Raw genomic sequence first — 143,367 nt, forward strand, 5'->3', positions numbered from 1 at the left:
ACTCGTCATATGTATGTTACCATGGATGTGACCTTCTCTGAATCAGAGTATTTTTATGCTCCCGTATCTTCATCTTCAGATAACCAGGGGGAGAGCTCTAGTGATGATCTGAAATGGTTGGACTTGGAAGGAATCCCTGTGGTTGATGCCGTGCATAATGGGGCAGTGATTATACATGCCGAAAATGATAAATCTGCCGAGAGCAGCATGCAGTCAGGACTGGTTCCAGATGAGAGTGATCCCGAGAATGATAAATCTCCAACAGTTGTCGAGAGCAGCCTGCATACTGTTGCCGAGAGCAGCATGCAGTCAGGACAGGTTGTTGACGAGCCTACTAATGTACCCCCCCTCTCTCTCTAGCTCCACAGTGCTGCCCAATGAATCTTCTCTAGATATACCTGAGGTAAGTATTGTGGATGATTATGTAACTAATACGAGTAATTATGTAAATACATATAAGCTGCCACCGAGACAAAATCGGGGTGTGCCACCTAACAGGTTTTCTCCGGAAGGCAAAGTGAAGTATCCAATAGCCAACTATGTCTCATGCAATGGTCTTGCACCAGAGCGCAAGACTTTGGTGGACAATATGGAGGCTACTCGAGTACCAACCCGTGTGGAGGAGGCTCTAAAGGATAAAAAATGGGCAAACGCAATGGATGAAGAAATGTTGGCGCTACAGAAGAATAATACCTGGGAGGTGACGTCTTTACCAGAGGGAAAAAAAACAGTTGGCTGTCGCTGGGTGTTCACTGTCAAATACAAAGCCAATGGATCAATCGACAGGTACAAAGCAAGGTTGGTAGCTAAAGGATACACCCAAACATATGGTGTAGATTATCAAGAAACGTTCTCTCCAGTTGCCAAGATGAATACGGTACGAGTTCTGATATCTTTAGCTGCTAATATGAACTGGCCATTAAAACAGTTTGATGTGAAAAATGCCTTTCTTCATGGGAACTTGGAGGAAGAAGTATATATGGATTTTCCTCCTGGGTACAGTGCTGGTAGAAGTACCGGAGTATGTCGGTTGCGTAAGTCTCTTTATGGGCTTAAGCAATCGCCTCGTGCATGGTTTGATAGGTTTACTCAAGTTATGAAAAAGATTGGGTATTACCAAAGTCATTCTGATCATACATTGTTTGTCAAACGGAGACAGGAAAAAGTGACGGCCTTAATCATCTATGTAGATGACATGATTATTACTGGGGATGATTGTGATGAGATTTCAAGGCTGCAGAGAAATCTTGCGGCTGAGTTTGAAATGAAGAACCTAGGGGATTTGAAGTATTTTCTTGGAGTCGAAGTTGCTCGATCTTCGAAAGGTATTTTCTTATCACAACGTAAGTATGTTTTGGATTTGTTAAAAGAAACTGGTATGCTGGGATGTAAGCCAGTTGATACTCCTATTATTGAAAAACATCATCTATGTTTGGATTCGAATCAGAAATCGGTTGATAAGGGGAGATATCAGAGACTTGTAGGGAGACTAATTTATTTGGCTCATACACGACCAGATATTGCCTATGCAATAAGTGTAGTAAGTCAATTTATGCATTCACCGAGTGAAGATCATATGGCTGCTGTTATGCGTATCTTAGCTTATTTAAAGTCTGCACCTGGAAAAGGAGTTCTCTATCGGAAGCATGGACATTTGAGGATTGAGGGGTTCACGGATGCTGATTGGGCAGGAAGTGTAGGTGACAGACGGTCGACTTCGGGATATTTTACTTTTGTAGGAGGCAATTTAGTCACATGGAGAAGTAAAAAACAGAAGGTAGTGTCAAGATCCTCAGCTGAGGCCGAGTTTCGAGGGATGGCTCACGGCATTTGTGAGCTTCTCTGGCTTCGAAAACTTCTTGAGGGGCTTGGGTTCAAGCCAAAGGAGACCATGAGACTATACTGTGATAATAAGTCAGCGAGAGAGATAGCTGATAATCCGGTACAGCATGATAGAACAAAACATGTGGAAGTTGATCGACATTTTATTAAAGAGAAACTTGAAAGGAAGATTGTATCGATCCCGTTTGTGAGTTCAGATGAGCAACTTGCAGATGTTCTAACTCATGCAGTATGTAGTCGAGAGTTTGATGACTCACTTGTCAAATTGGGCATGTGTGATATCTATGCACCAACTTGAGGGGGAGTGTTGATCATGAGTCAATATTAGGAAAAAAAGGAATGTAAATAATATGAGTCCTTTTTTAAGTAGGTTTGTATTAAAGCTTTTGTTTCCTTGTGGAACTTAGATTGTACATGTATATATTTTCAGAACAAGTAATACAAAAAAACATTCCGTAAAAATTCTATTATTGCAGTAATCACATTGACTTATACTGCAAGAAACGAGTACGGTCGTACAAACAGAAGTATTCAAAATGGTGTCTTTTCTTTGCGGACAAAGTATAGGCCAGTAGGACCACCATTGGGGAGTAGCGCCAACCTGACGATGCTTTCAGCACCTTCATCGATGGTTAAGACACCAAGATTGAAGCTCATATCTGTTTTTACTAACCCAGGGCTCCCACAGTTGATGCAGAAATTCGGATACTTCTTGGCCAGAATCCTAGTGTACGCATTCAAGGCTGCTTTCGAGACTTTGTAGGCTGGAAAGATGTGAGACCAGCCTTTGGTTTCAAGCAAATCATGTTTATAGTCTTCCAGAAACTCACTCAAAACAGCTTCTATTCTCTCTTCTGTAATGCTCTCAGCATCACTAAGTACCTCTTTGGCCCTTCCATTTGGAAAATTCTGAAGCAACACGAAAGACGGGAGAGTTTTAATTTGATTCGAAAAACAGAAAAATTGCATCTTGCCATCTATGTAGAACTAAATACATGGATTGCTCATAATTAAACATTTCATCAACACAGTTCAGAGCCATTTCCGGAAAATTGGTTTACTCTGGCATTCAACTAATGTTCTAATGTAATTCCAGAGCTCCAATATACTTCATTAAGCACGGAAAAGACTTATAAAGTGTGTAATTCTCCGCAGATAAATTGACTAAACCATTTAGTTCAACTTCTAAAACGGTAAAACCACATTAACTACTAGTCGAAACTTGATCTTGTTTGAAATACCAAAAACAAATCACATTTTATTAGTTGTTCATACCGTCAGCTTAGCAAGAAGGGAAGAAACATTAACGATTCTTGGTGAATCCGATAGCTGGAGGAGGGGCAAAAGTGCTTCAGTCACACTTTTGGCACCATAGTAGTTTGTTTTAAGGCATTCTTCTGCTAACTCGTAGTTTGGTATTGTCGATATTTCACTAAAATCGATTTCTTCAGGCTTCTGCATAATTGCATACAGGAAAAGAACGTTAATGAACACTCTCGGGAAGTTTGCATCATTACTTTCCTAAGTTACAAGAGAGAAATTCTTAGAAGGATTCTGTTCCGAAAACCGATTACTCCTATCAATCATATATATGATTGATTTATATATAGAATCTCACCTTACCACTTACAGCTGACCTGAAACTTTCAGGGTCTACTATGCTTCCATTGATTCCTGCATTGTTTACCTATACAGTACAAAAAGTTCCAACATTTCAACTTCAAACTTAAATTAAAACAAGAAGCAGATTGCACTATTATCTCAATATTATCTCTACTGATCTAAGAAAGAAAACCCAACTTAATTTTCAAGATTTACATACCAAGATATCGAGTTTCGCGAATTGGGTTTTGACAAAATCTGCAAGGGAAGCAATGCTAGCAGAATCTGTAACATCAAGCTGATGAAAAACCACAAGCTCAGAGAGCCCAAAATCTTTCAATTTCTCAACAGCTTCAAGACCCCTCTTCTCATCTCTTGCAGTTAACACTACTATGACCCCCTTTGAAGCCAATTGCTTAACAATTCCAAATCCAACCCCTTTGTTTGCCCCTGTCACAACTGCATACCTGACCAAAATATGAAAAACAGATTTCAGATAAATAAGAAAAAATGGGATTTTATTTATGCGGTTAAAGGATGAAGAAAACTAGACACTTACGTTTTACTTGCTTCTGCCATTGTTGATTGTCTTTGAGCTTGTTCCTTCGCTTGGCTCTTTCCTGGTTGTCAAAGTTTCATGCCATCATTTTTTTTAAAGAAAGTTAGGATCAGATGCCATGATTATATTAATATTTTTTGTAGTCTTTAGTAGACTCACTTGTTTAATCTCATATTTTTTTATTTTTTTATTTTTTTTTAAATATTCATATTGTTTATGCAGTGAGGTCATATACTTTAAAGAACATAGTGTATACAATGAGATCATATAAAACTCCAAACTTGTTATCTTCGCCATAAGGTAGTCAAAGATCACATGATCACTTATTTTTGGATTTGATATCAGGAATTAAAGAAATAAACGGATGTGCTTTTAAGATTTTAATCCCAGTGATCATGAGTTCTTAGTCATCATGTGACAAAAAAACGAGACTTTAGAATATAACTTTAACATCTTTTGTTTTTAGTTTTAAAGTATGAAGTTTTGGTGCAATTTGGAATCATTAGTTTGCTAGTCTACGATAGTACACTATAATGTGCTTGTAAATTAGAGTAATTTAGAATCACATTCATCAAAAAACAAAAAAGTTTGAAGTTTTGGTTTAGTTTATAGGCCTTTGGACTTCCTTTTACACCCTAAGAAAAGACAAGTTTTGGGCCTTTGGCTGAGTTGGCTGTATGTATTGCTTCTTTTCCGTCTGTTTGAGCTTTAAGCCCTCGTCCTTACCAAGCTAAAAATCGACCATCTCAATCAAATCTACTAAAGTCGCCAAGCCAATCACCATATCTTCATCTTCTAGCATTTTACATTTTATTTTGACAGAATTGATACCTAGGGCGAAGAGAACGGGAGCAAGAGTGAATGGGTGACTAAGAGAACGACACTCTGTATTACAATAGGCAAGTGAATTTTCACGAACATATAACATAAGCTCATAAACTTCATTTGTTACATTGTAAACACACCAATGATGATCATTATTGATGAAACATAAAAGAACCTTCAAAAAGGTGCCACTTCTTTCCGAGAAAAGTAGAGGCCAGTAGAACTGCCGTTGGGGAGTAACGCCAACCTGACAATGCTTTCAGCACCTTCGTCGATGGTTAAGATGCCAGCATTGAAGCTCATGTCAGTTTTGACAAATCCAGGAGTGCCACAGTTGATGCAGAAATTTGGATACTTTTTGGCCAAAATCCTAGTGTACGCGTTCAAGGCTGCTTTCGAGACACTATAGGGTGGAAAAAAAGGAGGCCAGATTTTGGTGTCTTGCAAACCTTGTTTAGAGTCTTCCAAAAATCCACTCAACACAGAATCTATTCTCTCTTCTGTAAGTGTCTCTGCATCACTCAGTACCTCTTTAGGCCATCCATTTGGAAATTTCTGAAGCGTCGTGCAAGACAACAGAGTTTTAGTTTGATTTTGAAACAGAAAATATGTCATCTATGTATAGAAAGGTTTAGTAAGTTCCAACCAAGCACACTTTAAAATAAAAAACAGATGAAGGACAAAGAGTTCTCCAATATTTTTTGTTAGGCAAATAAATCGGCTGAAAATTTTTGGTTCAATTTCATCAACCATATCAACAACTAAGTGGAACTTGATCCTGTTAGGAGAAAGCCATACCACTAGGTTAGCAGCACCGGTAGAAACATTGACGATTCTGGGGGAATCTGATAGCTGGAGAAGGGGCAAAAGCGCTTCAGTCACTCTTTTTGTACCATAGTAGTTTGTTTTCAGGCATTCTTCTGCTAACTCGTAGTTTGGTATAATCGGTATTTCATTCCAATTTATTTCTTCAGGATTCTACATCCGGGAGAAAAACGTTAATTAACCCCTTGGAAGTTTTCCATCATTACTTTCCCAATTGAAGTTATAAGAGAACGTAATTTGTACAATGATTGTGTCCCAGAAGTATTGAATAATTCCTAACCTCATCTTAAAATACAACTGGAAAGCGAATTTCGCACTCCCTCTTCACCCTTTCACTCCTTTTTTGTTCCCAGCCTTTGGACGAATATATTAAAGAAAAATCAAGGGGAAAAAAAAGGAGAGTGATGCAAAAGGAGAAAACGAGGGTCTGAAAACCGCTACGCACTACACAAGAAAATGCTTTGCGTCTAATAAATATTTTGCCTAGATGTAACTTTTACTGATCCATATAAATAATATATATGTATGTATGTATGTATGTATATATAAAGAACCTCACCTTACCAGTAGCAGCTGATTTAAAAGCTTCAGGGTTTACTATGCTTCCATTAATTGCTGCATTATTTACCTACACAGCACAAAAGTTCCATCTTTGTTATGTTTACTTCAACTTAAAACACAAATTAAAGCAAATATCATCATTCATCAGCAGGTAATCCGAAAATTAATAATAAACTGTATTGCTTAACCTAACCAGTAAAAATCAGCTCAAAGTTTTGAGATTTACATACCAAGATATCGAGTTTTCCGAATTGGGTTTTCACAAAATCCGCCAATACAGCAGCGCTAGCAGAATCTGTTACATCAAGCTGATGAAAAACAACCAGATCAGAAATGCCAAAATCTTTCAGTTTTTCAAGAGCTTCAAGACCCCTCTTCTCATCTCTAGCAGTTAACACAACTACGACTCCTTTTGAAGCCAACTGCTTAACTGTGCCAAATCCAACCCCTTTGTTAGCTCCTGTCACAACTGCATACCTGACAGAAAAATAAAATTAAGAAATTCTGGAAAAAAAAGAAAAGAAAAAGAAAGATAATATGTAAGAAAAAATGGGTGTTATAAATAAAACTACCTCTTTACTGCTTCTGCCATTGTTAAATTGATTTGCTTTCAGCTTTTTTTTTCTTTCTAGTTCTCAGACCAATATTTATGGACATTTGACCGGTTTTTCATACCCACATCTTACAATTCGTCAGTTTTTTTGCAGATGCGTATGCAATGAGGTCATATGTAATATTTGCAGGTTGTGCATGGATTGCGGTCATATGACGTTGGGTATTTTTTTCTTCCTTCCGGGCCTCATTTAAGATCCACAAAAAATAAAATTACGGGCCACGTTAAACGCAATTTTAATCGATTCATTCAGTGATACAAGGCTCGTTTAGTAGCACATGGTTCAACGACATTCTCTATTTTTGTTTTTTTACTCCTTGTAATCAACTTCTACTTCTCTTTTTTCAAGATCTGTTGAAACTTATGGAATATATTTTTCTTGATTAAATTTACGATTTTCGAATAACCATGTTGAAAAATGAATTTTCAGCCAGGCTTCTGAATGAAGGTACCAAAGATATAAGAGATTGAGAACAAAATATTCTCCAACGTCTTATTTAAGGCAAGCAAATTGACTGAAATGTTTTTGTTCAAAAACTTTATCAACCATTTTAACAACTCCTATAAACTTTGATTTGTTATGAGCATGTTGAATAATTGGCCAAGTGGCCAAGTGGACAAATGTCCAAGAAAATTTTCGGTGCATAAAATAAACAAAGAAAAGTTTGGTGGACATCATTATGAGTAGAGACAGAATGATGATGGTTGTAAGAAAAAAGTAAAGGTGGTTGTTTTTATTCCGTTGAATGTGGCTTTTATGATTATGGCAGCAATTATGATGTTGGGGAAGAAAATGTGAGTGGTCTTGTGTTGATTAGTGCGGCCGAAAGAAGGAAGAGTTCTGAGGGCAAGGAAGAGTGGTAGAGAGCAAAGAAGAGTTGAGAGAGCAGAAAACAGAAAGCATTCTCTGATTTGTAGAGAGCAGAGAGCAGCAGAGCAGCAGAGAACAAGGGGTGCCGCATCCCCCATTTGAAAAGAGCTCCTCTCTTTGGTTAGTAATCATCTACCAAAGTAGTTGTTGTTGTAATAGCTTTGAGCTATATGTATAGAGAAGAAATTATTCATTATATTTCTTCCTCTATTTGTTTCTTTGTGTGTGTGAGCTTTTGAGTGTATTGGGTTAATTGGGTTGTGAGATTGCCAACACTTTGTAAACTCCCATTTGGTTGATAGTGGATTATTGGGTGAGCTCCTACTGCTCCGAGGACGTACTCCAGTTACACTGACTGTGGAGGAACCTCGTTAAAATCTTTGTGTCTTTTATATTTTGTTCTTGCATTTTCATTTGATAAATTTCCTGTGGGCTAGCTTGAGTTGGTTCCAAAAGATTTTGGTGTTATCCTAGCACAACAATTGGTATCAGAGCACTGGTTGCTCTTGGGTACTGTCTAATTGCCAAAAATGTCAGACGGGCAAGATGAGAATCCTTTTGGAAGCAGCTCCGGATTTGCAAGAACTACGGTGCAAAATGCAAAGTTCGAAGTTGAAAAGTTTGATGGCACAAACAACTTTGGGATGTGGCAATGTGAGGTCAAAGATGTGTTGGCTCAACAAGATCTACTTGCCGCTTTGGGAGAGAAGCCGGAAGCTATGTCGAAGCCGGAATGGGAGAAATTAAATTTGTGGGCTTGCTCTTCAATTCGGTTGTGCCTTGCAAAAACTCAGAAGTATTTTGTGATGCGGGAGACATTGGCAAATGTGTTGTGGCAAAAATTGGAAGACAAGTATATGACGAAGAGTGCAGAGAACCGGCTACACTTGAAGAAAAAGCTCTACCGCTTCCAATACAAAGAAGGTACAAAAATGATTAGACACCTTGATGCTTTTAATAAGTTGATTGCCGACTTGTTAAATTTAGATGAGGATATTAAGGATGAAGATAAGGCCTTAATATTGTTGAATTCCTTGCCGGACTCTTATGAGCATTTTGTTACCACTATTATGCATGGTAAAGAAACTGTGAAATTTGAAGATGTGTCAAATGCCTTGATGAATTATGAAATGAGGCATAGAGATAAAAATCATGATAGTACCTCGGAAGCTTTATTTGTTAGAGGTAGATCATCGGAGAGAAGATCATTTTCTAGTAGGAAAAAATCACAGTCTCGACCTAGAGGAAACTCTAAAGGTAGAAAACCTTTGGAAAGGGATGAATGTGCCTTTTGTCGTAATAAGGGCCATTGGAAGAAAGATTGTCCTAAATTGAAGACCAAAGGTAAAGAAAGTTCTGAAACTAATGTTGCTGAAGTTGAAACAGTTTTTCTTGATTTTGCTTTAACCACTTCCTCATCATTTGATTGTGCTACTAAGTGGGTGTTGGATACGGGTTGTACTCATCATATGACTCCTCACAAGGATTGGTTTTCAAGCTTGAAAGAGTTTGATGGCGGTGTTGTGTTCATGGGAGATGACAATCCTTGCACAACAAAAGGGATTGGTACAGTTCGTTTAAAGTTGCATGATGGCATGGTTAAAGAGTTGACAGGTGTTCGGTATGTACCGAATTTGAAGAAAAATCTTATTTCTTTGGGAACTTTGGAAGCCAAGGGCTTCAGGTTTCATTCAGATGGGCAGACATTGAAGGTGACTTATGGTGCACTTGTTGTGATGAAAGCTCCTCGATGTGGCCATTTGTATTTATTGCAAGGAAGCACTGTGACAGGTGAAGCATCTGTAGTCTCAGAAAATATGGGCACATCCGATTCTGATACTACTAGATTGTGGCATATGAGATTAGACCATGCCGGTGAGAAAGCTCTACAAGGGCTTGTGAAACAAGGTCTTCTAAAAGGTGCCACTACTTGTAAGCTTGATTTCTATGAGCATTATGTCTTGGGGAAGCAAACTAGAGTGAAGTTTGGTCCTGCTGTACATCAGACGAAGGGCATTCTTGATTATGTGCATTCGGATGTTTGGGGTCCTACAAAGACTCCCTCTTTGAGTGGTAGACATTGGTTCGTGACCTTTGTTGATGATTATTCAAGAAGGTCTTGGGTCTACACTATGAAGCACAAGAGTGAAGTGTTGAGCATTTTCTTGGGTTGGAAGAAAATGGTTGAGAACCAGACTGGGAGAAAGATTAAGATTTTGAGATCGGATAATGGTGGTGAATACACATCCGACCCTTTCTTTAAAGTTTGCAAAGAGGAAGGGATTGTGAGACATTTTAGTGTCCGGGGAACTCCACAACAAAATGGAGTTGCAGAAAGATTGAATCGAACCTTGCTTGAGAAGGTTAGATGCATGTTGTCTCAGTCGGGTTTGAGCAAGTCGTTTTGGGCAGAGGCAGTTACTTATGCATGTCACATCATCAACCGATTACCCTCAGCTGCTGTTCAGGGTAAGACGCCAATGGAGGTATGGACTGGAAAACCTTCTAATGATTATGATTATATTCATATTTTTGGTTCACCTACTTATTTTCATGTAACTGAAAATAAACTTGATCCTAGAGCCAAAAAGGCTATCTTTCTTGGTTTTAGTAGTGGTGTCAAAGGTTACAGGTTATGGTGCCCGGAGATGAAGAAACTTGTAATCAGCAGAGATGTGACATTTGATGAAGAAAATATGTTTAGAGACTCTGAGAAGAATGTGAAAGATGTCCAACAGGTGGAGCTTGAGAAAGTTGCCTCTAGTACTTCAAATCCTATTTCCGCTGATGTCGAAGCCACTACAAGTGAAGAAGTGGAAGACCATGAGGATGTTGAAGAAGTTGAACTTGAAGATTCTATTCAAGTTGAAGAGCAAGTTTCACCTCAAGAGTCTATTGCCAAGAACAGAGGAAAGAGAAATATTACCAAGCCAGCTCGGTATAGTGACTATGTTGCTTTTGCTCTTCCTATTATCACTGATGAGATTCCATCCAATTTTGAGGAAGCCATTGAGAGTGAGGAAAAGGAGAAGTGGTGCAATGCCATGGGTGATGAGATGAATTCTCTCTTGAAAAACAAGACTTGGGAGTTAGCTAAATTGCCTAAGGGTAAGAAAGCTATTGGTTGCAAATGGGTGTATGCCAAGAAGGAAAATGCTGATGAGAAAAGCAATGTGAGATTCAAAGCAAGATTAGTTGCTAAAGGGTATGCACAAAAGGAGGGCATTGACTACAACGAAATATTTTCTCTAGTTGTGAAGCACTCCTCAATTCGTATTATGTTAGCTCTTGTTGCACAATATGATCTTGAGCTTGTGCAACTCGATGTGAAAACGGCTTTCCTACATGGTCATTTGAATGAAGAGATCTATATGTGTCAACCGGATGGGTATATGGTGAAAGGGAAAGAAAATTTGTTTTGCAAATTGAAGAAATCACTTTATGGCTTGAAGCAATCTCCAAGGCAATGGTATTTGAGGTTTGATAAATTTATGAGAGGCCAAAATTATTCTAGAAGTCAATATGATCATTGTGTGTACTTCAAGAAGTTGCAAGATGGGTCTTTCATTTATTTATTGATATATGTTGATGATATGTTGATTGCCTCAAAGAATGTCGAAGAGATTGAGAAATTGAAGAAGCAAATGAAGAATGAGTTCGAGATGAAGGATCTTGGTGAAGCAAAGAAGATCCTTGGCATGGAGATCACTAGAGACAGAGAGAAGGGTTTGGTTCGTTTGAATCAAAGACATTACCTTGAGAAGTTGATTCGGAAGTTTGGAGTTCATGATTCAACTAAACCGGTTAGTACCCCTTTGGCTCCTCATTTTAAATTAAGTTCTCTACAGTGTCCTAAAACTGATAAAGAGAAGCTGCAAATGAAAGATATACCATATGCAAATTTGGTTGGTAGTTTGATGTATGCAATGGTATGCTCTAGACCGAATATTGCTCATGCAGTTGGCATGGTGAGTCGATATATGCATAATCCAGGTAAAGAGCATTGGCAAGCAGCTAAGTGGATATTGAGATATCTCCATGGTACTCGAGACGTTGGTTTATGCTTTGAGAGAGATGACTCTGGTATTGGTCATTTTGCAGTTGGTTATGTTGATTCAGATTATGCAGGTGATCTAGATGGAAGGAAGTCTACTACAGGCTATGTGTTTACTATGGCTAAAGGGCCAGTTTGTTGGAGGTCCATTTTGCAGTCGTCTGTTGCTTTGTCTACTATAGAGGCTGAATATATGGCAGTTGCTGAAGCTATAAAAGAGGCCATTTGGATACATGGGCTGATTAGAGATTTGGGGGTTGATCAGAAGCAGGTGGAGGTGCATTGTGATAGTCAGAGTGCCATTTATTTGGCTAAGTATCAGGTTCATCATGCGAGGACCAAGCACATAGATGTGCGTTATCACTTTGTTCGTGAAGTTGTTGGTGAAGGAGAAATCATTCTCCAGAAGATTCCAACTAAAGACAACCCCGCTGATATGTTGACTAAGGTTGTTGGTGTAGCCAAGTTTGTTCATTGCTTGAACTTGGCTCACATTTTGCCTATATAAAGAAGGCGTTGAGCAGTAGGAGTTATGGAGCATTTGGCTTGGCATGAGTTGTTCTCTTGCTAGTGATTGGGAGTGATGTTGTGTGTTAATTGTGTTGTTTGGCTTATCATGGCGTTTTTCGGAACTTGGCCAAGGTGGAGATTGTTGAATAATTGGCCAAGTGGCCAAGTGGACAAATGTCCAAGAAAACTTTCGGTGCATAAAATAAACAAAGAAAAGTTTGGTGGACATCATTATGAGTAGAGACAGAATGATGATGGTTGTAAGAAAAAAGTAAAGGTGGTTGTTTTTATTCCGTTGAATGTGGCTTTTATGATTATGGCAGCAATTATGATGTTGGGGAAGAAAATGTGAGTGGCCTTGTGTTGATTAGTGCGGCCGAAAGAAGGAAGAGTTCTGAGGGCAAGGAAGAGTGGTAGAGAGCAAAGAAGAGTTGAGAGAGCAGAAAACAGAAAGCATTCTCTGATTTGTAGAGAGCAGCAGAGCAGCAGAGCAGCAGAGAACAAGGGGTGCCGCATCCCCCATTTGAAAAGAGCTCCTCTCTTTGGTTAGTAATCATTTACCAAAGTAGTTGTTGTTGTAATAGCTTTGAGCTATATGTATAGAGAAGAAATTATTCATTATATTTCTTCCTCTATTTGTTTCTTTGTGTGTGTGAGCTTTTGAGTGTATTGGGTTAATTGGGTTGTGAGATTGCCAACACTTTGTAAACTCCCATTTGGTTGATAGTGGATTATTGGGTGAGCTCCTACTGCTCCGAGGACGTACTCCAGTTACACTAACTGTGGAGGAACCTCGTTAAAATCTTTGTGTCTTTTATATTTTGTTCTTGCATTTTCATTTGATAAATTTCATGTGGGCTAGCTTGAGTTGGTTCCAAAAGATTTTGGTGCTATCCTAGCACAACAGAGCATGCCTAGGAAATATATTTTTCAAAGTTGCTCACACCGTTAGCTCAGCAACACCGGAAAAATATTGCCAATTCTTGGTAAATCAGATAGCTGGAAGAGTAACACATTCCTTCTGAAACTCGTAGTTTGTGGCTCGATTTTTCACTCTACTTGACTTCTTCATGTTCTTTTACATCCAGGAGACGATGCATTGACTTACAGGCGGAATAAAACAGTAGAAGGATTGTGCTTACAGAAAACTGCAATAGTGTTCTTTGCCGAATACTCAAATTGCAGCATTGACATTTATTATTATAAATGTCTAAGAAAAATTTCTTTAACAATCATCATAAAAATTTCTAGAGAAAGTGATCACACACACCCCTATTACGAAAGTCCCTAACTTCATCTGTTACATTGTGTAAAAACTATTAGGTACTCAGAACGAAGCGACTTCTTTCTGACCAAAGTAGAGACCAGTAGGGCCACCGTTGGGAAGTAGCGCCAACCTGACGAGGCTTTCAGCACCTTCATCGATGGTTAAGTTGCCAACATTGAAGGATATATCCGTTTTGACAAATCCAGGGCTCACACAAATGATGCAGAAATTCGGATACTTCTTGGCCAGAATCCTAGTGTATGCGTTCAAGGCTGCTTTTGAGACTGTATAGGGTGGAAAAATAGGAGACCAGATTTTGGTGTCTCCTTTTTTGAAGTCTTCCAAAAATCTAATCAACACAGAATCTATCTTCTCTTCTGTAAGTCTCTCGGCATCACTTAGTACCTCTTTAGCCCATCCATTTGGAAAATTCTGAAGCAGCATGAAAGACAGGAGAGTTTTGGTTTGATTTCGAAACACAAAAAATTGCATCTTACGTATAAAAAAACAGAAGGATTCCTTTTTGTAAAACAGATGAAGGATAGAGTTCTCTAATACTTTTAATAAAAGGAAAACAACTTGACTGAAATATTAATTTGGTTCAATTTCATCAACTATTTCAACAACCAAGTGGAAATTTGATCTTGTCAAGGGAATGCCAGAAAAAGAAACATATTTTTATGTTGATCATACCATTAGTTTACCAACACCGGAAGAAACATTAACAATTCTTGGAGAATCAGATAGCTGGAGGAGGGGCAAAAGCGCTTCAGTCACACTTTTGGTACCATAGTAGTTTGTCTTCAGGCATTGTTCCGCTACCTCGTCGTTTGGTATGGTCGGTATTTCACTCCAATTGATTTCTTCAGGCCTCTGCATCCCAGAAAAAAAGTTAACCCTCTTGGAAGTTTTCCATCATCAATTTCCCTAATTAATTTATAAAGTTATACGGGAATGAAATTGTACAAGGATTGTGTTCCCAGAAAATTGTATTGCATAAGGCCCTAACTTCATCTCAAATGCGGAAAGGGAAGCGATTTTCGCACTTACTTTTCTCCCCCGCTACTCATTTCTTTTTTCTTCCTAGCATTTGGATTGAATAAATGTAAGGAGAGTCAAGCAACAAAAACAAGAGAGTAATACAGTAGAAAAAGAGAGCATGAAAATCGCTATGCACAAGGAAATTGTTTTGCATCTGTTAAACTTTTCACCTGGATGTAACTTTTACTGATTCACAAGGTTGCTCTTGTCCATTAATCTTGCTTCCAATTCCAAAAGGCAAAACATCTTACCATTATGATGAAGGTTATGATACGTATATATATCTACACATATATATATACACACACAGAGAACCTCACCTTACCACTTGAAGCTGATTTGAAATCTTCAGGGGTTACCATGCTTCCAACAACTGCTGCATTGTTTACCTACACAGTACAAAATTGCCAAAAATTTCATCCCTGTCATCTCTGCCTTCATCAGTAAGATATTGCTGCATTAATCATCTTTGCTCTATATTGCTCAACTTAAACGGTAAAAATAAGCTCAAAATTTCAATATTTACTTACCAAGATATCGAGTTTTCCGAATTGGGTTTTGACAAAATCCGCCAATCTAGCAGCACTAACAGAATCTGTTACATCAAGCTGATGAAAAACAACGAGATCAGAAATGCCAAAATCTTTCAGTTTTTCAAGAGCTTCAAGACCCCTCTTCTCATCTCTAGCAGTTAACACAACTACGATGCCGTTGGAAGCCAACTGCTTAACTGTGCCAAATCCAATCCCTTTGTTAGCTCCTGTCACAACTGCATACCTGACAGAAATAAACAGAAAACCCCAATGAAAATATATTGAGAAATTCTGGAAGAAGAAAAGAAGATAATTCATAAGATATGGGCTTTTTATTTATACACTTACCTCTTTACTGCTTCTGCCATCGTTAAATTGGTTGGGTTTCAGCTTTTTCTTTCTTTCTAGTTCTCAGACCATATTTATAGATATTTGACTAGTTTTCAGACTCACTTCTTACAATTCCTCAGATTTTTGCATATTGTGCAAGAACCAAGTTATTATTTTGACTTTTTTTTTTTTGCCCCTTTGGGGTTTCAAATTTGAGCCACCACCCCCCTTGGGGTTTCTGGGCTTCATATAAAACCCACAAAAAAAGACGACTTTTTGGGCCATGTCAAAAACAATTCTAGTGGATCCATTAAGCTATTATAGGCCCGCTTGGTATGCAGAGGGGGAAGTAATAGACTTGAAGATCATGTCGTGTTTGTTGTGTTCGTTTCATTTTCATGACATACTCGATATCTTAACGGATCATGTATTGTCAAACCCATTAATCTTAACTGATACTTTAACCCAACCTTTATTTTAACGGGTAATAATTTATTTTACTTCAATAAATTAGCAAATAAAAAAATCATCCTAAATTAGTATCTACATACCACTTTGTCATATAAATATTACTTTAAAACAAAAAAAAATATATTTATCTTTCAGATATTATAAAGCCCAAACTAAGAGCCTAATGAAAAAACATTATACGTTACTACAAAATATCAAAATGTACAAGGACATGCAAATTGCAAAATGAAGGGAGTTCTTTTTCTTTTTTTTTCAACATTGTAGAGCCTTTCTCATAAGTCAGAACCTTGCCAATGAGTTGAATGAGACTCAAAGCATGAACGTTGTTTTTTACAGCAAAATCCTTCAATTTTTATCACACTAAGAGAAATTGTATTGGAACTTTGGCTTCATCTATTGTCTTCAACAGTTAAGTTGACGATGTTTTTCGTAAGACTTTCCACATTAGCACTCTCTTTCACATAAACTAAACATAAAAATTACCAAACTAACATTTTTCTTAACAAGTTGAAAATGGTAACCCGCCTTAGCACTCTCTTCACCATAAAAATGTGTGTCAAATGCGTGTTCAAACCATATATATATATATATATATATATATATATATATATATATATATATCTGCCAAATGAAAGAGAACAAAAGAATCTGGCCAGAAAACTTCAACTTCATTCAGATAATTCAACATAGAGATTACAACTTAAATAGAAAAAGACAATAACCGACTTAGCAAATTAAAAGGCACGACTAAACCATTACTTGGAACACAACACCATCCACTACTTGATAGACTCCACAATATCTGAGATATGCCTAAAGAATAAGTAAATCCACAACCGACCACCTAAACTATAGGAATGCACGTTTATTGAAAAACAAATAACATGAGTATTTTAACAATATATATATATATATATATATATATATATCATCATATATCATCTTCAATCAAAACTCTGCCACCTAATACTGAGAAAAGAAGAAGCCAGAAGGACCATAATTGGTCAGCAACGCTAACTTCACAACCCTTGCAGCACCTTCTTCAACAATCAAGACGCCGGTGGTGTTGGTTAGATCTGTTTTAACTGATGCAGGGCAAAGCCAATTTATGCTAAATTTTGGTACTTCGTGGTTAGAATCCTGTGTTAGTTGAAGGTGCCTTGGCAAAGCTTTGAGTAGGTTCTTTGACTCTTACAAAGTTCATTGTTTTCAGGCGTGCCATTGCTGGCCAAGATCAACAAATTGTTTAATATTTGGATGTTTTTAGGTCATTTGTTTGTACCACAAGTAAACTGAGCCTCTTTATCAAAAGACTGTTCCATGGAGGTGTTAAATCCATATGAGATTCTTTTCTTCGCCTTGAAGACAAGAACTTTATATTTTTCTTATCTTAAATGCCAAGATACAACCACAATCTGATCAGAACTCATCCAAGTCAGTTTGCAATCTTTGTGAAAAGAGTAAAGACAAAAAGTAAAGCCAAACAGAGAGTAAGTAAAAAACTGAATGTAAAGCGTTGGTAAGTATTTGTAAAATGTTAACTAAAATGACAATAAATTTCATTAAAGGATAATAACTTGAAAATCAATGACAAATACAAGTGTTGATCCCTAAAAATTACAAAGCTTACGTGGCGCGCAGGTCGAGTAACTAATAAGCTAACTACGTCATTCGGTTGAATGCGGGGCGTGCCAACTCGTCGGCTTGGCTCGGCCAAGGAGTAAAATTTGTTGATGTTACGTTGAGCGCGTTGCTGACTTCTTTATCTTGCGACTCCGGCCGAGAAAGGAACAAATCTCGGCATTTGGATTCTCGAGCTTGAAGACAAGGCTGCTAGTTCTGCGAAGTTCACAAATCGTCAGCGCCGAATTTGGTCACAGTGATTATATTCATGAGAGTATAAGCACGTCGAATCGACACCAGACTGTATGGACACAAGTATTCAAAGGTAATGTGTGTCTTGATGGTAAATGTGCTTCGGCCCTCAGAATGCCAAACTCTGAAACTCACTTGGTAGTATCCAATCATAAAACTACTTGGCGTTTAATGTGCCGAATGTCGTAACTCGTAACACCTTACTTCGCCAAAAAGGCTAATAAGATGACCTCTGCCAATAAGGATTCAGAAACCCTTCTTGACCGAGACTTGGATAGGTAACCAATCGGCCTTGACGTAGTGCTGTTTATTCAAACTGAAGGTGCTCCTCGGTCGGCTGATTCTACGGTAACAGTGTTGTTTATCCAAACTGAAGATACGCAGGGCAGTTGTGTGTTGAATTGGAGGTCCCTTGAATGGTGTTCGCAGCCTTGTATTTATAGAAGCAGATGTGTGGTGCGGCTTCACTAGTAGAATTTGATTTCAATTTAAACTAGATAAGCAAGAGCCTATCCTTTAGCAAATGACAAAAAGCCATCATCACCTGACTTTGCTTCGGTATTATCACCGTTATTCAAAAAGCCCATGTTTTTCCCTTCTTATCTTTTGGATGCATTCCACGTGGCCATTTCCTTATCTCATGATAGGCCAAAGCCTATCACCACCTATTTGCCCATGTGCAACCATGCATGCCACATGTTTTTCTTCCAACCACACGCACACATGCAAAACACCTTCTCTGAAAAAGCATAGCCGCACGACACTTAAGCCACGTGCACAGAACCAACCCAAAAAACATGCATTAGAATAGAATCCCAATATTGCAAAATAACAGCATGATTTGGGTTTCTTAATGCGATTGAAGAACTTGAAAAACTATCCAGACCAAGTGCACGCAATTTGATATCAAAAACTTATCTTCGATCTTCTAATCTGACAGCATTCAATCTTTTGGACTCCTTAATTATCTCCACATTTTTAGAAATAACTTTCTTAATAATTCCCCAGATAACATCGTGATTATTAAAATCATAATATTATCTAGACAAATTATTAATCAATTATCTCAACCTTCTTCCAATCCAATGGCTCAGAATTTTACTCATTCTATGGTCTCGATTGCTTAGGCCGATAGTGTAAAATCGGGTTCAAACATTGCCCCCCAATTTCCTTGAACTTCAGCTCGTAAGCCGAATGGTTAAGGAAATTAAGTCTATGTGCCCAACAAAATCTCGTGGTATCGCCGAAAAAGACAAAAATTTCTTGGCAAACGAAAAGCACACCATGCTATTAAGAACCCATAGTTGAACTCGTACAAGATGCCAATTTCTCGACCTCGGCCTGATCTCACTTTTTATATTGGCTTGGCATGATAATCAAACTTCGGCTCATAAACCAAATGGTTAAGGAAACTAAGCATTTTGCATTTGAACTTGGCCATCGGCCCACCACTGAGTACTTCCATCGAATCAATAACTAATCATTTTGCCCAATAGAGGAGTAAGTGGTAGGTAAACAAATTATTTAATGCGACCATTCCTGGCAGCTCAACCTGCCACCAATATCGAGAAAAATTGGGTCGAAGTTGATGAGCTGGACGAGATTCCAATTTGCATCTATGATGAAATTGATCCGAGGTCAACGAGTTGGTCGAGACTCCAATGTGATTGCATAAGGCTGGCATGCACATCCTTCTGAGTCAGCCGAATGGGTTAATATCCTTGACCTACATGTCAACAGGATAAATGTGAGGATGCTTTTCTAAGCTACCCGGTGTCTTTCTTTTTTTTTTTTTTTTTTTAATTCCTTCGGCCAAAAGTCGAATGAAATTTTTATACTCCTTCGGCCAAATGCTTCCATTCCTTCGGCCAAAAGTTTCTCCCTTTTTATTTATTTATTTTTATTATATATATATATATATAGTTTTGTAAAGTGGGCCGAGGCTGAGACTGAGAAGAATTGGGTGTAGAGCATATATATATATATTTGTATTGCCGCACTCTTGTTGCCCCCTTTATTTTCTTATGCATTGGCTTGAAAGGCCGAATGGGTAAGAAAATAATTTATTCATTATATATATATTTTAGCAAACGAAAATAAAAGTGGACGAACCATAAAGTGGAGGAGGCCAACGATATTTTATTCCGAGCCGAGATCTTTTTACATCAAAATTCTCAAATTGATTTCGCTCTAGGCCGAGAAAAGATTTTTCTCCAAATATTTTTGACTCGGCGGAATATTTTTCATTTTCGACCGCCGAATGTGTTGGACAATTATTATGCCCCCAGGCATAATAATTTCGCCAATTTCAGCTTTTTACCCAAACAACTGAGCCGAACAGGATTGCTCTATATCGGCTTTATCACCAATAATCATATCGATTGACGTGGTTTGTTCAACTGAAACCATGAATTGGTCTTGTTCGTCATTGAACACTTTTCTGACGAATTATTTTCTGAGTCAATTTTTGGCTTAGAAACTTGAACATTTTCTTCTAGGCCTACCACACTTTTAGCCTCAACAGAAAAAATTTCTTCTTGGCCGACCATATTTTCAATCTCAACCGAAAAAATAGGTGGCCTTTGTTCTTAGGCCAAATTAACAATTTTCTTAGGCCGATGTCTGATTACGGCCGAAGCGGAAAATTGCCCCTTGTCTTTTCAACCAACCATTCCTCAAATGGAATCGATTTGTAGTCGAAAACGTAAGGAAAATATTTTCCATCTAGCTAGGTATTAAATTGAGCCCTGTCTTCATTTACCCATTGCTCTTCCAGGGTAACAGGAGCTTTTATTCTCAACATGTAAGTGAATGACTTTTGCATCTCTGTATGGCCACGAAGAATTTTTTTCCACTTCCAAAGATCTTTTTCGTTCCTCATTGTGTTTTTTCAATTCCTCTAGGAGTTCGTACAATCGGCTACGTGGAGCCGGATTGGAATCTTGATACATCATATGAACTTCGTAGTTTTAGCACTGGGTCCCACTGGGCATGCCAAAATGTTGACCCCTAAAAATTACAAAGCCTACGTGGCGCGCAGGCCGAGTAACTAATAAGCTAACTATGTCCTTTGGTTGAATGCGAGGTGTGCCAACTCGTCGGCCGAGGAGTAAAATTTGTTGATGTTGCGTTGAGCGCGTTGCTGACTTCTTTATCTTGCGACTGCAGTCGAGGAAGGAACAAATCTCGGCCTTTGGATTCTCGAGCCTGAAGACAAAGCTACTAGTTCTGCGAAGTTCACAAATCGTCAGCGTCGGATTCGGTCACAGTGATTATATTCGTGAAAGTATAAGCACGTCGAATCGACACCAAACTGTACGGACACAAGTATTCAAAGGTAATGTATGTCTTGATGGTAAATGTGGTTCGGCCCTCAGAATGCCGAACTCTGAAACTCATTTGGGAGTATCCAATCATAAAACCACTCGGCGTTTAATGCGCCGAATGTCGTAACTCGTAACACCTTAGGTCACCGAAAAGGCTAATAAGATGACTTCTGCCAATAAGGATTCAAAAACCCTTCTCGACCGAGACTTGGATAGGTAACCAGTCGACCTCGACGCAGTGCTGTTTATCCAAACTGAAGGTGTTCCTCGATCCGCTGATTCTACGGAAACAGTGCTGTTTATACAAACTGAAGATGCTCGCTGGTTGCCTTCATAGTGCTGTTTATCCAAACTGAAGATGTGTTGGCAAGAAAAAGAAAATAAAAAATCTCAAGATGTTTGAGAAGTTTTGTGCATGGCAGTTGTGTGTTGAATTAGAGGTCCCTTGAATGGTGTTCGCAACCTTGTATTTATAGAAGGAGATGTGTGGTGCGGCTTCACTAGTAGAATTTGATTTCAATTCAAACTAGATAAGCGAGAGCCTATCCCTTAGCAAATGACAGAAAGCCATCATCACTTGACCTTGCTTTGGTATTGTCACCGTTATTTAAAAAGTCCATGTTTTTTCTCTTCTTATCTTCTGGACGTATTCCACGTGGCCATTTCCTTATCTCACCAAAGCCTATCACCACCTATTTGCCCGTGTGCAACCATGCATGCCACGTGCTTTTCTTCCAACCACACGCACACATGCAAAACACCTTCTCTAAAAATGCATAGCCGCACGACACTTAAGCCACGTGCATAGAACCAACCCAAAAAACATGCATTAGAATAGAATCCCAATATTGCAAAATAACGGCATGATTTGGGTTTCCTAATGTGATTGAAGAACTTGAAAATTTATCGAGACCAAGTGCACACAATTTGATATCAAAAACTTATCTTCGATCTTCTAATCCGATAGCATTCAATCTTTTGGACTCCTTAATTATCTCCACATTTTTAGAAATAGCTTTCTTAATAATTCCCCAGATAACATCGTGATTATTAAAATCATAATATTATCTAAATAAATTATTAATCAATTATCTCAACCTTCTTCCAATCCAATGGCTCAGAATTTTACTCATTCTACGGCCTCGATTGCTCAGGCCGATAGTGTAAAATCGGGTTCAAACAACAAGTAACAGGGCAAAGTTTAAACCTATTCGGGCAAGTTCAGCTACTAGTTGGGCAAGTTCTTGTAAGTACACAACATGTTCTGGGAAGGAAAATTTAACATAAGAAATAGATGTTACAAAGGAAGTAGCAGAGCTATAAATACAAAGTGTTAATTTGAACTACAAAAAGGGATGTCTGAAAGTAAGTTGGAGAACTTTTAAAAGTCTTTTTGCGTGTTGAGTTCAATGTCCTTTTCCTTGAGCCTTTTCACTGCCTTTTAATACAAAAACCAAATTCAGAACAAACTACGAAAATAAGAAACAGAAGCAAAACTGGCGAATTGTTGGGAAAAGAAGTGGCCACCTCTTTGTTGCTTCTGCTATTGACGATGACTTTATAGAGAGTGTAATGTTTCTTTCTGCCATTATATATTTTTTGGTAATACTAGATAAATTTATTAAAAACATCATATGATGATACAAGTGATAGTCAAAGAAAGGCAAAGGCAATCCAAAAACAACTTGAATATCAGAAAAACTTGACACGATGATTTCAGTCAATGACATAAGATTTCAGTCAATGACATTGAATGGCCAAGGCCAGGATCCTAATTTCCACTTGATTGAATTATAGGAATTTTGTTTTATTTTCAAGATTATCACCTTATGGTCTAGAAACTTGATACGATGATTTTCAGTACCTTAGCCTTATTTTCCAACTGGGCGTGCATTGTAATTCATCTAGAACATCAGTTTTTGTAAAAGATCATTAAAGTGTGCAAAATGGGTTTATAAGGCATGACCGCCTTACCCCAGAGCTTTGCGAGCAGTTGCCCCAATTGAAGTGTTGATGGATTCTTACCGAGTTGCATGAAAAGTTGATTGTATGGTCCCACAATCATCACTCCTATTATGACCACCACCGACACCAACACCACGTCTACCACCATCATCATTACCTCGTCACCAGTGCCCCCATCCCTACACCATTACGTCAACAACATCCCGCCACCATAATCACGAAAGGCACTAACTTTTCTACCATCATCTTGCCAACAATCATCGTGTGACACTTTCATCACCGTTGTTGCCACCACCACCTCATAAGACCACTTTGTCATGATCATAATCACCAATTCAAGAATGAAAACTTAAAGTAATTCTTATTAATAAATAGGTCATTAAAAATTTCATGACAAGTCACGTAATTCTATAAAATTCTAGCATTGAAGTCTCTAGAGGTCTACAAAAGTCTATCATTTAACTTCTTTATTTTCCACTAAAGTATATCATCAAAAGTCTATATGCAATTTTAAGGAGTTTATAATAGTCAGTAAAAGTCTACTATATCTACAAAAATCTATCACTTTAAAAAGTCAACAAAAGTCTACTAAATACAAAGGATACGTATTGATTTTCATGTAAGAAAATTAGATTATTAAAACGTAGCAATGGACTGATAGAATATGTGGTACAAAGGACAAAATCCAGACTTTCAATGAAAATTTTAAGCTTCCATCATACTGGAATGTGAGATAGAGCATGTTGTATGACACTGAGTGACTTTTATTGCATGCATTGGCAACATTTGCATGTAATATAAATCATTTTCAATCAAAACCCTGTTACTTCAGACTCAACAAAGAAGAAGCCAGAAGGGCCATCATTGGGAAGAAATGCTAACTTCAGAACCCTTGCAGCACTTTCTTCGACAGGCACGTTACCAGCATTGAAGTTTATATCAGTTTTGACAAATCCGGGGCAGAGACAATTGATGCGAAAATCCGCGTACTTCTTGGCTAGGACACGTGTATGTGCATTCATTGCTGCCTTTGAGAGTATATAGCCAGCCATAACAGAAGGCCAGCCTTTGCTTTCAATTGAACCCTCCTTGACGTCTTTTAGAAACTGAGTCAACACCTCATCTATTCGCTCTTCTGTTCGATTTTCAGCATGACTGAAAACTCCTTTAGCCCAGTCACTAGGTATATTGTTTAACTTGCCCCAGGAAGATGAAACGTTAACTATTCTCGGTGAATCAGATAATTGGAGGAGTGGAATAAGCGCTTCAGTTGTTCGTTTAGCACCATAATAGTTTGTTTGCACGCATTCTTCTGCTAACTCATAATTTTGAGTCATCATTTTCTTCCAATCAGTTCCTTCCTGCATCAGACACCCACCCCAAACAAAAAAAATTGTTAATTACAGGTTCACATGCACACCAGTCATCAAAACTATCACAGTGAAAATATTGTTGGGAACATTACACAGATCATTTTCCTTTAAAAGGCTAGTAAGTTATCCAACTCAATCCAATAGCAGGCACCGAAGGTGGCCTTGTGAAAAAAATTATGTCAAAGACTTACCGGAATACCAGAAGCTGTTGCAGCTTTAAAAGCATCGGTATCTACAATGGCGGCTCCCATAATCCCTGCATTGTTCACCTGTGCAGAGCCCAACTCTTTCAATATTGCTTATTTCAGTCACACGAGCAATTAAAAGGTAAGAAATTATAGAGAGTGCAAATGAAAAGGTTTGATCGATCCTTTGGTGTTCTTGCAACAAAAGCCAATGCCCTTCCAAGCGCCCAAGGGTGTGCAACTTTGTCCAACCCTAAAGTCCAACAACTAATCTTTTTCGGGTATGACGAATATATTCTATTGACTTCCCAGGTATAATGACAGACTGAAAGGCTCGAGTATAGGGAAAATCTTGCAAATTGTACAGAGGATCGTTTCATATATGGGATAGCGTACACAACAGACAATGACAAATTTACAGTCTAATGCAAATTACTTTTATTCAAAAAACTTCATGTATGGTAAGGTCGTGATAGTTATATGAAGATTCTTTTATAAATGAGAGGTTTTAGATTCAATTCTTGATATAGATGAATTTGAACCATATTATTGCTAGCCCATTGTAAAGCTAAGCCCACCCCCTCCTCTTTAATTTAGATAATATCGTTTGTTTAAAAATAAATAAATAAATAAAACAGATTTCTTTTGTATTCATCCATGTTGAAATTGGTTAGTCAAAAAGCAAAATGAAATGGTTCCAACTACTTTAGGTCTTAGATCCGATTCTCACTAAAAATGAATTCGAATCAAATTATTATAGTTAACCCAGTGTAAGGCTTAATCCAATCTCCCACCCCTTAAGTAGAAGAAGAGTATTCTAACTTAGAGGTGCACACAGGGGAGCAGGCAGCGCTAGCCAACTCGGTACGCCCAAGTCTGCAAAGACGTAAACTTTTTAAGAAACCAGTTTTTATCATACCAAGATATCGAGTTTCCCGAACTGGGTTTTGATGTATTCTGCCAAAGGAAGAATGGTAGCGGGGTTAGCCACATCAAGCTGATGAAATACCACTTGACCTGCCAAGCCAGACCGTTTGAGTTTCTCAACAGCTTCAAGACCCTCTTCTCATCTCTGGCAGTTAAGACCACAGTGATTCCATCTGATGCCAACTGCTTGACAATCCCTAATCCTAATCCTTTGCTTGCGCCTGTAACAACTGCATACCTGAAAAATATTCACAGAAACTACAAATCAGAAACAAAATACAAAAGTGAGAAATTGTTATGGAATTAAGTGGCCACCTCTTTGTTGCTTCTGCCATTTGGTGGAAAAATGAATGTGGGATGATGTTGAGAACTGAGATAACAGTTTAAGGATTCATTTATAATGTTTGAGTTTTGACTTGTCTGTTTAGATAAAAATTATAAGAAAATTGTGGATTGTTTTCTTCTAAACTACTTTACGGAGGAAGACTTTTATTTTGGATAAAAATTAGAAAAAAAATTGAGGAGTCTACATTTTCTCTTTGGAATTTTCTTATACATTAGGTGTAAAAAGAACTCGGGGTGACGCAATTGCTAACGTTATCTAAAAAAATTTGTGGTAGCTCAGCTCAATCACAACATAAAATTTGATTAAACAGAATGTAAGTGTTTAATTTATTGCCTAATGCACAATATGTCTCTCGATGTATTCTTTGTTATTTTTCGAAGCTATTATTGATACATCAAACAAATAATTTTGCACTTCAATCTAAAAATATCACAAAAAAATGTATATATATGAAGACTGCATAAAGACATTTTTTGGAGTACCAGACAACAATTTTTCATTATTTGTATAATCCTCTCATACAAGATGCATAGAAGAAATTTTTTATGGACCCGTCATAACCCAATTCTTATTACATATTAGCCTTCATGCATGCGCGTGAAATTCTTATTACATATTAGCCATCATGCACATGCTCACGTGCGTGTAGAATGCATATTTTGAATTACAGCATGCTACACGTGACTTACACGTTTTAAATGTATTTATATGCGTAAATTGACAAAAGAAAAGTCAAATATTTGAAGCAAATAAATAATCTTAGATCCTACTAGAAGAAATTCATCATAAACTAATTAAAGCAGCTGAATCCACATAATAAAATTGGTCTCTATTGAATTTATATTAAGAATAAAGAAAATAATATTTAATAAATAATTGATTGAATCATATTATTACTAGCCCATTATGAGGTACTAATTATTAAAAAAAAAAAAACTTGGACAAAAAAAAAAAATTAATTATTAAAAAAATATTGTTAAAATAACAAAAATAATCCTGTCACATTTTATGCATTATTTTGAGTTGTTTTTGAAGTTTTTTGTTTAAAGAGTATTTTTGTCCAATTATTTTTATGAAGCTTGTGACATCAAAAAACATTATTCATTAGACCCTTGACTTTATATTTAAAGATTTTTTGACGAATGAGTCTAAAATTTCTTGGCACTTAGTCGTAGTCCAACAGGTAATTGTAACTTTGCATAAAGATAAAGTTGCACGTTAGTCGCTTTTGGTGGTGAGTGGAAATTTCAAATGGTTTTGTTTACACCTTGGTCCAAGATTCATCGTTCAAACCTTTCATCTGAACATCCTCCCCGCTGTAGAATGAACCCTAAAGCATTCTATCAACTATACAATTTTTCTTTTATTTGTTGCGTACCACTGAGTGATTCAAAAATTAACAATTAAATCTTACATATAAGGATCTAATAGATCTTTACAACAATAAATCTTGCTTAAAACCTATATGAATGAGTCATACATACCATTGTTGCCTGACCTATTTATTCAAAGGCCAATGAAATTTAAGGATCCAAAATAAAATTTGCAATCAGTTACTATTCTATGACATGAAAGTTGATAATTGGATTATTACTTCAACATTGAAAACGTGCTCATTTCCTATTTGTGACACATCAATTAGTTTGTAAATGTTGTCTATAAATTTAGTCTTCCTAATATTACTCTAAGTTAGACGTACCATGTCGAAAGAAGTTTGGAAACAAAGACACTGCACTAATATTTTTTTTTTATCACATAAATGAATGTGTCGTTCAAACAAATGGCTTTCTAATTTCTACTTTCTTATCAATTTAGTAAAAGGAGGGCCTTAGTTTTGTTCCCTCAATGTCTACTATATCTCCGAGCTTGTAAATTATGAATTTACAAAGACAGACCAAGAATAAGTTGCTTTACTGCAGAACTATTGATGCCTGAGCTGCAAAAAATATAGCATCTGACTGCAACTTATCATGCGTGGTACAGCACCAAAGCCTCATTTTTCATGAACTAGAGGGCTGTAAACCGGGAACCACATACTGCGAGTCGCATACTTTACAGTCTCCTGCGCGGAAAAGATAAACAAATAGATTCACGGGACTTAATTTAGAACTTGAACTCCCAAATCAGCATCGGTACTAACAAAAGCTTGTATGAATATGTACTAGGCATTAAATTTTCCATCTAGATTGCCAGCTCCCGAGTTCTATGATTCCGACAATTCCTTTGATTTCAACAGAGAAATTTTAATTTTTTTAAGGTCGTGAGCAGTGGCTCGACAACGATGGTCCGAATCAAGATATATTGATTGAACGCAATGAGGGTTTGGGACCCTACATGCTAAGGTACTTGGTTATGCTTGTTCTTTTTGGTCGAAAAGCAATGATTTCTTTGAAAGATAGTGGCTCAATACCAATTACAACAGATAAGCCCAATAAAAATGGGGATAGCCAAAGCCCAAACAACACCAAAGTGCATAGCAGTAACAAAAAAAAAAAAAAAAAAAAGTCAATAAATCCTATCCTGCAAGGTGGAAATTCGCTGCTGCCATGAACACAAACACATAGCCAGTGACCACAAGGTTAGCCACCATAAGAAAACCAACTTTGCGTTGAATTTGACAAAGGTATCGCATCGCAAGTTTCCCTTCAACAAAGAAAGACCCTCAACATGCTCTCTGCTCTCAAGATGGCTGGCATGCCTAGCGTCAAGTAGGTCGACCCGAAAGCTCACTGTGAATGGAGAGAATTTATTTCATTAATTTAATTTTGTTCACACAAAAAAAATAGTTCCTTAATTTACTAATATTTAATTAATTTCTCAATCGAGTTGTGCAAGGAAGTAGACTCTACGCCTACCATGTCAACAATTAATAGACAAATTTACGGACAAGGAGATGGAGGTCTGACATTGCAACAAATTCGTAAGTTGATTATGACAGTTAAATGTTCAAAAATGAGGTATGAGTTTGTTATATTATATAACCCAAAGTTGAGGTGGTAAAATATAATGTACCATTTTTTTTAACAACAAAAGTTTTACAATTATTCATGGCCATTATCTATATGGTGTCAAATTCTCCCAATCCTATGACATCTTAATCGAGTGACTCTCATATATGTAGATCAACTATACGTACCAATCATTTGGTACAATATCGGTACATTATGTAATCTTAATTTTGGTACGTATTAGTATTTTGGTACATTATGTAATTCTTGTTTTGGTACGAACCAAGCAACCAGTATGTTGTGTTATCCTAATTTTGATATTGTTTGGGCCTGAAATGACAGTTTGGGCCAAGGAGAGCCGATCCAAGAATCGTGAACCTCGGCCCAGTGGACATGCTTAAGGCCAACTTTAGCCCACAATTAGGGTTGTTGCGATCGAGTCCTTATGAAGAAAAAAGGACTTTTGAAAAGATTAGTTAGAGGGCTCGGTCAAGTCATATACAAGTTAAATTGCCAGGAGATAAAACCTTGAATAAATATGAATTATCCCTAGGATCGGAATGCCTACGTAATTGAATAAAGATGAATGAGTCTCATAATAAGATCAAATTCAGAATCCTTGTCGAAGTAAAAAGGACAAGGTTGGTTGGAAACGAAGTTATAGCCACTAAAGGAGAAAGGGAATATTCAAGGAGATGCAGAGCAGATATAGTCCCATCAAGACTCTGCCTCGGTAGGCTTATTTATCGCAAAGGCTTCATCCGCTCATTCATATATAGAGAAAGTTCTACAATAGATGAAGTCTCATTCAACTTAACAAACAACTCAAACGTTCTATGAAAACCCTTGCTCTACACGAACCCCTTCTCAACCCCTTGTGAAAGCACTATCTTAACCTTCCCATCAACACATCTTTAGTTCGGACAACTGAACAACACCGTGTTGATAACTGACGACTTCTTCAGTTTGGAGTAATAGTACTGGGTCTGTAAAACCAAGCGATTCAATAACACATTCAATTTGGATCAGTGACCGGAACTGCAACTGGTTAGTTGGTTATATGTCCAACTCTGGGTGAACAAAGAATTCTTTATTTTTTTTGTCTTAAGAGGTCATCTTGTCAGCTTCAGCAAAATCAAGTGTTCCTAAGTCACTCTCTATTTGGCACAACAAATGCCAAACCAATTATTGAACTTCATAGTGATCTAGTAACTTTTGTCTTCAGGTTTTAGAACCCAAGGCCAAGACATGTTCCTTCATTGGCCAAACTCATTTCAGTGCAGAAGTCAGCAACATAAGCAACACCACCACCACCATCTTCATTCTACTTACCCGACTGAACTCGGTTGCAAGTTGGCATGCCTGCATTCACAAGGACGTAGTTAGCTCATAGTTACTCGGCCTACGTGTCATGTAGCCTTTGTAATTTTAAGGTCAACATTTTGGTGGGACTTGTGCTAAAATAATACGAAGTTCATGACCATCGAAAGTCACTCTGTCAAAAAGAAAATGGTGATGGGAAAGTCATCTGCAACCTAGACATTTATGAATCACTTGGTTGCGATAATTGGCAAGCGTATCCCTTCAAGCCTCGACTTCTTACCCTTCGCACGTCATTCCTTGACCATGTAAGTCGGGTGTCGAGAACCAGAGTGATAAAGGTACGGCTTCCCTTCCAGTTTAGCCCATAAGAAGATGGTACTCTATGTTTGCCATTTAGCTTTTGTAAACAAGGTATCTAGTGTTCAATATGTGGATAGTGGTTGTAGCAACCACATGACATCACATGAATCCTATCAATGTTGATAAAACTATTACTGCAAAAGAAAGAACGGGTACTAGAGAGTTGGTTAAAGTCACATGAAAGGGTTCACTTGTAGTTGAAACCAAGCAAGGGATGAGATACATAAAGGATGTCATGTTCATACTTGGATTAGATGAAAATTTACTCAGTCTAGGATAGATGATTGAATATGTATTTTTTATTGTTTGGCAATTGCTTTGTGGAGATATTTGATGATCGTAGATTGAGAATTTAGTGGTCAGAGTATTACTGACAGAAAATAGATGTTTTCTTTTATCACTGGACTATGTGAATCCAATTGCAAGAAGGACAACAATGGAAGGAAATGCATGGACATGGTACAAGAGGTTTGGTCCTTTAGATTTCAAGATTTTAAGGCACTATAGCAGCAAGATTTGGTATGTGGACTGCTTGAGACCAAGGAGATACATGAAGCATGTGAAGGTTATGCTATAGGGAAGCAACATAGAGAAGCATTTGATTGAGATATAGTATGGAAAGCATCTACACCATTAGGACTTGATAAGTCGATATTATTCTATATTTACCCTATTCTTAGTATTAATTTGTGAGTTATTATGTGAGAACTTTGATACTTTGGGTTACATTTCTATTGAAGGACATGCGAATCTATATGAGCAAAAAGTGATCAAAAGAACAAATTTTGAAGTAATTTCAATTGAAGCGGGTTCGCGAGTCTTTCAAGTTGTTCATTCAAAGTTCCATATTTTTATGTTGAGCCATTGAATTATGATAAATTAATAAAGGACCAACGTGCAGTGCTCGTAGATTGACGTTTTAGGCTTAGTTATGAGCTTTGGGCATGAAGATGGCGTTTTCTGAAGTTTGGCCCTTCTACAAAGTTGTGGTGGACGACATGATCTCTAAAATAAAATCTTCTAAGCCTGATTTGGAGCTGTTTTGGTCTAGAAACGTGATGAATCTTTGAACGGGCAGATTCACCATAGTTGATTAGGAATGTGTTTCCCAAGTTATGTTAATATGTTAATTTATTTAGTCTTCTAGTTTAAATTAAAGACCTTTTTTTAGGAAGGAGTTTGATTGTAGTATTATAAATAGAGCATACCCGTGCATTAGGATTCTCTACACACTACTTTAGAGAACTCGGCATAACTTTTGGATTTTGTACTTCGATACAAGGTGTTCTCTATCCCTTATTCTAATTATATTTGGCTTTTTAATTATGAATATGCGTATAAACTATCTATATGTCTTGATAATTGGCCACAATTAGGATATCTAGACAAGTAAGTTGATGCAATTTATGTTTGATTGCCACCTTGGAATTGAGTAAAGCTTCTTGTCATTAATAATTGTAATTTCACTTAAGGAGAATGTCACGTCTTAAAGGTTGCATGTTTAGATTTGATTTGAATACAACAGATGGATTGCATGATAGATATATGTTTTATCTTGAATGCCACAAGTAGAATATGCATTAGGAAAACTTAACCTTCAAAGTTGAATGTGTTAACTCATAAATAATTGGTAAAACTACATAGGATGATTAATGATGACAGCTAAACCCTAGTAACTTTTACATTTGATTTTTCTTCCTAAAAATATTTTCTTTTTCTCTTCCTGCATTTCAATTAAAAGTTAATTCTATTTTTTTTCTTTAATTAAATTCACAATTAAATTCTATTTTTTTTTCTTTAATTAAATTCACAATTTCAAATTTTTTCCAAATCTTGTCCTAAATAGTTAGCTAAAAATACAATTTATTCATATCAATCTTTATGGAGAACAACCTTATTTTAGCCATTTATACTACGATTACCTTATTCTCTTGCAAATATTTTAATTTTTTTATCTTTACTTTTGCAGGTGGTAAAAATCCTATCAAAAAATTAGCGTCTCTGCATGGGATCAAACCTAGGCCACCTACGTGACAGGCGGATCACTAGCGTGCTGGTGGTAAAAATTCCATCAGAACTCATGCACTCAGTTGTATGTGATCCGATGCAACTGCAACCATGGGAGAAAATAGGTAGTTTTGACCTTTATAGGTGATTGTACTAAGATATGTTGGGTTTATTTCATAAAGATGACGTCAGAAATATTTGTACTATTCAAAAAGTGTAAAGCCATGGAGGAATTGAAAATTCGAGACATAATTAACAAACTGAGGAAAGTGATGGAAAAGAAGAGTACACATTTTATGAGTTCCTAAATTTCTTTGAGGATCTAGAAAGGCAACTTACAGTGGCCTATTCACATCAATAGAATGGAATTGCTTAAAGGAAATGGCTAAGGCAATGATCCATGAGAAGAAAATGCCTTATTATTTTCAGGGTGAAGCTGTGAATACAACTGTTTACTTGCTAAATTGATGTCCTACCAAAGCAATGGCAAACAAGACCACTTTTGAAGCTCACAGTGGGAGGAAACTAGGTGTGAAACACCTGAGAATATTTGGATCGATTTGTTAATCACATGTTTCACACTCCTCAGACAAAAGCTAGATGAAGTTGCTAACAAATGCATTTTTGTTTTATGGTAGCTGTGAAAAAGACTACAGGGGCCATAACTTGAAAACAAAAGAAATTGTGATTTTAGGGAGTGATCTTTAATGAAAGGTCCATTTGGAACTGGGAAAAATGTAGAAACACAAATCACTGTATAAAATGAGCTTGCTTCAATACAGAGTTGGCCAGCCTCATGTTTGCTACTTGTATCAACTTAGATGAGACGACTTCATTAACTGTCTCATGTTTGCTACTTGAGTATTTTACACACGTAAGGGAAAGTGTTGTAGTAAGAATACTGGCAAGTGTGTGATTGTGTAATCTTATGTAGATTATGATTAGGAATCCTATGAGATATTGTATGCTTTCCTATTGAACTTTGTAGGGTAAATTACACAAAATTATCTTAACTATAGGTCGAATCACAATGTCATACCTCATGTTTTAAAAATTACAATGTCATACCTCATCTTACGAATTGGTTGCAATGTCAGACATCCGTCAGTTTGTCTATTAATTTTTCTATTATATGCTGACATGGCTTGGAGTGGGACTCACTCTCTTGACCAATTCGATAAAAATATTAATTAAATATATATTATTTAAATATTTTTATAAAAAAATGTGGGACCCACTCCTATAATTCTCTCTCTTCTCCCCCTTTTTTCTGATATGTTCCAATGTCCTTGTCCATCTACGCCTCCCTCCTATGGAGTTCCTCCCCCTCCTCCACCTCCTCCACCAAATTCCTACCGCTGAACCCACGCCTTATAAACCCATCACCCTCATCCATCTTCCCCAATCCAAAACCTCAAATCCCTCCTCGCTGGCACCAAGATCCCGACTTTACTCTCTGGACACTCCCTCTCTGTGACCACGCCACCCTCTGGTGTCCCAATTTCGCTCAACAATGGCAAGATAACTTTCGGGTCGCCCCATTTCGGAAGACGACTTCCTCATCATCTTCGGAATTGAGAACAACCTCAATTTTTATCCCCTCATCGTCATTGAGTCGCCCACTTTGACCGCCGCATCTCGGCCTTCTTCCTCCTCTCTTCAAGATCCCCAAATTCAACCTCGTCCCCAGGCCCAATGGAGCCGCTTGCAAAAAAAAAAAATTTTGTCTAGAATTTATTCTTCTTCTTCTTTTTTTTTTTTTTTTTTTTTTTTTTTTTTTTTTTTTTTCTTTTCTGGGGAGAGAGAAGGAGAATGGTGAAATTTGGAGGATGAAGGTGAAATTTTTCTAGAGAAAGAGGAGGAGAGTGGTGAATTATTATTATTTTTTTTCTCTCATCCGATTTAAATTTCTGGGAAAGATGAAATGGATTAGTGAAATTTGGAGGATGAAGGTGAAAGAATGGAGGAAGAAAGAATTTTAGGAAATTGGATGTGAGAGAGATAGAGGAGAGAGAGAATGTGAGAGAAACATATCAGATGTGAAAGAGGGGAAGAGAGAAAGGATGGGTCCCACATGTTTTTACAAAAATATTTCAATAATTTTATCTTTAAATTATTAATATTTAATTAATATTTTTTTTCCACTTTGACGAGGTATAAGATCTCGCCTCAAATCACGTTAGCATTTAACAGAGAAATTGACAAACTGACGGAGGTTTAACATTGCAATAAATTCGTAAGATGAGATATGATATTGTAATTTTTAAAACATGAGGTATAAGATTGTAGTTCGACCTATAGTTGATGTAGTTTTGTGTAATTTATTGTATTATTTGGACAAGTAAAACACGTTATGTTACTATAAATTAATCCACAAGGCATGACAAAAATCATCATAGAAATTCTCAAACCTCTCTCTCTCTCTCTCTCTCTCTCTATGTGCTGCACCTTCTCTTTCTTCCCTCACCAAAATAGGCCGCAACAATTACTATATTATAAGTAAATAGGATTGACAACAATATAAAAGTACCGATAAACCATGTCAAAGAAATCAAATTAAAATACCATAATCGGTTATAAACATACCGGCCAACAAGGTGAAATGCTAACTGGAAAACGTACTAGCATTTTGGTACGTTATAAAGTACTTAGTTACAGAAAGAATGTTCCGAATACATTCAAGCTACTACCCAAATAAAGCACATACATAGGCAACATTTGCATATATAATACAGATCATCTTCAATCAAAAACCTGTTACTTCAGACTCAACAAAGAACAAGCCAGAAGGACCATCATTGGGCAGAAATGCTAACTTTAGAACCTTTGCAGCACCTTCTTCGACAGGCACGTTACCAGCATTGAAGTTCAGATCTGTTTTGATAAATCCAGGGCAGAGACAATTGATGCGGAAATCAGGGTACTTCTTCGCTAGAACCCGCGTATATGCGTTCACTGCTGCCTTTGAGAGTATATAGCCGGGCGTAAAAGCTGGCCAGCCTTTGCTTTCAATTGAGCCCTCCTTGAAGTCTTTTAGAAACTGAGTCAACACCTCGTTTATTCGCTCTTCTGTTAGGTTCTCAGCATGACTAAAAACTCCTTTAGCCCAGTCACTAGGTATATAGTTTAACTTGCCCCAGGAAGATGAAACGTTAACTATTCTCGGTGAATCAGATAATTTGGAGGAGTGGAATAAGCGCTTCAGTTGTTCGTTTAGCACCATAATAGTTTGTGTGCACGCATTCTTCTGCTAACTCATAATTTTGAGTCATAATTTTCTTCCAATCAGTTCCTTCCTGCATCAAACACCCACCCCAAACAAAAAATTTGTTAATTACAGGTTCACGTGCACATCAGTCATGAGTCATCAAACTATCACAGTGAAAATATCGTTCCAAATGACATTACACAGATCATTTTCCTTTAAAAGTCTAGTAAGTTATCCAATTTAATTCAATGGTAGGCACCGAAAGTGGCCTTGTGAGAAAAATTATGTCAAAGACTTACCGGAACAACAGAAGCTGTTGCAGCTTTATAAGCATCGGTGTCTAATATGGTGGCTCCCATAATCCCTGCATTGTTCACCTGTGCAGAGCCCAACTCTTTCAATATTGCTTTTCCAGTCACACAAGCAATTAAAAAGTAAGAAATTATAGAAAATGCAAGTAAAAAGGTAAGTTTGGTAGATCCTTTTGTGTTCTTAAAACTAACCACAAAACCAAATGCCCTTCAAAGCGCCCAAAGGTGTGCTACTTTGTCAAACCCTAAAGTCCAGCCACTTATACCATCTCCAACCCTTGGACTAAAACCTAAAATTTTTACCCCAGAAACATCTTTTTTGCTCTAACCCTTCTTCTGGTCTAAATTTTTTAACCTGAGATTATTAAAAAATAAATTTAGGCTAATTTTTTCTTTTAAAGTAATTTAAAAAAAAAAATTATGTACACTATCATAATTTAATTTTATGAACATTTTAACCTAAAAATATTTAAATGCTGATAAATATTGAAAAATCACTATATTTGGGTGAATTTTGAGTTAAATAAATTTTTTTAATTATTTGAGCCGTTGAATTTAAATTTGGGCCGTTGATTTTTTTTTTTTTTTTACCGTTAGATTTGATTATATTTTATCTTAGTCGTTAGATTCAATAAATCCTAGGAGACATGCCCATGTGTATGGGATCCCACTGGTGGTGCCCACACCATTTTCTAGGGTAAATCCTAGGGTGAATTTGGATTTTATTTGGCTTTTAGCTTTTAACCAACACATTTAGCATGAGTTGGGTTAGGTTTAGGAGGAGAACAAAACCTAAAAAATAGCATTTAGCCCAGGGTGGGGTTTGATTTATCTTTCTCGGGTATGACGAATATATTCTATGAACGAATTCCTAGATAGGTTTGACTTCTTTCGACTTCTCCAGGTATGATTATAGACCAAAAGGCTTGAGTAGACGGAAAATCTTGTAAATTGCACTGAGGATCGTGTCATATATTGTCTATGATAGTTATACGAAGATTCTTAGATCATCTCCAACCGAAGGATCCAGAGGGTCGAAAATAGCCAAAAACTATCTCCAAACGAGGGCTAGGCCAAAGGGCTTGTGGGCCTCATTGGACAAAAAGGGGCCAATCGGCTGGCCCAACTCAGCTAGCCCTGAGTTGGCCAAAATTTTCATTATTCCTGTCAGTTATATCTGATAGCATTGTACTTATTCCTGTCGGCTTTAGCCATCAGGAACGGTAGGCCCTTTTTTTTTTTTTTTTTATAATTCTATTTTTTCCCTATAACTTTCTAAACCATTATACAACATTAAATTAAATTAAGTAACATGAAACAAAATTAAACAATATGAAACAACATTAAATAACATTAAATTTAAATAATAAATTATGTTTGACCTTATAGTCTTTTGGCCCTTGATTGGAGACGGTTTTTTGTGACAGGGCTAAAACGAGTCCTATGGCTCTTAGGCCCTCGGTTGGAAATGGAGACAAATATGACCCTGTATTGTTTATTAAAATATTAATATTTTGGAGGGCCAGAGAGCTAAAATGAGCCATTTGGCCCTTGTTCGATCGGAGATGACCTTATGTTCTAAAAAATAAAATAAAACCTAAGGATTTCTGTCGTCTTCATTTATGTGTGAAACTGGTTAGTCAAAAAGCAAAATGAATCTAGTTTTTAGTCCAAATATCATTCGGGTTTTTATATTTTCACTCTCAAAAGCCATTTTTCTGTGGTTCACAGTTTCTCTCCTCTAACGAAACCAATTTCAATTCAATGATTTACATAAATTTTATTTGAACAATATTCTAACTTAGAGGTGCAGATTGACAAAATATAAAAAATAAAATATATGTGTTGAGAGGGGATCAAACTGCTCTGGCCAACTTCGGTACAAGTCTGCAATGACAAAAACTTTTTAAGCAATGAGGTATGATCATACCAAGATATCGAGTTTCCCAAACTGGGTTTTGATGAACTCCGCCAAAGAGTCAATGTTTGCAGGGTTAGCCACATCAAGTTGATGAAAAACCACTGAACCTGCCAAGCCAGACTGACTGAGTTTGTCAACGGCTTCAAGACCCCTTTTCTCATCTCTGGCAGTTAAGACCACAGTAAATCCATCTGATGCCAACCGCTTGACAACTGCTAATCCTAATCCTTTGTTTGCCCCTGTCACAACTGCATACCTGAAAAAATTCACGGAATCTACAAATTCAGAAACAAATTAAACACCAAAACACAACAGTGAAAAACTGTTGTGGAATCAAGTGGCCACCTTTTTGTTGCTTCTGCCATTTGATGATAAATCGATGAGGGATGATGTCTGTGAGACTGAGGTAACAGTTTGAGGCTTCATTTATAATGTGTGAGTTTAGACTTGTATCTTTAGATAAAATTAGAAGAAAATTGTTGATTGCTTTCTTCTATTCTAACTACTTTTGGAGGAAAAGTTGTTTCTATTTATTTCCAGAAGTAATTGAATAATCCTAAATTCTAATGGTGGGAATTGCACTGAGGTTGAGGAGTCAACTTGTTCTCCTTGGAATTTTCTTAATCTTCTATTGGCATATGGACTTTGTGTGCAAGAAATTTTCTTTATTTTTGTTTTTGAAATAGAAGGAGAGATGAATAGAGTGATAGAGAATGTGAGAGTGAGAAGTTTTTATTTTTATTTTTTATTTTTAAATTAGAGATATGTTAGGAATACATGTATGTGAAGCTTTGAAAAAAAAAAAAAAATTGGTTGTGTGATATTACATTTCTGCCCCATATTTCTTATTCATATTCTGTTTTAATTAGAGGGTTAAATTAGTAATTTTATAGGATTTTGGTTGACAATAAGTGTTTTATTAATTAGTAGAGATATATAAAGCCGAAAGGCTGTTTTGGTGTCACCGGCTTCAACAAAATTAATTGGAACAAACTACCCCTCAACCAAAAAAATTCAAAAGCAGCCCAATACAATGTATCAATAATGCAAGGGTAATTTGGTTATCATAAAATATAATATTATAATATAAATAATAAGTGGGGAGAGAAAAGAATAAAAAAATAGAAAAATAAGTGAAAGTTGATGGTGCCCACATGAAGGGGAAAGAAAAATAAGGAAAATCATAAATGTTGTGTTCAAAACATTTTAAGAGATAGCGCCAATGATAAATTAGTACAGTTATTTTTTTTTTAATTAGTACCTTACGATAGGTTAGTAATAATATGATTCAATTAAATGTTCATTAAATATTATTTTCTCTATTTTTAAATACGTTCAAAACATCTTAAAATGCGTGTAATGCCAGTTATAAAAAATGTATTTTCCCATGTAGATAATAATGTGATTCACTAGTTATAAAAAAGATATTTCCCATGTGGATAATGATGTGCTTAAATTAGTTATCAAATGATTGTTTTTTTTTTTTTAACAAACAATATTTGATCTAAGATTATTCATTTACTTCAAATATTTGGCTTTCATTTTGTCAATTTACGTATATAAATACATTTAACACGTGTAAATCACGCATAACACGCCGTGATTCAAAAAATTCCTTCTGCACATGCTCATGCCCGTGCATAAAGGCTAGTAGAAAGGAAATAATTCGAGGTGATGCAAATACCCACGTTATCTTTATAATTTTGTGGTGGCATAACTCAAGTCAATCTAGAACAGAAAATTTGAATAAAAAGAATTTTTTTTAATATAAAGGTGTTCAATTTAAGGCCTAGGTAGTACATTGTGACAGCTCGTTCCGGATTTTCGAACCGTAGGGGTGAAATGACGATTTTACCCCTAGCATGTTGGTTTTGTTGTGTGGTTGTTTTGGGTTTTGTTTGACTGGTTTTGGACCACACACACCTTCCCACATCCCCTTACCCCTTTCCTTGTCCCTTTCCCTCTCTCTCTCCCATTTCTATCCCCACATGTACGGACACAACCAAAACCATCCAAACCTTCACAGATCGAGGAAACAAATTACATATTCGTGCTCGTGAGGTCTGTAGGAGTTCAACCATACCCATTTTACGTAAGGATACCTTCGTTTTCACGTCGAACTCGGGATACCCCGATTTGGTCACTTTTCATGCACACGTTAATTCTTGTGTTTTTGGGAATTTCAAGCTTGTAGGAAGCTTGGTGAGGTCCTTAGGAGGCTCAGGGTGGTTCGTTTGAAGGTTTTGGACGTCGGGATCGTGAGTTACAAGGTTGGCCGGAGTTGGTTGTGTTTTCCTGGCGAGATTCCGTGTGTTTTAGTGCTTGAAAGTGGCATGGATTTGTTCCTCTTGTTGTAAGCTTCATTTTGGTACCAATTTTGTGAAATTTGGTTGAAAAACGAGTGAGATACAAGGTTTTAAAGTTTTCCCGATTTTCCGGCGCCGGCGACGGCCCTAGAGCTCCGCCGGAGAAGATGACGGAATATTCCGTCAGTTTGGACAGAATATTCCTAACGGCGTTAACGGAATATTCCTGACGGCGTTAACTGACGCCGTCAGTGTGCAAGGCACGTGTCTGCGTGTGGGCGGTGGAAAATTTTTCTAAAAATATGGGGATGTTCCTGAGGTTGAGTAGATCACGTTGGTGTATTCATACACCCTATTTGAACATTGTATGAGAAGTTATTTCGTGATGTTGGTTATGTGTTTTAAAATTAACGTTTTTATAGTTGTTTCGCATATAGATGAGACCTATCCCGAGGACGAGCGCGGTCACTCGAGGCAAGGGGGTTATGACCCTTCTACATACCAGTGAGTGGGCTTTTGGTTTTCCGTATATACCTATATACTTATGCTTTTCCCAAAAAATGAATTGAAACGTTTATACGTTTTTATGCCATGCATTATGTTTGCCGTTTGTTTATGCATTGTTAGTAGCCTATATATATATATATATATATATATATATGTATGTTGGTGCTGCGGGCGCACAGGTAAGTGCCAGGTGAGTATGGTTTATGCTTATATTCAGTAGTGGTTTGAGATGCACAGAGAGCTCATAACCTGCACCCCCAGTGTTAGTGCTCCCGCCCAGAGTTGGGCATAGTCCTTCACGTGATGTTCACCTCCCGCACCACACGCTCATCTTGGATCCAAGTTAGGTGCACAGTCTTGTCGTACATACCACTTTAGGTGGTTCCGACTCGTAGGTGACCCGCGATTAGTCGTCTAGCCTTCACGTGATCGTAACACTTGAGTGTACTATTTATACACCCAGTCCTGTCGTATAGACCACTTTAGGTGGTTCCGACTCATGTGCAGGTACAGTTAGTGAGATGGAGATCTGAGCTCTAAATTCAGCTGTACAGGTTACATTAGGTGACTCCGGCTGATAGATTCATGGCATTGATTTTGACATTTTCCTGAGCGCTTGCATTTATTCGAGGTAATTGGCATGACATATTTCTGAGCATGACTTTTATATATATATATATATATATATATATATATATATATATATATATATATATATATTCTATTTTTCTAGGAAGTATACAGGTTTTACGGCGAGGGGTTAGAACTTGTTTATAAAATGGTTTTTGAAAAACTTTGTTTTTGGCCACTCACACTTTTTGTTTTGTGCCCCTCCAGGTTCTAGTTGGCTATCACTTTTGGTGGCTCCCCAAAGGATTTCCCTGACATATCTAACAGATTATCACCAGTGTAGGACCACCTTTGGGTGTGTTTTTGTAGTGTTATTTCTCCCGGACTGCATTAGGTCTTCGAGCTCTGAACTTTGTTTTTCACACTTACGTTTGCACATGTATGTTCTTACTTTGTGTAAAGCTGGTTTTTATTTATTTGTACTTTTATTATTATTTTATTAGCTTCCACACTGTGCACATGGTTACGTCACTTCCATATAACGACCAGCATGCTCTGATCTCGATCGGGGTGTGTCAACATGGAAAAGGATCCTAGTTGGATTCTTTTCCTAAGGATCCTTGCCGGATTCTTTTCATAAGAATCCTAAGAATTCTGTGATCGTGATTATTCATCGTATATCGTGCGATCACAATGTTACAACAAGGAGTCTCGAGATTGATATGTCTTATAAACAAGACGTGACATAACAAGTACCGAGACCTTCACCAAAACCATCGTGAGACAAAGAGGTTACAAAATCGCAAAAGCGACACAAATCAATTGCCGAAGCAACATGGACAAGTCATAAAAATTTAGACTAACAAGCAAAAGAACGAGGTGACGTGTCCACAATGAAGATGCAGCTGCAAGTTGGCAGTAGGCGTGGGTAGCATAGGCAGAGGCACGTGCAATAATGTCGGGAGGTCTGCAAGGCCAGCTGTAGTCGGCAGACCCTCAAAAAATGGTTAGAATAGAAGAAAGCAATCAACAATTTTCTTCTAATTTTATCTAAAAATACAAGTCAAAACTCACACATTATAAATGAAGCCTCAAACTGTTACCTCAGTCTCAAAGACATCATCCCTCATCGATTTATCATCAAATGGCAGAAGCAACAAAAAGGTGGCCACTTAATTCCGCAACAAAAAGGTGGCAACATAATATGTACAGTAACAATGTCTCCTTTGCTATTTTTCCAATCAGCTGTTATTGGCATAAAAAAAAATAAAAAAAATAAAAACAATCATGCACTTTAAATTTAAAAATTTAACAAAAAAATTGTATACCGAGGAGAATAACATCACATTTTTTAGAATGTCAATAACAATACTATTTGTATATTATCGTTTATTATAATTTTTCTTATATTGAAGGAAATTATGTACCTATTATAATTCTAACTCATTGTCGTACCCTCTTTCATCATCTGGGTGGTTCAACTCAAACGCTACCCTATGTTTGGATAAAAGTTTCATACAAATGAGGCTAAACTTGATAGCAATGTATTGCAAAAATGATGAAAAATCACATTGAGGGTCTTGAATGTCACATTCCTTTTGTTTGGTGTACTTGTAGATCATTTTCAGTGTTTACGTCGTAGTTTTTTTAGAACTTCAGTAATTCATTGGTTAGTAGTATTCTTACAATGTAATTTTAACAAATGAGTCTAAAATTCTTTGGCACTTAAGTACCTTCAAATGGTAATTGTAATTTGAGCAAGGTTCTAAAAGATACTAGAAGTTAGTCGAGTGGTGAGTTAGGGTCTAACGCCTAGACGGCTATGCGGGGCCTAAGCAGACTAGGAAGATTTAGTAATTTATTATACACCGTAGAAATATGTGCCTACTAAAAGATACTAGAAGCTAGTCGAGTGGTGAGTTAGGGTATAGTGCCTAGGCGGCTATGCGGGGCCTAGGCAGACTAGGAAGATTTAGTAATTTTATTATACATCGTAGAAATATGTGCCTACTTATACTTACAAGAATACTTAGTTGTATTGGTATATATAAATTGCAAAATAAAATGTTATATAGATTAAAGTATTATAACATATTGAAAAATATGGGGAACAAGTATATAATGAAAGTTCATCCAAGTATTCAATAAGTCTCTCAATTTATTGAGCAAAATTAAAATCCAAAATGAAAGTTATCAATTTTCTTTTTAAGTGAGAGTCGCAACCTAAGCAAGCACCTAGGCTAGTCTAGGGGGCTAAGTGGACATTTGGGCGTGTTAGGCGGACACTTAAGAAGGTCGAGATGCCATTTTTAAATTTTTAAACGTCTAAAGATTAATGGGAATGATAGCTAGCCGCCTAACTTACCATCAATTTGTATCATTTCTCAAATAGATGTATAACTCACTAACACATGTGAGTTCCATTTATATTAATGAGATGGTACAAATAATAGTACAAATAAATTATAATAATAACATTTTTGTTGTAATTTTGCATAAAGATAAAGTTGCAAGTTAGTCGCTTTGGTGGTGGGTGGAAAATGGACCTTCATCTGAAAATCTTCCACATGAAAATGAACCATGAAATTTTTATAAAACTTTACCATTTTTCTTACCATTGAATGTGATTAAAAATCAACGATTAGATTTTTTTTTTATTTTTTTATTTTTTATTATTTTTAAACATGTATTATTGAGTGGAACGTACCACTACAGTCCGTTCCATTTAAGGTTAATGAAATTTAAAGGACCAGAAAAAATTCCGATCAGCTACTATTCTATGAGAATCGACAGAAAAGAGATGTTTGAACATTAAATTGACGTAACATGTCAAAAGATGTTTCACAGAATATTCAACCACTCGAGAAAATAAGGAGGATTCCCTTCCATTTTTCACTTCCTCCCCTTTCCTCCTATTCTCTTTGATTGATCACGATTAAACCACGTTAACATATTCTATTAATTTTATATAAAAAGAGAAAGACAAAATAAAGTATGTCAGAGGAGAAAAGAGAAGGAGATGAAAAGAGGAGAGAAAAGAATTTTAGTCCAGAAAATAAAAGATGTTTTAACATCAAATTGATGTAACATGTCGAAAGATGTTTGGAAACAAAGACACCACTAATAATTTTGATCACATAAATCAATGCGTTGTTCAAACAAATGGGTTTCTAATTGCTACTTTCTTATCAATTTAGTAAAGGGAGGGCCTTATTTCTGTTCCCTTCAATGTCTTATAATTCTCCGAGCTTGTAAATTATGAATTTATAAAGACAGGCCAAGAAAGAAGTTGCTTGACTGCAGAACTATTGATGCCTGAGCTGCAAAAAATATAGCATCTGACCGCACCGTATCGCGCGCAGTACAGCACCAAAGCCTCATTTTTCATGAACTAGAGGGCTGTAAACCGGGAACCACATACTGCGAGTCACATACTCCACAATCTCCTCCTACATCGAATAGATAAGAACAAAAGATTCAAGAGACTTCAGAACTTGAATTTGAAATCAGCATTGGTACTAACAAAAGCTTGTATGAATATGTACTAGCCATTCAATTATCCATCTAGATTGACAGCTCCCGAGTTCTATGATTCCGATAATTTGACTTCAACAGAGAAATTTTAATTTTTTTTTTAAGGTTGTGAGCAGTGGCTTGACGGAGATGGTTCAAATCAAGATATACTGAAGGCAATGAGGGTTTAGGACCCTACATGCTTAGGTACTCGGTTATGGTTGTTCTATTAGATGCTCATTAGAGTAGCATTACCGAATGTGTGTTTCCCCCTAGAACGGTGTCTTTTTTCTCTATGCTATAGTAGTGTAACATTTTCGAGTTTGCTTTCCAAATCTAAACTCACTTTCCATTGTGCAACTTTTTGCATAAGGTCTTTTGAATTTGTAAAAGATAGTAGATAAGTTCTTACTTTGCACATGTTCATGAGCTCTTTGGGCCCGACTTCACAGTGTCCCTCTGCAAGTTCCTCTGCAACAGCTGCCTGGAGGACAGCAGCTCCAACTTTCGCAGTTATACTCCGGATACTGCACCATATACAATAGGAATAGTCAGACAAATTTCTAATCCTGTTTGGCATGCTAGACTAATAAAATGAAATGCGCAACGAAGGTGAGAAATATTACCAATCAATAGATGGGTACAAGATGCCCTTCTGGATATCTTCATCTGTTATGTATGAAGCAAGGCTGGACAGAATCATTGTGTCAGAAACTAATTGGAAAATTGAGCTCGAATGATGTTCATTGCAAAATTGAGCTCAAATGATGTTCTCATTTAACATTTCTTATTGCAGTGACAATAAATTTGTAATGTGAGGTATCATATTACTATTATTTCATGACGCGGTAAAAATGAGTTTCCTCAATGCATGCAAATTAACAAGATAAGAAATAAAACATTACAAGCCACCCCCAAATTGACATACCTTCCCACGTTACAGCCTATGGGAATTAATTAGGTGCAACATGTAATGAGATGGCAGAAGTCATATAACCAAAATCGTATGTATACGATTTATACTACCTGTGAAAGTTCCATATCGCTTGGCTAGAAGAACACTAATCCCAGCTATTAGGGTGTAGAGAACTAAAGGCATTTTAATTGCTTTAACCGGTAAAGAATTACTCAGTATGTAACAAAAGCACGTAAACAAATCTTCAAAACCACTGTTTTATGTGATCTTGGACTCAGTCAGATAGGACATTGTAAACATGGAAGAAAAGAGAGTGCAGAAGCTGCTTGTAACATGCCAACTGTAGGTTCGAGCAAGGAAATACCCAAGTTTTATGTGATTACCATTCAGAAGCTGCTTGTAACATGCCATCTGATATAATACGAGCTCCTGAGAGAAGTGCTCCTAAACCAATCCTGGATTAAAGGCAGCCAAAAAACCATATTAGTATTTTGAAGTATAAGCATAGTTAGTTCAAAGCTTAAGATATAGGAAACTAACCCCGGAAACAGGTACATGTTATTTGCTTGATTTACATGGCCTACTTTTCCGCTGCCTGCCAACATAATTAGAACACTTAAAGGTCAAACTACTCGGGTAGAAAAAAAACTTTAGAAGTTGCGGTACAATAAAGACATTGCTAACAAGGAAATTACCAAGATCAACATTATCAAAAGGGCTTCCACTTCCAAAGACTATGTTTTCACCAGCATGCTTAAAAGCGTCTTCAGCAGTGCATTCAGCTGTTCCAATTTTAAAGGGAAAACAGAGTCAGCCACGAATTTAGGTGCCATAAGGTAATTGTGAGGTTTGATGAGGCGCAGAGGAACAAACCGTTCATGGTTGGATTTGACATAGCCAAAATCGCAGGTTTAGCTGAATCAGATTCTCGCATTGCTTTAAGTACCTAAATGAATACCAACCAATAACTATAAGAAACCATCTTAAAAGAAAAGGAAGTACAATATTTTCTGTAAACAAATAGGGAAGAGCAATGATTTTTTCAAATGCTATATAATATGAACCTAAATTATCAATGTATCTGAATCATGATCAGAATAAAAACTGAGCTATCGAATCATAAATCATGTAATTTGAATCAGTAACACTGAAATCGAAGTCTTATTTGGTTTCTCTCTCATGGATATTCTTATAAATCTATGGCATGTACATATACAGGCTTATCTCTCTTGGCAAATCTTATATTCATTCCAAAAGAATTGTTTAAACATTATGCGTGAATGCTAGTTGCTGACACAAAAACCCATATAGTTTACTAACAACGTACCAATTAGCAAAAGGCCACACCAGACAAACAAACATTAACAGAATCAAATCATCTTCAGTAAAGTGATCCAATTTAAGAGACATTTATAAATATAACCAAATGTTATTGAGAAAGTATCCACCTCATGATTGAAAACACCGCCAACACCAGACAAACCAAGAAGTACATGAGGCTTGACCTTCTTAACCTGCACGTAATTGTGTGCGAAACATTTGATATTTATATTATGATATATAAATCGAGAGGATAACTAGTACTAAGCAAGGTGATTCGATTCTCTTGTATCAACATCATTCCACTTTCTGTGATAGAGGGTACAGTGAAGTCCTTTGAGATTTACCACTTCAAGTAGACTAGCTCCCTCCCTAAGCCCATCAATTGCTCCTGGATCTTTAGCAAAAGGTGCAGCCATGGGGTCAATCTTATTCCTCTCTTTTGTAACTAGACCCTGCACCCAAACAACTTTCTTAGTGATTCTTCAGATAAACCTAGATACATACATTCAAAGGCCAAAATAGTTTTGAGAACACAGCTGATTCTATGTCTCTCTTCTTTACACCAGGAGGGTAGCAATATCAATAAAGATGTGTGTAACTACAGTGAATAGTTGACAAAACCATAAGGTCGTTATAGAATAAATTTGCTGCACATGTATGTAATCCGTTTAACATAATGGTGGTGAATCTTAAATTAAAAACATAAAGCCATACATCTTTATCAATCAGGAAAAAGTTATTTTTTGCAGCAGCTTCACCGTTCCCTGACATTCTTGCAACAGCCTGTACAGCCATGTTAAGAACACCAAGTCCCGCACTGAAAGGCAAAAAAGAGTGAATAAAAGGATGAACAAAGTGCCAATAACATGCACAAGGCAACCAGTGAATAGCCTATATATGAATCATTCAGAGTGAACGAGCATGTAAAGTACCTGCCGGCTCCCACAACAACTATCTTTTGTTTAGCAAAGTCACTCAATGGTCGACCTTGCGCTCTTACAGCTCCTAGTAGTCCCGCAAGTGCAACACCGGCAGTTCCCTAAAATACATGGAAGCACAACTATCAGAGGTACTTATTTCAGTTTAGCAGAAATCTGTATTCCACTGCATATACCTTTCAAATCCATAAAAGACAGAAAGCCACACTATCACCTGTATATCATCATTGAACGTGCAAAACCTTCTACGATAGCGTTGCAGTGTTTCAAAAGCCCACTTCATTTGAAAATCCTCGAACTGATGAAAGTAAAAACAATCAAGTTATTATGGAACGAGAAACCAAACTGATATAAAAGGTTAATGCATCTCAAAAATAGACCTGCACAATGGCCTTGGGCCAACGTGTATGAACAGCTTCCATGAATTCATCAACAATTGATATGTACTCTTCTCCTTCCAACCTAGGTTGTCGAAGTCCTAAATCTATCAAATTAAAATCATGAGAAAAGGTATCCTCATGATGTAAATCGGAAAGTTTTGAAACATTAAGTCCAGTCATTCAATGTAAAGATAGAAAAGAAGCCAAGAATAAATTCGAAAAGTTGTATAACATAATATAATTAACAGAAATTTATTAAATTGAAAAAAAAATTATTAAACTCTAATATGTAGTCAAACTGCATATTTATTATGATTCATATTTTGGTAGTATAACTTTTAGTCATGCTTAAGAAAAAGACAGTAAACAGTCGCTGTCATTACAACTTTTCCTTACAAGAACTTAAATGCATTGTAAACACTGTGGCACTGTTATGTTTGGTTGAGTATAATTAACAGAAAATTTTGAATTCATATATTACTTACAAAGACGGTCTTCAAGTAGCTTTTGATTGTTAGTACCAACATCTAGCATAACCGGTAGTATCTGTCATAGAGGTACATAGGTTAAGCGACATAAGATCTACCGGAATAATTTATTTACCAAGACAAGTGTAACATGAATATTAGTAGAAACATAAGATGTGAACTCCAAGAGAGAGAAGGAGAGAGAACATACTCTTTGTGGATTAATACCAGCTGCAGCAACATACATATCAAGTTTTCCTATTGGAATTCCAATTCCCTGAACTCCAAGGTCACCTAGGCCAAGAATACGACTGCCATCTGTGAGGACAATCATGTCTACCTGCAATATAGAGTGAAAATGAATACCAACTACAAACCGAAAGGACTAGAAACATAGGGAGTAGAACAGAAAGTTATTATTTTGGAGTCTACAAAATAAAAAATAATCCCAACAGAGAAGCATCAAGATATGCTGCATTTTGACAAAACGAGAGACAGAGTTTATGTGAGGGTGTTTTAAGTCCTCTATAAGAACAAGAAGATTAAGGATTAAGGATTAAGGAGTTCAAAATATAGATCAATGGAGGTTATCAGAATGGGGCTCAAAACCTGGAGAAAAATAAAAGCTGGTAGCATTTACCTGATGAGCTGGCCAGTTGTAGATCATGGACATCATCTCCCCTTTATCCTTTGCACTGAAGTACATTCCACGAGGGCGCCTAAATAACCCAGAATAATTTTGACATACTAATCCTACTGTAGGAGTGTAGATTATGGGAGCAAAATCTTGGATGTTGTCAATAAGGGCCTGGAAATGAGCGTCATCCAAAACCACATCAGAAGACGATAGATTACATAGAGTTGTTGATATCTACAAATTCAAAACCAAACTTACTCGGTAGTATAAGGTCTCGTTCCTGTCATGCAGTCTATTTAAAATCCTCCATTTAGCCAAGGCCACAACACCTTCTGGCTGGCCCTTAGTATTTTTCTCTAGCGACCGATAAGACTCCACTAAAAAGTTAAACCACACGAAAATGTCGTTGCATAAACACTCAATGCCAATGCTAAAAAGAAATCACAAAACATCTCCTTGCTAGGACATAAGTTTCATAGTCAAACAATGTACAAATATGTTCTACTTAGGGAAATTATGTAAGAAACTCACTGAAACGAGCATACTGCTGCTCGAACGATATGACACGAGGGGGAAGGAGACCGCGAAGTCCTAGTCGATCTCTTTCAGTCAACGGAAATCCAGTGTCCTGCTCTTGATGAAAACAAACATTCAGAACAGAGAATTAAACAAAGTAAAAAACAAAAACAAAAACAAAAACAAAAAAATCATCAAATTTTACAGTTCAAACAAATCCAGCATATTTCAAGCACCATCCACTTCAAAAATTGAAAAGAAAAAAGTATCCCTTCGATCCATTTAACTTCTACATCACTTTCCAGAACTAAAATTTCTTCGAACCGCGACGAAAAATTCCACCTTCACTTTATAAAATCATCACAATGTATGCTTAAAGAATCAAGACGAGCAGTACAAATTCACTCCTTGTACGGTTCTATCGTTTACATCAACCAAAGTTACTTCTTTTAAAAAAAAAAAAAAAAAAAATCAGCTCAAATCACACTGCAGAAAACAAAAAAATAAAAAAAGGTGAATCGGACCAACCTTGTTGAACCATGGATCGTGGAGAATATCAGCGCCGCGCTTGTGAACCATACAGGGGCCGGGAATCGCCGTCGAGAACGGCCTCGTCGACCGGTTGCTCAGCCGCCACGCGGCAAATCGCGCTGCCCTCCACATTCCGCGAAACGACCAAAACCGACGCTTTCTTTCTACTGACTGTGACTTCGGATCAATTTATAGGATCGCAAATTTTAATTTACTTTTTGTAATTTTTTTTCGATTTAATTGTTTTTTTCTTTCCTTTTTTGTCTGTTAAAAAAGAAGCAGTCGATGCTGTTGGAAGAGGAGAATGTGAGCGCTGGACCGTGGCTGACCGGGAATTTCGGGCAGCGCAGAGAATACGCGGAAGCACGACTGTGAGTGGCCGCGGAAGAGGAGGGAAAGCTGCCCAGGTGGACAGCGGGCAGCGAGGGGTATATATACGCGAATGTGGGGTAGGCAGGCAAGTGGACGGTTTTTACTAGTGTGAAAGGGGGAGCAGGTTAAGGTTCCGGTGCGTCTGGACCACTGATCATTGGTGATCTCCTTGTTCGGATTTTGCCACATGGTTATTTCATTTAGGTATTGTTTGGTACGCAGACGGAACAGAATGGGACGGAACGGAGGTTCCATTCTGCGTTTGGTGTACACTCAGGCCGGAAGGGAATGAAAAATTAAATGACAATCGTACCCATCCACTCCGACGAGTTTGACTTTACCTGAGCCATTGCCGACGAGTTCAACGTCTTCCCTATCTTCTGCCTAATCCTTGATGTCCCATCCATCGAGCAACGACGTCTGTCATGTCCTTTCACCGACTTTCCCCAGTACCCTTCTGTTCTTCCCGTTTGTTTCCCCATAAAATTTCCTCTCTTTGGCTTTCTTAGAAACTGATTTGAGTTTTCTTCGTTTTGCTATTTTTCTTCTTTGGATATGGAAATCAAACGCAAAGAAAATTGCTTTTTGTTTGGTTTTTGTCACCCATTTCCCCAAAAATTTGAAGTGTGATTAAAGAAGCTTGATTTCCCGGAAAAACAAGAGAACTCAGTTTTTGAGTTGATCTGTTGAGGTAAATTTCAATTTTTAATGAATACTTTATGCTAATTGTGCAGAAATGGAGATATCTCTAGAATTTTGTTTAATATTCGAAGTGAAATTAATGAAAAATAAGAAGGGTATTGTTGTCCAAAAAGTTATAATTTTGTGTTCCATGGGCTGGAACAAGTTGTTCCAAAGGAGGAGGGTGGCACAAAAAATTGACTAAAATCTATTCTATGGGACAATGCGTCCTAGTCAAATTGGCACACCAAACGTGGGATGAGTGCATCTCGTCCCATTGCGTTTGTCTCATCCTACGTACCATATGGTACCTTACTATTGAGTATTTGTGACAGTAGGATAGCATCTGCTCGGTGTAATATTTCCACGCATGTTGATTGATATAAGTTTCACAATTAATTTTAATAGTCACGAGATAGTGTTGCGTAGCATAATTTGTATCAAAGTGTTGAAAATTTATGTGTAAAATTATCAAAACATTCTCAAATACCTTTTTTTTTTTTTTTTTTTAACAAACGATATTATCTATATTAAGGGTTGGGGAGTGGCTAAGCCTCACAATGAGCTTGCAATAATGTGGTTCAAAGTCACCTTTAACGAGAACCAAACTTAAAACCTCTTACTTATAAATAAAGAATAATACCATTAGAACGTAGCATTAAGTGACAAAACATTCTCAGATACTCAGATAACTCAACAAATATGATTATCAAGCAACATAGAAATGACCACACACTTCTCACGTGCATAGTTTAGACGAAAAACTAATAACAATGTGTCACATCCCAGCCCGGGACGGATCACTTCCCAGGCCTGCTCCACCACCGTAGCACGATATTGTTCGCTTTGGGTTTACCATTCCCTCACGGTTTTGTTTTTGGGAACTCATGAGCAACTTCCCAGTGGGTCATCCATCATGGGATTGCTCTAGCCCCCTTCTCGCTTAACTTCGGAGTTCCTACAGAACCCAAAACCAGTGAGCTCCCAAAAGGCCTCGTGCTAGGTAGGGATGAGAATATACATATAAGGATCACTCCCCTGGGCGATGTGGAATGTCACAATCCACCCCCCTTGGGGGCCCGACGTCCTCGTCGGCACACCACGACCAAGGTTAGGCTCTGATACCAAATTGTCACATCCTGGCCCAGGACGGATCACTTCCCGGGCCCGCTCCACCGCCGTAGCACAATATTGTCCGCTTTGGGCTTACCATTCCCTCACGGTTTTGTTTTTGGGAACTCACGAGCAACTTTCCAGTGGGTCACCCATCATGGGATTGCTCTAACCCTCTTCTCGCTTAACTTCGGAGTTCCTACAGAACCCAAAGCCAGTGAGCTCCCAAAAGGCCTCGTGCTAGGTAGGGATGTAAATATATATATAAGGATCACTCCCCTGAGCGATGTGGGATGTCACACAATAGCTAGAACCAAAACTCGGTTTAATCCTAATTCATGAACCATTGCTCTTATTTACTTTTTCCTCAATTGAGGAGCATTTTGAACAACTTTTGGAAGTTTTTATATGGCATTGATGCTAGTTAAAAGGTATAAAATGCTTATTTTTTTTGTTTTGTTTTGAACAAACGATATGATCTACACTAAGGGGAGGGAGAGGTTTTAGCCTTACAATGAGTTAACAATAATATGGTTCAAATTCGCCTTAAACAAGAATCCAATCTAAAATTTCTCACTTACAAATAAAAATATATACTACTAGACCGTAATGTAAAATTACTAGAAGTAAGTTGTAACGAATGTTTGTGTTGTTGGAAAAAAGAATTTACAAGAGTTGAATGATGACAAGGGAGAAATGTCAAGTCAAACTTCATAAGTCACGAGTCAATAATGGGAGCCTAGGACAGTGATCGGATCGAATTGCCAAAAGACCAAACTAACGGTGGTCGATTTTAGAGCATTTAAATAAAATTATTCCCCATATGGTTTGAACCGAATCCAGACAATAATTTACTAAATCAAGTTAATTATTCTTTCCGCCATCCATTATTTAGAGTCGACTGAAAATGCTTCTCTAAAAAAATACTTTTACCTTTAGGTGCTAAGGCTTTTGTGGAAGTACCTTACAAGTTACAAATGCTTTTCTAGAAAGCACTTTTATAGAAAGCACAGTTGTATGAGCAATGCCAATGAACAGAGTCAAGAAAATTGGAATTTGATTCCATATGTCTGCTTCAAGCAGAAGAAAGGACTTCTACTCTCTTACCTGGAACAAAATCTTTCATCATAATTCGACCGCTGTGGCAACCAGAAATGTGTAATCTTCTCCTCACCTTTGTTTTTTTTTTTTTTTTTTTTTTCCCACGTCAAACACGTGGTTTGGCTTTTGCATAACTTGTCCGATCTTCTCCTTTTTTGAATTATCCCGCGCCGTTGGATTGGCATGTAGGAGGCCGACAGAGGCACATCCTAAAATTCTTCAATTATATAGTGCAATGATAATGCTAAGCCATACATCAATTAGAGGGACACAAGGATGGAACAATACCAGCAAAACAAGGATGGAACAATACCAGCAAAACAAGGATGGAACAATATCAGCAAAACAAGCATGACCGAAATCAAATATTCAATGAATCGCTACAAAAGGAGTCAACAATTTATTATGGTGATTGATAGTTTAGCAAGCAAATACCTCGCAAACAATGAGTCATGGACTCAATGCTATGGAAACATGAGCACAAATGTCTTACAAGGCAGCTCATATTCTCCACAAACATCTACAAGGAATAATTCGCATTCCGGAAGAATTAGATACCTAACCTCCACAGGTACTTCTTTCACCGGATGGTCCTAAATAAACTCAGTAATCTTTCTTTCCAAAGTTCTTGCACCAGAGTTGTGAAGGAATCGGGCGAACAGGATTATGTGGCCGTTGCTGCAATAAAAATATAAGTCCTCTTAGAACTAATCATGACCGGTTTATGCAAATTTTAGTAATCAGCCATACAAAGGCAGTGGCACAAATCAATTCAAGAAGAACAGCATCTAATCCCCACCAGAACACTTTGCCTTTTTGAACAGGTAATTAAAAAATTTCAGCCCACATTCATGCATTGTCAAGGAATATCTTTTAGATTAGTAGCAATATTAATGAATATTAATTAAGCATAAGAAGCATCTGAAAGAAATTATAGAACAAAGAAACTTTTTCATTATACAAAGGAACTGAAAAAGCTAACAGACAAGTAAATAACATATCCTTTTATCAATATCTCAAGGAAATAAAATGTCAAAATGAATACACGTGATCTCCGTTAGTTGCATAAAGTTTCATGACATATAAAAAGCATGACATAGCTAACTAAGTAAGTAACAATTCCATCCATCCCGCTATATCTGAGGCACTAAAAATCTGTATGCAAACATGGATACATCCTGTCACTCTTCAAAAAGGCCATGTATCAGTTTGCATCCTTAGCTTATGGGCTTCAGCTTGAATGCCCTGTTTATTACTGACTGGCAGTCTAGAGCACCACATAAGCTTTACTCCCATGACAACGAAACTTGCACTTTAGCCCTAATTTTCAATAACTTAGAGTATAAAACAAGCCTCATAATTAGTATTAGCAAGGTTTTGTATTTGAGTTTTCAACAGTTTAGCATGCTAACCAAGCATAAAGACCCCAAATTTGTCACATTTAAACTTCCAAATATGCTCAGAGTTTTTTTCAGAAACAAAAACGAAAGGAGGATAGCGAAGCTACACAATGAAAGGCATTTAATAGCCAAAAACTTTAACCACGCACATAGTTATGAACATAAGCAAGATAAATGATCTAAGTCACAACTAAAAAGTTACAACATCTTTGTGCGCAATGTTTTTTATACTTAAAACAGTTAGGAGCAATGTTTTTTACACTTAAAACAGTTAGTGACAGAATTTTTTTTTGTTCCTGAAAGTAGGTAATTAATGGAAACTCAAGGTTTCTTATGTCAAATAGAAAGGAAAAAGTGAACTATCTCTTTTGGTCAATTGTCTGGAAAAAATAAAATAAGATAAACTTTGGGCTTAAACATCTTTTTTTTGGGGTACAAAGGGCTTAAACATCTTACGGTTCGTTAAAAAGGAAAATCATTTCTAGTTGTAAACACGAAAAATTCCTGAAACAAGAAACAAGAATACGTGTACAAAATAATCAAGTTTTGGAATTCTATAAATAGGAAGCCAAGGCATTCATTTTGGGGAGAAGGAGAAGAAAAGAAAGAAAGAAGGGAATTTACATCACACCAAAACCTTGAAGCCTTGAAACTCTAAAGCTCTCAAGCAAATCCCGAAGGATCAAGAAAACACTCTTCGTTCTTCGTCAAATCCTCCTTCAAGGTCAAGCCCCAACGGCCCTTGAAGAACTTCCACCAACTCAAGATCAAGCCCCGACGGCCCCTTGAAGAAAGTGTTCATCATCCGTTCATCCTAAGATCAAGCCCTTTGGATCAACAACCTCAACAAATCCACACATCCAATCGTTCTTCAAGATTAAGCCCAAAAGCCCTTGAAGATCCGCTCATCCGTCAACCTTCAAGATCAAGCCCAAAAGCCCTTGAAGAAATCCATACACCCAGTCTTCAAGATCAAGCCCAAAAGCCCTCGAAGATCTGTTCATCAACTGTTCATCCTAGATCAAGCCCCGACGGCCCTTTGGATCAACAGCTCATCCACAAACCTACACCCCACGAAGATAGAATCAGAGAATCAAATTACAAAGAGATTGTAACCCCAAAATCATTAAACACAAAAATATATTTTGTACATGTATTCTTGTTTCTTGTTTCAGGAATTTTTCGTGTTTACAAATTTGGCACGCCAGTGGGACCATCTCTACCTCTCATCTCTGTCTCCGTTCAAGATATTCAAGCACAGTCCATGACTTCAAACAAAGAACAAGTCATGACTATCGGCACTACCTCCATTGAAAAACAGCTGGTTCAGATGAAGGAAACAATTGCAAGGCTGATAAAGACTGCAGAGGAGAAAAACTTGCAAACCGCCGAACTCATCAACCGTCTGGAGGCGCAACATGGTGTCATAGTGAAACCAAGCTCTCTTCCAACTAAGAGGACCGAAGAAGGCTTCAACCCAAATGCCTACGAACTCATGTCAAAGGCTAGGCATGACTTTGCTTCCTCTTCAAATCTTGGAAAGAAGGTTTCAAACACCGTCAACGACAAAGATCGCGACCTCACCGAGACTCAAAAGAAGTTGAAGGAGCATGATTATGGAGTTGACAACAACAAAGCTGGACTTGGCTTCACACCAAATGCACCCATGATGATTTCAAGCAAAGTGAAGAAAGCTAGCGCTCAACACATCAGCGTGAGCATTGAACAAGACCAAGAAGAGCCTAAACCCTCCCCTCGGATGTCAGTCTTCGATAGGATGAGCCATTCAAGCTCCAGAACTTCAGTGCTTAATCGCATTGGTGGTCAAGACCGAACCTCTGTCTTCAAGAGGCTTAACGCACCGACATCCCAAAGCTCTGTTTTTGAAAGGTTATTAAAGCTTAAGAAACAAAGCAACACAGTTATCTCTCCTCTGCGACGATCAGCTTCAGAAAAATTTGAAGATAATGAGAAGCCTTTTGGAAAGAGGAAGACAACACCAAAGGAAGAAAAGCTCGATGGGTTAGGAGAAAAAGACAACGTTCGAAGCTTGATTCCTTCAAGGATGAAGCGCCAAGCAATCCTAGAGGTCGACACAAAAGGACCACTGAAGGTAAGGAGGCGCATCATCGTCCACACTGGCAAATCTTCATGCCAACAAACCCAAGAGAACGGCACTGAAGAGGAGATCCAAGATGTTTTCTACATCACGGTTCAAGAAGGTAAAGAAGATGAAAGCCCGAGGAAATACTCAGAGTCCCTACTCTCCGACGCTGATCCGAGCGGCAGTACAACCATGCAAGTCATGACCACTGGAGCAACTTCAATCGAGGAGCAGCTAGCTCGGATGAATGAAGCAATCGCAAAGCTCACACGGACTGTGGAAGAGAAGGACTTGCAGATTGCTGCACTTGTCAACCAACTAGATGCGCTGCCCGACGTGAAAGTCGACCCAAATGTTGGCCTTTTAAAGAAAGAAGTCGACGAAGAAGAGGAGCCACCAGCGGAGAAAGTTGAAGAGAAGCCGAAGCTAGACCAAGCAACGACATTCATGGGATCTCTTTCTATCCAGCAGCTACAGGAGATGATCGCAAACACTATCAAGACACAGTACGAAGGAAGCTCGCATGACTTCGTACTGTACTCAAAGCCTTACTCCAAGAAGATTGATGCTTTGAAGATGCCACGGGGTTATCAGCCCCCAAAATTCATGCAGTTCGATGGAAAAGGCAACCCGAAGCAACATGTCGCCCATTTCGTTGAAACTTGCAACAATGCTGGGACAGAGGGAGACTACCTCGTCAAACAGTTCGTGCGTTCGCTGAAAAGTAACGCTTTTGACTGGTACACTGACCTCGAACCTGAGTCTATCAACAGTTGGGACCAGCTAGAAAGAGAATTCCTCAACCGTTTCTACAGCACTCGTCGTACTGTAAGCATGCTAGAGCTGACCAGTACGAAACAATGGAGAGATGAACCTGTCGTCGACTACATAAATAAATGGCGTTCATTAAGTCTGGATTGCAAAGATCGACTTTCTGAAACCTCTGCCATTGAGATGTGCGTTCAAAGCATGCAGTGGGGACTACACTACATCCTTCAAGGCATCAAACCACGAACATTTGAGGAGTTAGCCACCCGCGCCCATGATATGGAGTTAAGCATCACCCGTCATGGGAAGAAAGAACAGATCGCCGACTATAAGAATGACAAAGTTTTGGGGCCAAAGGTGGATAAGGCTACGTGGAAACCCACCAAGGAAGCAATGACGATCAACACAACTCCAGTCAAAATCCATACACGAAGCAAGGCGATTCAAACCGAAGCTTTTCGTGATCAAGAGATACGTAGACGCAATTTGAAGGAGCTTGCGGAGAAGACTTATCCATTCCCCGACTCTGACGTGGTTGCCATGTTGAAAGACTTGCTTGACAAAAAGGTGATCGACCTACCTGAGTGCAAACGGCCAAAAGATATGAACCGTACTGACATTCCAAGGTACTGTAAATTCCACCGCTTCATTAGTCATCCGACGGAAAAGTGCTTTGTGCTAAAAGATCTCATCATGAAGTTGGCTCAGAAAGGGATCATCGAGCTAGATCTTAATGATGTGGTGAAGTCAAACTATACCACCGTCACTTCTGGCTCTTTGAACTCAAAATCTTCACCTCAACCGTTGGGGGCATGCTCCAAAACCATGTCAGTCAAGTCAAGTGAAGTTGAAGGATGGACTTATGTCACTCCAAAGAAAATGCACAAGAAACATAGGTCTCCTCCACAAGTTCACCAATCAGAAAGGGGGCAAAGCAGCTACCGTCAACCTTCAAAGCTACATGAAAGTGTTGAGGATGATGAAGTTATGACACAAAGATCGTCCGTTGCCATCACGATGCGCGATTTCTTCCCCAAAGACTTCTTCAATCACTCAGTCAAGACTCCTTGCTATAAAGATTGCAAGGAATGCCTCTCTAAGATCGTTTGACAAATTCCAAAAGCTCATCGTTCGCACGAGCCTAAAAGGCGATAACCACAAGCTCCTCGTTCGCACGAGCCTAAAAGGTGACAACCAAAAGCTCCTTGTCTGCATGAGCTGAAACTGCAACGGCACCAAAAGCTTCTTGTCTGCACGAGTTGAAACTGCAAACGACACCAAAAGCTCCTCGTTCGCACGAGCCTAAAAGGTGACAACCTTAAGCTCCTTGTCTGCATGAGCTGAAACTGCAACGGCACCAAAAGCTCCTTGTCTGCACGAGTTGAAACTGCAAACGACACCAAAAGCTCCTCGTCCGCACGAGCCTAAAAGGTGACAACAAACGCTCCTGGCCCGCAAGAGCATAAATTGTGTACGGCAAAATCATCATCAAAACCATCACTCATTCGAACTACGTTATGACTTGATCTCTTCTTTGGAAGAGTACGTAGGCAACTTGAAACTTCAAAACTTCAAGTACAGTCACATCAAAATAAATAAATAAATATTTCATTAAAGAAAGTCAATTTTATTACAAAAGAAAAGAAAAGAAAAAAAAATACATATGTTACTATGTATTAGAAAAAAAAAATATATATTCTCTATCCAAAAAAAAAAAAAAAAAAAAAATTATACATGTTAAAGTGGGTTTGCCTACACTTAAGACCCATGCCAACTTAAAGAAACAGAAGTTGAAGTCCACAAAAAGGAGCAGCCCAAATCCAGGCCCAAGCCATGCCCTCAACCCGCAATCCCTCTACTTTCTGTAGAATAGGTTTCTTCAATCGCCAAACAGCCATGGCCGACGAAGCCAAAGCCAAAGGCAACGCCGCTTTCTCTGAAGACACCACCCTCACCTTCACAACTCTGGCGAAGTCCTCTTCTTCTCCGGCCACCTGATTGGGGGTTAACTCAGCAACCCACACCTGATTGGGAGGCATCGAAGATAGATCATTCGAGACCTCAATACTTGGTGGAACGCTAGAGGACCCAGGAAAAATGTGCCTCTGGAAGAAAGCCGAAAGCCTTTGACGGTCACGTTGGATTCGACCTTCAAATTCTTGCAGCTCATCAAGCTTCCTCTTCATACCCATCGAATAGTTATTTGCAAGCACATGCAAACTTCTATTCTCGTGCTTAAGCTGTTTGATCTCTTGCTTAAGAGTTTCCACCTCCGCCATCAATGATTCCACTTGACGGGATCGAGCAAGTAGGCGTTGGCCCATGTTGGACACAGAGCCTGCACACTAAACACTGAGAGCGAGGGACTCTTGAACGGCCAACTCATCGGACCGTCCTGAAAGCAGCCTACTATCCTTAGGAGTGAGGAGGTTCCTAGCTACTATCGTAGCTGTTGTTGCGTCCTTCATCACAGAATCTTCACCTGTCAAATGGCCATTAGAAGATAAGAAAGAAGGGCACCATACATTTACCTGACGCGGCGCACTCGGATCATTGCTGAGACTCAAATCTAAGCACATGTTAGACGGGTTAGTCATTGTCAAAGGGTTAAAAGAGAAAGATGGATGGAGTAAAATCAGAAAGGGCCGAAGACGATTTTCACAAACGGACGATCTTCAAAGTGTGCATGTTGAAGGTGATCGATACCTCTATAAAAAGCCAAGGCGACACGACCACCGATTCAAAAAAACCGGATTTTCCTGCGTGAAGTTCGGCGACGCTTTCGCGGCTTTTCAGATAACGCGTTCAACTTTGTCAAAAGATCTCTGACAAAGTTGAAAACACGTGAAGGTTATCATCCCAACTACGCGCCTTTGCCAACAAGCGTGGTGACAGAGCCGCACCCGTGCTACTTTTTCGAAGAGACGCTCGCTCAGAAATCGAAGAGACGCTTGTTAAAAAATAGAAGAGACGTTTGTCGACAAGGGTAAAAGAACAGTACCACCACTTGCTATTGGGAAATCCCTATATATGTCGACCTTCATCTTTTATGGCAAGGCAGACCTGAAGAAAATGCCCAACTCTTCCTCACCTTTGAGGGCGCACTCCCAGCAAAGCCTAGCCTTGCTCCTCCGTCTTCTCTCGAACTCGGCCTGGGTTTTCACCCACAAACCTAGCCTTGCAGAGCACCATATATATAAAAAAAAAAAAAAAAAAATGATGCATGCTACTATTAGCAAGTCAAAAGAAAAAAAGGAAAAGAGGAAGCAATAATGATGTTGGGAAGTAATGATGAAAGTAAAGAAAGAAAAAAAAAAAAAAAAACATCTTTAGTAGATCAGTGCCACCGAAAGCAAAAAAATAAAATAAATTAAAATAATAAAATAAAGTAAAAGGAAATGATGATGTTGGGAAGTAATGATGAAAGTAAAGAATAAAAAAAATATTAAAAAAAAAAAAAAAAAAAAAACATCTTTGGTGGATCAGCGCCACCGAAAGCAAAAAATAAAATAAAAAAAAAAAAAAAAAATCTTTGGTGGATCAGCGCCACCGAAAAAAAAAAAAAAAATCTTGGTGATATATATGTTTTATCTGTATTTAGCACAATACACTGAATAAAATAAAGCATTTCATTGATCTCCGAGAAATTACAAGTGCGTACAAAAAAAAAAAAAAAAAAAAAAAAAAAGATGAAGCTTTCACAAAGGATGTTCACGTTTACTTGGCAAAACTCTAGGAGCGGGGAGCATCAGAGTGGGAGGCATCGAAGATAGATCATTCGATGCCTCAATACTTGGTGGAACGCTAGAGGACCCAGGAAAAATGTGCCTCTGGAAGAAAGCCGAAAGCCTTTGACGGTCACGTTGGATTCGACCTTCAGATTCTTGCAGCTCATCAAGCTTCCTCTTCATGTGTTTAAGCTGTTTGATCTCTTACTTAAGAGTTTCCACCTCCGCCATCAATGATTCCACTTGACGGGATCGAGCAAGTAGGCGTTGGCCCATGTTGGACACAGAGCCTGCACACTGAACACTGAGAGCGAGGGACTCTTGAACGGCCAACTCATCGGACCGTCCTGAAAGCAGCCTACTATCCTTAGGAGTGAGGAGGTTCCTAGCTACTATCGTAGTTGTTGTTGCGTCCTTCATCACAGAATCTTCACCTGTCAAAGGGCCATTAGAAGATAAGAAAGAAGGGCAATGCCCCCACTTCAAGGCGCGTCGTAGACATGTGCTTGTTACGTGTAGAAGATGCGTTTTGAAGTCCCTTAATGTAGATGTCAACTCAAGGGCCGTCGGGACTTGATCTTGAATTGGGCTGGAAATTTCTTCAAGGGCCATCGAGACTTGATCTTGAGTTGGACTGGAAGATTTTCTGGTTTCCTCCAATTGTTGATTTTCCACAGGCTTAATTTTGAACTGGGCTGGAGGATTCTTTTGGTTTCCTCCAATCGTTGATTTTCCTTTGTGCTACTCTTGAACTGGGCAGCAGGATTCTTTTGGTCTCCCTCGAAGGTCTGAGCTTACTCTTTTTTTTCTGTTTCTTTGTTCAATCTCTCCAATTCGTATTGAAGAGGGTTAGAGGATAGCTCAGCATATGCAGTTGTTGCTTGTCTTTACATGCTTCAATGTATCATTTTCACTTGCCTTACTTGCTCCCCTTTGCAGAAGTGGTCCCTTCTCTGAAAGTGTATCAACCGTTGAAGATGACTACTCGAGAGCAACGCTAGGTAAGCAACCAGGAAATAGATTCCAGGCAGTCGGTTCCAGATCGGAAGACTTACTCCAAGTGCCGGCTGATTGCTTCTTTCACTTTGCCATGCGAGTAAGAACAAGGACAAAGAAAAAAATAGGGAAAGAGCATGATATGAGATACTTTTGCTTTTGACCTTGATAATATGAGATACCTTTGCTTTTGAAGAAGCGGCGAATAGATCAGCACATGTATTTGTTGTGCATGTCTCCACATGCTTCAATCTACCGTTTCCTCCTGGGTCATCTGTACTCCAGACATCTGGTATCTTCTTTGAGGAAGAAGAAAAAATTGAGTATTTCGAAAGGCTTTGCTGGGAGTGCGCCCTCAGAGGTAAGGAAGAGTTGGGCATTTTCTTCAGGTCTGCCTTGCCATAAAAGATGAAGGTCGACATATATAGGGATTTCCCAATAGCAAGTGGTGGTACTGTTCTTTTACCCTTGTCGACAAACGTCTCTTCTATTTTTGAACAAGCGTCTCTTCGATTTCTGAGCGAGCGCCTCTTCGAAAAAGTAGTCACGGGTGCGGCTCTGTCACCACGCTTGTTGGCAAAGGCGCGTAGTTGGGATGATAACCTTCACGTGTTTTCAACTTTGTCAGAGATCTTTTGACAAAGTTGAACGCGTTATCTGAAAAGCTGCGAAAGCGTCGCCGAACTTCACGCAGGAAAATCCGGTTTTTTTTAATCGGTGGTCGTGTCGCCTTGGCTTTTTATAGAGGTATCGATCACCTCCAACATGCACACTTTGAAGATCGCCCGTTTGTGAAAATCGTCTTCGGCCCTTTCTGATTTTACTCCATCCACCTTTCTCTTTTAACACTTTGACAATGGCTAACCCGTCTAACATTTGCTTAGATTTGAGTCTCAGCAGTGATCCGAGTGCGCCGCGTCAGGTAAATGTATGGTGCCCTTCTTTCTTATCTTCTAATGGCCCTTTGACAGGTGAAGATTCTGTGATGAAGGACGCAACAACAGCTACGATAGTAACTAGGAACCTCCTCACTCCTAAGGATAGTAGGCTGCTTTCAGGACGGTCCGATGAGTTGGCCGTTCAAGAGTCTTTCGCTCTCAGTGTTCAGTGTGCATGCTCTGTGTCCAACATGGGCCAACGCCTACTTGTTCGATCCCGTCAAGTGGAATCATTGATGGCGGAGGTGGAAACTCTTAAGTAAGAGATCAAACAGCTTAAGCACGAGAATAGAAGTTTGCATGTGCTTGCAAATAACTATTCGATGGGTATGAAGAGGAAGCTTGATGAGCTGCAAGAATCTGAAGGTCGAATCCAACGTGACCATCAAAGGCTTTCGGCTTTCTTCCAGAGGCACATTTTTCCTGGGTCCTTTAACGTTCCACCAAGTATTGAGGCCTCGAATGATCTATCTTCGATGCCTCCCGCTCCTAGAGTTTTGCCAAGTAATGGGGCTTCACGTGAACATCCTTTGTGAAAGCTTCATCTTTTTTTTTTTTTTTTTTTTTTTTTGTACGTACTTGTAATTTCTCGGAGATCAATGGACATGTTTTATTTTATTCAGTGTATTGTGCTAAATACAGATAAAACATATATATCACCAAGATTTTTTTTTTTATTTATTTTATTTTTTGCTTTCGGTGGCGCTGATCCACCAAAGATGTTTTTTTTTTTTAATATTTTTTTTATTCTTTACTTTCATCATTACTTCCCAACATCATCATTTCCTTTTATTTTATTTTATTATTTTTATTATTTTATTTTATTTTATTTTTTTGCTTTCGGTGGCACTGATCCACCAAATATGTTTTTTTTTAATTTTTTTTAATTTTTAATTTTTTTTTTCCTTACTTTCATCATTACTTCCCAACATCATCATTACTTCCTCTTTTCCTTTTTTCTTTTGACTTGCTAATAGTAGCATGCATCTTTTTTTTTTTTTTTTTTTTTTTTTTATATATATATATGGTGCTCTGCAAGGCTAGGTTTGTGGGTGAAAACCCAGACCGAGTTCGAGAGAAGACGGAGGAGGAAGGGGTGTCCGTGCTGCTGAAGCTGATCGGTAGAAGGAGAGGGCTCGCAGAGGAGGACGAAGATGAATAGAAAGCTGGAGTCGAGCTTGGAGGTAGTGCAAAGCGTCGAGCTTCACGATCGGCTAGTCGTTTGACAGCGGTCGTTGAAGTTCTTCTCCAATTCAAATGCAGCAGCAGAGGCAAGAAGATGGATGAGGTCTTTGGGTGTGAGTTGACAAACTTTGGTTTTGTTGATCACATTCAAAGGCAGCAGCCATGTCGTACATACTCTGAAGCAAGTTGCTGTCTTGTTGGTCAGAGACCAAGATTTTGACAGAGAATTGAAGAGGCCGCCTGTGAAGTTGTTCGAAAACAGCATCGGCTTAAAGAGCCAGCCAAAACTCTCGAAGTCAACTTCAACTTGCATTTGATGATGATTGTGAACTTCCATGCAACTGTTGCCGCTGTGCTGGCGGGCAGAAGGGGATGAGCAGCTTGGAGTTGCAGGGAGACAGCTACAGTGCCGCCTCGTTGAAAGGAGTCCTTGGAGGCGAAAGCAACTCGAAGGTGAACCCGTCAGACTTCTTCACCGTCATGTCCGTGCACGACAAGTAGACGTTGTTGTTGTTGCAACCGTTGATTAAACGCACCGCCGTCGTCACCGTCATGATTGTGATCATCAAGGTCGTCGTCCATGGGGAAACACCGCCATGTTTGATTCGGCGATTGAGAACCGATTGGGGCTTGACCTTGAAGGAGGATTTGACGAAGAACGAAGAGTGTTTTCTTGATCCTTCGGGATTTGCTTGAGAGCTTTAGAGTTTCAAGGCTTCAAGGTTTTGGTGTGATGTAAATTCCCTTCTTTCTTTCTTCCCCCAAAATGAATGCCTTGGCTTCCTATTTATAGAATTCCAAAACTTGATTTTTGGATTTAAATAATCAGATGAAATAAATTATTTCTGCCAGGTATTGACACGTGTCCTATTTGATGACTTTTCCAATTTATTTCGATTTTTCGTTGAGTCACACGCTACATGTAAAATTTATGTGACACGTGAGCGTTGAAATTTTAATTATTGGTCAACATTCATTTCACCGAAATTTCGATGCCTACACTAATATAAAGGTCTCTCACACTAGGCTTGTTAATAGAGTATACTTATGTAGAAAATCATTAAGGGAAACCCGAGAACAATAGACAGGACAGCATTCAAGTTATAAAACCTCATATCTTCAAACCAAACTGTTCAAGAAAACATTTCACTGCAAAGCCTGCTCAAGTCAAGACAAAAGTAGGTAATCATATCAAGCAGATCTTAATCGAATTCTCTAAATTATATTAAACCCTGGGTTTCATGGGTTTTCCTTCATGTTCGAGCATAGTCAATTTCTGAATCCTTCATCACAACCTGTGCCAGCATCTTCTAAATCATTCAAAACTCTCTTCTCGTAACAATCTGTATCTACAACCCCTTACATTAACCTAAGTTTACTATTTTCTCAATGTTCCCAAGTCAAGTCAACCACTCAACATTTTAAAACAACAGCCTCCCAGCCACAATTGACAAACCTACAATCCTAAACCACAATGGCGATCTTTGACCCTGATTCGAATCAGTAATGCCCACAATCCGATACATGTATAAAATCCACTATAACCATGGGAAAAAAAAAATCAGCTGACAATTTCTCCATATCTATCTGAAAGGTGTGCTTAATTTCACAAATTGAAAATCTAAACCTTTACTAAGTCCAAACAATTCATAAGAGACTCAGTTCAGTCAAGTAAAGAGTGCATTCGGGTCCTAACAATTTGACAATCCAAGATCCAAAACTTCACCTTCCTTAGGTTTCCTACATTTTCTCAGGAACTAAACAGAAATCTAAAATTTTGACGGAAAAATAGAAAAACAGAAACAGATAGCGATGAGTTGAGGTGATTGAGAAAGACCTCGAGCTCGGCAGATTTCATGGCGATAGGAATACAGACAAGGAAGATGCCGGCCATGGCGATAGCGGTGTTGCGCTTCCAGTGCTTGGGCCTACAGTACGGCCCACCACTCATACTCCACACCTTGGCCCTGAAATCGCCGCCGTGGGCTCCATCTCCGTGTGCGTGCTCACCTCCTCCCATGCTCGATCACAGATCTCTCTCTCTCTCTCTATCTGTTGCCGCAAAAAATTGAAACTCTAATCAGCTCAAATATATATATATATATATATATATATATATAAATGTATGTATAGATTCTGTGTGCGAATTGAAGGATTGGGGGTTTTGGTTGAAAGTAAACGAACCTGAGTGAAAGGGTTGTGGAGTTCGATTCAGGGGAAGAAGAAGAAGATGATGACAAAGAGCTGCGTTAGGCTGCTCAGTCTCAGCGTTAAGGGCTTTTAAGGCCCAAATGTCTTTAAGGCTTTTAAAGCTCAAATTTCTTTGAGGCTTTCAAGGCCCACGTGTTTGGTACTTTCAGGCCCAAATGGGTAGGGTTGCGATCGAGTTGTGTCATGTCGTGTTTATTCTCGTTCAGAACTAGTAAGAAAATGATTTCTTAACACTCTTTTTCTCTTTGTGCAAACCCCTGTTTAAAAGCTCATTTAGAAGTACTTTTAAAATAACTGAAAGTATTTTTAAAGTACTTTTGAAACTCAAAATCAATTTCATGAAAAACACTTTCAATTATTTTAAAAGTACTTCCAAACGATCCCTAAAATTGTACCTTGATTCACATTTGCTTTATTTGATCCAAAGCTAAAAAATAAACAGGATGTGAATGAAGATTAGCGTGTAGAAATGATTTCCCCAACTATTAACCTTTGACTGTTTTTTTCTTTGTCAATGAAGGTGGAGGTTTTCAAACTTGAGACCTCTTCAACGAGGCATATATTGTCTTTAGTGACCCAAAAAATTTGTGACAGACCTAAACATGTATTAAATTGAAGCGACTTTTATTGGGAAGAAAATTAACATTAAATTAAAACTAATCACGTCTAACTTAATATATTCGATTAACGTGTCAAACAACTTGATTACAACTCAACTTCATTATGTTTTGTTGTTTGATCGATCCATGTATCTTGTGAAGTAGAAATTTCAGTACTAATAAATTGGTAGTAGGACATTTGAAGCTTGTTCGGTTCAATAGTAGTTGCTCTTTGAACAATTTCAACATTTCTTTTCCAATCATGTATGACAGAAAGGTACGATTATTCCTTAGTGTTACAAGTAGTAAGCAAATTACATTATCTTCAGGCCGTCAGGACGGCTTTGCCTCAGTTTCAAGCTTCAATCTGACACCGTCTCTAAATGAAGTTGGAGCAATACCAAGTGTCCAAACCAACTTAGTGATATCCATGGATATGTCAGGCAGGGGACATTACTCCACGATCAACCTGAAATTACAAATGCAATATACCGCTATACTGTAAATTTGCAGAAAGAGGAGAAAGCAAATGGCTGGACAGTATGAATGTGTGTTCTAATGTTATCGGAGTTGTCAACACAAGGCAAAGTGGAAATCTCGTCGTAAGAATGCAACTTGAAACTGATTGGCCATATATTTGTTATTCAGAAAGTGATCTAATGAACGTGCTGATCACTACGTAACTCACACATAGCAAAAACAAATGGTATAAGGTCCACGTACTGATGATGCAGACACTGATTTGATCAATGAGGGGCTGTATCCTCTAACATCGGCAACAATCTCAGCCATTTGAAGGCGGGATACCCTATCTGGTCCACCGACATTTAGTAGAACCTTTGTTTGCTTACTATCTGCAGATTTACGACAAATACCACAACCATGAAGACAAAAGTAAAAGCTCCAGAGATAATAGAAAGTAAAAACAACAGAGAAACATTTTATAGGTCCACAACTTTTGGTGATTCAACAAGTACAAAAGCAAGAGAGTTGGGAACTTCATACCAGATATCCATCTCTTGGACAGAGCTAATATGACAGCTACAACGTCCTTTACATATATAGGACACCGGAACTCGTCATGAAAAAACTCACTTGCATTTCCTTTGGAGAGGACACCATCTATCCACTACATTCACATGAAAATCATTGATTAGACTCAAACATAAGCTATGATAATACTTATTAAGTTGTCTTTATCATCTTTATATTAATTTGCTTCTCTGATTGGAATTTATTAGGTGGGCTCATAAACTTCACCAACAAATTAGCAAAAATTCAACCGAAGGACTGTCTTCTGTATGCCTGGATTGGAAGAGATTTTGAAACCGGTGAGATTGTCTGTGGCCCAAAGATGATACTGCTTCTCAAAATTGCAAAGTTGGAGCATTTTTCAGTTATGAACTGCTCTGCTGCCACTTTCGATTTCCCATATACATTTACAGGAGCGGTTTCATCATCTTCCTTGTAAAAGGACTTCGCCCCTTCATAAACTGATGGAAAATTACATCAATCATGAATCACGAACTAGGAATAGATATGACTCACATGAGCATAAAGGTATAAAACAAAGATAAGTGGTTCAAATAGAAAAGCTGATATCTTAAATGTGGATGCATTCATGCTGAAATAACAATGAGAAATACCAGACCATGAGAAGAATGCTTGAAAAGCTCCTGCATTTTAAATGTTCTCGTACTGAAATAAGTAGCCGAGGTCATTAAGCCTAACTAATAGAATAGAAAGTGGATGAAATCTTCCCTAATTAAAAGGTTCTTCCATTCCAGTAATTGATTAATTCACGAAATGAACAATTTCAGATACCAAAGAGTCCTTTTATAATGCTTACGGAGGCTGGGAAAGTCAATCATTGGAAAGTCATACTCATCAGACACGGATATTTATGATGTTCAATATACAGGATCCATTTCTTTACTTGAGGACATTTGAGCATTGATTTTAAACAATGAAGCTTTTATAAAATTTTATCAAATTCATCAAAAGTAACCCCTCCCCTTTCTTATTCTCCATCTAGTGCCGGAAGAAGTTCATACTTGATAGAAGTCCTAAGATTACATAATACTCTATGCTTTAAGCCAACAATAACTATCCTAATTTTCTAGACATTGTCTGCCTCAACTGACAAACCACAACAGTCTCAGCATACAACAGTTTCATGACTGGGGACAATCAAAGTGTCGTCTAGATTTTTAAGAATGCTTTTAAGAAAGTTGTTACGTTGGTAGTATCTGCTATTATTGTTCGTCCATTGCCATTTTCTTTTCTTATTTTTCTCGTCTAGTTGAGCCATTTGTACTCGGAAGAGCTTAAATAGATATGTAAACGGATAAAAAATCTACCACTGTAATGGCTAAGAGGGACTTAACCTTGATCAGTTGACAAATGTATCAGAAGAGGACTACTCTCTTCAAAGCTTGATAACCAATTCACAAGAGAAGATGGAACATTCACAGACATAGCAGCAGCAGGATCCATTTCACAGGCACGAGGAACGGAGAGTGCAGCGCAGTTTACAACCACATCAGGCTGCAAATTCAACCAATACACTTCTCAGCACTTAAACGTTCTTCACTATTTAAGTTAAGTACCCCCCCCCCCCCCAAAACAAAAAAATCATTCAACAACTATATAAAATTGTATACGCAAAGACAACTGTTCGAGCTTTTACACAATGTAAGTTCCCCTAAAGAACTAATGGCTTGCATATGGCTAAGCAAGAGTCCTAAGCAATCTCAAAGAACCAAAGACCCCATACGATTTCCAAATAAATTTAACAGAAAAAATGAAAAAACATATGAACCCACAACAGGAAAAACCCATTAAGTAAACCACATTGTCTTTCAGCTTGAAAAAAAAAAAAAAAATTCAGAATGCATGTTCCAGAAAACCCACTACTCCAAATTGCAGATTCCACAGATTATAACTTGAACACCACCAATCAAAATCAGCATAATTAAATCAATTAAAAAAAATATGTAGTATTTTACAGAAGTGGAGTATTGGGATGAAACCTGACCGGGCCAAACGTCCGAGAAATGGCTTGAAATCCACGGCCGGTCTGCAAATCGACATGGAAATGCAGCAACTGGGGAAATGCATCGAGCAATGCTTGGGGAGGAGGACTGGAGTGGTGGGTAAAAGCCAGACCGAAAGGCGTGGTTGCTGTGATCCCTTCAATCTCTGAGAACTCTTGCAGTACATGCTGGCCCAAGTAACCTGTGCCTCCAACTACCAGCACTCTCTTCTTACTTGTCATGAAATCACAGATTCTCTCTTGGTGTGGAAATTGGAATTGGTGGCGATTTGGGTTTTGTAGGGGGTGGTGGCGGGTGGGTGTTCTTGGCAGTTGGAAGGTAAGTAGTATTTGTACGGTTTATTTTCCCGGTTTTTTTTTGTCTGTTCTGATTTAAAGCCAAATAAAATGAAGTTGAAGAGTATCGAACTAGCAATTCGAATTTAAGACCAATGTTTTAAAAGGGAGAAATGAAGCCAAAGCGTTTTATAATAGCACGAAGCGATTGCCTAAACTAAACTTTTTAATACTTAATATACATAACATGGTATTTTAAACAAACAATTAAGCAAGCACGTCAAACAATCAAATATTTGACTATTATTATTATTTCTCTAATTCACGTGATAAAGTCATAATAAACTAGAAACTAAGTTAGAAATATAAAATTAGCAAAATTTGATAAAAATCATGTCCAAAACGAATTCGTTTTGAATTTATGCCGTTTCTTTCTTGTTTATTAAATTCAAATGTCGAGATCGCCTAGATGCCTGAGGCGATAAATGACTAGCTTTGATACTTTGTATACATGATTTTCGACGAGGGCACCCAAAAATAGAATGTTCGGATCACATTTTTGTATTTGTGTATCAATTAATTAGTTATTGATAAAGTAAAAGGAAAAAAAAAAAAAACTATCTTACAATTTATCACACCAAATTAAAAATATATTAAAACCCACGTGAAATTGGAATCAAACCATGCCAATGACAAAATCTTCTAAAATGGGGCAACCGAAAATACAATTTTTTTTAAAAGAAACCCAAAATCTTTGGGACTTAGGGCATCGATTTTTATTGAGGAAAGATTACTTGGAGACCAATTAAAGCTCCCCTTCTCCCTGACAAATACTATCTACTCGTATATACTTTCCTAAATCTTCTGCGCATCCGATTCCTCCTTGGATACAGTCATATTTTGTTGACTTTGGTCCTGAACCGTTGGATTGAAATTAAAACTTAGGTTAGCCAATTAGCTAGGGATTACTATTTACTTGAAGCCCAAACTTTTCTATATCCGGTCAGATTAAGGATTCCTACCCCATAAGAGACTATCTATATAAGAACATTAACGCACTTCTGTGTTTGTTCTTTCGCTTTATTCACTGAAAAAGAACTTGGAGAAAAAGGAGAAGAAGAAACAGAAGAACAAGAAGATAATGTTGATGAGTTCGCAGAGTTTGTGGCGTAAGGAAGATTTGGACGACAATGATGGCTTGTCCCCTTTTGATACGTTGGCGAAGGCAATTTGCACCATCGCTTCCAGAAAAATCAAGCTGCTGCAAGAGACACAAGAGAATTCGGACTTGCCTTTGAAGAAGAGGCGAAGCTACTTTGATTTCTTAAATACTATGCCTAGCCCTAGCCCTACCCCTAGCAATACCAACACGAACCCTAATTCTCCTGTAAGTAAAAGCTTTCATATCTTCTTTAATCTTTCTACTGTGTTTATTTATTTGTTTATTATTCTTTAACGTTAATAATGTTACTTAATTAACAAATTCGTTGCAGAAAGAAGGAAACGGACTGCTGATCGTGAGAGAAAAAGGCCATATATTGGAGAGTTCTAGTGGTCAGGTTGAGTCTGGAAGTCATGAGGAAGAAGAAAAGTCAGGGAACCAACAAGAAGAAGAACATCAACCTCTACTTCCCAATAAGAAACGCTCCCATTCGAACATCCAAGAAATCCCAGAGTACGTATTATCTCTCTCTCTCTCTCTCTCTCTCTCTCAAACTGTAGCTAGCTAATTTAATTATGTAATCAGTAAGTATATTAGGGAAGAGATAATTACACACTTCTTAACTCTCTTTGTAAACTCATGTTTATATCAAAAGAGGATAAATGGACAAAAGGATAAAAGGGTATGGGAAATCAGTTTTCTAAAGTATTAACAACTGCTGCCACCAAATTGATTAACTAATTTGTTACATATATAACCTTGCCGCGTACTAATTAATTACGTGTTTAATTTTGTGTAGTAGTTTACTTGAAGAATGTTGTCCACACCCTAAGAAACTAAGGTCGCCCACTAAAGCTAAAAGTATCATCTTGTTCGGAAAAGAGTTAACCATAGCGACCGACATCCCTGCCAGTACTAGAGCTAGTGGTACTGAACTTGATTATGTTCATGAAGCACCAACAGTGATTGATGATAAAGATAATTTGAAAAGAAAATACATCGACGTTGATGATGGTGGAGATAGGGCTGCACCTCCGAATGAGAAGAAGAAGAAGGCCAAGTTTATCTTCAACAACAACTTGAACGCAACAAATAAGGTGGTGAACAAGGGTAAAAATAAGGCACCAGCCCCTGACTTGCCTGAAGAATTCAAGAGCTTGATCTTAGGAGAAATGAAAGGGACAAAGCTGCAAATGTTGGCACAAAAGAGTTTGTACAACACTGACATAAACAAAGACCAAGGCAGGTTGTCACTGCCTCGAATGCAAACCGAATCCAAGAATTTTCTCAAACCCAATGAGAAGGAGGAACTAGATAAAACTAGCCTCCTGACGGTTCCTTTGATTGGCCCAAAGCTTGAACCCGACAAGGTATCCCTAGGATTGTGGACAATGTCAAGCAAATCTCAAAAAACCTATGTGCTGAAATCTACATGGTTTGGCATTGTTGAAAAACATAGTCTAGGTGTAGGTGATGTGGTCCAAGTTTGGTCATTTCGCGCTACATACCCTAAGTACAAAATCAAGGATGGTGATCATGGTGATCACGATCACTTGACTCGCAACGATGATCAGCTTCACTTGGCTCTTGTCTTGGTTGAGAGAGGCGATCGTCTTCTCGAGGAAGGCAGTAGCAAAGAAGGTGGTACTAGTACTGGTGGAGTAAGTAGTAGTATGAGCAGTAATGAGTGTGATGAAGGACAAAAAACAATTGATGGCAGCAGCAGTGGGAGCTGCACTCCTGAAAATGATGGGAATAGTAGCCCCAAACCGAGTTGTGAAGAGAGAGACCAATAGACTTTTAATTAAGACTCCTTCGAGGCTAGAGCGAGAAATAGATATTTTTGTAATGTGTATGCAGTATATATGTACTTTCAGTCATCCTTATATGCTTCAATCAATGAAAAATAACTAATCATTAGCAAATGACATTGAAAACTAATCATCATCTCTGCCTGCATTCTTCTTGTGACGTCTGTCTTCTGAGTTAACAAGTCTTCTATTTTTGTATAATCCGCGTCTCATCTTCTCCATCTCCTTCCGACTCCCATGATTAGCAGCAATGGATTTTATTTACAGACAAACCCAATGTTTGACTTCAAGTATCCCTTTAGGCTTTGATCTTCTTCTAATCCCAATGGTGGAGGCGGCTGCTTCTTCTACGGGAGCGGATGTACGGGGTTTCGAGAGAAATACCGATATACCCACAGCGGAGAGATCGAATCGAAGCGAAACGGGTTCGGGATTCGGTGAGGAAGTGAGAACCATTTGACTTTTGTATCAAGTCGAGGTGGGTGGCTGGGTGAAGTGCAATTGGGTGGGGAGCGACGGGAGAAGTTGATGGCCACTGGCCAGCAGTGAGGCGCAGATGGGTTGGCCGACGGAATATCGGTGGGGGAGCTTTGTCTGGTGAGATGGGGTTGGTTTTCAGTAATATTTTTATTTTCCATATTTTAAGAGAAAATTGTTATTGGAACTTTAAAAATCTCATTGTGTACTTCTTATTTTTTATATTTAGAAAAAAAATCTATATACTTGTAAGGTGTGTAAAATAAAATTTTGTGAGTATTAATAACAATTCCATTTTAAGATGTTAACGTTGTTAACTTGGTCTAAAGTAATGACACTTGTCGATAGCAAAAATCAGGCAGAGGGTGGGCCGTGGGAGTTTGAGAATAGCAGATCTGAACTCCTCAAAGGGTAGCTGATAGCCCTTTGTTTTGACAAGTTATTGTCTCGTCAGCTAGCTACATAGAGGTGGGTCCATATGCATGTCTAATTAGTTAGTTAAACTTATGTCATTTAGTATTACAATCTAGTGATATTCCTCTTTACTTATAAACGAGAAGTCTTAGATTCGATTGTCGTTAAAGGAAAATTTGAACCATATAATTATGGTTAGCACAGTGTGAGGCTTAATCCACTTCCTCACTTCCTTAATATGGATAATATCATTTGTTAAAAAAATATTTTTGAGACATTAGCTTATATCGACTTGGTCTAATTAGTTCATTGGTGATACAATAGCTTATTAAAGCATTTTCAGTAAGTTAGCTAAATGAGGATTTCTGGCTATTTTAACACAAAAAGGCAAAAATCGAAGTTTCTATAAGCTAGGTCATTGATGTTGTAAAGGTGACTGGATGACTGGTCACTAATCCACTTCAATCTGTCTTTATTGGATGGAATGTTAGGTGACTCCACTAATATGCCTTTCACTGTGTTGCTCGTGATTTGCTTCTATAAAAGCAAGTCTTATGGAATACAACACACCTAAGGATGAAAGTAAGAAGTTCACGGAAGAGGAAGAGAAAAAAGAGAGGAAGAGTAGAGGGGATAATAGAGAGAGTTATTTTGTACTCTTATTATTTTAAATTATAATGGAAGCACCACTGCTGCTCTGAGGACGTACTCCAGTCACACTGACTGTAGAGGAACCTTGTAAATTTTGTGTCTTGTTTTATTTATTCCACTGCACACACCATCGATTTTACAACACGTTATTAGTATGTGATGCTCTCATGTCAGTGGAAAGCATAACGCCGTAAATTCGAATAAACACGAGTCGAACTTGTGGTACTAGGAGCAGTTTAGCTCTGAGAAGGAGCACCAGAAAAATCACATAGTAGAGACGGCAACCTAGACACAACAAACAGGGAAGATCATCTTGTCCCAAAAATCCATTAACCTTTCTTTTATCACTTTTTCTTTTATCACTCTAACTGTTGATGTCCTGATCCTTATCCCTACTAGACCTGCAATCTCGTCTTTCTCTCGTGGACAAGAGAGATAGAGAGATCTTACAGACAAACAAAGGTACAGCAAAACAAGCAAAGGTATGTCCATTTTTCGTCTCTCCCACCACGCCAGAAACGCCCTTCCGAATTTCGGTGAGAATTGACGACTTGTAGTCGTCACGAGATAAGAAAACTCGTACCTAACAACTGGTTTCCAGAGATCTAGAAGAATCTCATCAAACTTGGAAACCCAAATCGTGTTGTTTTCTACGGATCTCAAGAACTCCCATGAATACTCGGTTGTCTAAGATGGTGATGGCAAGAATGAATCCACATAGGCCTCCCTCTCTTATGCCTCTGTCAACCCTACTGTCATCTATGTCGTGGACACTCTCGATGGAATGCCTTTGACATGATCAAAGATCAAGGACCTAATCATTAGACATCTATGATACCTCAGGTCAAAGGACTATTTTGCATATTGCAACTTACGAGTTCTTACATGACATGTATGTTTGAACTCTCTTTTGATCGTAGTTCAATGTACTTGATTACCTTTTGAGCACCTATGTGTTTGTCTCAGTGTCCAACACTAAATGACTTGAGACTAGTCATGCTCACGCTTGAGTTAACATAACACATACTAACCTTAGCGGATTGTCAATGCCCAATTGGCAATCCTATGGCTTGGAACATTTTAGAAATGAACATAAGAGAAAGTTCTCGTTAATATAACTTACTTAGATCACTTCTCTCTTAGATTAAATACATTCCTTGGATTCCCTTATTGCTTAAACACATAATACAATAAATAGTGATTAACAATAAGCTTTACCCTTCATTAAACATATAATAGTTTAACACAATAAGTATTCCAAAAGTTATGACATCAAATGAGTGGCTTTGTGGGCCTACTTCCAACAGAAAGACACCGGATAAGTATGTAAGTGCTCAATAGAGAGTGAGTACACTGAACGTGATTAACTAGGAGTTTTCATACTCATGTCACATGAGAACTCAGTAATTCGGATAATGTAAAGTAGTCTTTTGGACTTGAGGCATCATATTTGTCTTTGAGGGTGTTCACGGCATTGTTCAGGTTTGTGGGACCATGATTTTTCAGGGCCGGAGTAAGACAAATTTGGAATACAGACACCTCAAATGTCTGGTCATAGACTTAACAACTTCTATCGTAGAGTTGTACAAACAAACCAGCGATCCACCACATAATGTGTTTCAGATCAGTATGCAAAGTTTGTCGACTTCATTGACAATAACCATTCTTTCTCCGTAGGATACGGAAACTTGATCTGATTGGGAAGCACATACGTTTCGTATATTCTGATTCCTACTATTTAGGGATTGGCGTACACCGCAAATGATCACACTCCTAAGAGGACAATATCTACTCTTAGATATCCTCTTGAATTCAATATCCTAAAAGGACTCTCTCTACTGGTATAAATACTCCCTTCTAGGATGCCATTGATGGGCTCACTGATTGGGATGGTAAAACTTGGAAGAAGAGGTATGAGTGGAGATTCTCCTACGAATAACAGGATGAAGGGAGACCTTCACGTCTAGTTCGAAGGGCAGGGATATCCCAACCCTACTATCATTATGAACGAAGAAGAGCTGGTCGAGACACCCCGTCTTACTCTCCTCATCGGAATGACAGGAGATGACACAAGGATTGGCAAGCTCCACCTAAGACGAAGCTGTGCACGGCCTTGAATACTACCATCAACAATGCCCTTCATAGCATCAAGGACAAATCTAAGGGTTAGAGTCTTTATCTTTGACTCACTACATCTGGAGTTCATCAATGTCTCATAGTGTAGATTAGTCTAGAATATTAGTTGTAATAATGGATTATATATAGTAAATCAGATTAGTACACGGTAAGTAGAAAATGTGGATATGTGAATGATTCACAAGGGTGAGAAAACGTCATATCCCCGAAGTGTGAATTATTTGAGTTCTAATTTGATGCGGAATACTTTTTTCGACTGGGAAAAAGAAGAGAAAAAATAATTAAAACTTGGGAAAAAGAATGAAGAATCACATGCGATAAAATTTAGTACCACCTTAACCACTCAAAAATAATTTATCAGCAATTGTATAATTTGGGACAAGGGCCGTGCATGATGACTGAGTACACCATCGAATTTTTTCAATCAATGGCCGGAATGACCTTTAAGAGATTGTGCCACGATATATTGGAGACCTTCGTTCTCAGCTTGAAGATATTCTGAATTTATGTGATCTATTTTCAGCTTACTAAATCAGTCTACAATTTATGTGAAGTTTTAGTAAGTCTTTTTTCTCCTTTCACGTGGGTGAGAGATGAAGAAAGAATGAATCAGCTCTGACGAAGAGGGAGTTGCAAACGAGGCCAATTTGGTTCGCGCAAAATCTGAAACGAAAGTTAAGTTTCGCTTTAAATTCACACCATAGGTTTCTCATACACAGCTTTACCAATCAAAACCTTTGTAAAAAATTGTCCAAATAATTTATCTCAAACGGACACTGGGGCTTTTTCTGACTGTTTGGATCACAATGCGTCATATAATATCACAAACTATGGTGGTTATGTGTGATGATCTGGGACAAATTCTTGGTTTAACAGTACTTTTTCAAATTTATAATATTCAAATCTCACTCCTCCAGTTTAAATTTTCTATTTCATAGGAGGTGGTATCAAGCATAAATTAAAAGGTTACGAACAAACAAAAGAAAAACCCGAGAAAATTCCATCCAAACTAACATGTATACTCACCCAAAGAAATAGATAAAAAGACAATTCACCTCGTTGGTTGTATATATTGTATATTACATGCAAATGGCGCATACAGTATAATTATTAATTAAGTGATATTATTTGAACACATAAAATTAATGCATTTATACACACTTCAATTATTATTTATTTGTCACTTAAAATTGACACTCGATGACACACTCTTTAATCTAGTACATATGGAATATAACAGTAGGGCCACCAATATTAGCTAGAGCATGTGTCTACATAATTTTATTGATACAATAATAGTAGGAAGATTTATTTTCAAGGGTAAACTTCAATAAGAGACCTCAAACCGAGCGTATGAGTGATGTTATATATAGTAAGTGAATCCAGCAGCTAAAAAAATCTTTTCCCATTCTGATTTGCTACTCTCTTTGCCAGTGATGATAGACATCATCAACATATTGAACCTGAGCTAGGTATCAACTAATTTCTCATCCACCATCTTCTTCTTGTTATCGACATACCCCACAATTATGTCTATGATGATAATCTTCTTATTCCCTCCCTCATTTTTGCTTTAAAATATTACTTCTGTACACTTCTTCAATATCACACTTTCTTCTTCGCTCCAATCATGCAAAATCTATTGAGATATAAATCGTTAAAAATTTTCATACATTACACAATTAGTCACAACATTTCCCAATTAATCTCTATATAAAAGGAGGATATGTACACACAACTACATTAACAATGTATGTATGCATATGATATACTTGCTTGTCAGTACTTCTTGCATATCAATAATTCTATTTAAACACAATCGCTCATTATCTATTCTAAAACTAGGGAGCAATTGACTGTTCATTGGACTACAGTCAATTGTTTGCCCCTCGATTTCACGCTATTTACAAAAAAACCATGAGAATTGGGCTGGGTTTGAAGGATATTATTTGAACTGATAAGGGTGATTTTGTCCGGACGGTTTAGGACGAATTACCCCTTCATTTCAACTTATTTGCAAGAAACCCATTATATGTGAACTAGGTTGGAAGGGCAATTTTGTCCTCTCGGTTTTGAGTGAATTAAGGGGTTGCCGTGTAAGGGTTCCACTTCCTGTCCTTCATTTATGGTTTTGGGGAAATTAAGCTCTCACAGAGAGCGGAAGAAACGGAGAGACAGAGAGACAGAGAGAGACAGAGAGAGAGACAGATGCCGAGGGGAAGACAGCGCAGGGAGAGGTATGGCTGATGGATTTCAGAGGTGGGAAAGTGGGTTTTTTCTTCTCGGTTTTGAGTGAATTCGAGGGTTGTTGTGTGCAGTTTCGTTTGCTGTCCTTCAAGGAGGGTTTCGGGGGGATGGACTCTGACAGAGAGCGGAAGAAAGAGAGAGAGAGAGAGAGAGAGAGAGAGAGAGAGAGAGAGAGATGACGATGGAAAGAGAGCGAAGGGGAAAGGTATGAGTCATGGATTTCAGGAGTGGGGATAGGGGTTATCCGGATCTACCGCTGCATGCCTGGATTTCGAAAGCTAAGTGCTTTTAAATTTTTTATTTTTTTTTCCTATCAGCTTAGATCTGGCTTTTTGTTGTCGATTATTTTCGAATTTTTTAGTGTGTTAGGTCAGATTTTGGGGGAATCATCAGAGATATTTATTTCCCTTATTAGTTTTCTTTTCTCTCATTTTGCACATTTTGGGGGAATTCACATCAAGTCATTTTGCACATCAAGTTTGGCTGACAAATATGTTGAGATATGTTATTTTTTGTAGCAAATTATGGTTGCTGTTGTTAGAAATAGATTTAATGTTTCTGTTTGGTTTGATTATAGCTTATGTCTTTTAACAAGCATGCTTTTAAAGTTGCTGTCAAGTGTTTCTCATCGTAAACATGATCAACAACTCTGGCTTTCTTTGCGTTTTGCGTGATAAAAACAACAAATATATTGATCTTCAAAACCAGGGTTTAGGGTTGACTGTCATTCGATGTATAGAATTTCACCCCTTTTATTTGTTTTTTTAATATTTCAATCCTCTTTCAGAATACTAATCCAAATTTATTAACCAGGTGATTTTTCACTCAATCCCGAAGTTCGTATTTCTCAGATTGGTGTTGTGTGCAGATTACTGGTGGTCAGCTTGCTAAAGCATTGTATTTAGGTGAAGGTATTTGACCTCCTGATCAGTATTCAAACTTAACTTTTTGTCATATATTTTCAGCAGATATTGTAGTTAATCAATTCGTCCCTGACGTGTTGAACTTAAGTGAAAATTTTAAATTCAAGTTTGAAAAATCTTCTTTTTGGTGAAGCTATTTGTACAAGTAAAGAGACTAGGAATGGCAACAGACAGGGTAGGCTGGGTATTCGCATCCCGCCTCAGCCTCTAAACAGGGCACTGACAACTTTTCATTGTTTAACTTTTCCTTCCCTTAGATAGTTGCATATGTTTGTTAATCTGCTTCTTACACATGTTGTGTCCTAATGGTGTAGGTGGGTTGCCGGATGCATGTGCATATTACTCGAATAGACGAAGCTAAGAATGACTAGGTATTGAGTGAGAAGGAAGCTTGGGTCAGTTGGATTTCGACATTTAATTTATTCATGTTTTTTGTTGCTTGCTATGTTCTCTCATTGTTTGATCTGAGATTCTATGATCTTAATTTTCATAAGAACTGACATTGGTTTGCCATATAATGTTTCAGGAACTGTTATACCTTTAAGGAGGGAACACTTTTAGTAGGAACTGTCAAGAAAATCTTTCCATATGGAGCCCAAGTGAGGATATGAGAATCTAACAGGAGGTATAATGACTTTCAAACTTACGTGTGTAATTACCTCCATAAGTGTGGTTACAAGTTGAGCTTTTTCTTTGTTTTGTTTTTGGTTGAAGCTTTCCACGCCTTCTTTGTATTCTTTTTCCTGTTTGTTGACAAATAAGATCATGTTTATTTTTCTTCTAATTTTTGAGTGTGTGTGTGTGTGTGTATATATATATATTTCTCTCCACCTTCCAGTATCATTCTGGCAGTTTCCTCCTGTCTGATAACTCTGTTTTTATTTTTTTCCTGTTTGTGGTTTTTAGTCTTTATCATTTTGGTGAAGCTTTGCTAGCATCTCTGTTCCGGCAGTGTGTGATTAGTGCTAATGGAATTTCAGCATTGTTTCTGAGCTATTATTTTCGTCGTTGTTCTGTGAGTTAGTGCTAATGGATTTGCTGTGTTTGCGGTTTTCAAAAACTTGGATCGTTGGATGGAGCACTTGGCCCTTTGGCTTTTAAGGTATATTTGTTTACGGTGGTTTCATGACTGTTGTTACATTTTTTTTTTTTGCTCACGTCGAGACTGGATTTGGTTATGTAATTGTGGCATCCTTTGACTATGTATGACCACGATAACAGTGGAATGTATAATTGCTATGTCTTTAAGTTAGTGTAATGTTAATGGTTTGCAGATGCTTAGGAGACCATCTATTGCCATCAATAAAATTGTCATCGATGAAATTGGGGAAGAAATTTCGAGAAGTAATGTTAATGGTTTGTAGAATTATTATTAACAAGCTTTTGTTGCTCCCATTGTTTGTTAATTTTTATTAACAAGTTTTAAGGCACAGACCCATTAGTTATTGATGGTTATTGGCGCAAGGCCATTATTGTTTCACCGCTGGTGAGATTGTGTTATTTCTTGAAGCTTTTTTGGGTAAGGTTCATGCTGTGTGCATTTTTTTTTTTTTTTTTTTTTTTTTTTTGTATTTTTTGTGTTTCTTGCAATCATAAAGTGGGTTGAGCTTGGTTCATGAAAAAAAAAAAAAAAAAAAACAACAAATTTATTGACTTTTGGACGTGTTTCGCTTAAAAACAAGAAGTTGTGATGTGTTTGTCGTTGTAAACATGATCGGGAACTTTGGCTTTTGATGTGTTTCGCATGATAAAAACGGAAAATATATTGAGCTTGAAAATAAGGGTTTAGGTTTCACTGTCTTTCCATGTATAGAATTTTACCCCCATTTTTGGTTTCTTTATGATTTCAATTATCTTTCAGTAACCTAATCCCTAAACTTATTAAATTCATTGACCAGGTGATTTTGGATTCAATCCCGAAGTTCCTATTTCTCGGATTGGTGTTGTGTGCTCCTTTCTGGTGGTCAGATTGGTAAATCATTGCATTTTACTAAAAGTATTTGACCTGCCTATGCGCCTTTCGTCTCTAAAATGTTTGAATATAGTCGTCTTGGGAGTCTTAGGGGAGTCTTAGTGTGATCGTTCTTCTATTTCTTAGATTCAAACTATTTTTAATTTCTCATTTAATTGGTGTAGCTTTGCTCATTTAACTAGAATTTAATCACATTTGGTCCTCAAATTTCTCTGAATTGCTAAGGGATTTATTTTCTTTGGAATTTTCAAAAACTCGGGTCGTGGGAGGAAGAAGCTGGTTCATAACTGTTTGGAGTCCAGTGGAGTGGTATCCATATCTTATAAATATGTTGGTCAAGACATATGTTAGCTTTCATTTTGCTTTTGCTTTCATTTTGTTTTTTCATTTTCGTTTCTTATATCTTGCTTTTGCTTTTGATGCGTAGTTTGAAAGCTTCTGGATCATAATATGAATTCCGGTGTGTGTGAGTGTGTGCAGTGTTTGTGCATTTCAAATTCTCAAGCGTGATGATATTGCCTAAACATGTAGATTTTACACTGCTTTTGTGCCATGCAGTACCGATATTCTATGTGGCCTCTTAGCTAATGATACAATCACATTATATGAACTTTAATTAGTTTTCATGTCACAGTTTCAATTTCTTTGCTTTGTTTGGAAATTTGTGGGTTTATCTTCGGAGCACTTAGTTGATTTAGCTTACAGTTTAACTATTGAGGATTCTTAATGCATTTTGGTTTTACCTGGATTCCATTTATGTGATTGCGACCCTTAGTCGATGGTATTATCTTTACAATGGATTTAAATTGGGGATTTGGAGAATCTAATAACAAAACTGAATTATACGTTCCATGCTTTTCGTTTTCATTTTGGGTTAAAAAGTTGGAGCTTTGGATCAGGATTTTTCTTTATTGAACTATAATTTTGTGCTTAGGAGACTATCTGAAACTGCTTAAATTTGTTTGCATAGGAACTTTGTTTTTTCTTTTCGATGTAATCTGTTTTGTTAAAGGTGATGATAAAGATTTATCAATATTGTTTGTTTGGAGTTAGGTGGAAATTGGAAGGGAGTAAATTGTGATCATTTATCCAGCATTTGATAATATTGGGCAAATAATGTTAATGGTTTGTAGATGCTTAGGAGATTGTCTGGGGCTGCTTAAATTTTATATATTCAATTGCATAGAGTCGACCTGACATACACAACCATGGTCAGATTGCCACCCTTAGTTCATGGTTTGTAGATGCTTAGGGGATTGAGAGGTCATGCTAAGGAGAGTATATTACTTGCCATTGAGGAATATACTTCATATATTAGCAATGTGATGATGTGTGGCATGCTTTAACTAAGGGATATTTTTGTGTAGTAAGAAAGCCATATAGAGTCACATTTTTGTTTTTGTTTTTGTTTTTTTTTTTTTTTTTGGATTTGGTAACTGAAATTTTATGTGTGAACTACATGTTTCTTCAGGAAACAGAACTTTTTTGGAAACCATCTATTTCTAATCAAAGACATTCAGTTTCTTCCTGCTCATTGTACAATGTGTTTATATGCCAGCTCACTTGAATGTATATAAAAAAAAATTGCTTATCTTATCAATCTCATTCACTCAAGTATCCCTCTGTTTGTTCATAATTGTGTTAAATTTATTCAACTTAAATGTGTTTCATTCATCCGATTACACCTGAAACAACAGGTTCCCGCAGCAAAGCGCGGGCATTCATCCTAGTATTTTCTATAGTAGAGGTGTGTACGTGGGACAAAGATGCTAGCTAGAACTTCGCAAAGACAGGGGTGAGATTTTTTACTAACAAAAGGTCATTGATTAGGAAACTAACTAACAAGATAAGATAAATAGTTAGAAACTAGATTTTAATCCTTAAATAAGATGAAGTTTAGAAAAATGTGAAATCCTGTCCCCGGATTTCACTATTTAAAATTATGTATTTTTGTATTACCAATTTCAACGTGTTTCTATTTGCGGTGCAAATTTTTTTTTTAGTAAAAGGATGAAAATGCCCTTAATAGACTAAACGGAATTTTTGAGGGCATATTTGATGCATATGTATTTTTCCATTTTTCTTTACGTATTTGTATATTACTCATCAATACGAACACATGAGCATAAACGGCACATAATTTGGAGCTATAATGAAAGAGTTATTAATGTTTAAAGTCGGGGGCATTTTAGTAAACTTAACCTTCCCTCTAGAAGACTCTAGATTTTCTAGAGCAATCTGATTGAGCCACGTGGACGGTTATGATGAAGAGTGGAGTAGAGAAAAAAGAGAGATGGACGGAAGAGAAGAAGGGAAAGGGGGAGAAAGGACGGGAAGGAAAAAGGGGGAAAACACTGGATAATTTCGCCCATTTCCCTCTGTGACCCGACCAGGTCGGAAACAATGGAACCCGTTGGTTCCTTTGGCCAAATTTTGGCGATTTAAGTTGAGCCACCACCTAGGAAGTACTCCATGACCCTCTGTTTACCATTTCCACCCTAAATTCGAAGAAATTGGGCTCGGAATCACGAAGAATCTCATCAGTGGGTGCAACAGACCACGCTGGCGATCGGCCATTTTCGAATGCAATCACATCGATCTCCACCATCATTAGACTCTCCTTAAGGCTAGGAACAAATCTCAAACAACCTTGGAGGCGGCGGAGCACTGGAGAAGTCAAATCGAAGCCACCCATTTCTAGGGTTTTTGACGGGTTCGTGGCTATTTAAGGCTTTTCCCGGCCAAATTGGCTTTAGTCACAATATGAAACTTGCTCCATTCATCGAGATCTTCAATCTGGTAAAATTTGGTAAATTATGGAATTTGTTGAATTTTCTAGCGAGTCGGGGCGGCTAGCCTCCGTGTGCGGTGACGTGTGGGCCGAGAACCCACCGGACCATCCTAGGATAATTTTGATGCCCCAATTCCCTATTTGACATTTTTTTAGTGAAATTCTGATGTTTTGACTGCCTAGTTGGCCGTCACTTGATTATCATATGAATTGATGATCCAACCATTGGGTCGGTACCAAACTTTAGTACGTAATAGTATGTAATATTTCAGAACATTAGGAACTGACGGATTGGGAATCCGATGTGCAGATCTTCCCGAAGTGGATTTCTATGTTTGTAAAATCAAACTTTGACCGCCACTTGAATTTGCTATTGGCGAAGATCCAACTGTTGGATTGTAATGAAATTTTAGTATGTTGTTCTAGAAGCATATTGTGGACTTTGGAAAGCTACGAATCAGAAATCTAATAGGTGGATCTTCCGATTTAGATTTCTAGGGTTGTGGACCATACTCTCGACCTTGATCAACGGTTGCCTTTTTAGTTAACTAGCCTGAGTTCTTCTAGTGTGTCGGTTATCTTAGAGTTCAGTTGAGATTTCATGGAGCTTGATGGGCTCATTGTGATGACATGTCTCCTCGGTTAACATGTGACTCGATTCAATACTAGTGGCATCATATTATATTATACTTGTTTATTAAGTATGTTTTGATTTGTGCATTGAAAATGTTTGTGGAATGTGATTTGATTTGTATGATCGGTATGATGTGATGAAATGTGAGGGCTAGTAGTGGACTGTCAACCCACTATCATGGGGATTTGTTGCTTCGATATCGTTTCATATCTTGCCTCATTGATCCGTTCTAAACTTAGTACTTGTGCTTTGTTTCATTTCGTTTAGCCTTCTAAACTGAGTACTTGGTTCTTGTATTGTTTCTTTAAGCCGTTCTTATATTCCTTGAACTTCTGCTCAGTTCCGTTGAGTGATCCATAACTGGGTTTTCACTGGGCCCCTTTCAGTGGTCCGGTTCACTACTCCGTATGGATTCCTTTGAGTGGTCCAAAATCGTATCCAATTTGGATTTCATTGAGTGGTTCGATATGCATTGTACTCTGCGATTCCATTGAGTGGCCCGAAACCATATCCGCTCGGATTTCGTTGAGAGGTCCGGAATCCCTTCTACTCCGTGATTTTGTTGAGTGGTTTGAAATCGTATCCTGGTTTAGATCCCGTTGAGTGGTCTGGAATCCCCTTTGGTGTCTTGGTTCCGTTGACTGGTCCAGAACCCGATGTTGATGGATTTCGTTGAGTGGTTTAAAATCGCATCATTTGACTTGTTGGTTCCTTGGATTTGATTTCAGCTTCCTAGATGTAGGCTTCGACTGAACTGTGTCGCTTTAGCCCTGCATTTCGGTGTATGGTATGTGTTATTGATTGATGTGATTGTGGAATGATGTTGGAAAGCATATATGTGTGAATGGTATACCTATGTGCATGGCAAGATGATAATTGTTGTTTGGCTTATGGTTGTTGTGTAGTGTGGTACTTTATGTTTTCTATTAAAAGTATTTTACGAAAAGGTTAGAGTTTGACGAATGATGAACTACAAATGGCTTGATCCCTATTTAAGGTATGTAGGCAGTCTAACAACGACGTTAGATGCATCCATAAAGTGTACAAAAAATTTCTACGCAGTTGGATTGTAAGTTGTGCTTTGCACATATCCCGGAGGCGTGGTATGTTAGATTTACATGTAATTGGTGACGTCACATGTCAATCTTGGACGTATGTTGGGATTGGGGCGTGACAAAAAATGTCTCATACAAAATTTTTTATTTTTTATTTTTTATTTTTAAACAAACAATAGTATCTCTACACTAAGAGTGAGAGAGTGAGCTTTGATTAAAATTAATTTTTAATATTGTCTTGTCTTACACAAGATTAAAAATTGATTTTAGTTCCTAAACTCTATTTAATATCAACGCATGCATTCAATATCTCTCTTTTTTTTTTTTTTAATAATTTTAAACTTTTCATGAATTAAATTTTATAAAAATATTGTAAATTTACTACTCTTTTGAATTCCAATGAATTAGCTGTTATTTTTTAAGATTTTGCATCACCAATTCATGCTAAGTATCTTATGTAAAAAAATATTTTGATAGAGACTTTTCAGTACACAAGTTGAGCATGCCAAATATAAGCTATTATATCTAAGATTTTATCAATCTATTGTAATGATTGCATGCATCACGATGATTCAAGTAATAAAAAATGTTGAGGAGACTCTCAAAGTAGAAATCTTCATGAATCTCTACTACTCATATCTTAGGCACAATATGTTATAATATTAATATAGGAATCGACGTTAAACTGTAAAATAGCAGAAAGTCTCCTAAGCATATCTCTTTAGGTAATATATTATACCTAGGAATATAGTAACCTTTTATAAATAACCTATTTGTTGATTTCCTCCTCTCAACATTGTATAGAGCTGCCATTTTTCCCTTTGGCGCTATTTTGAAAATTTTTGTCCAATTTAATTTTCTTCCATTTTGGTCACCCGGACAACACATGGCAATTGTATGAAGTAAAAAAGATAATTTTGTTTTAGAAAATTGGGCACTTAGCCAATACTTTGTAGCTACATTGGACTTCCATGACTAATTCAAACAGAAAGTGTTGAAGCTAACTAGTGAAAGATAAAACTATGTTGGAGCCAACTAGTGAAAGAAGAAGGAAAAAAAAAAGAATAAACATCAGTCTGTTGTCCATATAGGGATAGAACTACTTTATTGCCCTCAAAGATCTACCATGTGACCAAAATGGATAGAAAATTTAGAGAATTCTAAAATTTAACACCAGAAAAAATTGGCTAATAAAAAAGTTGAGGGGATAATCGGTTAAAATTAAAATTCATGGAAAAAATTAGCAGCTCCTTACAAGTTTGAGAGGAAATCGGAAAATACCTCCTCATAAATTAATACATATACGTAGTGCCAACCACTCGGGTTAATCCAGTGATGAAGGTGAGTTGAATGATGGATAAGAATAGGTTAGGTTTAGAATTAACCAAACGTATCAACTATTGGCTCGGGGGAAACATGTCAATTATTGCATGGGTTACATGAATCTTTCATCCATCTTTATTTGGTAATAAAGTAGCTAATAAGTCAGATTTGAATAATGTCATCATATCCCCTAAAGATTTCCAATTGTGTCTAGTGCTTGGCTGGGGGGAAACATGTCAATTATTGCATGGGTTACATGAATCTTTCATCCATCTTTATTTGGTAATAAGGTGGCTAAGTCAGATTTGAATAAGTTATCATATCCCCTAAAGATTTCTAATTGTAGGTAGTGCAGACCACGCAAGCAATAGAAACATGCAGTTGCAACCGGCTATATGGGCAGGGTGTTGAATTTCTACACATACGTGAGAGTTCGAACTCTTCCTCTTAAATTATTGTAATAATTTCAAACTCTCTCTTCCTTTTTAAAAAACAAATCTACGATGGGTTTGCAACTTGTAGGACATGCAAACAAGAAAATTATCCTCCTCCCCTTAAAAATAATAAATTTAAAAAAAATAAGGGATGGGTTTGCTACTTGTAAAACATGCAATTTTTCCACATGTAAAATATTGGAAACTTACGCCACACACTTATCTTTGATGTAAAGACAATATTGGTTCGATTAGTCTCTAAACAGTGGTCATACTTAACACTAAACATGTTAAAATCGATTATTACTTTATTATTAAAGTTTAATGTGGTGACTTGTCATGATCTGTCAGTCTGATATATGTTTTATTAATGAGGGTGTCCGCGTGATGAAGTGAGGTTTAAAACATTATAAAACATGTAGAAAGTTCTAAATATATATGATATACAATACTATTTATATACATGTGATTCATGTGCAAGCTTAAAAGATGTCGTACAAACTTCCATAAAACAAAAAGACCAAATGTTTAGCTCCACATATTCAAGTGAAACTTGATAAATCGTGCGGAACACAAAAGTAAAATGGAACAGAATTTTGTTGCATCAAGATCAGTGGACTCATGAATTGTGTTCTTCATAATCAGAATATATGATTAAACATAGTGCCTTGCTGGACAAATAATAGAGCCATTAAAAGGAAAAAGCAATTAACTTCTTCGATCGTAATTACAAAACCAATTCCCAGTCAAGTGGTGCGAATTGGTTTAATTGGTGTCGATTAGTTGGCCCATATTTTTAGGAGCAGTGCTGCTCTTTTGTTTCTATCAACGATTGGGAATTGTCTCCTTTTTGCGAGAGACAAAAGGAAGAAAAGAAGATAAAAATAAAAAGGATATGTGGCACCAGTTAAGGAGAACCTCCCTGCACAACACACACACACACACACAGAGACAGGGAGAGAAGCCGAGAGCATAAGGAAGAAGGAAATGGAGAATTCAAAAGTAATGCATTTATACAAACACACTTCACTTATCATTTATTTGTCACATAAACTGACACTCGCTGGCACGCTCTTTATTCTAGTACATATGGGATATAATAGTAGGGCCACCTTTATTCGCTAGAGCGTCTGTCCACATAATTTTATTGATACAATACTAGTAGGAAGATTTACTTTCAAGGGTAAAGTTCAATAAGAGATCTGAAACCGAACGTACGAGTGATGTTATAATGAGTGAAACTAGCAGCCAAAAAGATCTTTTTCCATTCTGATTCGCTACGCTCTTTGCCAGTGAAGGCAGACATCATCAGCATATCAAACATCAGTTGGGTTTCAATTGATTTCTTATCCACCATCTTCTCCTTGTTATCGACATGTCCCACAACTATGTCTATGATGATAATCTTCTTATTCCCTTCATCGTTTTTGCTCAGAAGTATTGCTTCTCTACACTTCTTCAATATCTTCACACTTTCTTCATCGCTCCAATCATGCAGAATCCACTGAGATATAGATTATTAATTAATTTCATACATTACCCAATTAGTCACAATATTTCCACAATTAATCTATAAATAAAATGAGGATATGTGCACACAACTACATCAACAATGTATATACTTGCTTGTCTGCACCTTTTACGTATCAATAATCCTATTTAAATACACTTGTTCATACTTTGTTTAATAGAGGTGGGAGATGTTTTTACTAACAAAAAGGTTATTAATTACGAAATTAACTAAGAAACAACAAATAATTGAGTGTTATATATTACGTACCTTGAGCAAAATTGCATTTGCTGGGGGTATTTCCACAAACATGTCTCCCCCCACAAAACCCAAATTATGGGTGGTTCCTTGCAAGTCAGCCACCACATGTGGTTGGTCAAACACAATGCAGTTGATGCTGGGGAATGCATTGGCAATGGCCTTGGCCATGGCTCCTGTTCCTCCTCCAACATCCACCAGGGATTTCAAGCCCTCAAAAACTCCTCCACACTCTTCCACCACCTCCCTTCCGAGAAGCTTGGAGTCAGCCTCCATTGCTTCATCAAACAAGTTACCGAACCTTGGTTCCTGAGCTGCCAGATCCCAAAAGGGCATTCCATTTTCCATTTCAAATGGTGTACATATAGTAGCTGGATCATCACCACCGTTCATCTGCAACCAAGCTCCCATCAACTGAAATGGGTTTGTCAGTACCTGATAGAGTAAAACCTAGTTAGGATTCCTTGTTCCACACGTATTGTAACTAAATATAAATTAGTTTTTCTTGTTTTCCTAGTAATCCTAATATTCATTGTCATTAAATCTCAAGACTTATGATGTATATATAAAGATACGGTCTCTAGCTTGTAGGTTTTCGGTTTTTTATCAAAGTTACTGACATTAATGTAATGGTGTGGTTCTATGTAGGTTATTACATTTTTAAATTAAAAATTGAAATTTGTACTTGGTTATATTAGTGAGATTTTAAATAAACCATAATTTGTGGGATTAAAAAGATCAAAAGAATAAATTATACTCTCCAATAAATTGTATACATATAGACATGGGTAGATTCATTAAAAATACCAAAATTTTTTTGTACCAAAACATGAATACATTTTTCAAAACTACACAAAAGCAAAAAAAAAAAAAAAAAAAAATGTTATGAGGCTTAGTAACATTATTAAATTTCTTACTTGACATGATACATTCTCAAATCAATGAAATAGAATGTACCCATATAAGCTTAAAAATGGATTAAAAAAAAGAAAGAATGAATTATATATATATAAAAGGGTACATTTTACATATAGCAAATTGTATATTTAAGAATTGGTACATTTAAGATTAGAGAAAAATTGAAAAAATTTTATGAATGGGTACATTTAAGATTAAAATTTTGAAAAAAAAAAAAAATCATTTTTTTATATAAAAAAAAAAATTAAATGGGTATAAACTTATTCTAATTTTTTTTTTTTAATTTTGGAAATGTTTGAATTGAAAATTAATTAGGTAATAAGGGTGTGAGTATTAAACCCTAATCAACTACTAATTTTTATTTTAAAATTTATATAACTAACATGTAAATTCATTAATGCTAGGAACTTCAATCAGAATCTGAAAACTAATAAGGTTCCGGTCAATGAACATTCGTCCATAAGGACCAGCTACTAATTTGTCCTATAAATAATATATATCAAATTCAATATACAATACCGCATCGAGTATCATGAGTATAAGTGGTGTGGTGTTTGATGGCCCGTCTTTGAGAAGAAGCCTAGAAGTTGGAGTTAGGCTATACAATACAACAGCTTCTTCTTCCTCCACATCGTCACAATCATGATGAACATGATGATGTTGTGCAAAGAAATCGGAGTGGACGAGGATGCGCATCAGGCGTGAGATGAAATGAACTCTCGAAGGGTGGACATTCAGCGCAGTGATGAGATCGGAAAGAGAGATGGGTTGGCCGTGGTTGTGAATCACGTCTGGGATGCCTAGTTGAGCTGCACATTTGAGTGCCATGGAGTTTATGAACTGGAACATGTGGTTCCAAATCTGAGCTTGAGCACCAAGAAGCTCATGGCTAGTAGCACCCACTTCACCATCACTCAAACCCATGTGTGCGTGTGTGTATTTCTATGTAGTAAGTCTGTGGCTTCCAGATTATATATTTTGATTGATTATTCTCTTGCTATATTAGTTTTGAATACATGGGTATGTGGATCGGGATATATATAGCATTGCCCAGTGCCCACATACAAATATTGAAGTGAAAAATCATATTATACTCAACACTCTTTCACGCACACTTTAAGCATGTCAGTTTCCAATTATTCACACTTTGAGCGTGCCAAACATAAGCTATCTAAGATTTTATCAATCTAAATTGTAATGATTGCATACATCATTATGATTCAAGTAATATATTATAGGGAAATTTTATGTGAATCCGTATAACATCTTTCTACGCAACTTACTCTCCAAATCATATTATTTTAAATTGAACTATCAATATGTCTTTAAATTCAAATTTATTACCTAAACTACCTTCACAACCTCCATTCAATATGTAAATTTATCTTTACACTCATTTAGAAAAGGCTTAAATGTCAAAATGGTCCATGTGTTATACCCATATGGCCAACGTGTTTTCAATTTGGCTAATTTAGTTGTCATGTTTGTCTAGGTTAGCCAATTAAGAACATTTTATTCAATCTTTTTCAAAAAATTCATAAGAAACATTATATGAGATATAATTTGTCAGGCCTCGAACCCGAGGTTGGTGGGACCCCACGCCCGGTGCGCGAGTAAAAGTAAAAGTAAAACTAAAAATGTAAAACAAAGGTTCTCTTACACAAGTAAATATTACAAAATCCATATAGAGTGTACAAAAATAAGGAAAACTCTTAAATCCCTTGTCTAACTCAATCTCAGCTCGTCTAGCACTTGTTTTGTCAAATAACTTATGTGTAAAATAAAAGGGTGAGGGGTGAGCAACAACCATCGTCGTTTAGTGAGTAGAATATATAATATGTCAATCAAGCGATGTCATTTTAGTCACTATAGAAAATACAATAATAGTATCAAACCATCATGCACGTAATGCCATATCACATCATCCATTTACGTGTTCATTATATCCTTCATAAATAGTAACTCACCACGTGACTCCTATTGGCCATTCTGCCCTAATGTCCCCGTGTGCAATTTACATTTATCCCTTGAATTAATGCAACACTAAAGTTCTCATGCTCTATGAACAATTCCAGATATCCACATATCACTATATTAATAATTCCGAAAGCATTTTCACAAATCCAACATGCTTGACTTGAAATAGATATATTTGAAAATAAGTATAATTTGCAACACATTACATAAGCCACTCACCTTGATATTCCTAGCTTTGACAAGATAACCCATCAACAATCTCCACACACCAAACCCCTAATTTTATCGAATGTTCCTGGATGCTTGCTAACCAAATGGAGCAGCAACTCCTTGTTTTTGGGGCTCTCGGAGCTCTCTGTGCGTGCAGAGGACAGGAGAGAGTTTGAGGGAAAGAGATATGTAAAATAGAGAGATATGAATGGCTAGTTTGGTATTGTTGTGCTTTGAAAAAAAAAACTGCTTCTGTTGTGCTATGAGATTAAACAGCTGTGAAATAAGGCAACAAAGTGTTTGGTAAACTTTTTTGTAAAAGTGTTTATGGAAAAAAAAAAAAAAAAAGCAATATTATAGTTTTTGGTAAACTTTGATGTAAAACAGCTGTAACTTTGAAATGACCAAAAAAGGTATAATACTAGATGTGCCATTAATTTAATTTTCTCCGTCTACATTGAGTAGTCTCTCCCACTACCCTACTACTGAACCAAACTTTCCAAAAACCAAAAACATCTCTCTAGAAGTCTCCTCCACAACCCCTATTTTCTCAGTTTTATTTTTTTTGCTCCGACTTCTTCTTTTTTATTTTATGCTCCGTTCCTTAATTTCTCTCATTTGTCATCTGATTTGCAGTACATACATGGTCTAGCTGCTCGAGGAGTTCATTATATACATAGGGCAAGGCCAACGCTCTAGGATGCTAGTTTCTTTCTTCTTCTTGGACTAATCATTTTTCTTTTTGAAACTGTATAGTGTGAATTTGATCATACGAAGCAGTTTCCTGTATTTAATTTTGGGTATTTGGAGTAATTGAGTTTTGGTGTCCGTCTGGGCAATCTGGGCTCTCCTAATTTGCAAAAATATAAAGATTAGTTGCCCGTAAGTTGTGCTATCTAGGAAATCTGGCCAAATTTGCGATGCCAAAACTGAATATGGTTCTCGTCGGAAAAGATGGTGGTATTTCTCGGCGCGATTTTATCGGCATGGGAGTGAGAGATGACGGACAAGAGATGGGAGGAATGACAGAGGTAGAAACAACGTCCTAGGGTATAGAATTCAAGGTCAATAACAGTGATTGTTGAAGCTGGGAATGAACAACGTTGTGGCAGGATTGACGAGGACGACCTCCCAATTGAAGTCAGCGACGTGTTCCAGTTGGTATTATGTGTAATTATTTAATTGTTTAAGGTCATTTTGGGTGTTTGAAAGTTTCATTAAAAGGCTCAACGCCTCTTGCAAATTAGGTTTATGCAGAAGTTGTGGAAGCAACAAAAGCCAGTTTTTCAAAGCTAGCTTTTGCTGCTTGAAACTTTTAGCTTTTTTTTCACCCTAAACTATGAAGAAAAAAAAAACTGAAGTTGAATGTTTACTAAACACAAAAAAGCTCCCAGCTTTTTTTGATAGCCACTTTTTTAAAAGCACCTCAGTACCAAACTAGTACGAAGTGGGATGGCAGAAAATATAAAAAGAAAGGGGAGAGTTGAGTGGAAGTCAGTGGGAAGGGAGAGTAAGGAAGAATATTATATTGGTTGAGTGGATAGGTAGAGAGTGTGTGTGTGGTTCGACTAAAAATAGGGATAAGGGACGAGAGGTAGCATGTGAGAGAGAGGTGTGATGATGATGGGTAATAAAATAATGTAATGGAATGATTGATTTGTTTAGTGGGGTATGCATTGGTTCTTAAAGTTGAAATGGATCCAGCTTTCATAATTTGAAAAATAATAATAATAATAATAATAATAATAATAATGTGTTCTCACAATCTATCCTCCTTAAGAAAAAAAATTCATCATCGAAATTTACTAAACCTTACTTCAAAAGTCTACACTTAAAAATTCTACGTCACCAGCTCAAAACATTTCAACCTACCTAACTAGCTTCACAGCAATTCCCAAGGGTATCTAATCTCTATTCTAATACCATTTTGTCATATGCCGACTTCGCCGTAACACGATATTGTCTGCTTTGGGCCATGCCTTCACGGATTTGATCCTGGGCAAGAGAACCTCATTACCCAAAAAGTGCCATGCTAGGAAGAGAGGGGCAAGTACATATAAGGCCAGAGACCAACCCTCACCCCGCCGATGTAGAATACTATAATCCACCCCCTTTAGGAAGACCGACGTCCTCGTCGACACATCCGAATGGATGGTGAGTCTGGCTCTGATACCAATATGTCACGTCCCGAACCCCTAGGTTGGTGGGACCCCATGTCTGGCGCACGAGTAAAAGTAAAACTAAAACTAAAAACGTAAAACAAAGGTTCTCTTACATAAGTAAATATTACAAAATCCTTACAGAGTACAAAAATAAGGAAAACTCTTAAATCCCTTGTCTAACCCAATCTCAACTCATCTAGCACTTGTCTTGTCAAATAACTTATCTGTAAAATAAAAGGGTGAGGGGTGAGCAACAATCATCGTCGCTCAGTAAGTAGAATATATAATATGCCAATCAAGCGATGTCATTTTAGTCACTATAGAAAATACAATAATAGTATCAAATCATCATGCACATAATGCTATATCACATCATCCCTTTACGTGTTCATTATATCCTTCATAAATAGTAACTCACTACATGACTCCTATTGGCCATTCTGCCATAATGTCCCCGTGTGATGGTTACATTTACTCCTCGAATTAATGTAACATGAAAGTTCTCCTGCTCTATGAACAATTCTAGATATCCACATATCACTACATTAATAATTCCAAAAGCATTTTAACAAATCCAACATGCTTGACTTGAAATAGAGATATTTGAAAATAAGTATAATTTGCAACACATTACATAAAACACTCACCTTGATATTCCTAGCTTTGACAAGATAACCTATCTAACAATCTCCGCACACCAAACCCCTAATTTTATCGGATGTTCCTGGATGCTTGCTAACCAAATGAAGCAGCAGCTCCTAGTTTTTGGGGCTCTCAGAGTTCTTTATGCGTGCAGAGGAAAGGAGAGAGTTTGAGGGAAAGATATATGTAAAATAGAGAGAGGCGAAGTGGGATTAGACCTGGCATTCGTGTCGGGTATGAAGAGGGAGATAGCTGAGTATGTGAGTAGGTGTGCCGTTTGTCAGCAAGTTAAGGCAGAAAGGAAGAAGCCGTTTGGGTTGTTGCAACCGCTTCCCGTTCCAGAGTGGAAATGGGAAAATATTACTATGGATTTTGTGTACAAGCTTCCGCGTACACATAATGGTTTTGACGGCATTTGGGTGATTGTTGATCGGCTTACTAAGTCAGCACATTTCATTCCAGTGAGGGAGAAGTATTCTTTGGGCCGATTAGCTGAGTTGTTCATCTTGAAGATCGTGAAGTACCATGGTGTCCCTGTGAGTATTGTCTCGGATCGTGATCCAAGATTTACATCTAAGTTTTGGGTGGCGTTTCAGGAAGCTTTGGGTACGAGACTACTTTATAGTACAGCGTATCATCCTCAGACGGATGGACAGTCAGAAAGAACCATTCAGACTTTGGAGGATATGTTGCGAGCTTCGGTGTTACAGTTTGGTGATGCTTGGCACAAGTGGTTGGATTTAATGGAATTTGCCTACAACAACAACTTTCATTCAAGTATTGGCATGGCACCATTTGAGGCATTGTATGGCAGATCTTGTCGCACACCATTATGTTGGTTAGAGGTCGGAGAAAGAGTTTTGGTGGGCCCGGAGATTGTTGAGGAGACTACTCAAAATGTTCAAGTAATTAAGTTTATTCTGAAGGCAGCCCAGGATAAGCAGAAGAGTTTAGCAGATCGGCATGCTACTGACAGAGCGTATGAGGTTGGCGATTGGGTATTTCTGAAGCCTTCACCATGGAGAGGTGTTGTACGGTTTGGAAAGAAAGGTAAATTGAGTCCCAGGTATATCGGACCATACATGGTCACTGAGCGAGTTGGCGAGGTTGCTTACAGGTTGGAGTTGCCTCCGAAGTTGGCTAGAGTACATAACGTTTTTCACGTGTCCATGCTTCGACATTATGTTGCTGATCTGTCTCATGTGATACCTCCTCAACCCTTGGAAATCAATCCGGATTGGACTTATGATGAGGAACCAGTGACGATTCTAGATTGGAAGGAAAGGTTCTGAGGAACAAGACAGTGAATTTGGTGAAAGTTTTGTGGATGAATCATTCCGTGGAGGAAGCTACGTGGGAAACTGAAGATCGGATGAGAGACTAGTATCCTCGATTGTTCTTTGATCACTAGGGGTTTGTTGTATGGTTGTTTTGAATTTCGGGACGAAATTCTTATAAGGTGGGTAGGTTGTGACAGCCCATCCCTGAATTTTTAAAACGTACGTGTGAAAGGACGATTTTGCCCCTAGTGTGGTTGTTTTGAGCTTAGTGTGGCTGGTTGTGGACCACAAACATTTCCACACACTCACCCTCACCATTTTCTGCCCTGCACCCCCTGTCCCGAGCCCTCTCTTTCCCATTTTCCCCTCCATTTGTACGAACATACCCCAAAACCCTTGTAATCTTCACAGATCCAAGAAACAAAGTACATATCCATGCTCATGAGGTCCGTAGAAGTTCAACCATGCCCATTTCAGGTAAGGATACCTTCGTTTTCACGTCAAACTCGGGATACCCCGATTTTGTCACTGTTCATGCACACGTAAATTCTTATGTTTTTGGGAATTTCAAGCTTGTAGGAAGCTTGGTAAGGTCCTTAGGAGGCTCGGGGTGGTTCGTTTGAAGGTTTTGGACATCGGGATCGTGAGTTTCGAGGTTGGCCGGAGTTGGTGGTGTTTTCCCGGCGAGATTTCGTGGATTTTAGCACTTGAAATTGGTATGAACTTGTTCCTCTCGTTGTAAGCTTCAATTTGGTACCAATTTTGTGAAATTTGGTTGTAAAACGAAGAAGATAGGACGATTTGAAGTTTTCCCGATTTTCCGGCGCCGACGACGGCGCCGGAGCCTCGCCGGAGAAGACGATGGAATATTCCGTCAGTTTGGACGGAATATTCCTAACGCCGTTGACGGAATCCGTTAAAGTTAACAGAATATTCCTGACGGCGTTAACTAACGCCGTCAGCATGCCAGGCACGTGCCTGCGCGTGGCCGGCGCATGGGGGCTCGTGCGACGGTGAAAATTTTTTCTGAAAATATGGGGATGTTCCTGAGGTTGAGTAGATCACGTTGGTGTATTCATACACCCCATTTGAGCATTGTATGAGAAGTTATTTCTTAAGGTTGGTTATGTGCTTTAAAATTAACGTTTTTATAGTTGTTTTGCATATAGGTGATACCTATCCCGAGGACGAGCGTGGTCACTCGAGGCAAGGGGGTTACGACCCTTCCACATACCAGTGAGTGGGCTTTTGGTTTTCCGTATATACCTATATACTTATACTTTTCCCAGAAAGTAAATTGAAACGTTTATTCGTTTATATGCCATGCTTATAGTTTGTCATTTGTGTTTATGCCAGGTGAGTATGATTTATGTTTATGTTCAGTAGTGTTTTGAGATTCTTAGAGAGCTCATAACCTGCACCCCCGATGTTAGTGCTCCCGCCTAAAGTTGGGCACAGTCCTTCACGTGATGTTCACCTCCCGCACCACACGCTCATCTTGGATCCAAGTTAGGTGCATAGTCCTGTCGTACAGACCACTTTAGGTGGTTCCGACTTGTAGGTGACCCGCGATTATTCGCCCAGCCTTCACGTGATCGTAGCACTTGAGCGTACCTATATTACACCCAGGCTTGTCGTACATACCACTTTAGGTGGTTCCGACTCGTGTGCAGGTCTAGTTAATGAGATGGAGATTTGAGCTCTAGATTCAGCCGTATAGGTCACATTAGGTGACTCCGGCTGACAGATTGTATGGTATTGATGTGTTGTTACCTGAGCACTTGCATTTTACTTCGGGGTTTTGGCATAGCACATTTTTCCGAGCATGATTTATATATGTATATTCTATTTTCTGGGAAGTATACAGGTTTTACGGCGAGGGGTTAGAACTTGTTTATGAAATGGTTTTTGAAAAGCTTTGTTTTTGCCCACTCATAATTTTGTTTTGCGCCCCTCTAGGTTCTAGTTGGCTAGCACGTTTGGTGGTTTCCCTGAGGATTTCCCCGGCATATCTGACAGACTATCACCAGTGTAGGACCACCTTCGGGTGTGCTTTTGTTGTGTTGTTTTCTCCCGGACTGCATTAGGTCGTCGTGCTCTGAACTTTATTTTCACACTTACGCTTGCACGTGTTTGTTATTATTTCGTGTAAAGCTGGTTCTTTTTATTTATTCGTACTACTTTTATTATTATTTTATTAGCTTCCGCATTGTGCACATGGTTACGTCACTTCCACGTGACGGCCAGCATGCCCTGATCTCGATCGGGGTGTGTCAGAAAATGTCCTTAATTGGCTAACGGAGATAAACACAATGATCAAATTGGTCAAATTGAAAACACACAGACTTTATTAACCCAATGACTAAAACACACAGATCATTTTAATATTTAAGCCCTTGGAAAATAAAAACCCAAAATTAGTATTCATGAATATTTTGCAACTTCTAAACTTTTTTTTTTTTGTTTTTTTTTTTTGTTTTTTTGTGTACAAACAATGTTATCTACCTTAAGGGAGTGGGGGAGTGTGATCAGCCTCACAACGGGTTAGAAATAATATGGTTCAAATTTGCGTTTGATGAGAATCGGACCTAAAATTAGAAATATATGAGGCAAATTTTAGCCATAAGTAGTATTCCTCTTTACTTGTAAGTGAGAGGTTTTAGTTTCGATTCTCGCCAAAGGCAAATTTGAACCACATTAGTGCTAGCCCATTTTGAGGCTTAGCCCACTCACCATCCCCTTAGTGTAGATAATATCGTTTGTTAAAAAAAAAAACATAAATATATCAAATGTAACGCTTTTAACAATACGTAGATATATTTGGAAAATAAAGTTTAAATATGCTAACATGTAAATATATTATTATTAAAATAATGACGTAAATAAAAATCAAAGAACCTTGATCAATAACTAAAAAGGAATAATGTTTCAATTAATGAAATAGAAAAATGAGGAATGAAAACTCAATTTCTCTTAAAAAAAATTAGATTTAGAATTCAAAACCCTCTCTAATGTAACCAAACGTATCAATTATTGGCTTGGGGAAAACATTTCAATTATTGTAGGGGCAACATGAATCATGTAGAATCAGATCATCCATCTTTCTTTGGTAATAAAAAATAGAATGCTTCGTGCAAAATAAAAAATATATCCTCTAAATAGAATGCAATTGTAGATAGTGCAGAGTAGGAATTTTATGTGCGACGGGGGCCATTGACAGGCCATATGATACAAAAGTAAATATAAGAAAATAATCAAATCTTTCAAATTTGACAATGTTTAGAAAAATACAAGACACAAAACAATTGTTTACTCAATCGTGTATCTAAAGGACGGATGAGGATCGTCTTGGATTTTCTTCGTGAGGATCTTAAGAATCTTCACATTTTAATTATTCATCATATATCGTGCTATCAGTTTTCGTTAGATAGTATTTATGTTTAATTTTAAATAAAAATTTCAAAATAATTTCTAACTATATGATTTACAATGAACAGTTAAAATGTGAAGATCTCTAAGATCTCCACAATTTATATCTAAGATCCAAATCCTTAATGGACACTCATCATTCTTTCAAATGTCAGAAAGTCAATTATGATTGACTTTTGACATTTGATAGAATGTCAAAATGATTGATGAAGAGTTTTTAACATAATGATTAAAATGATTGGCGATAAACAATTTCAGAAATTACTTCTATTGATTTTAAATTTTATAGACCAAAATGCGAAATTATAACAATCTTAGTAACCATTTTAGCTAAATAAATAAATAAATAAAATGGCCATGGAATTTAACTTGATTTTCTGTGCGGCTGCATGCAGTCCTTCTTGGTGATTTTTGGGGGTCATATATACAGGTAAAAGAATGTCACCATTTCAACTAGAAAACCTAAGTTATTAATTTAAACTAAACTTGTTATAAGTTCAATTTGTAAGTCATTATTAGGTTTAATCTACTTTCTTGAGTTAGGTCTATTCATTGATTATTCAGCATTCACATCAGATTATTTTTTATTATCTTTTTATTAAATTGTGATAAATATCATCCTATATTTATACTAGCAATCGGTGCACATGTTATACATGTGCAACTCAACTTTCTTCTCATTGTGATATGAGTTATAATTAATGTGCAATGTAAACGTCGTTTTGAAAAGAAAATTCTTTTCGTTGTGGTAGAGTTACATAACTTATGGAAAACAAATTACTAACATTAGTGAAATAAAACCAAACTCATGAGTTAAGTAATACTTTGGATGGGGAAAATGCAGAGAATGTGGGAAGAAGTTGTTGGGTGGTGGGTCTGGCGGAGGGTGATTAGGGTTTTGGAGGAGAAGAAGAGCCTACATAATTTGCAGGTGGGTTAGAGACGTGCGGGGTAGGAGAAGGGGATGAAGGAGGTGGAGTGGTTAGAGCGGTTGAAGAGGTTTTGGCAAGAAAGATGCAGAGAGAAGACGAAGAGAGTTGATGAGAGAGAAGGTTGTGTGCCAATTTTTCAATTTAATTTTGAATTTTTAAATATTTGTTATTATTACCTGGTTGTGAGGTTAACATAAAAAATAATAAAATTTGTGATCCTATGTAACACTACTAAATTGCTCATATTTTTATTTTTGTTCAATTTTAATTAGAGAGTTAGAGTGATAATTTTATAGATATTTGGTTGATAACCAGAGTTCTATTAATATATGTAGTTTAGATAGTTATTTTTTACTCAATTTTAGAATTAAATTAAAATATTGTATCTCATTCATAGATCTCAAGAGCAATTCATGCTTTTGCTCAAAATCCCCCCGGAGTAGAAGATATTTTTTAATGTGCCCGAAATATGGGTGGTACACCACATGTCATTATACAAGTAATATGATACTTGTGTTAAAAAATTAATAACTTAAAAAATAAAACTTCATATATTCCGGGCACAACGAAAAATTTCTCGAAGAGAAGGCCATGGGTAGTCCACAGATAGCTCCTCGACTGGTGCAGGAGAGATTTTGAAACCGACCGAACCCATACCGAAACCAAACAAATCCCGAATCGACAGTACCAAAACTTTGGTACCCGAAACCAAACCAATACCAAAAATTTCAGTACGAAATACGATATGCCACTTGCATTAGTTCGGTAAGACCGAACAGAATCGACACACATATATATATAATTTTAATTATTATAAGCCACTAGACTTGGTTGAGATTTAATCAACCTTTCATTCAAAATAAACCCTTCTCTCTCTTAACCTCACATCACTCTGTGACTCTGTCTCTTTTTACTCCTCTGCCCAAACCCAAAAGACTCGAGCTCTCCTCCTCCCCTAACTTCATCACCCAATTCGCACTCCACCCACACCACATCTACACCTGTCTCTAATTCTCTCTCTCTCTCTCTCGAAACTCCTCTCAATCTTCATGAACTTGAACTGTCAAGTTTGACACAATTTTAAATGCATTTAGAATCTTTTGTATTTGTAACTTAACTTATTTCATTTCGGTTGCATGTATTTTTAATTTAAGTAGTTTGTTACTATAGAGATGGTAATTACAAATGATACATTGATACTAATGAACATGATTTGCCTGTAGTTTGTTATTATAAAATTATAAATTGTGCAAAGAATTGTGGTGATAAATAGAATTGGTATGAATTGGATTGACAGAAATGGTATGAATAGGTATGAATCGGGCTAACTAAATTGGTATGAATAGAATTCGGCCGACCAAACTAAGATAAGTTACACATTTAAAAGGCCCCAAAGTTGGGCTAACCAAATTTTAGCCCAAAATCTAGATCAAATTAGAAAGACCAAAAATTGGACCTGAAGGTCCATTCCCAATCTCAAACCAAAAAATCGAAATAATTTTTGTATTACTGAATTTCAGGAAACTAAAATTTCGATTCGGTTTCAGTTTTCAAAATTCCATCTTGGAAGTTTTCAGTTTGATTTTTCGGTATTCAAGTATCGGTTTGGTATCTTGAACCGAACCAACCCTAGCTATAGGAACCATGTGGTCTGGTTTCCAGACCACATGATTTCTCGTCGTGCAGATAAGGTATCAACTCGATATAAACAGGCTAATTAAACTGCTTTCTTCCCAGCTATTGAAAGAGTGGACTGTCATGCTGGTCCCCTTTTCATAAAAGAAATAAACAACTTTCAAAAATTAGCATGCTATAAACATATGAGTGATGGGTTTGCTACTTTAACACGCAATTCTTCCACCTGTAAAACAATATTAGTTCGATTAGCCTCTAAACAATCATCATGCTTAACACTAAACATGTTGAAATCGATTCTTACTTTTTTTATTAAATAATAATGTGGTCACGTATTGTCGTATCATGATCTGTCATTGTGATATATTTTATTTCTACTCACAACCAATCAGCTGATGTGCTCAGATTGAAAGTTTGTTATTCTTCTAGGCCAGTTTACAGTTCGTGAAGCTCCTTGAGCTTAATTGAAGACATGAAGGGAAATTAAGGAGCTCGTTTGGTACCGCGTATGTTCAATGTTAAGAAAATATTATGCCACCTAGTACTGTAGTCTAGTAGTATTTTCATTCACTTATAAGCAGGGTCAAAACCTTAAGGATTTTCATGTAAAAATATACAATCATATAACAAAAACTTGGTAGAAGGGTCATGCAACCCTCTTGGCCTTCAGTGGCTCCGTCAATAATTGTGAGCAAATAATTCATGAACGGCGAGTTTCAATACCAAACTATGATGACATTGCCCAATATGTGGCTTAACTCAAATCCTCTGCCCATCAGTATAAATATATCTTTGTATTAAATAAACAAACATACATATAAACAAACATGGAAACAAAAGTACTTATTAGCAAAAGTGTTTCCTGCAAAAGCATTCCTAGCAAACCCAAAACTTTGAAGGATAAAATTTGCGATCTCAATCGTAGCTAGGTAAGGGAGCCTCCAACTGGAGGAATTTTTGGATTGGCTTAGTTATGTAAAAGAGGTTATGGAGTTCAAGTACTTATAAATCCTTAAAATAAATATAATATCATCCATTACCAAAATTTTACACTCAATAATCACCAAAATCTTACAATTATATTAGACATACCAGCATGGCGATCATAGCTCTTCATATTCTGTGCCTCGTATGTAAGGTACTGTGCTGCTTTATGCACAATCTTTATTTATATGACGGAATCCTCAACTTTTTGGTTGGACATCACTTCCGTATGCCAACACAAGGAACTCTATTTCATCATCTATCGTCTCCACAACCCCGTGAGAATCGCAACTGATATGTATCTTCATGTGTGTAACACCGAACACCCTTGTTAACCATGATGCCCCGAAAGAACCGCCTCTCTTGTCATAAACAACTGACACTTTCTTAAGCATTCCATTTTTACAACAGATAACGGCCCTAGACCTCCCAACATTGACCACCACCAACATCTACTTGCCCTAAAAGTACATTAAATATTGCTGTATCACTTGAAACTACTAACACCCCAAAACCTACTTGTTTGATTTCTCCATAATTCTTTTCTCAGTTCCAAGATATGCTGTCCCGAGTGCATGCGCCATGGCTAACCAGGTCCAGAACTCAGGATCTGCTATGGTATCTTCAAAAAGATTAGATTGCAAGTATGCAGGAACATCATGACCCAATAAGCCATAAATAATGCTAAATAGCCCTATGTCATGATCACTGAGAGGGTTACCAGTCTGCCTAAAATTTGCAACAACATAACTCTGTATAAGGTTATTGTATGCTTCATTTACCACATGGAAGACATATGTGGCATTTACATTCTGTGAGGCATTTGAAATCTCGCTTCCTCTCCCAGAAACAAGAAAATCTATTCATGAAAATGAACCAATTCTCGGACAGGAGTATCCTAATTCTGCCTAACCCAAAATTTTCTTTCGTGTTGTCGGGAATTTGACTAAATATCATGAACGATGTGGGGATAATACTTGTAACTTTAAAGTCTTCACTAGAATTAGAAGCAGGTGAAAAGAGAATTGGGGAATGATGTGAAGAGAAATGAAGAGAAGATCATCAGCTTCCACAATCATTAGTATTGATAGAATAGAACATGCACAGCGACAGTAAGTAACATTAGCACCACAAGTCTCCCACTAAAAACCGTTTCCATGGCTTAATTTATCTCTTCAAAGTAAATTAAAAAACGCTATATATATGGAAATTTGAGAAAGAAAAACCCGCTTTGTTTGCCTTTCGAAGTAATTTTAAAGTCGAAAGAAGTTTTCGATACTAACCGTTATTCACAGTATATGCACGTGTTCCTTGTGTACGAAAAGCTATTTTGAATGGTGATAGCATGGTAATATATTAAAAATCATTTTTTACAAGTTAAAAAAAAAAAAAATTCAAAATGAATGGATTTTCATTTTGATATATATATATTTTTTTTTTTTTAGAAGACATTTCATTTTGATTTTAGTAATTGTATCTTTTCAGAGAAGGGAACATATGGAAATGCTTGGATGGGCCAAGGGGGAACACATGTTTTTCTCCCTGTCATTTCTCCAATATCTTCTCTATTTCAACTAAAAAACAAAATGTTTAGCAAATGTGCTCTAAAATGTTTATGTTTTGTGTTTTGTTGTAAGACTGATTTGACGAGTAAGAGGATCATTCCAATTGAAGTTCATACCAGAATTCAAGATTATGTTTTTGTGTTTTTGAAGTTTCTGTTATTATGAAGAATTACTATAACGAACACCCAATTCATAATTTAATAAGAAAACTTACTTTATTGATGGTGCAAGACTAAACAATAGTAACCCATACAAATTTATAGTCAGAAAGAATCTGATTAGTTTTGCCAATGCAAACAACAAGAACAATATAACACTGAGAAACAAAGTTTTACTCACCTTCTTCAATCAGTAGGGGTAGAAAACCCTTGAGCCTGTAGTTCATCAACTGGGGCACAGCTATTCCACGTGTTAATTTCTAATTCGAAAGGCTTGAATTGCATACCTTGACTGCAAGGTGAAACCACATGAAAAATGAGAAATATAATTAGTCTTTCAACCAAACACTTGTTCTACATGATGAAATTTTTTGAAAGGCCAAAGAATACAAAAATCCGTTATTTATCCTTATTGGAATCAGGCACTATTGGAACCCTTTTTCGCAATCTTCCATCATCTTTTAGAAGTAGAAAATTAAGTTTGGTAAAAGACTTGTGGTATTTCCTTGGATTCATAGTACTGGCTATCGGCAAGTGCCTGTTGGAAGCCCCATGAGTCTGCTACACTTTCTTCTCTCTCCAAGGCTTGTCGCTTAATCTCTGGATTAGTAGTTGGTATAGGTCGTGGTAGGGGACCATGTCCATTGACAACATTTGTGTCACTGATGTTTGAGTCTATGTGAATAAGTTTTGTTGAAACCAAATTCGTGCACCTCCTTAACGGTGGTTGAGCACAAACTCGAGCAACTTGCAAAACAGAAAAAAAACAGTAAGCAAGCCTTCTCTAGCACATGAGCTGCAGGCTAGAAGTATATTTCACTCAATCGTGAACACAACAATATATACAGCAAGCAGGAAAATTTCCAAATACTGTTCCTAGAAAAAGAAGAAATCGTTCGCGAACTTGTTTTTAGCAGTTTATTTGACTGATAATTATGGTTTGCAACGCATAATGCTGTAATATTATGAAGTTGACAAAAAATATTATCACTCGTGTTGTCGTGTTTGTTATAAGACCAGCAAGAAGGTTACCCCCAATTAAATTTTTTGCACAGATATGAACAAGAAGACCAATTTTCTCTTTCAACACAAACAAAACCCTTAATCATCAAACCCACAATGTGATACATATCCATTCCATGACACCAACAAAACCACAAATTATAAAAAACAATACAACAAAAAACTCACTGTATTCATGTCCTTGCAAATCGTCGGTTTCATCGCATTCATTGCAGTGCAAAATGCAACACAACTCCTCTGTTTTGCTCTGTTTCCACCCAACTCACCCATGAAACTGGTACACAAGCTCCAAAGCCCTCTCCTTTGAGCCCTGAGGGTCAAAACCCTTCACACTCCCCACAAACCCATCACCGTTGAGCCGCCTCTCCTCCGCCAGGGCGGCCGCAGAAGGAGAAAGCCGCCTTTTGGGCCGCTTGTTCTTGATGAAGCAATCCCTCATCTGCTCCTCAACCATGTCAATTGTGGGCCCAGAATTCCCCTCTCCAAAGCCATCACAGTCATCGTCGCCAAATGAAATAGATAAAAAAGACAATTCATCTCGTTGGTTGTATATTTTGCATGTTACATGCAAATAGCGCATACAGTATCATTATTAATTAAGTGATATTATTTGAACATACAAAATTAATGCATTTATACAAACATACTTCACATATTATTTATTTGTCACATAAAATTGACACTCGCTTACAAACATGTCAATTATTGTAGGGGCAATATGAATCCTGTAGAATTTAACTCATTCGTCTTTATTGGGTAATAAAGCAGTTAAGTATATATAATCAGATTTAAATAATGTTGTCATGTCCCCTCAAGATTTGCTGGAAGCATGCAGTTGCAAATGCTTATATAGATATAGAGTTGGTTTCTATATATGCATTCCGAATTCAAATTTTTTTCATTCTCTAAATTAATAGTTTCGAACTTTTTTTTTTTTTTTTTTTTGAATAAAATAAATTTAAAAGAAGAAAAGAAGCAGTGATAGATTTGCTACTTGTAAAACACGCAATTTTTCCACATGTAAAATATTGGACACTTCTGCCACACACTTATCTATGGTGTGAACAAAATATTAGTTTAATAACAGTACATGATAATGTGGTGGCCTATGATGCTTCGTTCTTGTGATATATGTTTTTTTAGCGGGATGTTTGTGCGATGCTGTAAATTTTAAAATTGTATAAAATATGCAAAATGTTCTAAAGATATATACGATAAACAATACTATTTACATACATGTGATTTATGTAGAAGCTTAAAAGATGTTGTCGTACAAACCTCTATAAAAATCAAAGAGCAAATATTTAACTCCACACATTTAATAGAAATTTAGTAAATCATATGGAATAACAGAAGAATGGACTCATGAATTTTGTTCTTCAGGAGTATAATATATGATTAAACATAGTGCCTTGTTGGACAATTAATAAATCCATTAAAAGAAAAAAGCTACTTACTTCTTCGATCCTAATTACAAAACATATTGGCATATGTACGATTTGATCAAAAAGTTAAAGGCTCGTTTGGAAGTGTTTTTAAAATAATTTAAAGTACTTTAAAAAAAATATTTATGGGTTCCAAAAGCATTTCAAGTGTTTTTTTTTTTTTTTTTTTTTTTTTAGGATTTAGTTGCATTTTACTAATGGCTGGTTCTAAAAACATTTTCATAAAAAACAATTTCAGTTATTTTAAAAGCACTTTCCAACGAGCCATAAGTAGTTACCAAAAGATTCCAGTTGCAATATATAGTAACGTATGGAATATATACAAAGTGTTTGACAAATCCAGAGTTCTCTTATATCTCTTCGTTTTCCTTGCACCCAAAAACAGAGACGAAAATCTTAATTAAACTCATAATCTCAAGAGGTTGAAACCATGTTGAGTAACAGAAACAAAATGAAAAGTACTAAGATGTAAATACCAATAGGAAGAACAAAAGTAGTAATACTAATTTCACACACAGATAATTTGCATTTGTAAATTGTAATGAACAGAAGAACCCAATCCAGATTTTGACATATACCATCTTTACAGCATACCGGATTAATTGATAAGACAACAATCTACCTAATAAATGACCTAAACCCAGATTCAGGCAAGCAAGCAAACAATGGTCAAGTCAAGTGTTTTTGGAGGAAGTAAAGGGAAAGTGTTCAATACTGATATTGAAGTGAAAACACGGTAGCAAAAACCAAGTTTTGGGCATACCAACTAAAAAAAAAAACTTCCGAGTATTGAAATTAACTTAAAATCTCATGAAAAGATCAATAGTGCACATATTGATAGATTTAGATACCTTAGTAACAATTTTGTATTTATTTCAGGAATCATAAACCACAATAAAATTTATCCTTCGTTATAGTTACTAGCAAAAATATCCGCTCTCTGTTGCGGGTTTCGAAAGCGTAACCCACAATTTAACACATTTATTTCTATAAATTAAAGAAGTCAATCTATAGTCTCAAGCAAGCTTCTAGACAATGGTACTTAAAGTTTGACCAAGTGGTTACATCTAATGGTTTTGTTGAGAACAAACTCAATGACTGCATCTACCTCAAGTTCAATGGGACAAAGTTTATCATACTAGTCCTATATGTTGATGATATACTACTTGCTTGTTGCTGCATTCAGTTGTTAAAAGAGACAAAGACATTGGTTAGTGCAAATTTCGAAATGAAAGACCTTGGTGAAGCAGATTTTGTCTTGGGAATTGAGATTCTTAAAGACAGAAATAGAAAATTGCTGGGACTGTCACAGAGACTTTACATTGAGAGGATTATGACCAGGTTCAACATGGAAAACTGTAATGGTTGTCACGTACCAGTGAATCAAGGGGATCGTTTATCAAAAGAACAATGTCCTAAAACCGATTTTAAAGTCAAGAAGATGTCTGAAAAGTCATATGCACCACTAGTTGAAAGCTTAATGTATGCAAATGTTTGTGCAAAGCCTGACATTGCATACATAGTAAGGATTTTAGGTAGATTTCAATCTAATCCAGGGGAAGATCACTGCAGTGTTACCAAGAAAGTTCTAAGTTGTTTGCAACAAACTAAAGGCTATATGCTTATGTATGGCAGAGAAGAAGAACTTAAATGAAAGGGTACACTGATTCTGATTTAGCAGGTGAAGATGACAGAAAATCAACTGCTGGCTAAACTTTTTTGTTTGGCGGAGGTGCAGTGTCTTGGAAGAGTGCCAAGCAAACTATCATTGCAACTTTTACTATGGAGGCAGAATTCGTGGCAAGTTTTGAAAGAATGAAGCAGGCAATTTAGCTAAAGAATTTTGTGGCAGAATTAAAGATTGTGAGATCAATACAGAAACCTTTGAAGATGTATTGTGACAATAATTATGCGGTTTTCTTTGCAAAGAACAGCAAGAGAACTTTTCCATTAAGCCTAATGGATGTTAAATTTCTGAAAGTAAGAGAAAAGGTCAAGCAAGGAACCAGTGATGTGCAGCATGTAAGTACAAGTCTAGTGGTTGCTGATCCTTTGACTAAAGCATTGCCAGTTGGTATATTTAGGATACAGATCTCTCGAATGGGTGTGCTTGAATCTTTTGATCAGTAGGAGTAATATGTTGGTGGAAGAAGTTTGTCACAATGTAGTTTTAAAGACTGGAACAAAGGTGAGACTTCATTGTTGAGTGAATTGCTGCTGCAGTCAAGGGCGAAGAACTGGTGCAGGAGTGATCTTTGTCTAAGTTATGTTTTATTTGAAGTTTTAGCTAGTATAATTGTAAGCTAGTTTATTATCTTCAGAGTATTAATCTTAGTGGTTAATTGATCTGATGGGTAGGATTTGATTCAGTTTGAAGCTTTGAGAATCTTTGTGATTGAACTCGAGCAATTGTTTTGAATTTACGTTACGATACTCATTATATTGGAATTAATCTCACAGTTGATAGTTTTTTCTATCTGTGTTGAGCTTAATTGGTATAAATTAAGTTTGGTTAATAGTGGGAGTAAACATCTTAAGGTCGGCTCAAGTCAGTTCAATCCTAATGTTATAAAGTGCAAATTGAACATATGTGACATGAAGTTAGCATTTACATAATGGTTGTAATTACACTACAAAAAAATGGGTCTTATGGGATGCTTAAAATGTGTCGCAAAAGTAGCCAAATGTGTCGCAATAGCCCTTTAACGATGGCCTTGCGACTGTCAGTAACGCCTCGCAACAAAGTGGTGTCGTAAATGTTTGATCGATTATATGCGACACATTGAGCGCATCGCAAATACTATTTACTATAGGTTCTCGACAGTAAGTTACGCGTCACAAATAAGTGGTCTCAGGTTTAAAAAAAAAATTGGGCGTCAAATAGGACGCCACAACGACATTATTTTTAATAGCTTCAGCAAAATTATTTCATTTGAAATTTACTATAGGTTCCAAACTAAAATAACAATCCAACCTCACTGATACTATTCATAATTCACAAATCCAAAAACATTTATTTGGTTTCTTTGAGAATGAAGAATGTATTTCACTTCTAGTATTTAAACATATATACATTATCCTAAACATTTATAATCCTACAGGAATTATGTCACTCCAGATTGGCTTGTTAGTTCGACAACTAACTTCCTCCCCTTGACCCTGCGAATAATTATGTCACTCCTTGCAGCAGCTCTACTCTTAGTCCTCTGCATAGTGGCTCAAATTAAAACAGATGTATATCCACCTATTGACTGGGAATTAAAAGTATCTAATTCAATGGAACTCTTACTGGTAACATATTAATGATTCAGAGTCGTCTCCTTTCCCTTTGCCAGTGTAGGTTGTGTGAAGATCTCCATTGTCACCCTTATTCTCTGCATCAAATTCATACAAAGCCTTTGCAACAATGCAAGAATTGAAGTTATTACAAACACAAGGTAGGCAAATAATTTGGGAAACAAAAAGAAAAAACTGCAGCTCTGCTTACGAAAGGGAGGTGCAGTGTTCTTGAAATACAATTGAATATGAAAGGTAACAAGTTGAACCCCAATAAACTTGGGAAGCACTCTAAGAGGCACATCACTGCGAGCAAGGAATCTGCAGTCAGAAGCACAAGATATGCGACAAAACCATAAGAGAACATTTTTATATATGACAAGCGATTAACAAAAAAGAGTTTCCCTTTGCAATAACAAGTGTGTCTTTCTTTTTCTATGCAAATCTTAAATAATGATACGGTGTGTGAAAATTATTTGGTACATAGGCTTCACAACATAGGCAACCAATTTGTGCAAACCAATATACAATCAGGACCAATCTTAGAAATTCATGAGCAATCCCCCCAATCTTATTTCATTGAAGCGATACAAATCAAGATAATTAAAGCACAAAGGAAGGGATAACTAATTAACTACTTGTGTGCATAATGGTTCCAGGGGTCTAACAAACCATTGACCTTGAAAGCTAAATCATTCTGATTTTCCTACAAGCATAAATGAAAGGGAACCAATTTTTTTTTCCATTGCAGCAGCAAATTAAGACAATTAATTTGATTTTTCCTACGAGCATAACTTAGTGGAACTTTTGTTGGTAACACATTAAATCAAATAAATTCTACCAACCAACCAAGATGATCTTCACATTCCACAGGTTCACAATCTTTGCTCTGACTCCACACTGTCATCTTCGAATCGTATGAAAACCCCCATAACTGCATCACAATACAACATACACAAATAACACAATCGATAACAGCTAGAATGCGCTTTCAAAAGTCACAAAAATCAAATTCAGAAAGCTACAATCTCAATGACCAAGATAACAATTTCTCAATGCAATTAAAACCTCAGAACTGAAAGTTTCCACTTACTCTTATTGAAAATCTCAACAAGACGAAAACCACCATAACCCAGTCCCAATCCTCCACCTTCAACGCCAAGGGTTTATCCCTAACCTCATAAGCAATCACCACTGGATCCCTATCCTTGCTAAACTTCTTCTGTTCAACTTCGCCCTCTTCATCTGCTTCACCTTCACATCAGTGGGTATATAAACCCCCATCTTCCAAAAACTCCTTCACACTGTAAATCATAATCAGATGCACTGGCACCAAAAAGAGAAATCAAAACTTCATTTGCAAAGAGAACTCAAAGACCATTCCGTAATTATGAACACTAAGCGATATTTCTGTTTGGTTAGTGAGAAAACACAAGAAACTGAATCAGATTTTTCATTCATCAAAACTTTTCTCGGTAAACAAACAGAGAGAGAGAGAGAGCATACAACAAGTGATCAGAGCATAGCTTCGCTGTAAATCGGTGCTCGACTGCGAATCAGAGAGATAGGGGATTTGATTTGGGGCATCTTGATTGGAGATCTGAGAAGCAGCCACTAACTTTACCTAAAGAGTAAAAACGGTGAAATATCTTTCTTCTAAAGATAGGGCGCGCTAAATAAAAATCAGGCGCTAAATGAAATTTTTTGGAAGGGTATTGTATCAAATACATTATTTGCGACGTTACTTAAACTAGAGTCGCAAAAGTTTCATCCCAAACACCATGCATGCTATACTATTGAGAATTTGCGATGATTGTGTGCTTTGTTGCAAATAAAGTGTCGTTAAAAGGCCTTTTTCTTGTAGTGTTGATAGCTTTGGTCCTATGTTTTGAAATGCACGAGTAGATTGTTTATGATGAAACTCAAAAAGACTTAGTGAACACCCTGTTGTAAACTTGATAGAACTGATTTAGATCTTTCATAATTGCTCAAGTGGGAGAATGTTAGAATACAAGCATGAGTATGAATCTATGGATTAGGTTATTTGATTCAAGATTGGATAGGAAGTCTTATGGGGAATGAATTTGTAATCCGTGTTATGCTGAAACACTATGTATAATGAATTGGTTGTCTATATGGATTCTAATAAGGGAATCCTTATAAGACTTGGCTAGGATTATGATTTATATAAAGTGGCATCTGCTCTCACAGTTGTTGTGACCTATTCTTTTGGACTAAGACCTATTATTAGTTAAGAGCAATCTGATTAATGAAGAGAGGAGAAGGTGCATTGCTACTTTGCTGCAAAAATTGAACATGGCTGCTTCCTTGAATTCATGTGCAGGTAAGTTTTTCCTTGTGTGTTGAAGGGTTTATGAACATGGGTTTGTATTTGAAGTACTGTGGTTCATATTTCATGTTTCTTGTGATATGTTTATGTTAACATGTGGTATTAGAGTCTGAATTACATATTTATGGATTCAGCCTTAAAATCGAATGGTTCGTAAATAAAAAATATTTGCAAACATGAGGAATCGAACACGGGTTCTAGGTTGCAAATAAACAGATAACGACAAAACAATACTATTTACATATATGTAATTCATGTGGAAGCTTAAAAGATGTTGTCAATCGTACAAACTTCCATAAAAAATAAAGAGCAAATATTTAACTCCACACATTTAAGAGGAATTTAATAAATCATGTGGAATAACAAAAGATAAACGGAAGTGAATTTGATGCATCACGTTAACCGAGCTTTCTTCGGCTCACACGTTTGTTGGTCGAGTGGTTTGGTCAAAAAGAATATGGGTTCTCTCCCAATGAAAGAACCAATTCTTGGAACTAAATCTGCGCACCTCCATGAGCGGTAGTTGAGCACAAATTCATGTAATCATGAGCAACTTGCAAAACAGTAAAACAATCGCAAGCAAACCTTAGGTTGGGGTGTTTTTTTTTTTTTGGTTTGGGGGGGGGGGGTGGAGGGGGGGAAGGGGGATGGGTGGGTGTGCCGGCCAAAGGCTCTCCAACGGTCAAGTTATTGAATGATTTGAGACTCAAGCAGTGGGCAAGAGAAATCAAATGTATAGATTGTGGTACCATAAACGAATATTAGATGGGGGTATTTATACCATGGGAGAGAGACTTTTTAAGGATATAATCCTCGTTCTAAGTCAGGAGAATCCTAGAGGATATCTAATAAGTAGATATTTCATCCTCTTAGAGTTGTGATTACTTGTGGCGCATGCCTCTCTTGATTGTAGGGGCTGCAAGACTTCTAGGATCTGATTGTGTCCATAACCGGATCAGATCGCATAGTGCCCCAGAGTAGAGTGATGGTGGCACCTTGCTCCGTCTGATACAGCTCCGCCCAGAGCTGGTGAGTCCATGACTTGACTTTTGAGATAACAGTATTCGGATCAGCCTTACTCTGATCCTGGAAAATCATGGTCCCACAAAAACTTTGTAATTTCGAGGATCATCAAGTCTTTATATCAAAAAAATTCATGAACCCCTCCGCCTCTTTCCAATTTTGTTTGCGAAGAATATGAAATCAAAGCTACGTTCGAAGTTTAGTTTTAAATTAACTTTCTCACACTATTGCTTTCTCACAGCTCAACTTGACCAAAAAGTCTAGCAATCAAAACCTTTTTGAAAAAAAATCAGAAGTTGTCCAAATAATTAAAGGACATTGAGGCTTTTATTTTTTTTTATTGTTTGGATCACAAGGTGTGTCATATATGATCAGTGGTTAAGTGTGACGAATTGGGACAAATTTTCTCGGTTTAACGGTACTACTTTTACAAATTTATAATTTCAAATCTCACCCCTCCAGTTTAAATTTACCATTTCATAAGAAGTGGATCAAACATGAATTAAAAAGTTACGAACAAACAAAAGAAAAAGAAAAAAAACAAAACAAAAAAACAGAGAAAAATCCATCCAAAATAGCATATATATATACACCCAAAGAAACAAATAAAAACGACAATTCATCTCGTTGGTTGTATATATTGTAAATTAGATGCAAATGGCGCATAATTAAGTGATACTATTTGAAGACACAATATAAAAACATTTATACTAACACACTTCACTTATTATTTATTTGTCACATAAAATTGACGCTTGATGACACTCTTTATTCTAGATATATGGAATATGATAGTGCAGCCATCTATATTAGCTAGAGCGTGTATCCACATAATTTTATTGATACAATACTAGTAGGAAGGTTTATGTTCAAGGGTAAACTTCAATAAGAGACCTCAAACCAAGTGTATGAGTGATGTTATAGTGAGTGAATCCAGCAGCGAAAAAGATCTTCTCCCATTCTAATTTGCTACGCTCTTTGCCAGGGAGGACGGACATCATCAACATATCGAACATGAGCTGAGTTTCAATTGATTTCTTATCCATCATCTTCTTCTTGTTATGGACATATCCCACAACTATGTCTATGATGATAATCTTCTTATTTCCTCCCTCGTTTTTGCTTAGAGATATTGCTTCTCTGCACTTCTTCAATATTGTCACGCTTTCTTCATCATTCCAATCATGCATAATCCACTGAGATACAGATCATTAATTGATTTCATACGTTACTCAACTTGTCACAGCATTTCTACAATTAGGGCTCGTTTGAAAGTGTTTTTAAAATGATTGAAAGTGCTTGTGATGAAAGTAATTTTGGATTCCCAAAATACATGAAGTGTTTCTACAATTAGTTAGGAAATTGAACCAAGAACAAGATAAGATAAACAATTGAGTGATATATATTACGTACCTTGAGCAAAATTGCATTGGCAGGAGGTATTTCCTCAAACATGTCTCCTCCCATAAAACCCAAATTGTGGGTCGTCCCCTGCAAGCCAGCCACCACATGTGGCTGGTCAAACACAGTGCAGTTGATGTTGGGGAATGCATTGGCAATGGCCTTGGCCATTGTTCCTGATCCCCCTCCAACATCCATTAGGGACTTCAAACCCTCAAAAACTCCTCCACACTCTTCCACCACCACCCTTCCGATAAGCTTGGAGTCAGCCTCCATTGCTTCATTAAACAAGTTACCGAACCTTGGTTCCTGAGCTCCCAATTCCCAAAAGGGCATTCCATTTTCCATTTCAAATGGTGTACATGTAGCAGCTGGATCATCACCACCGTTCATCTTCAACCAAGCTCCCATCAAGTGAAATGGGGTTGTCACTACCTGATAGAATAAAACCCTAGTTAGGATCATTGTTGTAGTTAATTGTGAATTAGTTTTTCATACTTTCCTAGAAATTCTATATTCATTGTCATTGAATATTTACCCTATAAATGATATCTACCAAATTGAATATACACTACGTACCGGATCGAGTGTCGCGAGTAAAAATGGTGTGGTGCTTAATGGCCCGTCTTTGAGAAGAAGCCTGGAAGATGGTGTTAGGCTATACAATACAACTGCTTCTTCTTCCTCCACATCGGCACGATCATGATGAATATGATGATGTTGTGCAAAGAAATTAGAGTGAACGAGGATGAGCATGAGGCGTGAGACAAAATGAGCTTTAGAAGGGTGGACATTGAGCCCGGCGATGAGCTCGGAAAGAGAGATGGGTTGGCCGTGGTTGTGAATCACGTCTGCGATGCCTAGTTGAACTGCACATTTGAGTGACATGGAGTTTATGAACTGGAATATGTGGTTCCAAAGCTGAGCTTGAGCTCCGAGAAGCTCATGGCTAGTAGCACCCACTGCATTACTCGAACTCATATGTGTATGTAAGTATGCTGTTTCGTGAATATTTTAATTGATTCTTCTCTTGCTATACTAATTTTGAATACATGGGCATGTAGATCGGTTTATATACTTTCTCGCACACTCTAAGCCTGTCATTTGCTTTCTAATTATTCTCACACACTTTGAGCGTGCCAAGCATAAGCTATTATATCCAAGATTAGCAATTAATTAAGAGAATTGTTATTGGCACTCCAAAAATCATATTTTGCACTTTAAACTATCTATAACTAGAAAGAAAAATAAACTTGTGAATGGTGTAGAATGAAAATTTTAAAGTGCTAATAACAGTTCCCTTATTTAATAACTACATATTAATATCTCAAATCTCCTAAAATATAATAAAGTTTTAAATATCTTAAACCACATCAACCCTGATATAGTTACTCTTGTAACATACATTTTCTTCCCAACTCCACACCATACAATTAACTTGGGGTGGGCGCAGGTTGGGTTGGGTCGGTTTTGGGCTAACCCAAAAGCAAACCAACCTAGTCGGTTGAGCCAAAATTCCAAACCAAAACCGATCAAGCTGTGTCTAAAACCAATCATGTCGGTTAACCAACAATGACGGGTTGGTTTGGGTCAATTTTCGTTTTGTGGATGATGCCGGAGTGGGAGAGGGAGTTGTCACACAGCTGGGAGATTATTGTGCCTGGTTTGAAAATTAAGTCTAAAAATGGAGAAAAGAGAGGGAGAGAAAGAGGCCACAAGAAAAACAACCAAAAAATGTTATCCATTAAACACCCAAAATGGGGCCATAGGAACAAACAACCCAAAAGGCAAGAAAAGCAAAGAAAATGAGATGTCGATGCAAACTAGGCAACAGAAAAGTCATCCTAGACATACAGACAAAACACCACCATCACCACTAAGATCTCTATTATGCTTAAAACAAATAAGAGCAATCACATGGGTCGGTTCAGTCAACCGAAGTTCAAGAATTATAGGAACCGCTTGTCAAATCGACTTTAGTGGGTGCAATTCAATTTACTCACCCAAAAATAAAAAACTAACGAAACCAAACCGTCGATGCGGTTTGGTCAGGCTAGTCGATTTTGTTTTAATTGTCATGCGCTACAAACTAACGTGATTTCTGCTTCTGCTATCTTCTTTTGCAACCATTAGCAATTTTATAATGCCCCTATTGCTTTCCTCAATTAATCGGTCAGTTGACCCTCTTCCATCCTCCTTGTCGGTCGTATTCATTTCTTTCATATTTTATTTTAGGGTAAAATGCAGTTTGTCTTTTGAACTATTACCTCATTTAAATCTGATCCCTTGAACTATTTTTTTGGTAAATTAACCTTCTGAACTACTTAAAACCAGCCAATTAACCCCTTGCCATTAATTTTCGTCCACCATTTTGTCAAATTTAAGGGCAAATTAGTAATTTCATCTTGAATTCTTGCTATCGATAACCGCTAATAAAATTATGACAAATAGACACAAAATAATGTGTAACACATACAGCATAATAAGAAAACATAAAAAAAAAAACTTAATGTTTACATAATGGACCATTTCACATTATCATTACACATTATTTTGTGTCCATATGTCATAATTTTATTGGTGGTTATGGTTGACAAGTAAGAATTGATGATGAAAAGACTAAGTTGCCCTTGAATTTGACGAAATAGTTGATGGAATCTACCGACATGGGGTTAATTGGCTAATTTCAAATAGTTCAGGGGCTTAATTTACCAAAAAAAAAAAAGTTCAGAGGCAATTTTAACTGGGATAATAGTTTAAGGAGTCAAATAGCAGTTTACCTATTATTTTTATAAACACCTCTTGATCAGTGTATCCATACCAAATTAAGCGTAAGCTTTTTGTTTTTGCACATATTTTACCCATCTTTCCATTTTTTTTCACATACCATGTACCTTTGGAAAATAGAATTTAGTGGTACATTTCCTTTTAAATGATAGTTTGTATATGGTACGTTTCAAGCCGATATATTTATACGTTTTAAGTTGAAATGGACATTTTAAGTTAATGTTGGTACGTTTCAAATTGACGTAGGTTCATTTCAAGTTAACATGGGTACACACACACACACATATATATATAATCTCAGTCCAAGTTCATCCCTTTTGTCAACAACTTTTATATTTCAATGGTAACTTTATAAAGTATAAACCCTGACACGCCAAAAAATACATTCGAACTTCAAATTTTAGGAGATAATTGATGATCTAGTTAACAGCCTAATCTCCCTAAAAACAGGTATAAATCCTGACAAGCCAAAAAACCCACTTCTATCAACTAAAGGATAAAGTGAGAATTGAGAAATCAACAAATCCCACTTTTATCTCAAATAAACAAATTAAGGACATGTAAATAAAATAAATTAAAAATACTTAGGTAGATATTAGTCAAAGTGTTTTTGTCAAATCTTTGAAAGACACAAATGTTTTATAAAAAAAATACGTAAAAAAGAGTGAGGGATTCTAATTTCCTGGAGGACCATAGTAACCTTTTATAAATGACCTATTTGTCTACTTGCCTCCCCACACTGAACTTATATGAAGTTGCCAATTTCGACCTTGAATTATAATTTTAGTAGATTACCCTCCAAAATTTTATGAATATCCAATTTTTCCCTTGGCGTTAGATTTTTAAATTTTTCATCTATCTAGCTCACATGACAACACATGACAATTGTATAGATCAAAAAAGGTGATCTGCTTTAGCAAATTGGGAAGAAAAAGAAAAAGAAAAAGTACAAAGCTGCTAGACCCACACTATTTTCTTATTTACTCACCTATGTTATAACCCTACCCACTATAAAAAGTTAAAAAATAAAAATGTTATTTCCTCACCCACTGTTATTCCTAAAATAACACTTAATATATGAACAGATGTGAACCAATCCACCATTGCAACTCCAAGTGACTTGCACTATTGGCCAGAACTCTAACTAATCACAATATTGTAGGGGAACTGTAATTAACACTCCAAAAATCTTATTCTACACTCTTCATAAGTGTAATTTTCTTTCTAATTATGGTAAATTTGGATTGCAAATTGAGATTTTTGGAGTGCCAGTAACAGTTCCTTATGGTAGGCAAAAGTTAAATATGAAATCATAGCCATAGATGCATGCAAACTCAATAAAAAAACCACTAAGCCATGCAAATGTAAATGCAAAGTTCGATGGACACAAATTCAATTGTACGATGCCGACAAGTTCAAATGACCCACACGTAAAATTATTCATCTAGTTCTTCAGTGGAAACTTAATCTTCTACTTCTTACATATAGAAGCTCATCTTCTACCTCTTCAATGAAAACATCATCTTCTAAGTTCATTCTTTTTGTTTTCTATGAATGAAAGGAGATGGGAAGATGAGTTAGGATTTAAGGTTCACTAATCGTCTAAACAAAGCATGAGAGTTATCATGCTCAATCTTTTCTTAAAAAAAAAAACATAAAAAAATTAACGCAAAAGAGGGTAAGTAGTCATTTTACAAATGGATAAATTCGTAATTAAAAAATTCATTAAAAGGTGGATGGAAAGGTAAGACAATGGGGAGGGAATAATACCACTCAAAAAGTAATATGATGTCCACATTAGGCATAAAGTTAGTTTATTGCCCTCAAACATTTGTCATATGACCAAATCGGTAGAAAATTCCAAAATCTATCAGGAGAAATTAGTTAATTATAAAAGTTGAGAGAGTAATTGGCTAAAATTGAATAAGAATAAGAAGAAAAAAAAAAGCAATATGTTGTTAGGAATAAAGTTACTTTATTGCTCTCAAACATTTGCCATATGACCAAAACAGATAGAAAATTGAATAGAAAATTCCAAAATAAATTAGCTAATTATAAAAGAATTGAGAGAGTAATATGCTAAAATTAAATTCATAAAGAAAATTAGCAACTCTTTATAAGTTCGGGAGGAAATCGACAAATATCTCTTTATAAATTAATACATGTACATGGTGCAAACCATTCGGGTTAATCTAATGGTAAAAGTGATCAGTTGGACAATGGAAAAAATTAGTTGGAATTTGAAACCACTAGAGCAACCAAACTTATCAATTATTGGCTCGGGGAAAACATGTCAATAATTGGAGGTGGTGAAAGTGAGTTGGATGATGGATAAAAATATGTTGGTTTAGAATATATATATATATATATATATATATATATATATATATTAAAAGATGATATTTTTTACATTAAAAGAGAGGAAGTGAGCTTAGCTTCACAATTAGCTAGCAATAAAGTGGTTCAAATTCGTCTTTGACTACAATCGAACCTCTTAGCTTCACAATTGGCTAGCTATAAAATGGTTCAAATTCGCTTTTGGTTAGAATCGAACCTAAGACCTCTCACGTACAAATAAAGAGGAATATCATTATACCGTAGTACTAAGTGGCAAGTTGGGTCTAGAATTTGAAACCTATAGAGTAGCCAAGTTTATCAATTATTGGCTCAAGAAAAACATGTCAATTATGAACGCAAGTTGGCTGCTGTAAATTCAGCAGCTGTTCCTGCTTACAACCAATTCGGAATGAACACGTGTCTAAATTTTGAATTTTTTAATCAAAACTTGGACACATGTTCATCCCGGATTAATTGTGTTGACCCTAAAAATTACAAAGCCTACGTGGCGCGCATGCCGAGTAACTAATACTAACTACGTCATTCGGTTGAATGCGAGGCGTGCCAACTCGTCAGCCGAGCTCGGCCGATGAGTAAAATTTGTTGATGTTGTGTTGAGCGCGTTGCTGACTTCTTTATCTTACGATTGCGGCCGAGGAAGGAACAAATCTCGACCTTTGGATTCTCAAGCCTAAAGAGAAGGCTGCTAGTTCTGCGAAGTTCAATATCAACTTCGGCTCTCAGGGTGCCGAATGTAGTAACCTGGTAACACCTCACTTCACCGAGAAGGCTAATGAGATGACCTCTGCCAATAAGGATTCAAAAATCCTTCTCGACCGAGACTTGGATAGATAACCAGTCGGTCTCGACGCAATGCTGTTTATCCAAACTAAAGATGTTCGCCGGTTGCCTTCACAATGTTGTTTATCCAAACTGAAGATGTGTCGACGGTAAAAAGAAAATAAAAAATCTCAAGATGTTTGAGAGGTTTTGCACAGGGCAATTGTGTGTTGAATTGGAGGTCATCTGAAATATTGCACAGTGTCTTGTATTTATAGGGACGAGTACGCGCTGGTTGATAAGCTGATAAAGACTCCCAAGCCATTAAAACTCTTCCACTAACTTGATCCTCGAATAAGCCTTACTACTCCCAAGACTCTGAACTTAGTCAAAAATGCAACCAAATTTGATCCTTGTGTTTAGTCTTATCACATCGAATCCCAAAATAACCTGCATGCTTGGAGTTGAACAAATAACGTTCATCTAAACAACCACCAATTATATATATATATATATATATATATATATATATATATATATATATATATATATATAGTTGATAACCTTTCACACGGCATGCAGGCCAAGTCCATCATCAATCCAATTCATCTGACAACATCCATAAACAACCTAGCCTACTTAGGTCTCCTATCTCACCATTATCCAAAGCCATCGTCTTTAATATCATCATGCAGCATATCCAATCCACACGTCCACACACATCCCAACTCAATTTAAACTGTACCACTTGCTTCGGGATATAATTCGCACCCTATTTATTCTGCTTAAGAATATACCAAGATAATTCATATTAAAAGAATAATTATTATGATAAAAATCATAATACTATTCTTTAACAAAATTATCTTCACTTTTCCATCCAACGATCAGGAGCTATGCTCACTCAAGACCTTGATTACTCGGACCCATGATGTAATTTTCGGCCCAAACATTGTCCCCCAATTTCCTTGAACTTCGGCTCGTAAGCCGAATGGTTAAGAAAATTTATCAAATGCCAACAATAAATGGCTTTGTGAAAACGAAGGCCATAAAAATTTAAATATTGACCCAACTCTTTTCCACGGAATGGCCTCTCATAATCTCTTTTTATTGATAGGCTACTTTGACACACCTAAAGGAAATTAAGCCTTACAAATTTTTGGTCTTCAAAAATAGGTAATTTTCCATACCTCCAACCTCATTGTGGGGTCCCAACCTGGCTTTTATCAATGGCCTTGTCAAGTACGCCACTTGTCCTTTCCATGCACATGTATACATGCATGCATTCTATTTAATGTAGAAAACGAGAAAGCTGCAGCAGCTTTCAACTGTCGAGGTCAAGGAAAAATTTAGAGGTCGAGAAAAATTGGGTCGAGGTTGGGCAATAAACCATTATGGGCAGCTTCTTGGCAGCTCGGCCTGTCACCAATCAAAGCCGAATGACTAAGGAAATTAAGTCTCTCCAACCACCCAGGAGTACTTCGATCGTCATTTGGCTACCATTATCTCTATACACAGCTCGGTAGAGACTTATCTGCCAGAAACCTTATAATTATTTCTACTATCTGCTTATCAGGCCGAGAACCAACAAAACAAACTTCTTTGAAGTGTCTCCACAGCCAGTCGAAATCACATCAATAATTGGCCGAATACATCAGCCAAATATACCAATTGAAGAGCTGCCATTAAAATTTTTTATTTTACCAACTGACAACTCGGCACTCGATGGTGTAATTTTGGTCGTGCACCATGCACTGTCCACCGAATGTACCGAAGCATCCTACCGAGTAGGCCACCTATCAAGGAAGAAAAGTGGCCATGGACTTAAAAAAAAAAAAAATTATGCTCTTTCCTGTGGCTGTACATCAGAGACCATGATCACTGAGCTCGAACTAAATAACACCCCCCACCCTTTTTTTTTCTGCCATAAATCTTGATAGAGACATTTTTTTTTTTATGATGACTTGGAAACAAATTATGATTCGATGACTATTTCCCCTCGACCAAATCCAAATGTGTACATATCCTGTCCTTTTTGTTAGTTGCATGCTCTGTCTAACACTAAGGCTCTATATACATACTGCGTGTCGGCAACCCCAAAAGTCAAAGATAAATTATCTCAGCCCTCCAACCAAATGAGAAATTACATTTCCCTCTCAACAAATGCAACCATTTGCAGATGAATGACATGGTCACTACGGCCGAATACCAACAACCCTCACCTCATCGAGATCCAAGGCTTTCTAGTTTCTCTTCCTGACTCTCGGCCTTTGAAATACACCGACCTAGCTTGCTTACTCTCGGCCTAGACAGCCGAAAATTTTGTTTTATGGATTTGCATGAGGCCAGGATGCTCGTTGCCCCCCTAATTTCTTATGCATCGGCTGAGGAGAAAAAGCCGAATGGTTAAGAAAATAATTTATTCATCATTTTTTTTTTAGCAAAAGAAAATGAAAATGGCCGAACCATAATCAGGAGGAGGCCAACAATGCTTTATTCCAAGCCGAGATCTTTTTATATCAAAATTTTCACATTGTTTTTGCTCTAGGCCGAATAAAGAATTTTCTCCAAATATTTGTAACTTGGCGAAATATTTTTTACCTTTGGCCGCCGAATGTGTTGGACAATTATTATGCCCCCCAGGCATAATTTCTTCGCCAATTTCAGCTTTCAACTCGAACAACTTAGCCGAACGGGATTTCTGCATATCGGCTTTATCACCAACAATCATATCGATTGGTGTAGTTTCAGTGTCTAAAACCATGTCTCCAATTACCATATCAATTGATGTGGCTTTATGGTCTGAATTCGTGTATTGGTCTTGTTCGTCATTGGAACACTCTTCTGACCAATCATTTTCTGAGTCAATTTTTGGCTCAGAAACTTGAACATTTTCTTCTAGGCCTACCACACTTTCAGTCTTGACGGAAAAAATAGGTGGCCTTTGTTCTTCGGCCAAATTAACAATTTTCTTAGGCCGATGTCTGATTATGGCCGGAGCCGAAAATTGCCCCCCGATCTTTTCAACCAACCATTCCTCAAATGGAATCGATTTTTAGTCGAAAACATAATGAAAATATTCTCCATCTAGCCAGGCATTAAATCGAGCCCTGTCTTCATTTACCCATTGCTCTTGCAGGGTAACATGAGCTTTTATTCTCAACATGTAAGCGAATGACTTTTGCATCTCTTTATGGCCACGAAGAACTTTTTCCATTTCCAAAGATCTTTTTCGTTCTTCATTGTGTTTTTTCAATTCCTCTAGGCGCTCGTACAATCGGCTATGTTAAGCTAGATTGGAATCTTGATATATCATATGAACTTCGTAGTTTTAGCATTGGGTCCCACTAGGCGTGCCAAAATGTTGACCCTAAAAATTACAAAGCCTACGTGGCGCGCAGGCCGAGTAACTAATACTAATTACGTCCTTCGGTTGAATGCGGGGTGTGCCAACTCGTCGGTCGAGCTCAGCCGAGGAGTAAAATTTGTTGATGTTGCGTTGAGCGCGTTGCTGACTTCCTTATCTTGCAATTGCGGCCGAGGTAGGAACAAATCTCGGCCTATGGATTCTCGAGCCTGAAGACAAGGCTGCTAGTTCTGCGAAGTTCAATATCAAATTCGGCTCTCAGGGTTCCGAATGTAGTAACCTGGTAACATCTCACTTCGCCGAGAAGGCTAATGAGATGACCTCTGCCAATAAGGATTCGAAAATCCTTCTCGACCGAGACTTGGATAGATAACAAGTCGATCTCGACGCAGTGCTTTTTATCCAAACTGAAGGTGCTTTGGGAACGATTGATTCTAAGGCAACAACGCTGTTTACCCAAACTGAAGATGTTCGCTGGTTGCCTTCACAGTGTTGTTTATCCAAACTGAAGATGTGTCGGCGGTAAAAAGAAAATAAAAAATCTCAAGATGTTTGAGAGGTTTTGCGCAGGGCAATTGTGTGTTGAATTGGAGGTCCTCTGAAATATTGCACAGTGTCTTGTATTTATAGGGACGAGTACGCGTTGGTTGGTAAGTTGATAAAGACTCCCAAGCCATTAAAACTCTTCCACTAACTTGATCCTCGGATAAGCCTTACTACTCCCAAGACTCTGAACTTAGTCAAAAATGCAACCAAATTCAATCCTTGTGTTTATATCTTATCACATCGAATCCCAAAATAACCTGCATGCTTGGATTTGAACAAATAACGTTCATCTAAACAACCACCAATTATATATATATATAGTTTGTGCCTTTCATTGTTTCACATGGCACGCAGACTATACGTCAACCACCAACTATAAATATATATATATAGTTGATAACCTTTCACACGGCATGCAGGCCAAGGCCATCATCAATCTTATTCATCTGACAACATCCATAAACAACCTAGCCTACTTAGGTCTCCTATCTCACCATTATCCAAAGCCATCATCTTTAATATCATCTTGCAGCATATCCAATCCACACGTCCACACACATCCCAATGTAATTTAAACTGTACCACTTGCTTCGGGATATAATTCGCACCCTATTTATTCTGCTTAAGAATATACCAAGATATTTCATATTAAAAGAATAATTATTATGATAAAAACCATAATACTATTCTTTAACAAAATTATCTTCACTTTTTCATCCAACGATCAGGAGCTATGCTCACTCAACGACCTTGATTACTCGGACCCTTGATGTAATTTTCGGCCCAAACAAATTGTAAGCAGGAATGACTGCTGAATTCTTCAGCAGCCAAGTTCTTTCCGTCAATTATTGCAGATCGTGAAAGTGAGTTGGATGATGGATAAAAATAAGTTGGTCCAGAATTTGAAACCTCTAGACTCTAGAGTAACCAAACGTGTCCATCAATTATTGGGTCGGGGAACATGTCAATTATTGCAGGGGTTACATAAAACTTGTAGAATTTCAGGGGAAGAATGTCAAACATTGCAGGGGTTACATGAAACTTGTAGAATTAAGTCATCCATATTTACTTGGTAATAAAGTGGTTAAGTAAATATATATTCAAATTTAAATAATGTTATCATATTCTCTAAGCATTTGCTATTGGAGCAAGTGCACACCACGCAAGCAATAGAAACATGGAGTTGCAATTCGCTATATGGATTCACATCATGTGTTTTAGGTTTAGAATTTCTTCATCTTCTAAATTATTGTAAGAGTATCAAACCTTCTTTCTCTCCTTTTTTAGGATGTGGAGAGAGTTCAAAAGTACTACAATATTTTAGGGGAAGGGTCAAACCTGAGACGTACGAGTAAAAATCCAACACCCTATTCAGCATAATATTGCACCATATGCCAAAAAGAAAATTATCCCCCTACCCTTGATAATAATAAATTCAAAATAAAACGAACTGGTGATGGATTTACTACTTGTGAATTTTTCCACATGCAACAATGATCATACTTTAAACATGTTGAAATTGATTATTACTTTATTATTAAATATTAATGTGGTGACTTAACATAATCTGTCATTGTGACATATGTTTTACTAGCGAGGGTGTCCACGTGATGATGAGAAGTTTAAAGCCGTATGAAATATGTAGAAAATTCTAAATAAACACACACACACGGGGTAAGCAATACTATTTACATACACGTAACTCATGTGCAATCTTAAAAATTTTGTTGTACAAACTTCCATAAAACATAAAGACCAAATATTTAACTCCACACATTTAAGTGAAATTTGATAAATCATGCGGAACAACAAAAGTAAAATGGAACTGAATTTTATTGCATCACGATCAGTGGGCTTATGAATTTAGTTCTTCATAGTTAGAAATGATTAAACATAATGCCTTGCTAGACCTTTAATAGAGCCATTAAAAGAAAACAAGTAGTTAACTTCTTCGATCCTAATTACAAAACCTAATGGCATATAGTTAGGTTGATATTTACATATATTTTGTATCTCTTTTACATAATTTTAGTCATAATTTAGTTAGGTTTAATGCGTTTTGTGCGATTTTGGTAGAAATTATAATTTGAGAGAAAAACATGTATTTTACTGCAAAAATATGAAAAACACACTATGGTTGTATGTTTCTGTTTGGACTCAAAATTACACAATCACTCCGAGCGATCAAGACTATGCTGTTGAGTGAGCTAAGTTCTAGCCGTTAGATAGCTTAGTCGGGATAATTTTTAAGGAATAATATTGTGATTTTTTGGTCATGATAATATCCCTTAATAATATATTAAATTATCACGTTCTGCATGGATGAGAATGGATGAAGTTGGAACTTGACTAAGCAAAAGAGTTGGTGATGATTATCATCGAAAAGTGATATTCATGGTGTCGTTTGAAGGGAAGTATAGTTTGAAATGGACATGGTCTCTTTTGGGAGTCTTTGACTTGAAGTGACGGATTTGGATTGGATTTGCAACGCTTGGATAATGATGAGTTAGGAAACCTAAGAAGGCTAGGTTATTTGAGTAATGATGGATGTTGACAGATGAATTGATGATGGACTTAGCCTGCATGCCGTGTGAAAGACTACCAACTATATATATATATATATATATATATATATATAATTAGTGGTTGTTTAGATGAACATTATTTGTTCAAGTCCAATCATGCAGGTTATCTTGGGATTCAATGTGATAAGACCAAGGTCTAAAATATCAATATTATCGGCGATATTCGTTTTTTAGAGGACGATATGCTAAAATATTTGTATATATGGTTTTGTTTTGAATTCTTTTTGCAAGAAAGAAATTTGCACATGACAATGAATCTTTGACAATTTCTTTTCAAGTATCTACTTTTGAACTACTCACCAGTCACCACAATGAATCTTTCACAATTTCTTTTCAAGTATCTACAATTTCTATGTTGGACCACCTCCCGGATTTATGAGCCCCTTCACTGGTGAGGCAAACTTCACGCATGCAACAGGGATGAGTACTATGGCAGTAGGCGGGCAGGACCAGGAATTGGTGCCATAGGGAAGGACTATACTAGTAGAGAAATAGGCAAGGGGACTTTGTCAAGTCAAGAAGATGACTCATTATCTATAACTTCAGACTCTGTTAGAGTGGGAAGTAGTAACTATGGTTATACTCATAACCAACCATTTCCCTACCCTTCATATCCCATTCTTGTTGGGATGGAATCGAGCGACTCATGGAAAGAATCTGAGACTCAATCTTCAAATGATTTTGCTTATGGACAATGTCAACCAATCTCGGATCCATATGGGTGGCATGTTAACAATTACATGCAAAACTATTTTGGGGATTTATCATTTGATGACTACTCTTCACAATACACTTACTCTACACATAGAGATGATGAAGATAGTGAAAATTTTGAACCTCATAGGAACTCTATGTGGTACTAAGTCACTCATGTATCTTACCATGCAATGTATAAAGTGTAAAATATTGTACTAATTCATTATATATAAATGATTATGGTGTGTTTAAACTTCTTACTACATATTTTCTACACTCACAATGTTTGCTAGCTCACTATATAATCAACTCAAATCAGTTAAATCCATCATGCAATGCATTTCCTTCCAATTTTTTGTGATAAATTAATAGATAATTGACTAAATAAACATCCTGCAAAGTTTCAATAAAAATTTCCAAGTTTTTCTTACAATTTCCGTGGTTTTTATTCAATTTTTATCGATATCGATAATATCCCAATATTTCCATCGAAATTTATGTGTTTTTGGACTACCGATATTTCCAATATCATCGATATTTTAGAGCTTGGATAAGACTAAAGCATAAGGATGGAATTTGGTTTCATTTTTTACTAAGTTCAGAGTCTTGGGAGCAGTAAGGCTAATTGGTGGCTGTTTAGATAAACATTATTTGTTCAAGTCCAATCATGCAGGTTATCTTGGGATTCAATGTGATAAGACTAAAGCATAAGGATCGAATTTGGTTGCATTTTTTACTAAGTTCAGAGTCTTGGGAGCAATTGGGCTTATCCGAGGCTTAAGTCAATGGAAAAGTTTCAATAGCATGGTAGTCTTTATCAGCTTATCAATCAGCGCATAATCGTCCCTATAAATACAAGACACCATGCAACGTTTTGGGGCCTCCAATTCAACACACAAATTACCCTGCACAAACCCTCGCTCCACGCGAAACCTCTCAAACACCTTGAGATTTTTATTTTCTTTTTCGCCAACACATCTTAAGTTTGGATAAACAGCACTCTGAAGGCAACCAATGACACCTTCAGTTTGGATAAACAACACTGTTGTCGTAAAATCAGCCGTCTGGGGAGCACCTTCAGTTTAGATAAATAGCACTGCATTGAGGCCGATAGATTACCTATCCAAGTCTCGGTCGAGAAGGATTTTTATATCCTTATTGGCAAAGGTCATCTCATTAACCTTCTCGGCAAAGTGAGGTGTTACAGATTACTGGGTTTGTTACATTGAACGCCGAGTTGTTTTATGATTGGATACTCACAAGTAAGCTTTAGAGTTCGGCATTCTGACGGCCAAACCACATTCACTATCAAGACATACATCTCTTTTGAGTACTTGTGTCCGTATATCTTGGTACCAGTTTAGCGTGCTTATACTCTTACGAATATAATCATCATGACCGAACCCTGTGCCGACGATCCGTAAACTTTGCAGAACGATCCGTAAACTTTGCAGAACTAGCAACCTTGTCTTCAAGCTCTAGAACCCAAAGGCCAAGATGTGTTCCCTTCTCGGCCGTAGTTGCAAGATCAAGAAGTCAGTAGCGCTCAACGCAACATCAACACATTTTACTCCTCGGCCGATGAGTTGGCACGCCCTGCACCAATCGAATGACGTAGTTAACTTATTAATTATTCGGTCTGCGCACCACGTAAATTTAGTAGTTTTTGGGGTCAACAGTTTTCTACTCTAATTGGGCTGGTCCGTTCCCAGTCAAGCGGTGCGAATTGGTTTAATTGGTGTGGATTAATTGGTTTAATCTCCTTGTTGAGTGAGACAAAAGGAAGAGAAAAAAGATAATATAAAAAGGGATACGCGGCACAAATTGCAAAGAATCTCCCTGCGCAGCACACATACAGGGAGGGAGAGAAGCTGAGAGCATGAGGAAGGAATTAATTGGACAATTCAAGCTTTGCTGTGGAGCGGAGATTGAAATTCCGGTTGTTTTTCTCTATGTTTTCGAATTTCAGCGTTGTGTACTTTAATTTTATCATGAATTGAGTCCTTTTGTTAGGGCTAGTGTGTACTCCTATCATGAACATTTAATACTCTTATTTCATATTAATGTAAGTTATTTTTTATGTTGCATAATTGTTATTGTACTTTATTGTTATCAAATAACTGGACATTTATTTGTGTGAAGAACTAAATTGTGATTGATAGGTTGTGTTTAGTAAATAGGTTCTCATAACAATCACTATGAATTACATCATTGAGTAGACATGCTGGTTATGATTTGTGCATTTTCGTATAATTATCCATTGAGCGTAAAGAGTTTCGATTATCTAAATATATTGCTAGACATAGAGTTGCTTGATAGTTAGAAAAATAGTTCGTATATTCTAACCGGAAATATTGACGAATTAAAAGATAATTGCTAGCAATATAGGAAAGAAATAAATTTGCACATGTATACCACTACTATTCCAGGAACCATAAACCACAGTATCCTTTGTTACATTTACTTATGAGTGATGCTATGTTTGGAACTTTGGATTGAGTGAAATGATAAAGACTGCAACTTCAAAATTTTCAGGCACAGATTATACAGTTTTTTTATTTTTTATTTTTGGTTGGACAAATTTTATATATAGGCTAAATGAGTAACTTTTCAGTTAATTCTCTTTGTGTCATTTTCACTATTCCTTCACTAATGCGTTTGCCTTTTTACCCTTTTTTTTGTTTCTGTGGACACTGTTTATTGTACAGTGTACTTCCACTTTTGCCCTTACTTCTTTCTTTCATTCCACTTCTGCCTGGAAGGGAGGTTTTAGAAACTGGACTCTTCCAATTTTGTCCCTTCTTGGTTTTGTTTACTTCATTTCTACCACAACAGACATCTCTCTAAATTTTTTATATAATTTCGATTTTACCTCTTCTTGACTCTCACTCTTCTGCTTCATTTTTGCCTCTCTAGGAAGGGAAAGATCTGGATGTACACGTGTGGGTCATCTAGGAGGGAAAAGAGGTTAAAGGTACGCGTGTTGATCATCTGGGATGGGAGGGAGTCCCTCTCATTCTAGTTAAATCCCTTTGTATCCTTTTCACTGTTCCTTCGCCAGTGCGTTTCCCTTTTTACCCTTTTTTTGTTTCAGTGGACACTGTTTATTGTATAGTGTACTTCCACTTTTGCCCCTGCTTCTTTCTTTCATTCCACTTCTACCTGGAAGGGAGGCTTTAGAAACTGGACTCTTCCAATTTTGTCCCTTCTTGGTTTTGTTTACTTCGTTTCTACCACAACAGACATCTCTCTAAATTTTTTATAGAATTTTGATTTTGCCTCTTCTCGACTCTCACTCTTCTACTTCATTTTTGTCTCTCTAGGAAGGGAAAGATCTGGATGTACACATGTGGCTCATCTAGGAGGGAAAAGAGGTTAAAGGTACGCATGTTGATCATCTGGGATGGGAGGGAGTCCCTCTTATTCCAATTAATTCTCTTTGTGTCCTTTTCACTATTCCTTCACTAATGCGTTTGCCTTTTTACCCTTTTTTTTGTTTCTGTGGACACTGTTTATTGTACAGTGTACTTCCACTTTTGCCCCTACTTCTTTCTTTCATTCCACTTCTGCCTGGAAGGGAGGTTTTAGAAACTGGACTCTTCCAATTTTGTCCCTTCTTGGTTTTGTTTACTTCATTTCTGCCACAACAGACATCTCTCTAAATTTTTTATAGAATTTCGATTTTACCTCTTCTCGACTCTCACTCTTCTACTTCATTTTTGTCTCTCTAGGAAGGGAAAGATCCAGATGTACACGTGTGGGTCATCTAGGAGGAGAAAGAGGTTAAGGGTACGCGTGTTGATCATCTCATTCCACTCTCTCTCAAAAATATCAAAAGTAAAAAGCTACCCGCATGAAAGAGATATCCTTTTTCCCTCTAATTTTTTTTATATTATTTCCTATGCATGCCATTCCATAATCCTTTGCCCTCTCCTCTCTGTCTGCGCCCACAATCAAATCCACTCTCTCCTCTCCTTCTTCTCCCTCTCTCTCCGTGTGGGTCTCTTCTCTCATCCAAGGAAGATGCAAGAACTGTCAGTAGAGCTTCCAACACAGACTATTCCTCACTGTGAACCATCAAAGCATTCTGATCTGCAATTTGACCGCCAGCAACCATCAGATGAAGATTTAGATGAAGAAAAAAGTTGGAATTTGGACGGTTGTTTAATCTGATTGGGTTTTTTTTTGTTTCAGGAAAATTGGTGTGCGAATTCGAGGGTTGTTGTCTACAACCTTGCAAACCCCTTGTGATTAAGGTCTCTGAGTTTTTTTCTTTCAAATCTTTTCTTCTCTTTTTCGATGATTTGTGTGCGGCTGTTCCATCTAATTCGATTTTTTCATTTTAGGAAATCTTGGTCTTCGAGTAGATCGATTGCTCGATTGATGTAAAATAAAGTCCTCTGTTTTTTTCTCTCTAAAACTCTGTTAAATCAGAGAATTTTTTTATTATGTCAGGGACACAGGTACGTGTTGTTATGTAAATGGTAAAATTTTTTATATTTTAAGTTATTAATTATTTAACACACATATCTCATCATTTATGTAATAACACGTGATGTATCATTATATGTGTCGATTATACTGAAAAATCTTTCGTTAAATTAAGCTCTTGTTGGATGTGTGAGATTGTGAAAAGTTTGTCTTGCGTGATTTAAATGTTTTTTCTTGGCAGGCTTATGTCAAACAACATTAACAAACAGACATTTGTCGTATTAATAGTGTCAGTAGCCACACTGTGGACATTATAAAATGGGATGGTAGGTATTGGTCTCCTTGCCTTTGTATTTTTATATTGGCAAATAGGAACAATGGGGGTGTATGAAGAAAAGATAGATGGTCAACAGTACACCCGGTTTTAGTATAGAAATAATAAATAAATATAAATATACACTTTTGTTATATGTTATGATTTGTTGTATAGATAATTGAGAAAAAAAGTTAAAAGACAATTCCGTTTTTTCGAGTTGTAGCAATTAGTAAATATATAATAATATTGATTGGTTCATTTAAGAGTTTAATCCTTCGTTGGTTTATTTGTATTGTGTGCTTGAGAATGAAAGTAATGGATACACTATGGAATTGATTTTCCTTATAATATCCATATAGATAAGGAATTGTTCATTTTATTAGCAATTATATGAAATAGGCCTATTATGCAATACAAGTTCTAAATTCATTTAGTAAATATTGAGTTTATTTTTATCAAATAGTGACATCTGATTTAGGAGCTTCTTAAATGTTTGTATTTTGAAAATTGATTTCAATGGTTTTTTATGAATTTTTTTTTTTAGCTTACGTGTGACATCCCGTCCCGGAAATATCGAAACGTACGTATGAAATTACAATTTTGCCCCTAGTGTGTTTTTCGTCACGTGGTGGGGCTGTTTTGTGTGTGGTGGCATGTGTTGGGCCACACACACACCTGCACATACACTGTCTCTCTTCACCCTCTCTTTGTCTCTGTCCCGTGTCTCTCTCCCTCTCCCTTTCTTCTTCTTCTTCTTCCTTCGACGTACGGACAAACATCAAAAACACTCAAACCATCACAGATCGAAGGAACCAACTACACCAGTCGACTCGTGAGGTCGAGGCGAGCTCAGCCATACCATTTTCAGGTGAGAAATCCTTGGTTTTCACGTCGATTCATCAATGGCCGTTTTGGGTACTGTTCATGCAAAGTTTGTACATTAAGTTTTTGGGTTTTCTGAGCTCGTAGTTGTGTTTGTGAAGTTCCCAGGAGCGTCGGAGTAGCTCGTTGGACGAATTTGGACGTCGGGAAGGCCTGGTTCGAAGTTGGCCGAGTTTGGAGTTTTTGGACAGGTATAATCTCGTAGTTTTAGCCCTTAAAACTTGTTGGGACATGTTCTACTAGTTTAGGGCTTTAATTTGGTGCAAGAAACGTGGAAAAAGGTGGAAAAACGAGTGAGAAATTGTGAGTTGCAGGTTTTCCGGCGACGGTGCCGGCGACGGCAACGGCGCCGGCGTCGAGGACTGAGTGGAGAAGGAGACGGAATATTCCGTCAGAGTTGACGGAATATTCCTGACGCCGTTAACGGCATCAGTTAGATTTAACGGAATATTCCGTCAGTTTAACGGAATATTCCTGACGGCGTCTGTTGACACCGTCAGTGTACCTGGCACGTGGCCGCGCGTGGGGGGCGCGTAGGTCCGTGCCTGTGCTGGCGCGTGGGGGCGCGTGTGGGGTCCAAAAATTATTTTAAAAATATGGTTGTGATCCTGAGGTTGTGTAGAGCACGTTGGTATATTCATTTGTCCATTTTGAGCAATGTATGAGAAGTTATTACGAGAAACGGGTTATGTGCTTTAAAGTTAACGTTTTTATAGTTGTTTCGCATTTAGGTGACACATACCCAGAGGACGAGCGTGCACACGCGAGACAGGGGGGCTACGACCCTTCTACATACCAGTGAGTGGGCTTTTGTTTTCCGTATATACCTATATACATTTATATTCCCAGAAGTAGATTAAAAAGGGTAATTGATTCATGCCATGCACTTTATTATTATCGTTTATGCATCATTGCATGCTTTATTAGTGGCATACATATACATATGCATATTGGGTGCTGTGGACGCGCAGGTAAGTGCCAGGTAAGTGACATTCACGTTTATGTTTCAGCAGTGGTTTGAGATGCCTAGAGAGCTCATAACCTGCACCCCCGGTGTTAGTGCTCCCGCCCGGAGTAGGGCACAGTCCTTCACGTGATGTTCACCTCCCGCACCACACGCTCAGCTTAGATCCAAGTTAGGTGCATAGGCCTGTCGTACAGACCACATTAGGTGGTTCCGACTTGTAGGTGACCCGCGATTATTCGCACAGCCTTCACGTGATCGTAGCACTAGAGCGTATATATATGTTACACCCAGGCCTGTCGTACAGACCACCTTGAGTGGTTCCGACTCGTGGGCAGGTTCAGTTTTAGAGTTGAAATTTGAGCTCTAGATGCAGCCGTACAGGTCACGTTAGGTGACTCCGGCTGCCAGATGTTATGACGTCGTTATGATTTATACTTGGGCACTTACATTCATATTATGGCTTTGGCATGGCATATCTTGAGCATGTTTGGCATACCCTTGAGCATATTGGGCATATCTATACATACGTACATATGTTATCTTCTGGGAAGTATACAGGTTTTACGGCGAGGGGTTAGAATGTATTTTGCTAAATGGTTTTCAAAGAGCTTTGTTTTTGCCCACTCACACTTTTGTTTTGCGCCCCTCCAGGTTCTAGTTGCTTAGCCGTTGCGGTGGTTTCCTTTGAGGGCTCTTCGGCGTTCTGACAGACACTCCCTATTGTAGGGCCGCCTTCGGGCGTACTACTGTTATCGTTTTTGTTGGACTGCTTTAGACCTGCTCTGATTTTGTATATCACTTACTAGCACTTATTTTAGTACCTTGTATGCTAGTTTTGAATTATTCGTACTTTTATATTACTAATTTACTAGCTTCCGCACGTGCACATGGCTACGTCACCTTTGTGTGACGGCCATCACGCTCCGATCTCGGTCGGGGCGTGTCAGTTTGGTATCAGAGCCTTGGTTTGGCAGTCCTGTGTTCATGTGAGTATTCTAATGGATTTGGTGTCTTCTGTCAGAACTATGCCGCCTCGTCGGGAACCCCGTCGCTCTTCTGAGCCTATTTTCCCCGATATTACTCAGCTGGGGGAAGCTTTTGCTACAGCCCTTCAGTCAGTGATGCGCCCTTCCCAGAGGACTCCTCTGGAGACCATGTACAATCTGAAGTTGGATAAGTTTAAGGGCAGTGAGGGGCCCGAGAGCGCAGAGCGCTGGCTAGAACACATAGAGAAGACTTTCCGGGTGCTGCATAATCAGGGGAACTTGCCTATGGAAAGGTGGGTCGAGACGACCGCTTGGTTTCTTGATACGGAGTCGGCAGCTTGGTGGGAGCAGGAGCTTCTTAGGTTGACTCCGGATCAGAGGATTGATTGGAATGTTTTTACGGGGTTGTTTAGGAGAAGGTATGTGCCCCCTGAGTATATTGACCGTAAGAAACAGGAGTTTTCCGAACTGAAATAGCGGAAGATGTCAGCGAATGAGTACTACCGTAAGTTTACGGACTTGTCCCGTTATCACCCTGATGTCGCTGGTAATCCGGCGGAGATGCTCCGTCTTTTCCGTCTGGGCACCAGGAAGAAGTGGCGTTCTATGGCGTCTACGGTCCACAGCGAGACTTACCGGGACTTCTATGAGATACTGTTGAGGATCGAGGACTCCGAGAATATGTCGAGCGATACTGATGAAGAGAAGGACGGCAACCAGAAGAAGGATGACAAAGGCAAAGGTCAGGCATCGCTCGGGCCCCGTCAGACTCAGAACTTCAAGAGAGGTGGAGCTAGTTCTAGTTCTTCGAGTGGTGGCTTCAGTGCCACTGGACAGGGTCGTGGGGGTAGATTTTCTGGTGGCGCTAGAGGCCAGAGGCAGGGCGATGGTGGTCGAGGTAGAGCCCCTATTTGCCGCAGGTGTAACAACCGGCATTTCGGCGAGTGTAGACGTGGTAGCAGTGGTTGCTTCACGTGTGGACAGATGGGACATAGAGCGGCGAATTGTCCCCAGGGTCAGCAGCAGCAGAAACCACAGCAGACCTTTATGCCACCGCCTGCACCACTTCAGCAGATCCAGGGTCCTAGTAGTTACGGCCAGACAGGTCGAGGTGGTGCTTACCATTATCAGGGTGATGCTGTTCCTTATGCTCCGGGGCAGTATCAGTATCCCCAGGATCCCTATTCCCAGGGTGGCTATCCCCAGTATTCGGGCGGCTATATGCCGTATCCTCCAGCTCCAGCGGGTGGTTCACAGTGGTATCAGGGAGGACAGTATCAGCAGGGGGAGATTGCCACTAGCAGTGCAGGGTCTTCGAGACAGTCGGGCCAGCCCAGTCAGGGGCGTGGTGCTCAGGGACGCGGCGTTCAGGCGGGCAGAGGCCGCAGCGGGCGTCAGCAGGGACAGGGGCGTCTTCACAATATTTCTCTGCAGGACGCTCAGAACAACTCAGACTTGATTATGGGTACGTTGAACATTCTTGGTTGTTTTGCTAGAGTCTTAATTGATTGTGGAGCTACACATTCCGTAATTTCTCACACATTTGCTCAAGTGACGCAACCTCGCCCCACACCTCTAGGGTATGATTTAGAGTTTGTTATGCCTAGAGGAGAGAGTTGCGTTGTAGATTGTGTGTACCCAGGGTGTCCAGTGATCGTAGAGGGTGTTGCTTTGTCAGCCGATCTTATCCCGTTAGATATTGTGGACTTTGATGTGATTCTGGGCACGGATTGGTTGCACTTCTATCGTGCCAACATTGACTGTTACGGGAAAGTGGTTACGTTTCACCGACCTGGACTACCTGTGGTTACTTTCGTGGGTGAGCAGAGTGGGGTGAGATATGGCGTTATTTCGGCGCTACGAGCGAAAAAGTTGTTAACTAAGGGTTGTCAGGGGTATCTGGCTCACGTGGTACTAGATGAAGCTGTTCCTAACAGAGTTGAAAATGTGAGGGTGGTCAGACATTTCCCTGATGTATTCCCCGAGGATTTACCGGGTTTACCCCCAGATCGAGACGTAGAGTTCACTATTGAGTTGCTTCCAGGTACCAATCCTATTTCTTTAACTCCTTATCGTATGGCTCCCGCGGAGTTAAGGGAATTGAAAGTTCAGCTGCAAGAGTTAGTGGATAAGGGATTTATTCAGCCTAGTACTTCGCCTTGGGGCGCTCCAGTGTTGTTTGTGAAGAAGAAGGATGGAACTTTGAGGCTGTGCATCGACTACAGGCAACTCAATCGGGTGACGATTAAAAACCGTTATCCCTTGCCTCGTATCGATGATTTGTTCGATCAGCTGAGAGGTGCTTGTGTGTTCTCTAAGATTGACCTGAGGTCTGGTTACTATCAGCTGAAGATCAGTAGGGATGATGTCCCTAAGACGGCGTTCAGGACTCGTTACGGTCATTACGAGTTTCTGGTTATGCCATTTGGGTTGACGAATGCACCAGCCGCCTTTATGGATTTAATGAACCGGGTATTTCAGCCTTATCTGGATAGGTTTGTTATTGTATTCATCGACGATATTCTGGTGTATTCTAAGTCGAAAGCGGAGCATGTTCAACATCTTACTTTGGTGTTGAAAAGGTTGAGGGAACACCAGTTATATGCTAAGTTTAGCAAGTGCCAGTTCTGGTTAGACCAAGTTGCGTTCTTGGGGCACGTCATTTCTGCTCAGGGTATTTTGGTCGACCCTCAGAAGGTTGCAGCTGTGGAGAGTTGGGAGCAGCCGCGAACCGTCACCGAGGTGAGAAGTTTCCTTGGTTTGGCAGGGTATTATCGGAGATTCGTTAAGGATTTTTCGGTGATTGCCTTGCCGTTGACGAGGTTAACGAGGAAGGGTGTTAAATTTGAGTGGGATGATAGGTGTGAGCAGAGTTTCCAGCGGTTGAAGCATTGTCTCACTCATGTACCTGTTTTGGCACTCCCAGACGATAGTGGTGATTTCGAGGTTTACAGCGATGCTTCCTTGAATGGTTTGGGATGTGTATTGATGCAGCATGGTAGGGTGATTGCTTATGCTTCGCGGCAGTTGAAACCTCATGAGATGAATTACCCTACACATGATTTGGAGTTGGCTGCTATCATCTTTGCGTTGAAGTTGTGGAGACACTATCTTTACGGGGAAAAGTGCAGGATCTTTACAGATCACAAGAGTCTCCAGTATCTCTTTACTCAGAAAGAACTTAATCTTCGTCAGCGGAGGTGGTTGGAGTTGCTCAACGATTACGATTGCACGATTGATTATCATCCTGGTCGTGCGAACGTAGTGGCTGATGCACTTAGTAGGAAGTCACAGGGCCGTATTAACGCGTTGTACGCTAGTTGTGTTCCTCTTTTGGTGGACTTGCGTACTACGGGAGTAAGGCTAGAAGCCGAAGATCGAGATGTGGCATTACTTGCTAATTTCCAAGTTAGGCCGATACTTGTTGATCGGGTGCTTGAAGCCCAAGTAGCTGATCAGGAGACTCAAGAACTTATTCAAGCTCGAGATCAAGGAAAGAGGCGAGACCTCAGAGTTCGTGATTCGGATGGCATGTTGATGCTAGAAGGTAGAATGTTCGTGCCTAAGAGTGTGGAGTTGAAGAAAGAAATTCTCGATGAAGCACATATCTCGGCTTATGCCATGCATCCAGGAGCTACGAAAATGTATCATACCATTCGACCATTTTATTATTGGCCGGGTATGAAGAGGGAGATAGCCGAGTATGTGAGCAGATGTGCTGTTTGTCAGCAAGTTAAAGCAGAGAGGAATAAGCCGTTTGGGTTGTTGCAGCCGCTTCCCGTTCCCGAATGGAAATGGGAAAATATCACCATGGATTTTGTGTACAAGCTCCCGCGTACACATAATGGCTTTGACGGCATTTGGGTGATCGTTGATCGACTCACTAAGTCGGCTCATTTTATTCCAGTGAGAGAGAAGTATTCTTTGAGCCGTTTAGCGGAGCTATTCATCTCGAAGGTTGTGAAGTATCATGGTGTCCCTGTGAGTATTGTCTCGGATCGTGATCCACGATTTACATCGAAGTCTTGGGTGGCTTTTCAGGAAGCTTTGGGCACGAGATTACTTTACAGTACGGCGTATCATCCACAGACAGACGGACAGTCAGAGAGAACTATTCAGACTTTGGAGGATATGCTGCGAGCTTCGGTGTTGCAGTTTGGTGATGCTTGGCACCAGCGGTTAGATTTGATGGAATTTGCTTACAACAACAGTTTTCATTCGAGCATTGGCATGGCGCCATTTGAGGCCTTGTATGGCAGAGCTTGTCGCACACCGTTGTGTTGGTCAGAGGTTGGCGAAAGAGTCTTAGTAGGTCCAGAGATTGTTGAGGAGACTACTCAGAACGTTCAGGTGATCAAGTCTAACCTGAAAGCAGCTCAGGACAGGCAGAAGAGTCTAGCGGATCGACATGCTACGGACAGAGCATATGAGGTCGGAGATTGGGTATTTCTGAAGCTTTCACCGTGGAGAGGTGTTGTGCGGTTCGGAAAGAAGGGGAAGTTGAGTCCCAGGTACATCGGACCATACGTGGTCACAGAACGAGTTGGTGAGGTAGCTTACAGGTTGGAGTTGCCTCCGGAGTTGGCTAGAGTGCATAATGTTTTTCACGTGTCTATGCTCCGACACTATGTTGCTGATCCATCTCATGTGATACCTCCTCAACCACTTGAGATTAATCCAGATTTGACGTACGAAGAGGAGCCAGTGACGATACTAGATTGGAAAGAGAAGGTTCTGAGGAACAAGACAGTGAAATTAGTGAAGGTTTTGTGGAGAAGCCATTCAGTCGAAGAAGCAACGTGGGAGACGGAAGATCGAATGAGGGATTTGTATCCTCGTTTGTTCTTTGACCACTAGGGGCTGTTACTTGGTTGTTTTGAATTTCGGGACGAAATTCTATTAAGGTGGGAAGGTTGTGACATCCCGTCCCGGAAATATCGAAACGTACGTATGAAATTACAATTTTGCCCCTAGTGTGTTTTTCGTCACGTGGTGGGGCTGTTTTGTGTGTGGTGGCATGTGTTGGGCCACACACACACCTGCACATACACTGTCTCTCTTCACCCTCTCTTTGTCTCTGTCCCGTGTCTCTCTCCCTCTCCCTTTCTTCTTCTTCTTCTTCCTTCGACGTACGGACAAACATCAAAAACACTCAAACCATCACAGATCGAAGGAACCAACTACACCAGTCGACTCGTGAGGTCGAGGCGAGCTCAGCCATACCATTTTCAGGTGAGAAATCCTTGGTTTTCACGTCGATTCATCAATGGCCGTTTTGGGTACTGTTCATGCAAAGTTTGTACATTAAGTTTTTGGGTTTTCTGAGCTCGTAGTTGTGTTTGTGAAGTTCCCAGGAGCGTCGGAGTAGC

The 143,367-nt window shown here is 37.7% G+C and overlaps 9 protein-coding genes, 1 long non-coding RNA gene and 2 pseudogenes across 12 annotated transcripts; 1 reads left to right on the forward strand and 11 right to left on the reverse strand.

Moving 5' to 3' along the window:
* Window positions 1–2,332: 2,332 nt before the first annotated feature.
* Window positions 2,333–4,054, reverse strand: LOC137720836 ((+)-neomenthol dehydrogenase-like). The gene is made up of 5 exons (XM_068459945.1): window positions 4,004–4,054; window positions 3,665–3,911; window positions 3,461–3,529; window positions 3,118–3,297; window positions 2,333–2,751 (listed from the first exon to the last, which is right to left on the reverse strand). Exons 1-5 carry the CDS (start codon window positions 4,021–4,023, stop codon window positions 2,374–2,376), a joined length of 894 nt encoding a protein of 297 aa, XP_068316046.1. The 5' UTR covers window positions 4,024–4,054; the 3' UTR covers window positions 2,333–2,373.
* Window positions 4,055–4,865: 811 nt separating this feature from the next.
* On the reverse strand, window positions 4,866–6,915 carry LOC137720830 ((+)-neomenthol dehydrogenase-like). Its single transcript, XM_068459941.1, has 5 exons — window positions 6,787–6,915; window positions 6,445–6,691; window positions 6,213–6,281; window positions 5,627–5,806; window positions 4,866–5,383 (listed from the first exon to the last, which is right to left on the reverse strand). Exons 1-5 carry the CDS (start codon window positions 6,804–6,806, stop codon window positions 5,006–5,008), a joined length of 894 nt encoding a protein of 297 aa, XP_068316042.1. The 5' UTR covers window positions 6,807–6,915; the 3' UTR covers window positions 4,866–5,005.
* Window positions 6,916–13,400: 6,485 nt separating this feature from the next.
* On the reverse strand, window positions 13,401–15,594 carry LOC137720834 ((+)-neomenthol dehydrogenase-like). Its single transcript, XM_068459944.1, has 5 exons — window positions 15,452–15,594; window positions 15,101–15,347; window positions 14,891–14,959; window positions 14,223–14,402; window positions 13,401–13,961 (listed from the first exon to the last, which is right to left on the reverse strand). The coding sequence occupies exons 1-5, from the start codon at window positions 15,469–15,471 to the stop codon at window positions 13,590–13,592; spliced, it is 888 nt and encodes a 295-aa protein (XP_068316045.1). The 5' UTR covers window positions 15,472–15,594; the 3' UTR covers window positions 13,401–13,589.
* Window positions 15,595–23,555: 7,961 nt separating this feature from the next.
* LOC137720832 ((+)-neomenthol dehydrogenase-like) lies at window positions 23,556–25,890 on the reverse strand (annotated as a pseudogene).
* Window positions 25,891–35,079: 9,189 nt separating this feature from the next.
* LOC137720833 ((+)-neomenthol dehydrogenase-like) lies at window positions 35,080–38,457 on the reverse strand (annotated as a pseudogene).
* Window positions 38,458–44,390: 5,933 nt separating this feature from the next.
* Window positions 44,391–50,896, reverse strand: LOC137720826 (NAD-dependent malic enzyme 2, mitochondrial-like). Of its 2 annotated transcripts, XM_068459933.1 has the most exons (19): window positions 50,581–50,885; window positions 50,068–50,164; window positions 49,795–49,913; window positions 49,540–49,707; window positions 49,111–49,239; window positions 48,918–48,978; window positions 48,433–48,536; window positions 48,267–48,350; window positions 48,047–48,153; window positions 47,829–47,931; window positions 47,459–47,566; window positions 47,240–47,305; window positions 46,665–46,737; window positions 46,487–46,573; window positions 46,332–46,386; window positions 46,175–46,246; window positions 45,502–45,564; window positions 45,288–45,402; window positions 44,391–44,811 (listed from the first exon to the last, which is right to left on the reverse strand). In XM_068459933.1, exons 1-19 carry the CDS (start codon window positions 50,713–50,715, stop codon window positions 44,740–44,742), a joined length of 1,818 nt encoding a protein of 605 aa, XP_068316034.1. In that variant the 5' UTR covers window positions 50,716–50,885; the 3' UTR covers window positions 44,391–44,739. The 2 variants fall into 2 exon arrangements, with proteins under 2 accessions (XP_068316034.1, XP_068316033.1); XM_068459932.1 differs by lacking the exon at window positions 44,391–44,811 and having other exon boundaries at window positions 44,915–45,402; window positions 50,581–50,896.
* A 3,322-nt stretch (window positions 50,897–54,218) lies between these two features.
* On the reverse strand, window positions 54,219–67,226 carry LOC137720743 (uncharacterized). The gene is made up of 3 exons (XM_068459859.1): window positions 67,154–67,226; window positions 66,807–67,021; window positions 54,219–54,528 (listed from the first exon to the last, which is right to left on the reverse strand). The coding sequence occupies exons 2-3, from the start codon at window positions 66,987–66,989 to the stop codon at window positions 54,454–54,456; spliced, it is 258 nt and encodes an 85-aa protein (XP_068315960.1). The 5' UTR covers window positions 66,990–67,021; window positions 67,154–67,226; the 3' UTR covers window positions 54,219–54,453.
* A 766-nt stretch (window positions 67,227–67,992) lies between these two features.
* LOC137719482 (uncharacterized) lies at window positions 67,993–71,056 on the reverse strand. 2 transcript variants are annotated; one of them, XM_068458523.1, is made up of 6 exons: window positions 70,817–71,056; window positions 70,167–70,326; window positions 69,085–69,272; window positions 68,785–68,908; window positions 68,503–68,633; window positions 67,993–68,248 (listed from the first exon to the last, which is right to left on the reverse strand). In XM_068458523.1, the coding sequence occupies exons 1-6, from the start codon at window positions 71,054–71,056 to the stop codon at window positions 68,219–68,221; spliced, it is 873 nt and encodes a 290-aa protein (XP_068314624.1). In that variant the 3' UTR covers window positions 67,993–68,218. The 2 variants fall into 2 exon arrangements, with proteins under 2 accessions (XP_068314624.1, XP_068314623.1); XM_068458522.1 differs by having other exon boundaries at window positions 68,470–68,633.
* A 9,447-nt stretch (window positions 71,057–80,503) lies between these two features.
* On the forward strand, window positions 80,504–81,556 carry LOC137719583 (uncharacterized). The gene is made up of 3 exons (XR_011066415.1): window positions 80,504–80,919; window positions 81,246–81,326; window positions 81,458–81,556. It is a non-coding gene; the product is annotated as an uncharacterized lncRNA (long non-coding RNA).
* An 8,639-nt stretch (window positions 81,557–90,195) lies between these two features.
* Window positions 90,196–92,809, reverse strand: LOC137721320 (trans-resveratrol di-O-methyltransferase-like). Its single transcript, XM_068460419.1, has 3 exons — window positions 92,346–92,809; window positions 90,921–91,343; window positions 90,196–90,644 (listed from the first exon to the last, which is right to left on the reverse strand). Exons 1-3 carry the CDS (start codon window positions 92,748–92,750, stop codon window positions 90,318–90,320), a joined length of 1,155 nt encoding a protein of 384 aa, XP_068316520.1. The 5' UTR covers window positions 92,751–92,809; the 3' UTR covers window positions 90,196–90,317.
* Window positions 92,810–112,185: 19,376 nt separating this feature from the next.
* On the reverse strand, window positions 112,186–114,428 carry LOC137721379 (uncharacterized). Its single transcript, XM_068460474.1, has 6 exons — window positions 114,051–114,428; window positions 113,638–113,870; window positions 113,394–113,478; window positions 112,756–112,865; window positions 112,558–112,664; window positions 112,186–112,474 (listed from the first exon to the last, which is right to left on the reverse strand). Exons 2-6 carry the CDS (start codon window positions 113,671–113,673, stop codon window positions 112,438–112,440), a joined length of 375 nt encoding a protein of 124 aa, XP_068316575.1. The 5' UTR covers window positions 113,674–113,870; window positions 114,051–114,428; the 3' UTR covers window positions 112,186–112,437.
* Window positions 114,429–116,604: 2,176 nt separating this feature from the next.
* Window positions 116,605–118,372, reverse strand: LOC137720540 (trans-resveratrol di-O-methyltransferase-like). Its single transcript, XM_068459625.1, has 3 exons — window positions 117,898–118,372; window positions 117,331–117,753; window positions 116,605–117,113 (listed from the first exon to the last, which is right to left on the reverse strand). Exons 1-3 carry the CDS (start codon window positions 118,297–118,299, stop codon window positions 116,787–116,789), a joined length of 1,152 nt encoding a protein of 383 aa, XP_068315726.1. The 5' UTR covers window positions 118,300–118,372; the 3' UTR covers window positions 116,605–116,786.
* Between the last annotated feature and the right edge of the window lie 24,995 nt (window positions 118,373–143,367).

This window comes from Pyrus communis, chromosome 16 (genome assembly GCF_963583255.1).
Source record: "Pyrus communis chromosome 16, drPyrComm1.1, whole genome shotgun sequence".
NCBI lineage: Eukaryota > Viridiplantae > Streptophyta > Magnoliopsida > Rosales > Rosaceae > Pyrus > Pyrus communis.

What these genes read in the sequence shown, in the direction of transcription:
- LOC137720826 (XM_068459932.1), bottom strand. Translation starts at nt 50,715, where the DNA reads ATGTGGAGGGCAGCGCGATTTGCCGCGTGGCGGCTGAGCAACCGGTCG. An exon ending in TTACAAGCAGCTTCTGAATG is followed by an intron (nt 45,565 to 46,174) that starts GTAATCACATAA and finishes GATTCTGTCCAG; the next exon opens with CCTTGCTTCATACATAACAG. An exon ending in TTGTACCCATCTATTGATTG is followed by an intron (nt 45,403 to 45,501) that starts GTAATATTTCTC and finishes TATATGGTGCAG; the next exon opens with TATCCGGAGTATAACTGCGA.
- LOC137720834 (XM_068459944.1), bottom strand. Translation starts at nt 15,471, where the DNA reads ATGGCAGAAGCAGTAAAGAG. An exon ending in TCGGAAAACTCGATATCTTG is followed by an intron (nt 14,960 to 15,100) that starts GTAAGTAAATAT and finishes TGTACTGTGTAG; the next exon opens with GTAAACAATGCAGCAGTTGT. An exon ending in CCGGTGTTGGTAAACTAATG is followed by an intron (nt 13,962 to 14,222) that starts GTATGATCAACA and finishes ATGCTGCTTCAG; the next exon opens with AATTTTCCAAATGGATGGGC.
- LOC137719482 (XM_068458522.1), bottom strand. Translation starts at nt 71,056, where the DNA reads ATGACAAGTAAGAAGAGAGTGCTGGTAGTTGGAGGCACAGGTTACTTG. An exon ending in ACATTTGTCAACTGATCAAG is followed by an intron (nt 69,273 to 70,166) that starts GTTAAGTCCCTC and finishes ATTTTCCATCAG; the next exon opens with TTTATGAAGGGGCGAAGTCC. An exon ending in CAAAATCTCTTCCAATCCAG is followed by an intron (nt 68,909 to 69,084) that starts GCATACAGAAGA and finishes ATGTGAATGTAG; the next exon opens with TGGATAGATGGTGTCCTCTC.
- LOC137720743 (XM_068459859.1), bottom strand. Translation starts at nt 66,989, where the DNA reads ATGGGAGGAGGTGAGCACGCACACGGAGATGGAGCCCACGGCGGCGAT. An exon ending in TGAAATCTGCCGAGCTCGAG is followed by an intron (nt 54,529 to 66,806) that starts GTCTTTCTCAAT and finishes TTTTTATTGCAG; the next exon opens with CAACGGCCACATAATCCTGT.
- LOC137720836 (XM_068459945.1), bottom strand. Translation starts at nt 4,023, where the DNA reads ATGGCAGAAGCAAGTAAAAC. An exon ending in ATGGCAGAAGCAAGTAAAAC is followed by an intron (nt 3,912 to 4,003) that starts GTAAGTGTCTAG and finishes TATTTTGGTCAG; the next exon opens with GTATGCAGTTGTGACAGGGG. An exon ending in CCCTTCTTGCTAAGCTGACG is followed by an intron (nt 2,752 to 3,117) that starts GTATGAACAACT and finishes GTGTTGCTTCAG; the next exon opens with AATTTTCCAAATGGAAGGGC.
- LOC137721320 (XM_068460419.1), bottom strand. Translation starts at nt 92,750, where the DNA reads ATGGGTTTGAGTGATGGTGAAGTGGGTGCTACTAGCCATGAGCTTCTT. An exon ending in TACTCATGATACTCGATGCG is followed by an intron (nt 91,344 to 92,345) that starts GTATTGTATATT and finishes TTACTCTATCAG; the next exon opens with GTACTGACAAACCCATTTCA. An exon ending in CAAATGCAATTTTGCTCAAG is followed by an intron (nt 90,645 to 90,920) that starts GTACGTAATATA and finishes TCTATATCTCAG; the next exon opens with TGGATTCTGCATGATTGGAG.
- LOC137720540 (XM_068459625.1), bottom strand. Translation starts at nt 118,299, where the DNA reads ATGAGTTCGAGTAATGCAGTGGGTGCTACTAGCCATGAGCTTCTCGGA. An exon ending in TACTCGCGACACTCGATCCG is followed by an intron (nt 117,754 to 117,897) that starts GTACGTAGTGTA and finishes TTATTCTATCAG; the next exon opens with GTAGTGACAACCCCATTTCA. An exon ending in CCAATGCAATTTTGCTCAAG is followed by an intron (nt 117,114 to 117,330) that starts GTACGTAATATA and finishes TCTGTATCTCAG; the next exon opens with TGGATTATGCATGATTGGAA.
- LOC137721379 (XM_068460474.1), bottom strand. Translation starts at nt 113,673, where the DNA reads ATGGTGGTTTTCGTCTTGTTGAGATTTTCAATAAGA. An exon ending in TGTTGAGATTTTCAATAAGA is followed by an intron (nt 113,479 to 113,637) that starts GTAAGTGGAAAC and finishes ATTGTGATGCAG; the next exon opens with TTATGGGGGTTTTCATACGA. An exon ending in GAATCATTAATATGTTACCA is followed by an intron (nt 112,475 to 112,557) that starts GTAAGAGTTCCA and finishes GCCACTATGCAG; the next exon opens with AGGACTAAGAGTAGAGCTGC.
- LOC137720830 (XM_068459941.1), bottom strand. Translation starts at nt 6,806, where the DNA reads ATGGCAGAAGCAGTAAAGAG. An exon ending in ATGGCAGAAGCAGTAAAGAG is followed by an intron (nt 6,692 to 6,786) that starts GTAGTTTTATTT and finishes TTTTTCTGTCAG; the next exon opens with GTATGCAGTTGTGACAGGAG. An exon ending in TCGGAAAACTCGATATCTTG is followed by an intron (nt 6,282 to 6,444) that starts GTATGTAAATCT and finishes TGTGCTGTGTAG; the next exon opens with GTAAATAATGCAGCAATTAA.